General features: G+C 54.4%; 1 protein-coding gene across 1 annotated transcript; it reads right to left on the bottom strand.

The window, feature by feature from the left end:
• Positions 1 to 48,476: 48,476 nt before the first annotated feature.
• LOC105186242 (mucin-19) lies at positions 48,477 to 101,840 on the bottom strand. Its single transcript, XM_025306203.1, has 4 exons — positions 101,083 to 101,840; positions 91,745 to 93,414; positions 52,790 to 52,942; positions 48,477 to 49,836 (listed from the first exon to the last, which is right to left on the bottom strand). The coding sequence occupies exons 2-4, from the start codon at positions 93,044 to 93,046 to the stop codon at positions 48,781 to 48,783; spliced, it is 2,511 nt and encodes an 836-aa protein (XP_025161988.1). The 5' UTR covers positions 93,047 to 93,414; positions 101,083 to 101,840; the 3' UTR covers positions 48,477 to 48,780.
• Positions 101,841 to 144,179: the final 42,339 nt, after the last annotated feature.

Here is a 144,179-nt window from a genome sequence, read left to right as displayed (position 1 = left end):
CACGACAAACCGCATTCACGTACACGTGCGCACCGGTAATGGTGCTCCGTTACAATGGTAAACGGGAGTAGGTGACGTGCGCTCGCGCTCGCGCTCGCGCTCGTGCGCGGGTGCGCGCATCTTCGCGCGGCGTCTTCGTCCGCGCGCGCGCGCGCGCACGCTCCAGCGCTCGCTCGTGTCTTATGTACGGAGGGGCTTGCCTCCTCTCGTCAGCGGCATCCACGTGGATGTAGGTACCAACGCGCGCGCGTGCGAGCGAGCGCGTATGTATGTTCATCATATGCATGTGTGTGTGTGTGTGTGTGCACGCATGCGAGCGCGAGATACACGCGGCTTGCGTATCGTCAGCCTCGGCTGATTGTGGACTTGTGCGGAATTGGGCCTCGGCTACGCGGGAACACGGCTACGCGCCGATAATCACAGGTAGCGATTCATCGCCATGGAATCGGCCCCTGCTCTGTCCGAGACATGGACCGCCCTAAAGGGACTTTGAGATATGGTCACGGCTGGTTGAACAGACGATGCACTGGGGCGCGATACCGCGCGCACCCCTTCGTCCTGCATCGCTCGTCGCGCGCGTTCGCCAGACGCGTTCCTCCGCATGTACGATACTCATTAACGTGGCGTTTCCGTACGTCGCTATGGCTGTATATTTAACGCGGGGCAGTAATTATTTTCGCCCCGTCGCGGATGCACCACGTGCGGTAATTAAAAGAAGGAGAAAAGCAGCGGGGCGTGTGTACGTGCCAGGAGAACCGGATAACTAAGACGACACCAAACCAAATGCTATTGATAAGACTCGGAGATGAGACATTGCGATTACGACTTGATATGGGACTTGATGGTTGGATATAGATACGAGGTGTGTGTGTGTGTGTGTGTGTGTGTTGTACGCGCACGTAACGTTTACGAATATGGGGAATGTTTTCGCGGATACACGTTTGAAATGGTGTCATGAGGGATCGATGTGTACCGGCTATAATTCCGATTTCGATGCGGTGCAGAGAGAAAATAAAAGCGCAATGGAAATACAATAACTTACGGAACACATACATTTTCTCGCGCCCGTCTGGCCGCGGAGTAAAGGAGAGGAATAAAAAAAAAGAGGGAGAAGGGTAGTTGATTTTTCGACATACCTTTCGAGTGAATTATGCGAGAGAATCGTTCGAGATCGTGTCTGAAATAGCTTTTCATCGTCGGACTTACTCCGCAGCTTGTTGAAAAAAAAAAAGAAGAGGAAAAAGAAAAGAGTTAAGCACACGCACACGCGGAGGGGAAAAAACGATCGACACGTTTTCTCGCAGTTATGTTAACTACGAGCGCTCAGATACCTTGTAATTGCAACTTTCCGGATAATCCCCGTCGCTCCCGGCGAATAATTTATTCTGTAATCGCGATCGCCCGCGCGCACGCGTATCGGCTAGGTGTGCGTCTCGAGGCTGCTACGCGCATTTCGATGGCTCGCGAACACCGGCTCGTGTTCGCAACGCGCGTCCGAGACTCTCGAATTTTTGCTGCGCGCAAACATTAAATATTCGCAGTCGCGGCCCGGCCGGGCCACGTCATGCCGTTGTGCGGATTTATTTGGAAATATTCGCGCGGGTCATACCGCGCGTCGCATGGCTTTCTCTCTGTCTCTCTCTCTCTCTCTCTCTCTCTCTCTCTCTCTTCTCTCGTGCCTCTCTCGCTCTCACAGCCTGCGTATGCGTGCGTGATGCGCGCGCGCACGCGGCCGCAGATACTGCACAATGTTATTTAAAATTTCGACCATTCATATTTCACCGGCGCGACCGTCGTCGGTACAGGTCGCGCAAATATTGACGGTCGCCGAGCGGTGTATCGGGCCAAGCCGGCGCTCGGATACTTTCGTAAATATTTAAAGGCCCACCCCGCGCTGGTAATTAATCGGCTCTCAATGGAGCGTTAAAACAATCGCGGGATCGACAACGGCCAGGGCGCGTGTATTGCGCGCGGACGGACACCATCGGACGAACTAGCGAGCGAGCGAGCGAGCGAGCGAGCGGACGAACGAATGAGCGAATGAGCGTGAGCGAACGAGAGCGAGTATAAGCGAGAGAACCCTCTTGTCGTGCTCGCGCTCGCGGACAAAAACGCAACGGAGGACGCGCGGCGGACGCGCGGCAGCGACGCCTCGCCTCGTCGCCGACGCGCGGCCGGGAATGACGAAATTTTCGGAAGAGTCGTTTCAATCAGAAACCTAATATTCTTTTCCAATTTCGAGCCAATCGATCCGGCGGTCTGCTGGAAATTCCCTTTGCTCCCGTGGCCCATCCCGCACACGCATTCCCATACATACGATAAACCGATACAGAGAGCGGCCCCGCTTTCTCTACCCCTCTCCACGTGAGACCGCACACATTCCACGTAAAACGTAACTAATTACCAATGCCGTTATTGTATGAGTAACCACCGCGGACACCGCGTTTGTGTGTGGGTGTGTGCGCACAAATGTCGAGTTTGCGTTTGAGCGAGTAGACGCGGGGGTGAGCGAGTCGAGATAAGATAACCGCTGCTCCTTACGGTTTGACGGTCTAACCTCGCGCGGACAAAGTGATCAAAGTTTAATTTGGATTCAAATATAATATCGATGGACAGAGAGAGAGAGAGAGAGAGAGAGAGAGGAGCAAGAGAGAGAGAGAGAGAGAGAGAGAGAGGAGCGAGGAGCGAGAGAGAGAGAGAGAGAGAGAAAGAGGGAGGGACAGAGAGATGTAATTCCACGTGAATTCAGATACCACGCCGCCGCTGCGACGCGGCATTGTGCGGAATAATCGATTACAGCGGGCCGTATGCAGCCGCGTGTGCGCGTGTATATATACCGGCACACATTCACCGCAAAAACACAGCGCGCGCGCGCGCGCGCGCGAGTCCAATATTTTATTATTCCGTAAATTTAATGATTACATCGCGAATGGATTTTTAACATCGAGGACTCGAATCTAATTAAGTCGGGCATTTAGCACTTCGCTACTTTAATCGCGCGCCGATTAACCAGTTGTGATTGCAGTCACGGCCGGCGTGAGCTCGATTCTACTATCGAGAATAATCGAATTACCCTACTTGGGGATTAGCGGCTTTCCACGATGTCTAATTAAAGATCTCGGAAGAATGCCGACGCGTGCGCGCGCGAAAGGGTTAACGAAAGACCACCGCTGCGTTTGCGGTCCGCGGCCGCGCGCTCTCTTTTCTCGGGGAAGTAACCGGAGACTCGTCCTACTTTTCCAGGACTACGGCGCGCCCTATATCTCACCATCTCGACGACATCTTTGCACTAGGTGAGTCGACCCGGCTTCCTTCTCCCGTCGCGGCAAGGGTTCCGTTAATCTAGGACCCGTGGAGTGGAACGGCGGCGAGGGAACGGACGGTAGGGTTGACGGAGGGGCGGACAGAACGACGAGGGAACTGGAAGGACCCAAAGAGACTACGAGGGAGAACCGAGAAGATGGCCGAGGGAGAGAAAGAGCGGGCAAAGTGGAAAAGGGACGAACGGCGAGAGAGCGGCGGACGGAATGGGATGGGTGGCGCGGGGGCGGGCGAGAAAGGGGTTCTCGCAGCACTGGGGGCTCTTGATAAAGGTGGGGTTGGTAGATCCGTTGATGAAGGTTCAGGCTAGAGGGTTACTCTCCGCTCTTCTATCCTGATGGCTCCGAGGGGGCGGAGGTAGCGGACGAAGCGACGAGGGGGAGGAAGAGGTGAAGAAGGTGGAGGAGGTGAAGAAGGCGTAGGAGGAGGAGAAGGGGAAAAGGGTCGGCTAACGGAGGTAGGAAGAGGGTTGCGAGGGTGTGGGTCCGGTGCGGTCCAAGAAGCACTGATTCATCCTGGAGTTATGCCCCGGACGGTCAAGGAAGATATACAACGCCGATGTATTTTCGCGGCGTCTCGCTCTTAGACTCCTACGGCTCCTTTCTTCGTCCACGGCGGGGAGCACAAAGGGCGGCTCAGGACGAGGATGAGGTTGGTGCGGCGGGATGAGGTAGCGGACGAAAACCGAAGCCCCCGACGGTAACGAGAGGAACGAAACGCCTGGGGAATTGAACACGGATGGACGTAGAGGGTTGGAGTTGCGGAAGGGGATGAGAGAGAAAGAAAGAGAGAGAGGGGAGAGAGAGAGAGAGAGAGAGAGAGAGAGAGAGAGAAAAAGAGGAAGAAACAGAGATCGAAAGTGTCGAAATTAATAAGGGCACCGGTCGCACAGTTAGCGGTAACAATGCGGCGTTTTTCTCGAATTGGCTACTTACCGTTCCGGCGCTACCACCCCTAACGCGGGGAAAGAAGGGGTGTTCGATTGAAAGACAGTGGTGAGCGGAAGCCGCGCGTAGTAAGCCGGAAAAATGCGCGCTCGCCTAAATGGTTTGCTCTCGCTCTCGCTGTTCCTCTCTCTCTCTCTCTCTCTCTCTCTCTCTTTCTTTTTTTTCTTCCGATCCTATCGAAGGGTCTTAATTAGATCGCCGACGTCCGCACGGCGGAAGTTGCGCACCGCGCGAGCAACGCCGCGAGATACCCCCATCAATTTTTTAATCGCCTTACTTTCGCGTCACGTCCCTCTTTTCCTACTTTTGCCCCTCTTCTCGTTTCCCCTTCGTGCCAGATAATTAGCGTCGGAACTAAAAGTTTAAGGAACGATTAGGGCCGACCCAGTCGAACCTGGGACCGCGCGATACGAGCGTGACCGACCGGGAGAACGGAAACCGTGGCGACACATCCAAAATATTTTCATGGCATTTTTAAATAAAAAAAAGGACATTGCTAACGCTGCAAATTTTGTTACGCCGCGAAAGCATAACGCACCCCATTATTCTCCATACATATAAATAGATCCGTGGGGCGACGTCCATATTTCGATAAAATGAAGAAAATTTTGGTTGCACGTTGTTCTTAATATACACAGCTACAAAAACAACGAAACTTTCTATCCTTCTCTCTCGAAATCGCTGCGTCTCACCCAAATCCATCGTGTTTCGAAATTTAACTCGCTCATAACTCCCTGAATGAGTAATACGTAAATACATAAATAGAAATCGATGTTGCGCGTAACAGCACATTCGTCCAACACGGTAGAAAATAAGCATTAAACAATTATTCAACAAGCTGGATTATCGCAAACTTAAATTTACCATCGCGATGCCGGGCTCGAGTTCGAGTTCGAGAACGAAAGAGCGGAAGAAGAGGAAAAGAGAAAGAGAGAAAGAAAGAGAGAACGCAGAGAGAAAAAAGCTTCCGCTTCTTTTCCTTTCACTCTTCTTTTTTTACATTACGATGATCAATACGATCTTGGCGCTGTAGGATGGGTATGCGAGAACGGATAAGGTCATTTCGCGCGAAGACGCGGATACCTCACGGGGAGGAGAGGAAAGAAGGAGCGGGGAGGTCGGGAGGAGAGGCCATGAGATCGTCTCATCTCAAACTAAAACCATAGCGAACCTCGGAGGGAGGCTCGCGGGGGTGTGGGAGCGTAACGACGGGGCGTTTGGATGACAAAGAGCACAGCGGAGTTTCGGAACATCGCGTCGCCCTGGCATGCCCTGGGCGCTGCCGCTCGACGAAAGTGTGTATGTAAGTCGTAATATCAGTAGCGGGCCAATTAGAACGTTATGTAACAACGAGCGCGAGATTCGCGCCATATATAAAGCGGAATGTACGTCGCGAATAAAACGAAAAGAGAAGAGAAAAGGGAAAAAAAACGTGACCGAGACTATTCTCTCTCGTAAATCGGCAGGAACGCGGCGCGAACGGCGCCGCCTTTGTCCGCTATCGAGATGCCGCGCGCATTTTCGCAGGTACGACGCTATCGAATCGAATCGCCCTCTCGAGCGGACACGCTCGTACACGGCGGAGCGACTTGATTTCAGCGACGTAGAGCACGATTCCGATGAATCCCGCTGGAAGGCTTGTTGCCCTCTGACGAGAGACTGCTGATACTTATTACGTAATCCAATTAACTCTGCTCAGCAGACTTTCGCAATTTTCTGTCTTACGCTTCAGGCGCGGGGAAAATGGTTTTCACGGAAATTCATCCTTCACACAGATGATCGTTTGAATAAACTACGATGATTATTCCACTGGTCCAAGGAGGGTAATGTGTCATTCGTGGTACACTCGCGTGCTATAAAGTATCCGCGCATCATGCGTGAAACATAGAAACTAGGAAAGGGTTAGTAAAAAAGTCTCGTTGCAGGCGCGGAACATCCTCGAGGCAATTCGCCTTCGAGCCGAATCTACGAGACGATCCGCAGATATCATCGGCCGCGGATACGATCGGCGTATCGCGCGCGGTTGGCAGCGCGCGCGAAAAGTACATCGCGAAATAACAAACGTCACCGAAACCGACCGATCGCCCCGAGAAACGATACAATACGTGACGACGACGACGACGACGTGTCGCATGTTACAGCTGATAAGTACATACAGATAAGGACTCGCCGGTGCTCACTTCGCCGCCCGTCTATCGGGGCACTTAGAGGACCGAGTAGACGTTCCGCGAGAGCCGTCAATTCGATCTTACACGAATTCTCGGATTACCGTGGTTCGACAATGGGACGGGTGGGCGGTGAAACAGGATGGCTTACCTCATCCGCGTAATGGAAAAGTAAATAACCCCCGACCGTTAAGGGGGAAAGGAGGCGGCAGGCTTCTTGGCGGCGTAGGTGTTAGTTCGGGCGGTGGAGAAAGGCGTGAAAAGGGTAGGGAGGGAGGGAGGGAGGGAGGGAGGGAGGGAAGGAGAGAGGGAGGGAGAGAAGAAGAGAGAGAGAGGGAGAGGAGAGAGAGGGACAAGAAAGGGCACGATCACGAGAACCCGTGGTTCGTCGTGGGCCGCGGTAGTCAAAGAGCGGTGGGAGGTAATAAGGGTAAACTACTCTCGTTCCATTACGCGCGCTATCAAGGTCCGCGCGAAGCGTTTATTAATAACCAAGGAAGCTAATCTCTCCGTCTCGCTCGCGCACCCTTCGCCAGCCCCTTCGGCAGAGGCGCCCTCCGCGAGAGTCCGACCGGCCTGGCTGCTTGCTTGCTTGCTTGCTTGCTTGCTTGCTTGCTTGCTAGCTCGCTTTCTCACCCCCTCCGCTTCCGGCCGTCCTTTCTCTTTCTCTCTATCTCTCTCGCGCTCTCTGTCTTTCTCTCTCTCTCTCTCTCTCTCTCTCTGCTCAACCGGCGGCGTCTCGGCACCGTCGTCTATTCGACTTCCCTCGAAATTCCACTCAGAATTCTGTTCCTTGAACGTGTGTGCGTTACGGTTATATCTGTCGCTACCCTTAGCCGCCTCTCGGGCGCCTTTCCTCCCCCAAATAGTCGCCCCTCGAGATGGTCGCCCGAGGGGGGAACAGGGCTGGGAGCTGTGGGGGAGAGAGGGCTGGATATCTCGGGCGTCCTGTCCGTAATATCCGTAGTCCTCCTGCCTCCACCTAACCAACCCACCCCCGTCCCTCCTGCCCTTCTGTCCGCCTGCCACCCCTCGTAGCCCCATTTACTCGCAGCGAGCCAGCCCACGTTCACCCCCGGAGGCCAGAGAGTTAGGAGGGTTGCCTGGCGCCCTTCTACCGCCCCCGCGTCCGCCTCCGCCCCTTGCCTCTTTCTCACCCCTTGGACGCCACACAAAGTGCGGACGGTTAGGGGCCGATGGTTTGAGGGGGCGGTAGGTTGGTCGGTTGGGTCAGGATGGAAACGGACCACGAGTTTACGGATACCGACGTGTGTACGAGCGTATCTACGCGTATGCGTGTCTACGCGTACGGATGTGAGAGCGTGTGTGCCTGCACGCTTGTGTGCGCGAGCGCAAGTTGGACAATGATCCTGTAGCTACCGTTGGCGTAAATGTAACCAGGAATGCGTAATGAAGGTACCCTTTGTCACTGGGCAAACGACTAAATTGTACGTCCTACTGCCGGCGAGGCTGCTGATGTACAATATTACTAATGTCCGGCGCAGATCGCACGCTACGTGGGAATAATGAGGAGAGGCTCGCGCACAGAGGACTGGTCTCGGTGCTGATGGTGCTGCTGGTAGTGGTGACGGTGACGGCAGCGGCGGCGGCAGCGACGGCGGCGGCGGCGGCGGCGGCGGCGGCAGCGGCGGCGGCGGCGGCGGCGGTGGTGGCGGCGGCGGCGGCGGCGGCGGCGGCGGCGGCGGCGGCGGCGGCGGCGGCGCCGACCGCGGCGGTGGTGGACGTTAGTATGGTGAGGCATTTATTGCAACCGTAAACTGCTTTGATCTCGTGCGTCGCGCACATTTTTACGCTGAGACACAAACGGCATCATCAGCGAGGAATTACGATTTACGCGACGCGTCGCGAATTAATTGATCACGGTTCGGCTGTCGGATCGAGGCAATCAGCTCAGTTTTTTCATATGTGAGAAAAAAGCAGGAGGGAGAGAGAGAGAGAGAGAGAGAAGAGAGAAGCTGCGAGAGGCAGAGCAGAAAATTTTGAAACACCTTGAAACACTGTACGTGTTGTTTTACTTGAGAGAATGAAAGAATCGTCAAGATTCTTTCACGCGTCTGTGCAGACAGAGAGAATTTAACCTTGTAAAAATTGTTATAGAATTTTACAATGTACACAGGAATATACTAAAGAACGCGTATCGGCATTCTGTCTTATATCTGTCCGTTTCATGTTTTGCCGTTTATGTCATAATAACATAAAAATTTCGCATGTCCCTAGACAAGATAAAGTCTATCGACAGTTTATTGCTGCGCAATTAGAAAACACGATGAGATCGAAAAGAATTGACATGAAAAGAGCTGTACAATATTTTCCCCGTGTGTATTCTCAAAGCTTCGCGTACGTAGTCGCATGTTTGAGTGGCGTTATGAACGGTGGCGCTGTGATATCACCGCGTCTCATTAAGTTACGTGCAAGGTATAATTAATTAATTCGCAGCTGAAAAATTATAATAATCCACTTCCGAAAATTACAATAATCGCATCCCGAAAATTGCTTTCGCGGCTGATAAAAAGACACCGAAGCCGGACAGAAGATATATGCACCTCGAATTACATTTATTTGCCGTATCCTTGCTAATTCAATCATCAATTAGCTCCAGCACTATCGACGGTAATCAGCGCGGCAGTCAACGTGTTAATGTCTTCCCCCACTTGTGCGGCGCGAATCTCGAATCGCGAGCAACGGACTGAAGTACCTCGCGCGGCTTTCGTCGTCTCGCGGGGCGCGACGTCGACGACGACCTTGCTCTTCCGCGGGTGTTCGACATCGGCAATCTCGTGGACGCGTCCATCATCGACGGGGAAAGGGGTTTAATCGCGTCGCGTTGCGTCGCATCTCCCCTCTCGGTTTCTGACTCGGATTCTGACGCGCGGTCGTCGCGGGTAAGAGAATCAGGGGTAAGAGTCGCGAGGGTGTTCCCGGGCGACACAACCCCCGCTTTCGAGTCCCCTACCCGCGCGCGCGCGCGCGTCTCGCTCGGGAACACAGCCGAACGAGTGCGTTTCAATCCACGGCACTATTGGATCGTAACTGGATTGGTCCGTCCGAATTCGATGATTAACCGCGTTGTCTAAATATCAATGACTTTACCCGGCCGGCCGGGCGGCGCGCGGGGATGCGGCGCGAGGGGGCTTTGCGGCGGGGGCGCGGGGCCGCGGCCGCGCAAAAACGATGACTGCGGAAAATCATTTACAGCGTTTCCGATGGGCGGCGCACCGCGGGGAATAAATCGCGTGTGCACGGTAAAATTGTAATTTCGCCACAGAGAAAATAAAAACACACACGCCGCGCGCCCGGCCGCGCGAATTACGCGCTTCAATTTTGAACATCATATATTTCATTTCGCCGCGGCAAGTTGCGTTTTTGGCCTCGCCATTGTGCGCGCCCTAAAACGGCCGGCACGAATTTACAAACCGACCGATACATACTGCCGCATATTTTCGCTTCCGAAAAAAATACGAATCCCTGACGCTCGATGCGTTGAACGCAGTTAGCTTTCACAAAAAAAGAGGGAGAGAGAGAGAGAGAGACAAACAGAAAAAAGAGGAAAAATGTAAAACAAAATGGAACGAAATAAAACAAAATAAAGGAAATCGCGAATCATCGCACAACTCTCGGCCTGCGAGCGCGAAAGTGACGTCGACAGTCGGCAGTCGGGCAGTTTACGAGTTCCCCTGAAATCTCTCAGCCGAAGAATTCCGTTACCGATTTGACGGGAGCATCTACGACCTCAACAACACTCGACGGTGTCGCGATTCATCGCGCGTACCTTTGCTTCGGGGGGGAGGGGGGGTGGAGAATGTGTTTTACGTCGTCGTAGATTATTTCTCGCGCGAGGATATCCTCGATCCCGGACGTACGGCGTATACACGCTCGCTCTCGCATATCCGATATCGGTAATTCCTTGGCGGCGACGACGGCGGCGGCGGCGGCGGCGGTGGCGACGGTGCGCAGTTTCTCGGGTCACCCTCGTCCATAAAGCGCGCGTCTCTCATCTCTCCGTAGTCGGAAGGAACGCCGAGGGTGGGCGATGCGAAGGAGGGAGACGCGACAGAGACGGCGAGAGGGAGGAGAGAAAGAGCACGTGGACGATGAAGAGGTTTGAACCGGTGGAACGGGAAAGGCAGAAACAGACTGGATGCGCGCGTACGTACGAACGAACGATAGAACGGTGGATTCGACGAGGAGAAACGGGTAGAGAGAAATGGCAGAGAGAGAGAGAGAGAGAGAGAGAGAGAGAGAGAGAGAGAGAGAATCAACGATAGTGGAACGAAGAGGCAGAGGGTGAGTGCCGCACCCCCTCGTGCCGATCCATACGCACCCCAATATCGCCCCCGGGCCGTGCAATCACAGCGTACAGAGAATGGGATGAGTCCCATCCGAAGGATGGGTTGGGTGGTCGGATAGTGCGGCGTAGCGCGGAGGAGGAGCGGGCAGATAGGGGGCGGTAGGTACAACCGGAGCCGAGCGAGCTACCCCTGGTTCCCGTCGCAGCCACCACCGCCGCCGCCGCCGCTGCCGCCGCTGCCGCCGCCGCCGCCGCCACTGCCACCGCCGCCAATTGTGCGTCGTTGACAGGCCTGCATCGGGGGAAAACTTATTGTTGCGCGCGGAAAACCAAAGAGAACGTTCCCTCAGGGGACGCGAGCGCCAAAGTTACGGATTAAACGCTCCCCGCGATGATGATGGGGATGAGTGAGCGCGTAGGAACTCCATCTCGCCCTTGCCCTCCTCCTCCTCTGTCGGTCTGTCTCTCTCTCGCTGTTCACGACGCGCTAACTCTTCTAGCTCGCTCCTTCCCCGCTTCCTTCTTCTCGTCCTCGTTCCTTCGGGGATCGTGAGAGATGCAGGGAGAACGAGAGAACGAAAGAGAGAGAGAGAGAGAGAGAGAGAGAGAGACTCTTCCTTCGCGGCCGGTACTTGACGCGCGCGAGATTCACCCTTCACGACGGCGTTCAGGTGGATCGTTAAGCGAAACTCCGTCGACGAGCAACAACGGCGGAATGTCAAAGGATGACGAGAACGGCGATGCGGGATCCTCTTTTTAAAAGAAACGTCTCGCCGGGGAAGAAGAGAAGCGAGGGCGAATGAGGACAGAAACGCTGCCCTCCGAAAATACGTCGGCGAGTTTTGTCCCAGGCGGAGATCGATCAATATTTCAGTCGATTGATACCGCGACGTGTCTTGCTCGAGCGCGAACACGAACACGAAGCGCGTCACCCTCCGGCTATTATCGTACGCGAATTTGCAAATTGCAATTACTCCGATTCGCGGCGCGGCCGCGATAACTCTTCCTTGCATTCCCGTTTTGTCCATCTTTTGAAAAATCATCATTCCATTCCCGTCCCTTCGCAGATGAGGAGCTCGCAATAACGCGGGGAGTTCGGCGCATCGCGCACAGCTGGGAAGCGCGTTTTGAAAAAAAAAAAAGAAAAAGAAGAAAAAGAGAGAAATCACTATACCCCGCATGCGATGGAATCCGTCCTCTCCGTGAAGGAATCCCGGAAGAGGAAGAGAACAGAATGAAATTGACTACGTCAACGCGGAGGCGGGCGGTGCTTCCGCCGGATTTATGGCGCGGAATACTTTGCGGTTTTACGAGAGCGCGGAATAAGAACGGCCGTCGCGTCGATGCATTTTTGAATATTCGATCTATCTTTGTTGCCGCGTCGCGCCGCGACTCATGGGCGCTCAACGAGCGCGAGACCGGCTCTCGGTGCGTGTGCGTACGCACCCCCGAATCCGATGTACGGCGTCTGTACTTCGTTGGGCGATCCAAATTTTCCAAACTTGCTGTCCGACAGACGTCGCGTCGCGTCGCGTCGCGTCTTGGACCACCTTTGCAGGTGACAATAATTGTCAACCCTTCGAGACCTCCTACTAAACGCGATACTACAGCTACGATTACGAGCGCTGTTAGCTCGAGGCGCGTGAAAAATAACGCAAGTGCAAGGATCAACGAAGGGAGCGCGGCTGTAATTTCGCAAAAGATCATTTGGCGCAGGACAACGCAAATCTGTAGCGTCGGAAACAACGAGCAATAAAACATTATTTGCAACGAAAACGCCAGCGATGTCATAACTGATTTTCCAAATGTATTCCGCGCCCCGAAATAAGCGCTATTTTGTTGCGGAGAAACGGTATTTCCGACATTGAATTTCGTCGTCGCCGTGTTCGCCACCGCACCTTTGGTATCGCATACTAATTATCGCGAGCGCAGCTTTCTTTGTATGACACGTCTCGCTTTTATTGCGCCAGCACCGCGAACTTTTACGTTCTCTCTCTCTCTCTCTCTCTCTCTCTCTCTCTCTCTCTCTCTCTCTCTCTCTCTCGTGCGCGCGCTATCTCTACCTCTCTCTTTCATACGCATATCGACCTACCGACGACGAAGGGTGCGGGTGCCAGGGAGGGACGTGGGTGCGAACGAGCCCTTCCTCCTCGAGGGGTGGCAATGGCCATCGGCGCTCCTAGGAGCACGTTGCATTCTAGACGGCGTACAACACAACGCTTGCAATCACGTTAGTGATAATGGCCGTTGTGAATGAGGCTTAATGTCGAGAGGCTGCTGCCGGTAGCCCCATTGTGCCGCTAGAAATTTATCTCTCGATTCGAACAATTTCCCGCGAAGTGGGAGTGAAAAAAAAAGAGCGAGAGAGGGAGAGAGAAAAGCAAAAAAAAAACTAGAACGCCGGCCAATTGAAAACGCGGTGCGTGGAAAGTGAAAAAAAGCGGCATCCTGTTCGATTTAGAAATATCGGAGCGCAAACGCGCGCCGCGATAACTCGCTGTATTATTAAACATTCACCCACACTCGCGAATGCGAATACGATCATGCGACACGTACCACTCCCGCGGGAGATCGCCATGTGAAGAGAGAGAGAGAGAGAGAGAGAGAGAGAGAGAGAGAGAGAGAAAGAGACAGAGGGAGAGAGCCCCACCACCGCAACAAACAATGGTATTATGTGTATCCTTCGTGTATTTTTTAACGAATTTTGACGCGATTTTCGCATAGGCGGAACATCACAAGAAAACTGCGCGACTCTTTCGCTCTTTCGCACGAAAGAGCGAAAGAGCTTCCAACTGTAATAATAATGCAATTATATGTAAATTCCGAAAACCGTGTCAATCACATACACACACACGCAACATCGAAATTTTTTCCATCACTTCCTCGGTCATTCTTTAGCGGGATTACTTTCGGTGAGTTATCGCGAGAAATCGCGACGAGAGAGTTATTCTTGAGCGTGCGTTTTCGCGAAAGTGCAAGAGACACGCTGACCATGGAATATTCTGCGTATCGCGTGCTGCAAGCACGACGTAATTTTAATGCCGACCTTCTCGAGCTCGACGTCGAATTTTTCCGTAAATGAAACGCGACGAGCCGCGGCGATTTTTTGATAGCGACAGATCATAAAAGGTACCGAATGAAAAAGAGAGAGAGAGAGAGAGAGAGAGAGAGAGAGAGAGAGAGGAGAGCGAAAAGGGCTGAAGAAAAAGAAAAAAAATTGTAACGCGCGGCCAAGGGAGAGAAACGCGAAAGCTCTCCGGGTGGAGTCACCCCTTTACCTTAATGGCAGGCATCTGTTTTTCCACCGCGAGCCACCATTGGCGAAGCCCTGGCAGGCCCGCGTCCCAACCTTCCTTTAATTAAAATTAAAAGACGGCAAACGCCGGATTCCCGGCGTCATTTTCAATCCCCCCTCCTGTTCCGCCCCCACGCCACCGCCCCGGGAGCACCATCCCGCCGCCACCCCCGCTCCGCCGATGCTCAGCCACCCTCCCTCCCACCCCCCGCGCTCATCGTCGTCGTCGTCGTCGCCCTGTCCTCCACCCGGGCCATTCCTCCCCCCTCCCGCCGTCCCCATCATTCGCCGATTTATATTCATAATTACGGCGCACCCTCACACCCTCTCCCGGTTTCACCTGGCGCCCCGCCGCACAGCGGCTGAACGTGGGAGAGATTATTAGCTGACGATGGAATCAGAATGGCAGGGAAAGTCGCGCGATGTACTGCGCTCACCCCCGCTACAAAGCTCTAATCGTAATTTTCCGACGCTATTGTCGCTGACCCGTCGCGCATTACACCCGCCGGCACTCGCGAATCTCGACGGCGGGATAAATCAGGTAATAAGCAACAGATATCCGCGTGATAGCGGCGACGAGAGTATCCGTTCATCTCGAATATATATTCTTTCGTCCTACTCGCGCATCCTCTTCTTTTGTACGTATCTTATATCTTGGTGAGTTGCATTGGACATTGGATTGTTCCGTACCGTATTGATACAGCGGTTGAAACGAGGAGAAAACAGTTTTCCAAGTGTAGGGTTAAAAATATGTCTTTCGGTCGATCGAAATGATATTTGCTCGCGTATTATACGATTCGACTGAAGAATTCACGTCGATTCGAAACCATTGTAAATTTAGGTCTCACCTCCGGCGAGACAAGTCGCCCTTATCAATACACAAGTTTCGAACCATAACATATTTATCGCCCTATACATATATTTTCTATTTTTCTATTTTTGTAGTTTATTCATAACGCGACGAAAGACGGTCGTGGCTCAAAAGTGAAATTTGACGCTATCGAACGAAGCTGTCATTTAAGAAAATCGCGTTCGTCGTCTTCGCGATCTTTCCTCGCGGTTCACGACGGACAGGGGGGGGGGGGATGCGGGGATTGCGCGCGTGAGGTCATCCTTGCGGTTTAACGTGAGCGGCGGTCTAGACTATCGGACTGGGGCGAATAATAAATCGCGCGTGCCAGGAACGGACGCTGCGGCTCCGACGAAATTCTAGCGCCGTCTTTATGGTAACGGTGCGACGTTATAAAGCGAGGTGATGAAAACGCGACTGTTACGACTGTTAGATTGTCGCGGGGGCGACCTCGTGTTGTGTAGTAGTAAGTGCACACACGCGCGCGCGTGCGTCGCACACGACGATGGCGCGCCGGCCGACCCCTTCTACCACCCTCCGCGATCCTCTAATTATTAATGGACGATAAATTTCCGCTTCAATCGTGGCATCCGCGCGCGCGCGCACGCTGCAACGGTCAGGCGACAGAGGGGTCGATAAAGACCTCAAGGATCTGTGCCAACTGTATCAGCTGGGTCGGGCGAATCTGTAAAATCGGGTCTGTCGCGAGTTCGCTAAATGTCGATCGCGCTGCCGTAAGTAAGTATTCACAGAGCGAACGAGAGAGAGAGAGAGAGAGAGAGAGAGAGAGAGAGAGAGAGAGAGAGAGAGAGAGAGAGAGAGAGAGAGTCAAACGGCACTGATCGGCCGCGCGGAACGACGACGCGCCGGAAAAATCCTACGGGGGCGGACAGAGCATGGATGGGGAGAGGGGGGAGAGGCAGAGGTGCGAGAGACATATCTAAATTAACATAACGGTGTTTTTCAAACACGATTTTCAATAAAACGTCCTATGTGAGAAAAAAAGAACAAAGAGGAGCGGAATATATGCCGTGACGGTCGTGAAAAACAGGCGGGGAAAAATAGAAAGGGAAATAAAGTGAAAATGATAAATGACGAGACGAGGCTTCGCGGGAAATTCGAGAATCCTGCGCGCGTCGCGATTCTCATCGCGGACGCATCTCCTAATTTCCGCGAGGACGCGTCATCGCCGCGGCAAACTCGATCGAACCTCGAGAGAGATACTCGCGTAATGACATTGAAACACCCAGTGAGAAAGTTTCCCTCTTCCGCTTCTCCCCCTCACTCTCCTCCCACTCTCCTCTCTCCCTCTCTCTCTCTCTCTCTCTCTCTCTCTCTCTCTCTCTCTCTCTCTACCCCTCTGTCACGTGCGAACGCGAAAACGCGCGCTACTTTTCTCGCGCTCGCGTCAAGAGTCACTCGGAGCGAACGTCGGGGCGAATCCGACCCTTCGGGGGTTTTGATATTGCCGGCGCACCCCTTGCTCGCGCCATGCACGTGTGCATACGCGAGCGGCGGCCAGCACCAGCAGAACCAGGAGTGGCGAGGCGAGGGCGGATGCCAGTGCGCGTTCGCGGGGACGAGGTCGCACACACTCGCAGGGATGATCTGAATTACACCGACTCGCAAGCGCGCGCGCGCGCGGCGGCGGCCCTGCGAGAATCCATCTATGTTCACGGGCGTACCGGGTGTACGGGACCAACTGGGGCGAACCGCGCTGGTTCGATTTCGCAAAAAGGGCTTCCGACGGTTTCGCGCTGACGTCACGGGTGTCGATGATCCGATAGTTCCATTACGCGCCGAAATTCCTGGAACCGGCTGCGAATCGTTGAAACGCATCGCGTGATGCGATTGGATTGTTCGTACTCGCGACATGCGATCGCGACGGACGCGCTCTTGCGCGCTACGCTATGCTACGCTATGCCGGCAAATATTGTCTTGTTTTTAAATCCGATCATCGATCGGTTCGTCTCTCTTATTAAGGCCGGTGCCATTATTCCCGAAGCGGAAAATACGCGTTATCTTTTTGTTCGCGCGCACGCGTGTAAATATCGCCAAACGCGCGACACTTATACGTCTGTGGATGTGTATGCGTGTGTGTATATTTTTACACACATGTATATATATATATATATATGTATGTATATGTATATATGGGCGATATACTATACAATAAATTCGTGAAATTCACGAGTGCTCAGCGTGGCCGAAATACATGCATTTGCGACGTATTTAATGATCGTTACAGGCCACTTTTATTAATCGTATTTTCTTGTTCCGCGATCGATTTGACAGCAGAAAATTCACTGCGTCGCGATGTCGCCGCTCCATCATTGAAAACCATTAAAGCGGGTCGCCTGCAGTTTTTAAATTACACGTGCATGCGATAACTAGATCGATGGGCGAGCTTCTGGCTGCGAGACACTATTATCGAGCGTCATCAAAATATTTCAGGTCAGCGCGGTGTGCGGTGTTCTCTCGGCAATAACGAGCCGTCGCGCTCTAACAGGGCGTGTCATGAGAAATTTTCACTGTTAACGAGTCATTGTAATATTTTCCTACCTGGCTGATTGATGCGCGTACGCGAATAAAATTTTTTTTCCAAACAGGAATAAAACTTCCCGCGTGTAAACACGAGTCGTGCGCGGGCGCGCGCGAGAGAGAGAGAGTCGTTTACCGCTGATTCTTGTTGGATATCTTTTTTTCTGGTTGCCATCGATTATCGGCTGATGCGTCAAGCCATCACCACATCGACGCGCCCCATAGACGGGGTAATAAAATACAAATGAGGTTCGACATTGCGCAATTTACTCGCGGCAGCTTTTTCCAGGCTGATTCTGTGTCAAGCGCCGGCACGTGATAACGCATTGCGCCGGGCATTACAAACAATGGAGCCGCGGACGAACGTGCGACCGACTAATCTGGATATACGCGAAAATAAATCTAGAACGTGCAACAGTCATATTATCATTCGCCAGCGCGGGATAGCCGGCTGTGCGCATCTTCGTGCGAGAGCAATTCGCGCCTTCGGGTCGACGACGAGGTGGGCTCGATGTTTAAGATTGCGATGAGCTCTGTGTCGATCGGGAAATCGTTGTCGCGCGACTTCCAGCTTTGTGCGTCATGCGTGTCACGCGCGTTTCATATCCCTCTCGCGAAAATCCCGCGCGTATGTGCACGTTCATGTACGTGTACGTAGGTGCGAAAAAATATGAGTTACTGGAACGCGGAAATGTAGAAAAAATAACCGCGAGTTAACCAAACAGAAATAAAGTTTTAATAATACAAAACACACGTACGCGCACGCCTACAGTCGCGTCGAAATTTTGGTTTTTATATCGATACTGCAGATATCGCCGAACTTGAAGAATCAATGGAGATTCTGCGGATAAAACACCATGCAGGTTACTGTCCTACTTCGATGTTTACAAACAGGCACGTAACAGTTGTTTTGTCCGTGTTAAAGCTCGAAGCGGAACCTATTTGAGAATTATTCAATAGTCGCTCGTCTCAATATTCCACCCGCAACTTTTTTTCCCTTCCCGGTTCCGATGAGAAATACATTAATTACGTAATTTGTCTAATTCATCTCTCTGCTCAGGCGGAGTGTGTGCGATAAACAAATATTAAATAATTACCATGAGTAAATAATGGGATCGAAGGGGCGAAAATGCAACGCCCTTTTCGCTCGTAATTATTTAAAATCAGAAACATCGCGTGTAGCAAATAACTCCACATACCTGGAAATGCACGATGCGAAGCTACCCCGCGCGTCCCCCGCCCTGCTCACGCGTGCCGACCCAGAGTCCTGCTTCTGGCTGCTCCGGATACTTCATCGTGGCTCTGACACTGACACTGACACTACCACCAACACTGCCACTGACGCTCGCGAGGATATTCTTCGATCGGAGAAACGTGCGTTAAATAACGCGACGCCGACGGGAGCGTCGATTAAATATAAAGCGTTAAGAGTCCGCGAGAATGTTAATTGTGTCTCAGCGGCACACGCGCTAATCACGTCTCATCGGTATGCGCGTCTCGCTCGTCTTTATCGTCACATCTCCTCCCTTTCTCTCTCTCTCTCTCTCTCTCTCTCTCTCTCTCTCTCTCTCTCTCTCTCTCTCTCTCTCTGAATCTTGAAATTCCGCCGTAATTCCTAACACCGACAGAAAGAGAAGAGGAAAATAATGAATGGACTGCGAAAATGGAAATTTCTTTTACCGGAAAATAACCCGTTTCCCGTATTTACCAGATTGTTTCACGTTTGCTTGCCGTACATATTCAATCAAGTGCGCTATGCAATTAATATATCGCTTATTATGATTAGAAACAAATACCAAGTGCAGGTTACAATAATCGAATATTAAGCGCTATTTCGAGAAACGTTCCGAAATTTTGAAAACGCGATTTCTTAGGAACGCCAGAGTGCATTTTACAAACTCTTTTTCCAGGCCTCGAAGAAAACGGGGATAGCAATTGATTTTGGGCATCGTAGCACAACCTAACCTATACACAACGTTAAACCTCGCGATTCTGTATCGTTCCTTCGAACTCGGCGGAATTTATGCAAAATTAATGCAGAAGCAATTTTCGGCTCGAGATGACACGAGCAAGCGTCAGACTGCGTACAGACGAGTCTACTTATGTGCCAAAATCGCAAAGTCGAAAAATTATTTCGCTCTCACAGTATCGATCCCTCGTGACCCACTTTCCGCGTTTCAGCGTGTTACACCACGTGTTACACGACGTCGCGATAAGAAGGCCGCGCTGAAATATTTAGAAAGCGCGACACGCATCGCAGGTTTTCGTTAATTGGTAAAACTTCGATGAGCACGTCACTTACGGATCCGGATTACGGCGGCTGCGGCGAGAGCGAATCGTTCCGTCGTCGTCCTCACGCGCGTCCAAACGCGTCGGCGGCGGCGGCGGCGGGGAGAGAGGAGGGGCAGTTTGCGTTGCGAGTAACTGGATACTCGGGCGATCACCTGCGACCAAAATACAGTAGAAAGATCAGATGAAATGACAATCTACTTGAGTTCGTGTAATCAAAAACTTTGTTCACGCCCACACGGTACACACACGCCGGCGATATCGTCGTGTTATTTTGCGGATACATCGAGCCGACGCACCGCCGGCGCCGACATTTTATCCGAGCTTTTCGCCATGCAGAGAGCAAAAAGCTATAATACTACCCCCGTCATATAATATAGATGCTAATGTGAATGCTAATTCTTGCAGTAATTTCAAACAGCGCGCTTCCCGCGTAAAGAGTTGATGACGGTATTCGAAAAATGTAAATCCTAATTGGCGACTACGCGATCAAAGTCCCGCGAGCCGTAATTTATATATATATATATAAAAAAGGAAGGGAGGGAAAGGAAAAAGAGAAAGCCAGCCTCGACCGACACCGCAAGAAGAGGAAAGGCATCGCCGCGCGCGAAACAACGAAACGTCCAATCGACGAGGGATACTCATCGGCCGGCGATATACATGTTCCCCTTATCTCTCCACCCCGCACATCTGCCGCGTCCGACCCACGCAATGTCCGTCGATGCGGCGCGGCGCGCATTATTATCGTATCGCCGAGCCGAGCTATCGGCTCTCGAGACTGGCCGGCGCGCTCGAAAGTCACTTTAGATCGAACGAAAGGCGCGAGAGTTCGGACGATCGTTTTCGCGCGCATGAATACGCGGCCGGGGTGCGTCGCGGCGTGGGTGTGTGGGTGTGTGGGTGCCTGCCGGTGCCGGTACGCATGACGATGGCGATGGCGATGGTGGTGGTGGTGGTGGTGGTGGTGGTGATGGTGATGGTGGTGGTCGTGATGGTGGTGGTGGTACGCTTTTCCTCGTATCGCGCCGACCGCAATCAACAGTTCCGGCGGTAAGGTAGGAGGCGGCGGCGGTGTTGCGCGCACGTGCACGCACGCACGCACGCACGCACGCACGCACGCACCACAGAGGAGCATATCTACATCGCGGGGGTTAGGTCCAGGTCGCGCTGTCCAAGTATGACGGCCGGTGCCGTCCACATCCACGGCGCTCGTAACCGCCGCAGCTCACCTACGTCACACGTGCGTGTAGCAGCAGCCCCTTGCGACCGCGTGCGCGCACACAGGCAGACGCGTATACAGGCGCGCGCACGCGCGCGCACACGTGGGCAGCGCGCGCGCGCGTATGTGCGCCGACACGTAGAGAGATAGTGGAGTCGAGCCGGAGTCTCCTCACCCACATCGCGCGACACAGTCGCCGGCACACTATAAACACTTACCGCGCAGGGACTCCCACGCGTCCACGTGCACATGGCCGACACATACTCGGCGGTTTCCCCATTATCCGCTCGCCCACTCGCTCTCTCGTTCAACGTGCGGAATACTCGCGCGATGACTATTCGGGGAAATCGCTCTCTCGCGCGCGCGGCGCGGCGGAGCTGGGGTTACCGCGGGGGTGGATGGAGGGCACACGGTGGCAATGGTGGCGGCGGCGGCGGCGGCGGCGGCGGCGGCGGCGGCGGCGGCGACGACGACGACGACGACGACGACGACGACGACGACGTCGACGGGCACCCCCTCAAGAGCGCGCGAGGGGGCGGCGGAGGAGCGAGAGGGGTGTGTACGCCATGTAGGTGGGCACCCAAAGGGGAACGAGCAGGGGGTGGTATAAATTATACCGTTCAATCGATTTACTGTCAGAGGAGAGAGACCCTCCGCTGCCACTACCGCGAGGAAACTCATGCTGCCGTTGCCGCTCTGTTGCTATTGCTACCCCGTCGTCGCTGGCTAGCCGTTGCTGTTGCTGCTGCTGCTGCTGCTGCTGCTGCGCGGCTCGCTCGCTCGCTCGTTCGCTTGCTAGGGTGCATTTAGTCGAACGAACGGACAGACGAACGGACGGATGGACGGACGGACGGACGGACGGACGGACGGACACTCGAGCACGCATACAGGCGCACAGGTGCGCCTGTGCGCGCCTGCATAGAGTTGACATGCGTCCGCAAGGGAAAGGGGTTTGTCACGGATACGAGGCTGGTTACGAAGGGCGGAGGCACCCTCCAAAGGGTAACTCTGCTTCCCTCTCGTCCTCCCACCCTTGCTCTCGCTCTACTCTATCTGTCTCTAGCTTTCTCCCATGTTCGATCTCGTTCTCGCTCTCTCTCCCTTCCTCTCTCTCTCTCTCTCTCTCTCTCTCTCTCTCTCTCTCTCTCTCTCTCGCTGCCTTGCTGGATCGAAAAGGGGTTACGGTGGACTTGGACTATAGTTTCGCGTGCATCATCGCGCGAACTCGCTACGATGATCGGCCGTGCACGCCATCGAGGCAACCCCTCGCTGGCTTACACGGTATATGCACACCAGCGGGGAACTAGGTGCAGCTACTAGGTGGAATTTTTTTGCAGGTGAATTCTTAAGCGTATATACCAGCGCATTCTCGGAATGCGCGGGATGGATGTGAAGGTGTCACGTACACGTTCGGGGCCCGAAGACTCCCGCCTGTGCGGTTGCATTTCTCATCTCCTCCGGGGATAATCAATACAAGTCAATAAAGGAAATAGATTGGACTTTAATGTCTTGCGAGACTCCGTCTCTTTCTCTCTTACGATCATATCATTTGCGCGGATTTAACCTTTGGACCTTCGCTAAAAATCGGCCGGCTGCAACACCCACACTGTGTCGGAGCGATCATCGACAGTCTCTCCCGTGCGACCTGGAGACTCGAGAGAATTTGACTCGATCGGCCGAGGCGAGGCGATTAATTGATTGCCTTTTCCGGGGAAACGACGCGACGACGGAGCGCAGACTCGGATTCGCGGAAATCTGCACCGGACGTGTTTTCCCTCCCCCACCCCTCCCCCCCCCGTAATGCTGCTCGGTTCGATCGTCACGATTTACCTGAGCGGCCGGTTCGCAAGAAAGAGACCGGGGTTAGTTATCCACGACGCGCTGACGGTGACGTCGATGTGACACGGCCACGGTAAATTACGATATCGCATAATTCGCCGTTCGGCGTTCGGCAGGTCGGAGCGCGCCCGTAAACGACTTGACGTAGGTTGAACGGACGGCGGGCCGTATGAAGCGACTCGGATATCAAGCGACGTAATGCAGTTAGTACAGCGACACATCAGATGTGTAATTTAGATAATACGCGCGAGATATGGCGTACACAGGCCGGATAATTCACTCAGCCACGGTGCGCAATATCTCGGACCCGAAGGATACCTCACGCTGTACCTGACGCGGCGAACGACCGCGATTGGCCGAAATTCTAAAGTCGCGGCGGAACTCGCTCGACGATGGAGAAACCACGTCGACGTGTCGTCGTCTCTCTGCGAACCGAGTCCGCTCCTCTTCGGGACTTTCCTTCTCAACCCCGCGCCCCCGCCGAGTGTATGTAATCGCTTGCGATTAAATCATATCTCTAGTTCATATGGCGGGAACTTTCATAACGAGACATCACGCATGCCTAAGCTCGAGGCACACACACGGGAGAGAACGTGAGCTCGCTCGTGAGAGACGAAAGCGCCGCCGCGCCACTTGCTGCTGCTGCGCGCGTTCGCCGACGTGCCGACGAGTGCACCGCTCGAGTGGAACGAACGGTGCCGCCGAAAGTACGAGGACCACCAGCGGACCGGGCGAAAAACAAGACCGATGAATCGCGTTCGCGCGCTGCGGCCGCGCGCGCCAAGAGAGAAAGAGAGTTAATCGAACCCCGGGCTCCGAGTTGGCCAGCGGAGCGACTGAAAGGGGCGTGCAGTGGTCTCTCTCTCTCTCTCTCTCTCTCTCGTGCGCGCGCGCGCGCGCGCTACGGGGGAGGGAAAAGTTTCGCGGCAACTTTCGTAATGCACGCCGGATAGTTATACAAAATTGAACGTGGGGGGACGAGAGAGCCGGGAGCGGAAAGAGCGGGGGAGTGGCGCAGGCAGGCGGGCGGGGGGAGGGGGGTGGGAACGGGGAGAACGGGGGACGACGCTCAGCGAGAGGCAACAACGCAACACTCCGGGCAATGTGCCGTGTCTGCCGTTGGGGATGGAAGGAGAGTCGGAGTGCCGTAGAAGGCAGGAAAGGCGGCAGTAGGTACGACCGAGGGCGCACGGGGCGCGGAGCCGGCAGGGTGAGTTGCAGGTGGTCGGGGGCGAGCGAAAGATGAGCGAGGGTGTGAGTCCAGAAAAGAGGGTTGGGTCCCCGAGTCCTCGGTAACTCACCCTCCAACGTAGAGAGCATCGCCAGAACTCCGTTCCTCCTTCTCGCTCGCTCCGCTGGGACCGCTCTACCTCTCTCTTCTCCGTCCCTCGCCCTCTCTCTCTCTCTCTCTCTCTCTCTCTCCCTCTCTCTCTCTCCTGTCGCTCTCTTTCTACCTCCCTCTCGCCCTCTCCCTCCTTTCATTCCAGCCTTACGAGCGCAACCCCGTCCTACCGCCCCTCGTCGCCAACATCGTACCTTCCTACACTCTCGCCTGGCTTCAGGGACGCACGACGTCGCTGTAAAATTCCAAAATCCAAGGAAGGTTGTACGCCCCCGGCACTACCACCCTCCTCTCCCGCCGTCCTCAAGTCTCGCCCCCCCCTTCGTTCGCCCCCTCGCTAACCCACATCTCCCTCTACCCCCTTCGCTCACTCCCGCCGCCCATTCGCTCTTTCTGCAGCGCGAGCGGCGATGAGGGGTCGGACCGTGGCGCAACTTTTCCGGCCAAAGTCCCGAAGGTTAAGCGTCCTTTCCTGAAAATTCCAGGAATCTTCGAAAGCCCAGCGAAAGGAGAAAGGAATAACGCGAATGAAAGTACCCAGGCCAATTACTTGGGGATATTAATAATTTCGCGACCGTGGAAACGTAACGCCACCGCTGTCGGCGCTGCCGCTGCCGCTGCCGCTGCCGCTACCGTCGCCGACGCCATCGCCATCGCCGTCGCCGTCGCCGTCGCCGTCGCCGTCGCCGTCGCCGTCGCCGTCGCCGTCGCCGTCGCCGCCGCCGCCGCCGCCGAGGGTGGTCCGCGCGAGACGCCCTCGAGGTGGACCTTTCTTCGGCGTGGCCTCGTTTACGCGCGGTGAAATATCACGTCGGGACTTTTCCTTCCTTCGCTCGCTCGTTCGCTCACTCGCTCGCATTTCCTCCTTCTTTATCTTGCAATTTCCAGATCGCATCGCGTGTCTCTTATCGAGCGTTGTTAAAGCCCGAAAATAAAAATTAGAAATCGATGGGTCGCTTTTTGCCGGCAATTACTACCCTCCCTTGTACTACCCTTCCTCGTGACGCTGCCCTTCTGCAATGCGGGCTATGCGCGATAATAACACAACAGAGTACTTTATTGCGTTTCAAGTAACAGCACGAGAAAGCGTATGGAAGTGAAAAAAGAAAAGGCTTCGAAGGAAATAGTAGTGAGACGCGCGAACTTAATTGTCGCACACGTAATTGCGGCCGTAAATTTCGCAACCGTGTTAAGCGCGACATATTTTCTCCCAATGTCTGTATTACGACTATTATTATTGCGTAGCGCGGTCGATTATAGCGTGCCGCCGTCGAGAATTCGAATTATTTAATTCGACGCTTTACGAGCTTTACGCGGATCTTGACGAAATTCGCGCGCGCAATATTCCACGCGAGACTGATAAAAAAGGTGCTCTCCCCCCCCCCCTCGTTCGATCTCTACCTAACCTATGCGCTTGCGAATGTGACGAGAGCGAGTGAGCCAATGGCCGAAGTGAGATTCCGCGGCATTCTTCGGCAAACTAATTCACCCGGATCTCGTCTTCGTAAATACGGAGGCACGCGCGACAGCGCGCAAAGTTAATTCTATCGTCGCGACGTAACATTATCTCCACAATACGGCCGCGCGGCATTCGCGCCACGGAGTAGTTCGTTCCTATCTGTTTTAGCCAAACTACGACAATAGGCCAGCCGGCGAAGCGCTTCGCTTAAGCGCCCCTCTGCATTAATCTCCATCCCCGTATCCGGCCGCATAATCACCGTTCATTATCGAGACCGGCGCTCGCCGCAAAATCATTCCACGAGCGCGAGAACGGCAACGACGACGACGACGACAACGACGACGACGACCACGACCACGACGTTGTTCGTCGTCGCCGGTCGGCTGCCTCGTGGCGATCGTCTTCTTCTTCGTCGTCGCTGTCGACGACGTCGACGACGACGACGACGAGATCGCTACTCCTTTTTGCGGTAACGAAGCCAACGGGACGTAAGAACGTGAAGCGAGCTCGAAGAAGGAGCCGAGCCGAGCAGGGTTGGACGTAACGGCAAAGTTTTCAGCGAGCTCGGGGATAATTAAGGCGGCCCTGCCGAGCGACCTCGAAAGTCTCCTCGGCCCCTGGCTACTACTACGTGGCGTACCGAGTGGCGAGCGAGTCCGTTACTCTCTTTCTCCCCCTCGTTCTGTTCGTTACCCTTCCGCCACCCTCTCTTCTCGCCGCAGCCCGCCCTTTCCGCCCAACCGCCACCCAACCACCCAACCATCTACCCACCCGCCGCCCATCGTCGTCCTCGTACCATCGTTCCTTCTCGGCCTCGCCACCTCAAACTCCCCCCCCTCGCTCTACCCCGCGACCCTCCCGGCAAGCACACTCACACCGAAGCTCTCTCTATCTCTCTCTCCCCCCCCTCTCCCTCTCTCTCTCTCTGTGCGCCCGACCTAAGGGTTGAAACCACCCTCCATTTCCAGTGGTAGCGAAGGCAGAGGCGAGCAGACTCTCCTCTGCCTGGCAGACTGGCAGCCTGGCAGGGGATGTGCACGTCACCGTCTTACACTATCGTCCCGAACAAACACCCTCACCCGGCTCCGCTACGACGTCGTACCACCGACGTTTCCCTCCTCGTTCCCCCGTTCACCGCCACCCTCTCTCTCTCTCTCACTCTCTCTCTCTCTCTCTCTCTCTCTCTCTCTTTCTCTCTCTCGCCCTTTACCGACGCCCACGCTTTCTACCCTATGAGGTGGGCCAACCTTCGAGCATCCTGCAAGCAGCGACGTTCTACGTGCACGTCACGAGACGTGTAGGTCGTCTCGGAGACGATCTACTCGGTCTTCCTCTGAGCGAGAAACGTAAGAGGAACCTCGATGAAGAAAGGGCTGTAGAGAGAGGATGCGCGCGAGAGAGAGAGAGAGAGAGAGAGAGAGAGAGAGAGAAGAGGAAGGAGATAGAGACAGAGTTAAAGGGGTAGATGGAGGTCGAGGTGCAGTCGAACGGCAGGAAGAATCTCCCGGCACCGTCTCGAGGATAAGGGATGTTTCCGGCGCTCGAGAAGCATCGCCGAGGGAACTCCGGAACGAACGCTAGTACTCCTGATGCACACGCCAGAGTTCTCCCTCTCTTCCTCTCCCTTTCTCTCTCACTCTCTCTCTCTCTCTCTCTCTCTCTCTCTCTCTCTCTCTCTCTCTCTCTCTCTCTCTCTCTCTCCTTCTCTCTCTTTTCCACCCTCGTTTGTCGTACTCCACCGCGGACGTATCGATTCTTACGTAAGGGATGTTTTCCCGAGGTGGAAAGTTACGCCGCGAGAAAAAGCGAGAGAAACCAGCAACGCGGCTGACCTAGGCAGAATGTGATTTGAGGAGAGAACCGAACGAACAAACGAACGACCGACCGACCGACCGACCGACCGACCGACCGACCGACCGACCGACCGACCGACCGACCGACCGGTACCCCTCCAAAGGGGATGATGCTCTTGACGGCCAAGGGGTGTACGAGGTTGTTTTTGACAGTCAGCGGTAGTTCTCTTCACGGAGGGTCGCCTCGCGAGCGGAACTCTTACGCGCGATCCCGCCGTATAATCGCATAAATAAATCTCATCGAACTCCGCGCCGGAATTCGAGTGCACCGCGCTCCGAGGGGAAAATCATAAATAACAACACATTGGTCTCGATATTGCTCGAGCTTACGAGACGCACACTGGCTCTCTCGCACGGATGCGTTGTCGTTTGCCAATGAGGGAGGCGTCAGCTCTCACATCGCTCACATCGGCAATTCATTCACTCGCGCTCGGAGGCGCGGGGAGATCTTCGAAACTGCCTTCTAATTTCAATCATCAGATACTTGAATTACGCGAGGCAAATTCCGCGCAGATTTCCCTTACGCTACTTTCACCTCCCGGCGTACAATTGTAAGCTACATTCACTGTATCATCAACTGCAACTTAAAAACTGACCTAACTGTAACATATACACACACTAGCGCAACATACACACATATCGGACAAACGTAAAAAAAATCAGACTCAACGAAACGTGGCATGCCGGCGCGCATAAAGTCACGTCCCACCCTCATAGGGGCGCGGACCAAATTGGCAGCATTCATTTTTACAGACCACGCGAGGTCGTGCGCCGCGCCACCCTTTCGAAATTACTAGGTACCCGTACGCAACAAACAGGGTAACCCTTTCATACGCGTATATCGCTTGATCTCGCAACAACGGCCGGAAAGCTGCACACCGATAATAAGCGGGGTGATTTTAATTCCCTCGGCCGCAACCCCTCACGTCCCAATTCCGCGAATGCTCTCTTTCTCTTTCTCTCGCCCCCCTCCCCACTCTCTCTCCTAGGCTGTACATACATGTATACGTATGGGCGCTGATATTTAAGGCTGATCGTGGAACACGTTCGAAAGGAAGGAAGGAAGGAAGGAAGGAAGGAAGGAAGGAAGGAAGGAAGGAAGGAAGGAAGGAAGGAAGGAAGGAGCGTTATAGCGTTTGCCACCTCGTTCCGCGTATTTACGTTGGCTGGATGCAACGTGTTCGCGCCAAGCCTCAAATCCACCCGCGGTCTCGCGCGCGCTTCGCCTCACCCCAGCAAAGTATCGTCGTCCGCGAGCAACCCTCGAACCTTACCTTTCCTCTCCTTTCTCGCGCGCGATCCCACGAATGACGCACACGCACACGCGCGTCCATCGGATGGGGATTTAACGTCGAGTCGGCTGCGCTACGCGCCTCCCTCTCCCCCTTCCCCCCTCCCCCCTCTCCCCGCCCAAGTGGGTGCGCGCTCGCGCGCACGGAATTAATTGCACCGGAATAGATTAACGCAATTTGCAAATTTCGCCGGGGTTTTTAGTCGCGGCAATGTGCGATCGGCCCTGCAAAGCCATCCGGGAAAAGTACAAATGTAAATTTTAATTTATTTCACGGTTATCCGAGATCGCATTTTACACTGAGTATATACAATTTGCGAGGGCATTCTTTGATCAATTTGTAGTCGATTTGGTACGGATAAATTCGCGCGCCAAATCTCTCCCAGATACATTTTGTATTTTACAAATACAAATTTAGAGAGTGGATATAGGTAGGGGCGAAGGAGGAGGGGTAGAGAGAGAGAGAGAGAGAGAGAGAGAGAGAGAGAGAGAAAGAGAGAGAGAGAGAGAGGAGGGAGAAGGAAAAGGGAAAAAAGTCCGCTTATATCCAAAAATTAATAATCACCGACTGCGAGGCCGGATTATCGCGAGCGCGTTTTGTCAGCTCGGAAAGCTGCACTATTTAAATCTTGCTCTGATGAGGGTCGGAGGAAAAAAGTCGCACCCCTTCCGACGGGCACAGTCCACATTTACCGCGGCCGCGCGCTTTCCACGCGCGACCTCTTTAATCCTTGCTATAATATCCGTTTCTCGAGGAACGCGAAGAAGTTTTCCCACTCGAGATTCTCGTTAGTCCCGCGACTCGCGACACTGCGGCACTGACTCCGGTTCCAGGCTTTTTGTACGTCCGTTCATTTTCTTTTTCAGCCATCCGCTCTCGCGCATCAATATCTTTCGCGGTATGTTCGGACCGGTGTCGCTAAAAGAGGGTTACCGAAAATACAGAGAAAATGTAATCCGAGAATCAAAAACACCGGCGAGCGGGATCTCGCACCGAAACCATTGAATTAATTCGCGCAGATCGCGAATATAAATTAATATTTCATTGCGAGATAACCAGCGCGGTATACTGTTCGCAGTATACCGTCCGCACTCGAGTATAATACGCGCGAGCGGCGAATTATTCGATATTTTTAATTCTTAATGCCCTATTAGAAATATACGCTCGCCCATGTTTCCCTCTTTTCCGTCTTTTCCTGCCTCATCTCTCTCTCTCTCTCTCTCTCTCTCTCTCTCTCTCTCTCTCTCTCTTTGAACCTCCTATTTTGCGCTTTCGTGGAAGATAAGGCGAATGTCTACGGAAGATTCCGTCCGACGCGCGTCGCAAAAATAGGATCCTAATTAGTCGCGCGCGCAGCGTGTGTAACGCGTCATTATAAAAATGAAACGTCCATTACCAAGAATCAAGGGCAGGGAGAAGTACGAGCGAGAGAAAATATTGGTCTCACACACAACGCTAAGCATGATAAACACGAGCGCCGACAGTCACAAGCGCGAAACACGGATTATGACAACGAGGAAACACGAGGTAACTCCATGCGCGATACCCGCGATGTACATAACGCGACGGTGAAAAAGGAATCGAGGTCCTCGTGGGCGCGCCATCCTTAATAATTTCACACTTGAGAAAGAAATGAACAGCCTATTTATAATCCTTTCCCTCGCCTCGCGACTTCTCTCTTGATCCATCCTCTCTCTCTCTCTCTCTCTCTCTCTCTCTCTCTCTCTCTCTCTCTCTCTCTCTCTCTCTCCCTCCCCTCTCTCTCCTTCTCTCTTCCTCTTCCTCTTCCCCTCGCTCTCTCTGCACACTGTGCACCCTCGTCGCACCACCCGCCTCTCCCCCGTGTGCCACCCTCGCAGCGAAATCCCGCCAGAAGCTATCCGTTCCCCCATCATCCACCGTGCCATCCCCCCGCGTGACGCAGGCGGGGTGCTCATTCATTTAATTTCAGTCATTGCCGGCAGTAGCACCCCCCTGTCGTGCGACCGACAAAAAATAATTAGTGAAGCCTTACACCCCCGTGGCACCTCGTTTTCCTCTCCCCTTCAGGCTTCGCTCGACGACGACCACGACGACGACGACTTCGTCGACGACGACTTCGTCGACGACGACTTCGTCGTCGACGACGACGACGATGGCTCGACGCCCCCTTTCAACCCCACGGGTACGTACCTTGCGCTCGAATTCTCTCTCTCACCCTCCCCTACCCCTTCCCCGCCGCCCCCGTTTCCCTGCCAACCCAACCAGCCAACGAATCACCCTTCTACTCCCCTCGCTAACTCTCCGAACAGCAGCAGCAGCGGCAGCAGCAGCAGTAGCAGCAGCAGCAGCAGCAGCAGCAGCAGCAGCAGCAGCAGTAGCAGCAGCAGCAGCAGTAGCAGCAGTAGCAGCAGCAGCAGCAGCCGCCACCACTACTACCATTCTACCGCCAAAACCCTAGCTCAGTCAGCCACCCGCCCTCCCCTTTGCTCTCCCCGGCCCATCCCCTCGCCCTCCACGCGGCCTCGGGCGGGATGATTCAGGCGCCAGTAGGGCGCACCCACCTTCAGCGGGTGGTTGGTGTTGGGGTGAGTCGGAGCGCCGGATGGAAGCAGCGGCAAGGGGAGTTGGCGGGCGGGAGTGGAGGGCGCGCGGGAACGGTAGAGCACGGGTATAGAGTAGAGAGAAGGGTAGGATGGGTAGGTGGGTGTCAGGGGGGTCTTAGGTGGATGGGATCGGGGGGAGGAGGAGATGGAAGAGGTAGAGGAGGAGGAGGAGGAGGTAGAGGAGGAGGAGGTGGAGGAGAAGGAGGTGGAGGAGGAGGAGGAGGAGGAGGAGGAGGTAGAGAGAACAGAGTATGTCGGGGACTGCGGTGGTACAGCGAAGCGAGGGGAGTGAAGCGCGTGAGAGAGCGAGAGAGATCGAGAGAGAGAGGGAGCGGGAGAACGAGAGAGAACGTGCGCGAGACAGAGTGAGCGCACGAGGGGGTGGTTAGAGGGCGGGGGACGAGAGTGAGCTGCCAGAAGGTGGATTGAGAGTGCGGTGGAACGGGGCAAACGTAGCGCGCGCGCGCGCGCGGGGGGCCGGGAGAGACCGGGGGGAGAGATACGCGCACACGGAGGGTGGTTTTCCTCAGCTGAGATATAGGCACCGCCGACGCCGCGGTGGGTTATACCCTGGGCTAAGTAATACAAGGAAAAGTGCTACGTGAAGCTCTATCTTTCTCCAGGTTTCCTCTCACCCTCTAACATCATCCCCTTGCCACTTCTCTCTTTCTCTCTCCCTTGGCCCATCTCTCTCCGTCTTTCTCTCGCGCTCCGTCTCTCGTACGCCCTGCTTCTCCCTCTTCTCTCTCTCCCTTTCTCCCTCGCTCGCTCGCTCTATTTGTCTATCCCACTGCCTGTCCTTCCTCGCCTTCCTGGTGCGCCTCTCTACCCTTCGCGTTGCGGCTCTCTCTCTCTCTCTCTCTCTCTCTCTCTCTCTCTCTCTCGCTGCGCTTCATCCGCGTCTTGCACTCCCGCTTTATCTTCTCCGCCCTTTCACCCTTCGCCCCAGCGCCCGCGCCCGCGCTGCCACCGGCACCGCAGCTCCAGCGCAGGTGCGCGTCGCGCGAGATGCATCCTCGAGGGGAATAGGGTTGCACGCGGATAGGGTTAGCTTTGTTACGCTCGCGTCTACGCGGGGAGGTTAAGTAAAGGATGAATATCGCAGCTGCTTATTATCGAGTAACTCCGACGGATGATGTTTTAGCGTGAAAGAACACGCAGATACCACCGACATTCGTACGACCTGCCTTTTCGCGCGCTTTCTCTCCCGCCTCCCACCCTCCCCCCTCTCCCTCGCTTTCACCCCGTCTCTTTCTCTCCCTATCTCTGTCTGGTTTCGCGTAATAACCATCCACGCGCCAAACGCGTCATTAGTAGCGTAATATTACCGACTCCAAGCGCCGGTAATACCGTATACCGAAATGCTCGGAATAACTACCGTATTACCGCGTTAAAGGGACGATTCTGGCTCCCTCCTTCTCCTTCTTCCTTATTTATCACGAATGTCGGACAGACTAATTGATCGTTATCTTATTTGTATTCATTTCCAATCAACTGTCCCGGTTCCTATCGCTAAATCATTCACAGGCCGCGCGAACAGCGTCTCGCGAGCCAACGTTATTTTCCGAAAGGGATGGTGGAAAGCCGAAATGATAGGTCGTGCGAATAGCGCATGAGAAATTGGCCCGATTGCGGTGGGATAAATACGAGGGAAGGAAGGAATGTCTCACGCATACCGCCAGACGTTTTAGTGCAGGCGTCCCGTGCGAGAGAGAGGGAGAGAGAGAGAGAGAGAGAGAGAGAGAGAGGGAGAGAGAGAGAGAGAGAGAGAGAGAGAGAGAGAGAGAGAGAGAGAGAGAGAGAGAGAGAGAGAGAGAGAGAAAGAATGAAGAGGAGAGAGTGTCGCGCTGCATTTTCGAGCCCGCGAACGCGTCAATGAAACAATCCTTTCTCAATAGAATCCGAGATCAAGACTCGGTCGGGGTCGTTCGTGAGGAGACGTCGTTGCTCTTAAGCGCGCGCGTCTGCGTAAATGGTCGGACATTCCGCGGAAACGATAGCGAGAGGAGTTTCAGCACTTCAGCGCGGCATATCCACTGGCGAGGAATCAACAATGAAAGTATAGCCGTGAGTGGGCGGACGGGTGGATAGGCGGGTAGGTGGGTGGATGGCTGGCTGAGACCGCGAAGTTCTTAAGCTTCTTAGACTCACGGCCATTCCGCCGTGTTACCCTTCGCGGCTGTGCCGCTGGCTTTCGAAGTTGCTTGGCGAATGCGCACTCGTACGAGAGGGAAACGCGCAGTCACAGCGCGCTACGTGCGCGGGATGCGATAAATTAAGCGACTCCGCGACGATGTCGGTCGATTTCTGACGAGATCTGTCGCGCGAGCCGTGCGATCGTCGCTTCCACGTTCCTTTTCATCGCTCGCGCGATCCTCGGCGGAATGGAGAAAGAAGGGCGAAAGAGAGAGAGAGAGAGAGAGAGAGAGAGAGAGAGAGAGAGAAGGGGTAGATAGAATTCTGGGTTTTAAATCTCTCCCTCTCTCTCTCTCGCTCCCTCTGTCTCCCTGCTGCGAGCGCGTTGGGAGTGTGAGAGAGCGTGGCATAATTCGACGACCTAATTCGGAAAGTCTGTAACTCGCAGCCCTTCGGTTTGTTTTAAATACGTCCAAGTTATCTCGAACAACTTGATCTCTCGCACTCTCTCTCTCTCTCTCTCTCTCTCTCTCTCTCTCAATGCTCCATCTCCCGGGTTAATAAAATATCAAGGGTGTAGCCCCGGCGGTATTCGGATTAACGTAAATTCATCCTAAAATCGTCCACCCATGATCCAAATTATGCTCCCGCGGACTCTCGAGTTACCGCATTTTCTATCATCTCGCAGAATTCCATCTTCAAGATTGCTCGGAGCGGCGGAGATGAATTTTTTACGGGTAAGGGACAGTGGCGAGTTTCTAACGACTGCCATGCGTGATAAGAAGGATTTGCGACTATCAACGCGGTTCGAAGCGAAACGCGCGTCGATGCGTACAAAGAACGTCAAATGACGCGCTCGTTTTTACTCCTAACGGCGGTTTCCACTCTCCAGCAGTTTGGGGAAATCCGCGACCGCGCACGCGAAGTCGACGTGTGCGCGCCGGTGGATAGCAGCATGGCTTCGGTTCTTAATAAATATGGTTTCTTCGTGCTACGGCGGAGACGGCGTATAAGCAACGGCGTGTTTTCAACGGCTATAAGCAATTAAGCGTGTTCTCAACCTTTTTGCGCGTTTGTGAATATGAACGTGCGACTGTTGCGCGACTTCGAAATCCTTTGCCTCACCGCCTCGAGGATGAATCCGCTCGTTTGATATCTTTATTTATCCCGAGACTCACGTCTCGGGATAAATAATAAGAAATAGATAATAAGTTCGGAGCGAAGGAAAATTAACAGACTCCCCCGGCGGATGAAGTAAAATGGACGAATGAAGGGAAATACAATGAATGATTTTTGAAAATAAAATTAAGAGATATGAGATGTCGTCTCGCTCTGAGGGAACCGTGAGGGAAAACGAGCCCCATCAAAGAGAGAAATCCAGACAGAGATTCCTCCCGACGAATTCGCGTGCCGCAAACATTTTCGCATGGGCAACGCGAGCAACAGGGGAAACGCTTAATTCCTAATGGACGTTTCTTCGGCGACGACTCGCGCGCGACTCCCCCGCCGCGATTTCAATTAATCTTTCCCATCGGAGAGTATCGATACCAGTCTCGCCCCGTTCGCTCGTCCCTCCTCCGTCCCACGCGCGCGCTCCGCCCCTCTTTCTCTCTTTCTCTCTACTCTCTCCCCTCTCTCCCTCCTTCGCGACGCAAACTTTCGCGAAGCGACGAAGTTTCGGATAAGCTGGCACGTTTGTCAAACGGGAAAGTGCGAAATTGTGCGTCGCCGGGTCGCCTCTCGCGGCGCGAAATTAGCGAGAGTGAAAAGTAAGGGCACCCCAACTCCCCCCCCCAGCGCCGCTAATGCCCCGACGCCTCGAAGGGCGTGCATTCCTCCTCGCGCGCCGGGGGGAGTGTAGCCAAGATAAATTACATAACAATATAAATGGGCGAGTCGCGGGCGAAAGAGAGCGAGCCCAGAGGGTCGAAAGAAGGCCGAAGCGACTGAAGCGTAAACAGTCTGTCGCGTGGAATTCACTCGTCCCGAGGACAGTTGCTCTCGACAAGGGCTCGTTTGTTCAAACACGCGCTCATCACTCGGTGTGCCTCGGAGGGGGGGGGGGGAGGGAGAGCGCCTAGTCACTTACCGAATCACGTTGTCGGTCGCAACGAAGAGGATTATCGCGGCGATCTCCGTCGTATCGCGGATACTATCGCGCAATCTCCCCGAATCGACTTCTCCGCCAGTCGAGTATCGAGTGCGAGAAATCTGATCCTTCTTCACCTGACGGGTCGGAGCGATTAAGAATGCGTCGAATTCTACCCTCCCTCCCTCATAGCTCCGCGGCACCCGAAAGAATGAAAGCTGAAACTTGGCGTGACCGCGCAATGGCGCATACATCAAGAGAGAGAGAGAGAGAGAGAGAGAGAGAGAGAGAGAGAGAGGGGGAGAGAGCAGCCGCCGCGTCCTATATATGATTCGGGCGAGAAACTTTCCCTCGCTGCTCGGCGCGCGAGAGAAATTTTTCTATTTCCTTACACTGACGTAACGCTTCGGAGAACACTAAACGCTCGGGAAACCGGAGGACTCTCCGCGTACACACACACACGCGTGGTCGCGCGTCATGCGAAACGCGCGATCTCTCTTTCTCCCTTTTTCTCAGAGCCTAACGTGCAAAAAAGTTGGGCGCGACGTCGGGGCGCGCGGGGGTGGAACGTTGTCCGCTCGTTCGTTCCGGTGACGTTGTTTCCGCTAATAACGCGTAACATGCGGTCGAACGAAGAAAATAAAGTGGCGACAATGACTGCGACGCGCGGATGGTCCCTTTTGTGAAGTGCGAGGGGTCGGCGATTCATCCCTTCATTATTCGAGAATTAGTAACCCCGTTTCAATCTCCCCCTCCACCGATCCGGCCCCATCTCCTTCGCCACCTATTCCGCCACCTCTTTCTCCTCCCGCCCGCGCCGCCATCCGCTCCCTTTCTTGCCGCGCTCTGACCCCTTTATCTCGATGTTCGTGACTGCCTTTTCCGTCGTTGCATTGTTCGAAACGACGTTAATGGGGGTAAACGTTAAACCGATTTCAACGCGGCGGCCACGCGCCGTTTATGTATTTTCGAGTGTCTCGTGCGGTATTTTATCGTTATCAAAAGCTCGCGCTCTTGTTCCGCGAAGGCGCCGTGTCTTCTAGTCTCGCGACGCGACGAAAATATAGATATATACCCCCGTTTTTCGGCGGCGACGTGCTTCGCGCTGGCCTTATTTCGCGCAAAATCGCGCGCGCGCGCGCGCGAAGCTAAAGGTAACGCTCTTGTAGCCGCGGGGATTCTATTCCGGCGGGAATTCCGGCGAGGGCTGACTGCTCGCTCGCGCGAAATTTTAACACGAAGCGTGTGACGCGAACATTTATCGCTATCGCGGCTCTTTTGATAGCCGGACGTATTAATAATAATGGATGACGCGCGCGCCCATAATGGTACGGGCTGTGTGAATATGCAGAGCCTGAATACAATCTTTAGTTGACAGATAATCGATACTCTGACGAGTGATCCTCGATGCTGAGAGCAACGCGAAGATCTCGCGTTTTGATTGAAAAGCATCCTGGATCGCTGCTCATTCGCAACGCTGTTCGAGACTCCTGCGAACGACAGAATTACCGAATAACGCAACATCCGCGCGAGAAGAACCTTCGCGTCATCGGTGTGTATCCATTTTTAAGAAACCCTGCCGACGTTCGACTGTACATTTCAGGAAGACGTCGATCACGCTAGCGAGAGAGAAAAAAAAAGGAAGCACGTCCTTTCGGCAGAAAATCAAGCAAATATACGTCACAGACTTTTGCCGGCGATCTCGCAACGCAGGAAATAGCGCAGACGCAACTAACCAAACGAGAGAAAGACAGGCGGTTGCGCGAAGAGCGTCGCGACGAAGTCGCGAATGTAGGCAGATGTGACGAGCAGAAAATTCGTATTAACCCAATTTATGCCCGATATTTTTCCCGATACTTTTTAATCAGGCCCCGCGCTGGACGTGACATTTACAAGATGCAATTCCGAGTCTATCTATAAATCGCGCGTCTAATTATCCGCCCTATAATGTATTCATGACTTCCTCGCGCTTCCGCCGGCCGCGGAAGTTCGCAATTTGCAAGGTAGCAGCGTTACCTCGGACGAAAAACGTCGCTGTTTGTTAACAACTTTCCGCGGTGTCGCGCGCCGCTGCCGACTGCTGCGAGTCGTCGGCGTTCCGGATAAATCGCCGGTGAATTTTCGCGCGACGTGACAGAGCAAGACAGTTCACGAACGCGAATCAATTCGTGTGTGTCGGAGATTAAATAAATACGAGTTGCATTTTTGTGCTTTACCGGTCCTCCAGATATAGAATTATATGTAGGAGAATCATCCCCCGGTGAATACGCGACCGCTCTCATAAATACGTGAAGATTTCAGTCACGTTGGACTGAAAGTCGCGCGCGCGAAAGCGAGAGAGAGAGAGAGAGGGAGAGAGAGAGAGAGAGAGAGAGAGAGAGAGATCGCCCAGTCGCGTTCCTTTAAATCGGACTTGCCGTCAAAGAGTAAAACAAGATCGCAAATAAGAGGGTCGAACGGCGCGAAGCGGGTTTCCCGGCTTGATCTCCTTAAGTCCCAATAAACTTCCTCGCGCCAACTGTATTTACCCGCGACGCGCGCGCGCGCGCGCGCTCGACATCTGCACGTCTATATCCGCTATATCCCATAACCTACATCGCGCTCATTGGTCGCCGGTCGATATCTCGCCCCTATCGGCCCGCTCATTGTCGCGAGCGTCAATTACCCGAACCGCGGACGATCGCCGTGATCAATGTCGTTGCGTAACGCGGACACACGCGGACGTTCAGTCTCTCCCTCCCTCCCCCCGCTCCTTCTTCTCTTTCTCTCTTTCTCGCTCGTTCGTTCTCACGTTGCATCTGCGGATCGTTTATTTAAATTTAAGCAAGCCAGCGCGGAACTATGAGCGTCTACGAGCGCGCGCGCGCGCGTAGAAACTCGCACACACACACGCACGCACACACACACACACACACACACACACACACTCACCCACACCCACACATCCACATGCAGCACCGGAGAGAAAGGCCGACACCTCGGCGCCAAACTCACCCTCCTGAGACTCCGCAGACTCACCTCCATCCCCCGCCGTCTCCCGCGCTCTCCCCCAACTTCAAGCACCCCCTGCTCCGCGCGCGCGAGGCATCCCAATCGCAGCCCCCGTTTCGCAAACCCGCACCCTCCATACTCCCCGGTATCCTCCGACTCTCTCTCTCTCTCTCTCTCTCTCTCTCTCTCTCCCCCCTCTCCCCCTCCCTCCCCCTCCCTCTCTCGCTCTCCCGCTCTCTCCTCTCTCACCCTCACCCTCTACCTTCTCCCCGTCCTCTCTAACCGTGGCAGCTCTCTCCTACACCACTCGTCTCGACCCGACCGCCCGTCCCCGCGCGCCACCCCCTGTCCGCCAACCTACAACTCCTACGTACCGAGCGACCCTCGAGCTATCTCCAAAATCATCCCTTACATTCTAGAGCTCGGCGTGCTATCCTCCTCCGTGGAGGATAGAGCCGCCGGAGTCGGACGTTGGGAGAACACGAAAAGGACTGGCTGCTGCTGCTGCTGCTGTTGCTGCTGCTGCTGCTGCTGCTGCTGCCGCCACTATCACCGCTCCTGCGGAGGCGGCGGTGACGTGCGGGGGTGGCAGCCTCGGAACGAGGGTAGGCGCTCGGGGATATAGGTAGGTTTCGTTGGATACAACGAGAAAATAAGAGATCTTGCCGCACGACTCGCGATACGAATTGCAATAGCCGACGGCGCGGCGACGCTGACGAGCCCCTCTCCCGGTTTCTCTCCCCCCCCCCTTCCCCCATTTTCGCCCTTCGCTCGTCGATCGCGCACGGCATAGCGATTGTCGCTTGCGCGGGAGATCGAACGGGGATCGGACGGGATCGCGCGATAAGTAACTACTCATAGTGCGCGCTGTAATTATTGTAATTGACTTGACCCGAAAGGGTTTCGACTGCTCGTTTGAAATACTCGCAACTTTGTTCGCAGGTTTGTAAAATGATAATACATGTCAACGTCTGTTTTTACTTTTTGCAGACGTCTCGTCTGTTTCAGATACTTGCGGTATCGGCATGAGCAGTTGCTCTTTATATACCATTGTCGTAAAATATTCCCTCAGCTGCGAAATTAAAGCACGACACATTGTCTTGCTGATGTCATCGTCATAATGCACCACGAAGAGCTTCGTTATCGTGAAGGGTCGCAGCAGGTGAACTCGAATTTCGACCGGCGTTCGTTAAGTTATCAGGTACTAGAGCGGAGCGATGGAAATGCATCGCGCGGAAACTCGTGTCAAAGCTCGCAAACAGTCGTAAGATAGAACTCTGTTTGCTCGGTGCGGTCGCGCGCGATCGATATCGACGATCCACGAGGTGATCTTCGCGAGTTCTCGAAAACATCGTCGCGATATTCCGGCGGAATAAGAGGATCGCCAAATGCTACGTGTTCGTGTCTGCCGAAATGGACGCGAAATGTCCTCGAAGTTCCCTGTAGGTCCAATCTCATACGTAGCGGCAGTTTTAACTGAAAAACATCTCCCGTCGTTACACAAAAAAGGAACCGCAAACTCCTTCACCCTCCAGAAATGGAAAGAGGAATTATTTGGAATGTATCACGATCGCCAAGACGCCGCCATCGCTCAGCACGTCGTTCCGATCGAATTAAAGGCCGCGGAATTCTTTCGGCCCCGAGTCGCTCGTGGGAACTTTTTATTCTCCTCTCCTTCACCGGGTAGGACCGACCGCGAAATCCCCAAAGGACAATGGACGTCACATACGTCGCTCGCAAGGCAGCGAGGGTGAAACGTTAAATCGCCGTTCGATCGAGTCAAAGCACGCTAATATCGCCATTGCCGGTCGTAGAGGCGGCCAACCGCGAGGGGGACGTCGTGATCAGCCGACCCCGATTCGTCGGAAACGGGAGTTACGGGAGCGGAGTGAATGGCAAATAAATCGGGAGACAATAACGGCGCGATCTGTTCGCGCGGGGCCAGACGACGCATCGGCGGATTGCACGTACGTGCGCACCGGCGAAAGTATGGCCGATCGTTGAAGTCTCCGACGCGCTTCGACGTCGCTCGATCTCAATCCGAAGCGGCGCCAGGCGCGCTCCGAGCCCGAGCGAATTCGCGGCCGAAATAGCGGCTTAATCTCGCATAAACGGCGGCGCGCAAACGCGCCCGCGAAAACTTGCGACGAGGTCTCTCTCTCTCTCTCTCTCTCTCTCTCTCTCTCTCTCTCTCTCTCTCTCTCTCTCTCTCTCTCTCTCTCTCTCTCTCTCTCTCTCTCTCTCTTTCCTTCGGCCGAGCACAAAGCCGAGGTATCAATATCGCCGGCGCGTAAAGCGTGTGTACCTGTGTCTTTTTCATGAAATTACGGAATTTTACGGAATCGTTCGGAATTTAGAACGCGAGGTAACGCGTGCGAGTAAACACGATAAACGGTAGCTTGAAAACTTGCAAAATCACGAGTACAGACCCATTCGACATTTTGCTTCTGCATTAGTCCTGTGAATGTCGTTCAACTCGAGTAACCCCGAGGGATAACAACACACAGGTTTTTTTCTCCTACTTTGATGTTTTTTTTTATGTTTACAAACAGGAGCTTACTGTCGTACATTTTACGTCTCACGTCGTGTAGAGAGAGAGAGAGAGAGAGAGAGAGAGTGAGAGAGAGAGAGAGATCTATTCCGGAATGGCATACTACTTCGATTATTGAAAGTATAATTATTTGTCAAACGATGACAGACCTCGAAAACCGGTCTAAATTCCGAATTCTCGGAATCGAAAAGGTTTCCTTATAAACAGCGAGATTTCGTTAAATCACTAAATCAGAAAAATTCCGCGTGATAAATAATTTCACGTACCTGGAAACATATCGCTGACCACGTCTCGACGTTCTGCGTCCTGGGGTCCACATTCGGCATCCTGGTCCTGGCTATTCCGTCGTACACAGGACACTCACTGGCACTGACACTCGCGTGGATACGATTCAATCGGAAGAGCTCGTGTTAATTAGCGCGATGCCGACGAGAGACCGATTCGCTAACCGACGAAATGTTAGGTTGGTGCAAAAAGAATGGTGGCTTTTACATATCGAGTATAAAGATGCGTGTATCAGTTAAAAATTATATTTATTAATCAAAATAAAGTCCACACACGGCCTGCACACGTTTCTCCCAACGGGAAACAAGTTTGTTTATTCCCGCAGGATAAAATTCTGGAAAAGGTAAGGGTAACTAGAAAGATCGGCGCCAAACTTAAAATGATAAAAATCACAATTATCTCTGCACCAACCTGCAATATTGCAACCACGGATATCGTCTCAACAATCCGCCGTGCCACGTGCTTCCCTCGTCGGCTTGAGACGTAATGACTCAGAAACGGGCGACGCGCGAGAGTATCAAAACAATATCGGCGGTCACCTCCAGCCAATCGCCGTCGCCGATGTACGAGGTGGTCCGATTATCAATCGATATTGTTATATGCATTCAGTTTACGGAAATAGAATCCTTTGGTGTACACAAATGGCAGGACGGTGAAAATTGATAAAAAATGAAACCAAAAAAAAAAAGCAATTCATCAAATTATGAAATCATCGAGACGGCTACACGCGCGCTGTGCGATCGAAAGTGTCGCACGTAGCGTTCAATGACCAACGATCATTAATTAACGACGCGCTCCCGACCGAATCGTATATTTTCATGCTGCGCCATTGAGAGCCTGGCCGCGATAGCAACCAGGAGGAGGCACAGGACGCAGAATGCGGGAGCATCCAGCGAAGAGACTTACAATTCTCTCTTTTTTATCTGTTTCTGTCCGAAATCTTCTGTCGAAATTTCTAACGTCGATAAAAGATAATAATGAGGGGAGATTTATCATTTTATCTACTCACTTACCTATTGATTTTCATTAGACTGTTTAATATTTGCCTGCCGCACCATGCTGTATCTGCAGTCTCTCTTGAGCAAGTCGCGTAATCAATATATTGCTCATTGAAGAATTGGAGAAAATTATAGCAGGTGGAAAGAGAGACTAGAGTGCGGTGAGTAAATGTCAAATAATTTTTAATCAGGTCCCTCTCTTTAAGCCTCTGCGCGAAACGGGGTTGAGCGAACGTTTATATTGCAGGCCAATATAATGTTATACCCCGAAACTCTCCGTTGATCCTTCAAGTTCGACGGAGTTTGCAGGGTCAACATAAGAGCGAAAATCACGACGCGTTTTCTCGTCGCCGTTTCGCCGTGAACGCTGTTCGGATTCTCGTACGACGGATAGACGTACGCGCGCGGAGGGGCGAAAATTTCGCCCATATTCGGGAATACCATCCGAACCTGCATGCTGGGAGCGAGTTCGAACGTCACGCGGACGCGGTTAGCATCGGCTTGGAACGCGCGCGCGGCTTGATATCGCGCAACGTTCGTTGAAATCTCTCGCGCGATTTCCTTACTTACTTGCTCGCGCGCTCACCTCGCCGTCGACTTCGCGTCCTGCTTGTCTATTTGCAGCGACGTGTCAGCTTCGTAAAGTGGCACGGGCTGTTCAATGGCCTTTTGCAGAACAATCGAAGCCAAGTCGGCGAACGTCTCGGCGTAACAAAGAGGACGAAAGTGGTTCGAGTCTATCTCTGACGAAACGCAGCTTACGGCCATCGAGTCTAATGGGAGTTTCTCATCGCGTCAAACTCCGCCGGCGACTTATCCGTACCGAGTTGTCAGAGTGCGACTGGTGGGTGGTGGTGCGCCGTTGGAGGAGCGGGCACACCGGAGGCGAAGTAACCGAAAACCGATAAGGCGAGATACGTAATTTGCGGCGCGACGAAAAGAGATTTCGCTGCAGATTTCGCCCGTTCGCAAGCCCCACCGCCGCGCCGCGAACGTTTCTCTGCCTCTGTCTCTTCCACGCGCATCGTGCTGATTTCGTGACGTATACTTAATTCGAAACGCCAAAAAGCTGGTAAATCTGAGACGCGCGCGCTTCGCAGCGAGTTCCGGAAGGGCGAAGCGTGAAAATCGGAAAAATTCTTCAACCCGGCGAATGAGCGGCGCGCGATTCGCCGGTTGCACAGCCCGTCGTGCCCGCGACGATCGATATTTGCCGCTTGCAACGCGGTGTGTGCAGCCGGGAAATACAGCCCGGTTCAAACTATTCGTAACAATGTAACCTGCCGATTTTACTGCACGCGCGCCGCTTCTCGATCGACACCGGTTTTTCGGCGCGTCCATTTATTGCGAGGTTATTTCCCCAGCCGGGTGTCGCGGGACGCGCAAAAATGCGAGAAAGGTGGGACCCGGAGGGGGGGGGGGGATTTTAGAAGTGAAAAAAGCGCAGATGGGAAGGCAAGGGTGGGCGAGCGTGCGAGATTCGCGCATAAAACCAAATATTTATCGCGGGCGAGGGGCGCATTTAAGCGCGGCGAATATAATGGGTCGGAGGTGGTAACGCGGAAACGTAGAAAGAGCTAACGAAAGAGACGGGAAAAGGGGGACGGGCACACACCGCCTTCCTAGAATCCTCGTTATCCGGTCGAACGGCGGTGGCCGCGACGGCGGCGGTGGTCGTAACCGGCGGTAGCCACGAAATATCCGAAGAAAAACACGTTTCCAAGTCCGAATCGATAGCAACAATGCCGTGGCGAGAGAGCGCGCGAGAGGCTTGGCTCTCCGATGGAAGTGAGGCTTTAGGGTACGCCGGAAGGTTGCTTGAGGGAGCGAAAGGGGGAGAGAAAGAGTCGGGGCGGGCATGTGAGGGAAGAGGGCTGGGGGCGCGAAGGGGTGAAGAGCAGAGAGGGAGAGCACCAGCTAGACCAGGAGGTGGAAACGAGGAGGAGGCGGCAGCCTTATTGGTACCGGGGGTAGGGGGTTGAGTTTTCCTGAGGGCTGAGGGCGAGAGGAAGAGAGAGAGAGAGAGGGGGGGAGAGGAAGGGAGAGGGAAAGAGAGAGAGGGATAGCAAGAGAAGGAGCAAGAGAAAGAGACAGAGGGGTGAGAGAGAGAGAGAGAGAGAGAGAGAGAGAGAGAGAGAGAGGGGGGGGGGCGGTCAGAGTGGAGGGAAAGAGGAAACGAAGGAGATAGCTAGCTAGGGGGAACGTAGAAGTTGATGGAACGAGGTCGCTACAACGCTGGCAACAGCCGGATGAGTAAAGACTGCATTACCTATGGTACCTGCTCTCCGAGAAACGATCCTTGCTCGGCGAGAGTGCAGGTGAGTCGGCGGCGCTGCCTCCTCTCTCTCTCCTTTGTTAAAGGCAACACGATCATTTCATCCTCTTTGTTCGCGATATTAAAGTACGTCAGACGTCGAAGCGACTGCTTCTATCTACGTGGGGGCGACGGCGGCGAGGGGGGCGGAGGGGAGGGGGGTGCGAGGAGTGAAACCGAGGTGTCAATTGCGTTCGTTGTTCGTGTATGGAGCGGAGGATCGACCGTTTCATCTCGATGTCACCCTTTCGCCTTGCGATCGATCGATTCGATCGGAGTCTCTCTTTCTCTCTCTCTCTCTCTCTCTCTCTCTCTCTCTCTCTCTCTTTCTTTTTCCCTCTCCCGCGTGAGAAAGTGGAAGAGAGAGGAGGGAACACTTTGAGCGCCGTTCGTGCGAATTTAACGCGTACATTAAACGTTAATAATAATCGGATAGATGGGACAAAAGGAAGTGGATTTGGATACCTGCCAATTTCTTTCCTGTGTTAGGTAGGTAGACTCGGTGCAGGACTCGGTGCAGGACGACGGATTGGGTTTACAGGCTGAACCGTTAGCGGCAAGTAATCGCCGGGCATTCTTGCAGTCTCGTCTCTCGCCAAAGCGCCGCACTCGATCTGCACTTGAATGACACATGATTGTAATTAGGAGAGAGCGCATATACAGCGGCAGGTAAGAAAAGATGGGGATCAAAAATTGAAATACCTCAGAAAGGGGGAGCAGGAAGAGAGCAAACAATTTTTCGGGACGTGTGTGGATTGTACATACACATACACGGGGTTCTCGAGTATTTCAATTTTATATTTGTCCCACATTTGACTCGTGCGTGATTTTTAAATACAATATTAATACAATAATAATAATTAATAATAATAGTAATAGTAATAATAATATCAATAAGGCGATGAGATAAAAATAATCGCCTACTTAATAATAATAATAATAATAATAATAATAATAATAATAACGTAAACGCAATGATAATAATACGCAATGATGATAAAATAACGGTCACCGTCGATGATAATGTTAATCATGCGTTCTATCCGGTATAGCTCGTACGTACGCACTATGATACAACGATTATGTACAAAATAATATCGAGACGCGCTCTCGAGGGTTTCTCAACTTTCGTCTCTACTTTCACGACGATTATCGAACTTCTAGTAAAAACATTTTCTTTTTGTGCAAGCACACCTTAAGGCCTATCGCGCGTCATCGGCGGGTTCCTCCCTTCGATTCTCGCCTTTACCATCTCTCTCTCTCTCTCTCTCTCTCTCTCTCTCTCTTTCTCTCTCTCTCTCTCTCTCTCTCTCTCTCTGTCCCTCTCTCTCTCTCTCTCTCTCTCTCTCTCCGTCGTGTCTAGAAGACGCTATATCGTACACGAAGAACGAGCTACTTTGAGTAATATCGTACACGAGGCTAGGCTACGTACACAATCAGATACGAAATGGATTTCGCAGCGCGAGGACCGTTGTCGCGGACCCCGACGAGTGCCGAAACGATCGACTCGAGATCACGGTCGATTCGCGTTACAACGATCACTCCGTAGCTCTGCGAATACGCAGTCTGCTCTCCTGCGGCTCAAGAGCTCGAGAAGTGACACTGCCTTTGGTATACAGCCGGTATCGAGTCCGACGAACGCTCAACTGAACAAGTTATTTCGCGAACCCATCGGAGAATCGCCAGCGCGATTAATATTTGCAAGTAATCGGACAGGCACGTCAACATGTTGTGACTTTCGTCGGATCACCGCGTTCCACCAATTGGATCTTGTTCGTCCCGTTTCCGACAAAAGCCCGCACGAGCCACCTAACTTTAGAAGAACTTAATCACGCATCACGCATGTTTGGGAAAACATAAAATTTCGAGTCCGAAAGGAAATGGCTCGATTTCGACTCGTACCGAGAAAAGAAGAGTCGCGAAGAATTTATCCCCTTACACGGAGTAAATAAGAATAGAATTATAAACTACGTATAATGAGGAGAATAATTTTGTCTAATGTAGCCTAAATTAACAGTACGCGATAGTCGTTACTCCAGAGTTCACCCATCGGAAATAACGTGCTCAATTACGCGGCCGCGCCGCGATATCGCCAAAAAGTCGCGGCATCGATCGCGCCAATAATACGATAGTTAATACAATGTAACGAGGGAAGCTGGGCGCGCGAATGTAGCGGCGGATCGACCAGTTTCGCGATACGCAACGAGACGAGACGAGACGCGAGGGCGCGCGTGCGCGTCCTCGCTCGACTCCGATATCCCCCGTTGCGTGCAATTACACGCAATAACATTGTTACCATTGCAAGGTAGGTCGAGACGCCGGCTGAATTCACCGTCCCTTTTCCCGTCGATGAGACGTTAGCCAATAATCTCGCGCGTTGATCCGAGATTGCGCGCCAACGAAAAACACGAAAGAACGCGCGCTTACCCGCGTAGAATTTTCATTTTCCATTCGCATCCACACGATGCATCCCGAATGCCCGCAAACGCGGTCATCCTCCTCCCCCTTCCTTCCGCCCGAAACCGTATCTGTTCGAACTCGAACGAGCGATCGAATGTACGCATTCGCTGATCCGCGCCTGCGGAATTTCCTCCTCGCCGCCCAAAGCCGATCAGCGGCTGGACGCTTCCGCCGAGAACGAAAGCGCTCGACTTGAGACCCACCTGTGCGAGCAAGCCCCCCCCTTCCCCCATCCTACCGCGGGACGCATAATTAACGGAACGAATCACCGCGCGTCTCTGAATACACCTCAAAGCACGAAAGACAACTCCCGTCGCGACGGACGTCGTCGCCGGATCCGTCCTCGAGTCTGCCGGACGACACTCGGAAACGAGAGAACGCCTCTCGCGGTCCTCTCTTTCTCTCGTCCACTTTGTCCCTCCCTTCCCCATCCATCCATTCTCTTCCTCTACCATCTCATTCTATCTCGTTCATGGCGTCCCTTTCTAACCGGCTCATTGAATATTCAAGACCTTCGCGGTGTCGCCGCGCGGGCTGTCGCTTTGGCCCTCCCTCCCTCCCTCCCCTTCACCCTCCCCCCGGTGCGCACACACTGCACACGCACACATACATGCTCGCTTTCTCTCTCACACATACACACACACACACACACACATACAGACAGAGAAGTGAATCGATCGACCGAGTTCGCCGGTCGGATCGCGCGTGATCCGCTCGCAACGGATCCCTAAATATCGGACACAGGAAGCGCCGCGCGAATCCCTGACACATCGACCCGTATTTCGACAGACTCGGGAATTATTCCGCCCGCTTGGCCCGTCTATATCGGGCGCCGGCGGCCGACGTCGGACGCAAGCAAGCGGCAAGCGAGCCGCTCGAATGAAATGTGTGACACGAGCACGACGACAATAATCGATCCCGTCCGGTTCGATATGTAATTGCGTCTCTCTGTCCGTCTCTCTCGCCTCGGCAAGATGAGCCCGCGGGCCGTGAGCCGCGTGCCCGCCGTCAGTCGGGCAGATATTTAAGAGCGAATTAACCGTGGAACTCTAACAAGCGCGCGCCGCGATCAGCCCCGACTCGCGCGCCCGCGGCGGCGACCGCACGTCGAATCGCAAGCGAACGAGGGGATGGGCGAAGGGAGACCTCTCTACCTCTTCCGTCTTTTCATTTTCGCGCTCCTTAGCCCGGCGAGAGCGCCGGACTTTCGATCTACTCGCGCAGCGCATGCGTGATCTTTCCGCCGCGCGCTTTGCCGATCTCCGCGTCGCGTCGGTCAGACCCGTCAGGAATGAGTTTCGATCGGGTGGGCCATGCGCTACTCAGACAGCCCTGTATTATTATTACTTTATTATTATTATTATAGCATTGTTATTATCGTTACTATCGACGGTACTATCGACGCGAAGTGGTTGACCGGTCGCGATGTGAAATGCGATTCATCACCTTGATCACAATCGTAGTCTCGGCGATTGCCGCCGTATATCTCGCAGATCTCTCCTTCTCTTTCTCTCCTTCCTTGCCTCTCTAATCCCCTCTCTCTCTCTCTCTCTCTCTCTCTCTCTCTCTCTCTCTCTCTCTCTCTCTCTCGACAGAGAGTCACTGAAGCACACCGAGTCACGACTCGCTGTCTTGCTCGCGCCAATCGCCTCACGAGTGGTTCTCGCCCGTCTGCACCGACACTTCCGTGCCGATCATCATCGCAGCGCCCGTGAGGACGCTCGCCGGCGTCGGCGGCAGCACCAGCGGGCTCGGCACCGCGATCGACGGTCGCAGGCGCTCGGTGAGCGCGAGCATCACTTGGCAGTGCAGGTGTTGGATGGTCGCGAGTAGATTGAGGTTGGTGTCGATGAGGCCGGTGGCCGGCGAGAACCTCTCCTGCTCGACGTTCTCCATCTCGTCGACGAGCGGCGTCGCGATGGCGGCGAACCTTGGGTCGTTCTCGACGGGGTTCAGCAGCGCGTTCGTCATCGCCGCCGCCGCCGCCGCCGCCGCCGTCGCCGTCGCTGCGGCCTTGTTCTTCTCCGCCTGGAGCAACCTCTGCTGGTGCTTCAGGTATGAAGTGGTGATGGGCCGGCTGTAATCAATGGGTGTATTCTTGGTGTCCAGGCCGGGACTCCAGGGCCTCGGCAACGGCTGGCTCGGCTGCGGCGAGGGCGTGCGTCCCTCCGGCAACATTCGCTTCCTCTTGGACGAAGCCGAGCTCTTCGAGCTCGCCCGGTCCGACTCGGGCGTTCTCCTCGAGTCCGGTAGGGCGTCCGCTGTCGGCAGAAAGCCACCGTTCACCGGCTCTTTCTTCAGCAAGTTGCTAATGCTCAGCGGGTTGTACTTCTCTTCCTTGTCCTTGTCGAGCTTCTCTATCGCGATGCTGTTCTTGTGTTGTTTCTGATGCCTGTAGCTGTGCAGGTTCTTGCCGTCCGACGACGACGCGGCGTGGTGGCTATTGTCGCGCAATTTTGAACTGCTCTGCACCGACGTGGCCGACGACGCCGGCAGGACAGTCGTGTTGCCACCAGCCGTCGGGTTGGGACTCAACGAAGTCACCGTCGACGACGTCAACGTTGTCGTCGTCGTCGACGCCGTGGACTGCGGCTGGCTGGAGAGATTCGTCGGACTCGGCGTCCGCGGGCGTCGCTGGCACTCCGTGCAACCCAGCAGAAACCGCGTCACTGCTTCTCGCGGTAGGAATGCGTACGTCTCTGTGATCTGAAACAGAGAAGCGGAAAAACGCATTGCTCGTGACATTCCTCGAATCTTGCTCCTCGAGTCAAAGCGTCGAGAGATCGCTGAAGAACGACCCGGGCTCTCTGCAGTTTGACGCGAGTTTCAAGCGTTCGTCTGATCGTTAACCCAAAGAAAGACCTTTGGTCTATTAAATATTTTTTTTCTTACAGACTTTTAACAGACAAAAACCAAGAAAACATCTCCCGCTAAATCTCTCGCGAAGATGAATGACCGATTCCCGCCTGACCCGATTTTCTACGATATTCAACGCAATATTCACGGGGTTCACTTTCCAATTTAGAATCGCTAGTCGAAGGGAAATATAGATTTACGATCCATCAAGAGAATTTATTCTCATAGATAAATATGTCGAATGAACGAGCGAGAGACGCGTCGACTCCCGCGGTATTTCGGCGGTAGTCCTCCCTCACGTCGCAAACGAGCTACCCTTCGCACCGGGCGCAAAACTTCGGGACGCGCGGGGGGGGGGGGGGGCGCGCATCGCGCGTTAATCTCGCGGCCCTGATAAGCCGTTAATCAGCAGCGGGGGCTCGCGACGGAAACGTCGGTGGCGGCCGCGCTGCCGCGCGCATTGATCCGACGCGCGCGTTTCGCCGTGTCTCACTTCGCGAGCCGGTCGCGTCGCGTCGCGCCATCGCCGCGACATCGTTACGTTCAAGCACCGACCCGGTCAGCGGGCAATTAACTAATTCCATCTGGCGGAGGCGCCGCACCCAGGCGGGCGCACGTTCGCGCGCTGTGTATATATATATATATATATACATACACACACGTATACACGTTATATACTACATGTGTATACTATATATGTATACGCGCGCGCATGTGTGTATATATATATATATATGTGTGTGTGTGTGTGTGTGTGTGTAACGCGACCGCGCTATTGTCGATCGACGCGCATTAATGCGCGCAAACGACCGTTGTTCCCGTTGCTCGCTCGTCGTCGGCGAACGTATCGCTCGTCACGTGGCGCCGTTTTACGCGCGCGCGACGCCCACTGGGGAAAATTCATGAGCGGTATAACGGAACTTTGATGTCTTCTGCGAGGAGGTGTTCAGCCGGAGGGATGTTCCCCGCCTCTTAATAGGAAACGTTTCTCTCCGGGAAGGTGGAGGGGCGGCATAACTTAATCAAGGATGGCAGGCTCGTTCCGCGGGAGAGCGGGCGCGCGGCTCGTACGTGTACGTGGCGCGCGCGCGCGCGCGCGTATGACTGCACGGCACGCGCTCTCACGTGGGGGTAGTAATTCGATAAGATTTCGCCGAGACCTCGTGGCGAGCTCGTGGGACGAACGGAACGAAACGGAAAAGAACGGCGCGCGACAGGTAGGCGAGCGAGATAATGTACTTTGGATCGACACGCCACGCGCCGCGCGGACGTTTCCGCTCGGAATTCCGAGAGGTAGATTGCGTCCCGAGGGGCGACGGCGACGGTGAAAATGTTTTTTTCCCACCGCCGATGGACGCCGTGATAGAATCGTCCGCACAGCGCGCGCGCGCTGACTGCTCGTTGGATGAACGTCAAAATCGCGATAAACGATGAAGGACCTTCTCTCCGCGAGAGAAGATTCTTCAACGTCTCCTCTCTCGCCTCTTGCCCGTCGTTCTTCCTTATTAAAAATGCAATTCCGCGAATTCGACGAATTTATGAGTGCGCAGTGAGATCGTGAATGATCATCGCGAGAAGAATCGCGGCCGCACGCGAGTCTCGACGAAATTACGCGCCTTAAGCGTGTTATCCCCGCACGGTAGAGACGGCGATTTTCAACACACGCGCCGTCGTGCAGCGCGCGCGCGCGCGCGCGCGTCGTCATACGTGCGAAAAAACCCGAATTGTCAAAGGTGACGGTCGGTTGGCCGCGCACGCGCTTCGGCCGACTCGTATAAACCCTTACGGTGTAACAGCGGCAATCCGAAATCCACCGTTCTCCGCGACTGGATGCGGCGGCAGAAGCGGATCGAATTGCGCAACGCGCGCGCCGGTGACATAACACGGGCTCTTCTGGAGCCGATGAATCCCGCCGCCTAACGCCGACTTGAACGTAAAACAGTTCCACCGTCGCGCCAACGCTCGAGTGTGTGAGTAAGCAGGCAATGCAACAAGTGTCCTGAGGTTTTGAATCACAAGCAGATCGCGGCGTGCGAGAAAGAGGGAGAGAGAGAGAGAGAGAGAGAGAGAGAGAGAGAAAGCGACAGCGAGAACGAGCGAGAGAGACGCACGAGAGAGACGGAGAGAAAGAGAGAGAGAGAGAGAGAGAGAGAGAGAGAGAGAGAGAGAGAGAGAGAGAGAGAGAGAGAGGAGAATGAGCGGCCGAAGCGTGGGAGGGTGGTCGCAAGGGCCGAGGATAGAAGATAGAAAGAGAACACGTACTGAGAGCGCGAGATAGAGAAAGGAAGGGGGGGGGGAGAGAGAGAGAGAGAGAGAGAGCAAGAGAACAGATATGATACCCCGGAGAGAGGTTTACGCGAATGCACGCCGGAACATGTGAGATGACGTGTGGTATCGAGTGTTCGACGCTTGAACGCCTCGATGCCTTCCCTCGGGAACGGTAAATATCGCGTGTCGCGAGCAACCATGCAAGAATTCACCGCGCTCCGCCGATAGCGGCCGAATTCGAAATTCGATCGTTCGCGGATCGACGGTTACTTCGCGGTGAAGCTCTGCCGGCGTGACTTACACACGTTGAAGCCAACCGGATGCTGGGTGCATCGTCTGCGCGCCGAGCACAAGCGAGATCGACACGTCGCGCGCGACGTCGTACGCTCGCGTCTTAAGCTTCGCTCGATGAGGTCGCGGACTTCCACTTCCAAACCTACTGACGTAGGCGCGAGCGTCGTTGTTTGCTTTCCTCGCGGGATCCGGCGAGGTCGCGAGCTAAACATGAATCCGCCGAAATCAATGGCTATTTTACCGTTCTGTAGGTGCGCTTCTGACCGGCGTGCTTCCCAGGACGACCCTCGAGATCGACGTGAACGGCATGGATGATGTCGAAGAAGTTCTCCACGATCGCGACTTTTTTGTAGACTCTTCCTGGCGGCACCGTACCCTCGGCACCGTTCAACGCCTGTGGACAGAACGAAACGGGGGAAATGATTAGAAGCGTGTTTGTCGCAATATCCTTATGAACAATACCTATACTCGCGTATGTTACAAGAATTATCCTAATCATTGTCCTAATAACAAACGGGACGCATGAAAGAACGATGCAAGTCTTCAGACCGGGGGATTCCAAATTTGTAATTCAATATCGATTTTCGCGGATGTTTGTTTCGTTTCCCCGACAGAAGCTCTTTGACGAATTGATGAGCTCTTACTATGTTCAAACGCCACCTACTGCCCGAGGAAGCGGCTTCTAGTCCTCCAGTTCGGTTCTTGCAGTCGGGAAAGGTATGCAGTTTCCTACTATACCTTACCGACCAAATCCAAATCGGACAGGCTGCTTTATCGATTACTGGCACGCTGGATACCCGCAAAAAAAAAACAGCGGTACCTATTATCGGTAAGGTAGGTATCGTAATTTTGTTAAAGCCTAATTATATTACTTGGCGCAGCTTCAGCCGCGATATCATATTTAACGCGTAATCAACTGCAAGAAACAAGATTATACATATTAAACGCCAATGTGATCTGCTCCACTTAATCCCACCGTCCGCCAATCAATATTTCGCGAAAATACATTTCGATACTTTACAATTATTTAACCAATCGATTTATAAAAATAACACTTTCTTGTAAGGTTTTTGTCTCCTCACCTGTGATAATTGCAACATCGGCAAGAATATATTGCAGACTCGAATATTTTATCGATTTATTAGATACGTACTACGTATAAATATCTGCCTGTGTGATAAATAAAACATACTGGAAATGCGCTTGTTTCGCCGGAACAATACCGAAGGGACCGGGAAATTTCTCACTACGGTGTCCGGCGCCCGAGCGGGAGTAAACGCGGACCCGCCGTTTTCCGTCCGCATTAACGAAGCTCCTCATCAACCGCGCGCGCAAGATTTACTCGCCCTCGTCAAGGACGTGCCCCGTACGGTTGAGAACCGCGGCGTCCCGCGTAATCTTAATTAATCTCGTCCTAAGTACCGGCATCGCCCGCGGGCATGGTCGCGGTCAGATTGTTCCGGCGAACTTTGCGACCTCAAGAAGTTCGGCGCGCATGCGCGACGTTATTGTATTTCCCTAAACACCTGTTGAAGGGTAAAGTTGAGCTCGTGGAGTTTAGTGCTCGGGCTAAGTGGCTGTGGTCAAACGGGATAACAATAGCGACACCAAACTGACCATATATGGTAGTACGCGCGGCAGTCCTTCCGGCGGCCCTTCCGAGGAAAAATCCCGCTACGGCGCGTTCGCACCTGAACGCGAAGACGTGCCTTGCCGGACTGGCCTTGCCGGCCGACTTTGAGCTACCGTCGGCCGCGCTAAATTACGAGTGATGGTCGAGGAAAGGAAAATTCATTAATCACCCTCTGAGTCCCGGTGAGCCCCGACCGAGGATCGGGCCAGGGCGACGCGCGGAATGAGAATAGATCGATCGGACAGGCCGGCCGGGGCTTGATTACACGTTACGCACGCACGTGTGCGTGTTTACTCGAAAATTCGCAGTTAGGGGTGGATAGAGCCGGGAAGCCGTTTCATCGGCGAACATGCCTAAACGCGCGGCATACCTTCTGCCGGTCGTCGTCGTCGTCGTCGTCGTCGTCGTCGTCGTCGTCGTCGTCACGCGATGGCGTCACGGCGGATCGGATAGACGCACAAAGTGCCGCAAATGCGCGAGCTCGCCGTCTGTCTAACTCGAGCGACTCTTTTGTGCGAGAAACGACCCGACACCCCCCTCTTGTTCGCCCGCCCGCCGTTATTGAGGATACGTCTGTAACTGCCGTCGTCGCGGATCGCCGGCCCGGGGATTATCGGCTTTGTCGCGCCGAAAGGACTTCGCGAACGCGACAGCAGCCCCACCGACTCGCCCGCTCTCTCTCTCTCTCTCTCTCTCTCTCTCTCTCTCTCTCGCTCGCTCTCTCGCTCTCGCTCTTCCTCCCTTCGTCGCGGTTTCCGAAATATCCGCTTTAAAACGAAAAGAGCGATACCGGAGAGTTAATTTCGGAAGCGTAATTTACCGACAGGCGTAATTCGGCGAAAAAGCAGCGCGCGTGAGAGAAAGAGAGAGAGAGACAGAGTTCTAAACTAAATTCAATTCGGCGCCACGTCGGGAGCTCGGAGATATACACACACCGCCTTTTTATTGGATCGCGTTAGCGCGTTGCGCGGCCTCGAGCGCGCATACGTACAAATTCGATGATAATTTCTTCCCTTTTTTCGCAATTACGCGCGACTATATACACACACACACACACACATATATATATGTATATATGTATTTGCACATTTATTCGCGCGAGTTAATAATCCGTTCCGCGGCAAGAGCGGAACTTCCAGACACGAGCGAGCGGCGCGTCGAGCGCGATGCATCAGCGGGCTGAAACGCGGAAGTGCGTGGCGTGCGCGCACATAAGCGCAATAGGCGCCTAACCAGAGGGGCTCAAAGGACCATCGGGGATAAATTTAGCCCTTTAACCGAGCCGCCCTCGGTGGCGCGTTATACGGACAAGCTAATTAAGCATCGAGCGCGCCCTACCTTTACTCACGGCATATCTGCGTCAATGATTAGACGACGATCATCCGATGCATCAGTGCCCACTGAATCAACATCCTCTCGATCAAAGGGGAGTGCGCGACCGGATTCATCGGTCCCGTCGAATGGAACGGGAGAGCTAAGAGAGCTCCTCCCCCCCCCTGCCGCCACGCTCTCTCCTCTCTCGCTTCCGCGAGCGACCCTTTCGAGACGAAAGCGAGAAGAAGGCCGAGGAGAGGCCGCCCCGCGGCGTTCGCGAGCCTCTCGAGAGCGCTCGATCATCGTCAGACACGCGCGAGTCTCTCTCGTTCGATCTCGAATCTTTTTTTCTCCCGATACGATACGATAGGACGGCCAGATGCGGGATAGTGCGAGGCGATAATCGGCCGGCTGCGATAAAGCGCTCGCGAGGAAAAGCGCAATTACCCAGAGGCGGTGCGGATAACGGTTGAGTGGGAAAAGGACGTTCTCGGCGCGCGCGCACGCGCTGATCCGCCGTCTGGAATTGTTCGAGACCGCGCCTCGGCAAGAGAGAGAGAGAGAGAGAGAGAGAGAGAGAGCGGAACAGAGAGAGAGAGAGAGGGAGAGGAGAAGAGAACGGAACGAGAGGAAACAGTACAATCTCCTTGATCTGACGAGAGAGAATTTCCAAAGGAAAACCAGATACCTTCTGATTTATTCCACATTCGCGCACAGAGACGAGGCGACCGGAACGGCGGCGAGTTTCCGCGGCGAATTCGCGAAATCGGCGGCAAATATCGAACATCAGTCGCAAAACATTTCCAGAAAGAGTATTCCCGCCGGTCGGCTCTGCGCTAAACCGCCCGTCGGACGCCGAGACGAGAATTACGTGCGTGCACATCCGCACGCACGCTCTCTCCCTTCCCCCCCTCCCCCGCCAGCGAACCAATAGATCGTATGAAAAAGCGAGCAAAAGAACCGAGCAAAATGAGAAATTCGAATCGGAACACGGGTTATTGCACGGGACGGCGGAGTAAATGCTCCCGCGGTAACGTGAGCCCACGGGAGACGCTCGCGATTAAGAAACCGACGAACCGTGGCGACGTTATCGCGGGACGATTTCTTCGATCAGCCCCGTCGTCCCAACGGCGCGTGCGATCGAGGGTAAAGAGGGATCCCGGAGAAGAGGAGGTGCGAAGAACGGATGCGCACGGGAGGGCGGCGGGAGGAGGCGAGGAACGAGACGACGGGACGCGCTCTCGCCGTCCGCGAGAGCGGACGGTCCAGAATAGAAACGCGTCAGCGTCGCCATAAATCCGTGCGAGGCGCGCGCGAGGAGACTTGGCGGGGCCAAGTTTGTGGCGTGGCGCGGCGTGGCGGCGCGACGCAACGAAATCCGGACGCAGCGGCTGTTTTAAAGCCCCCGCGGACCGCGGGCGAGTTTGCATTTTAAACGAACGCCGCCGTTGCCGCCGCCGCCGCCGCCGCAGCAACGCGATGCCGAGGGGAGAAAACAGCGCGACACGGCGCGACCGGCGAAGCGGATTAAAAAAATTCACGAGGGAGCCGCGCCGCGCCATTCGGCGTCGGGACGCGGGGGTGGACGGCGCGCGCGAATCGAAAGGGAAAGAGGGAGAAAGAGAGAGCGGTCATGTACCGGGTGGTCCGCGCGGAACGGAGTTCCCCCGCGCGATGTGGATCCGAGTCGAGGAAGAGCGCTCGGAAAACGGTATCCCACGTTGGCGACGAGGAACTTTCGAATGTTTCCGCTCTCGCGAGATATCGGCGAGCTATCTGAAAGTCTCGCGATTAGCGTGCGCGCTCGCTCGGTTTTCACCATCGACGCGTTGGCACGCGTGAGAGAGAGAGAGAGAGAGAGAGAGAGAGAGAGAGAGAGAGAGAGAAAGAAAGGGAGAGAGGTGGGAAAGGTTGAGGCGCGCGAGGCCGACGCATTCCTCGCGCAAGCCACGCGCGCCACACTTCGACGAACTGTAACTCGTCCTCGAGCGGCGCGAGACGACGAGCCATCGATCTCTCGCGCGTAACCCCGAAATTATTTTCCGCAGCGACCTGTGATTATCGTCGTGCGATCGCGCGGCGACGATAAAGCGATCGGCAGACGTCGTTTCGCGAGCGACGATCTCTCTCTCTCTCTCTCTCTCTCTCTCTCTCTCTCTCTCTCACCGCGGCGACTACCATCATCGACGGCAACTCGTGAGCGGTTGCTCCTCAACGAGGCAACTCCTAGCAGGCGTAACTACTGCGCACGACTACTTAAACGATGGTATCAGGGCGGTATCGCGATGCGATCGCGGGAGTCGGCGCGCAGCGCCGTCGTCGTTCGCCGGCGGCAGTAAAACACGACCCGAGAGTTCGGTCTCGCTCGCGAAGTGCGTATCAATGAGCCGAGGACGACCACTGGAGTCCGACTATTGAAACAGTACCGAAGTGGCGTCGTAACGTTGCATAACACAACGATACTAGGAAGCAGCGGGAAAGTAGCACGGCATCGTGAACGGCCGTGGCCGCAGCGAGAGCATGAGCGCGGGGGTGGACGGCGGGAAGGAAGGGAGGGCGCGGGGGAGCAAGGGAGTAGAAGAGAGGCGAGCGTTAAATATTCTCTCAACGAGGTCGGATTACCTCCATTACACGCGGTAACGACGATGATAACGAGAATGGCGATACGACGACCCGAGCGAGCGAGCAGGCCTAACGGAGTACTGAGAAGTCCTGATGCAGCTCGCCGACACGGCAATCGTCTCCGCGAGCTTAGGATATCAGCCCGCTCGCCTTCGCTCTTCTTCTCCCGGGATCCTTTCTTCGGACGCGCCGAGGAGCCCGGGAGGCGTGTGATTGGGTTAGTTTTGGTTTGTTGGGACGGGACACGGCCAGCCGGGCCACCCAGTAGCCATTTAGATAAACGACCGGCCCCTGTTGAGTGCCGCGGGATGCCAGCGCCGGAGATGGGAACCCGAAGAGATATAGAGATATGAGACGAGAGAGAGAGAAGGGAGGAGAGAGAGAGAGAGAGAGAGAGAGAGAAAGAGGAGAAACGGCAGGACGAGAGGCGGCGTGCGAGGGAGAAGATGAGAGAGAGAGAGAGAGAGAGAGAGAGAGAGAGAGAGACGGAGAGCGAGCGAGCGAACGAACGAGGGACGATCCCGTGCGGCGCGAGGGATGGAGGCCCGCGAGGGAAAAGCGTTGGCCCGAACTCCGAGGTCATACCCCGGTATCCAGGGAGAAAAAGTATTCGGGATCGGGTGACGGGACAAAGAGACGTGTCGGGATGGCTCAGCCGAGTCGCCTCCTCGCTCGGAAAGGCAGGATAAAAAGAGAGACCCCGTCGGATTTCCTGCAGCGTTCCACCGGCGACGACTCACGGAATTATCGAGAGGCGCAGAGAGCAGGAGAAACGAGAAATTGCGGCTGAATCGCGCGAAATTATGTCGCTTTATGAGCGCAACGGAAAATCCGCCCGATGACAGACGCGCGGCGGCGAGTTAACGAGCGCGGAATCATCGCGCGTCAGCCGCCGGAGTGGCAGAGAGAGAGAGAGAGAGAGAGAGAGAGAGAGAGAGAGAGAGAGAGGGAGGGAGAGAGAGAGAGGAGAGAGAGAGAGGGAGGAGAGAGAGAGAGAGAGAGAGAGAGAGAGAGATCCGTTCCTCGAACTCGAGAGCATGCAAATTTTTCGCCGGCGACGAAATTGAGTTCGTCCTTCGCGGCAGCAACGCCGCAACGAATCGCCGAGGATACCTCGAACGGGAGGTCTCACCGCACGTTATGCCTTATCAGGATGTTTCATCGGAGCGGCACCCTTATAATCGAAAGAGAAATAGATTGAGAGAGAGAAAGAGAGAGACGGAGAGAGAGAGAGAGAGAGAGAGAGAGAGAGAGGGAAGAGAGGAGAGGGAGAGAGAGAGAGAGAGAGAGAGAGAGGGAGAGAGAGAGAGAGAGAGAGAGAGAGAGAGAGAGAGGCCTGGATTTCGATATCGGAGCGCGAAGAGAGATATCGGTTTGAACCGATGCAGACGCAATATCGAATCCATCCTCGAAATCGGTCCGAAGCAATTTCGAACTTTTCCAGCGAGCATGCTTCTTTGGTAACCCGAGCCACCGCGCGCCGCACGCCCACGGAGAATTTACAACAAGGGTATCGCTCGAGCTCGTGCTCGGCGGCGCTCGCGCTCCCGCTTCCGGAGCAAAGCGGCGCGCGATTGATGCTGTTACATACATACGTTGACGATGCAATTCCCCGCTTCCTCCCCCTCCTCCTCGTTGTCCTCGTCCACGCGCCGTCAACCCGCCCGTCGTTCGGGGCTTCCCCCCGCGCGCGAAACCGCACTACGCTAATCGTGGTTTTTTTGTTTACCGACGGCGATTTTTCCCGCGGCCGTTTTATTCGCGCGCTTTTAATCCAAAACCGCCGCCGCTGCCGCCGCGGCTGACTGGTGGATTTTTTCCGTTGTCGTCCGCTCTCTTCTCTTCTCTTCTCTTCTCTTCTCTCTCTCTCTCTCTCTCTCTCTTTCTCTCACCCGCTCTCTCCCTCTCGTTGCGAATCGCGCGCGCGTTATCGAGGTCAGACCCACCATAAAGCGTCCCATTAGCTCGGTCGGCTTGCTCGCGTTACACCCACAAAACGCGGATCGATACGGAAAAATGCGAGCGGAACTTTCTTTCGCGCGTCATCTACTCTAACTGTATCGCTTTAGTGCACGCCACTTATCTTCCGCGTATCGGGTTGCCAAACTTCGGCTGTCGATTACCCGGCATCTCTAAACGCGCGGATAAACATCTCGATCTCAGGGAGAAATTTCGAAATTCCCGTCACATTCGTTAGCTCAAACGTAGCGTATAACGGAAACCCACACGTCGTCACACCGTCCGGAGAATCTCACGACGAGATGAGCTGTCGGGAATTCCCGCGATCTTTAGACGAGACGCGCGACCATTCTCTCGAAAATTCTCTCGAGAAAAGAGAGCCCGCTCCTTTCAACACGTACGAATCGCTAATAACCGCAATGCGATATCTCGGAAAATGCGCGTACGACTCGACGACGATAGCGGCGGATTGTCTTTCTCCTTCTCTCTCTTTCCCAATCTCCTAGGCCGACGATACAGACGTAATCGAAGATAAAAGGGATAATATCGAGCACGGCTCTCGAAAAGCCCATTTCCTGCGTCTTTGGATAACGGGGACCGTTTTATCGCGATCGTAGCTGTCATAAAGCGTCCCGACACCTTCTCAGAATACCCTGCGGGTCCGAAAGCCCCGCACCTCCCCGCCTTGACCTCTCCTCTCCTCTCTCTCTCTCTCTCTCTTTCTCTCTCTCTCTCTCACACACACACACACACACACACAGTCTCTTCCTCTCTACGGAAACGCAAGGGAAACTTTCGTCGCTCTCTCAGTCGACCCTAACTGTCCACTCGTAAAGCCACTCGTCGCCGCGCCAGCCGTCCGTCCGTCCGTCCGTTCAGCCGTCTATCCGTCCTTTCGTTCGTACGAGTGGCTTCTCGTCGCATCGCTAACGACGACGAAGCGCGAATCGATAAGAGAGGCAGGCGGTAACGGACTCACACCAGCGCACCGACCTGGAATCCGGGACGGCCCGTGACCGGAAACCGATCGCGCCGGTCGCGCAGCCAATCATCCGAAAAGCCGCGTCCGGCACGCTCGCGAACGGACGATCCTGGATAACCGGAACGTCCGACCGCTACCCTCCACCCCCGCTCCTTCGGAACCACTCTCACGCGCTCTCTCTCTCTCTCTCTCTCTCTCTGTCTCTCTCCTTCTCATCCAGCAGCACTCGCTCCCCCCCCCCCTCCCACCGGCTGTTCCCGCCGCGCACGGGCGCCGAAGACGGACGCTTTTCGATGAGATCGCGCGCGAGCCGCGATACCTACTCGCCGCCGATAATCATCGCCTTCGTAATTCTACGCTCGGACGGCTCCCTATCCTCATCAATATTCATTTTCGGGATCCCGCGAATCCAGGTATCGATCCACCGAGAGGACGATCTACGGCGCGGATCGCCGCCCTATCGGTGTGCGATCTTCCGCCGACGTGTTGAGAAACGACTTTGGAATCGTTTAGCGCGCAGGAGGATTCGTAATTAATCGACGGAAGGTGCAGGGACGCTTACGTAAGAGGATCGCCGGCTTGTTTCCCTCTTCTTCTTTTCTGACAGGGCAACTTTCCGCTAACCGTCGCCGTTTGTCCGTCTCGAAATGGAGATAAGTCTCCTCTGCGGGGAAAGGGCCAGTTATTTCGATCGAAACGTTCTTTTGCGGGCGAGAAACTGAGAAACTCCGCGCCGATGCGCTAACTGACGCGTCGATTAAACGTCAATCGTCTCGTGTTTCTGCGTATCGCTGCAAGATTCCGCAATTTCCCTAGTACCGTGTATAAATACCGTGCAAGTGCACGTTACGTGGAAATCTCGGCGACGCGGGGAAGGAGGGACCTTAACCCTTTAACGCCCGATTTTTTTATAAGTGTTTTAAGAATAAAATTTGTGTATTTTTGAACTGAGACTATAAGTAGTGACAACCAAAAAAGATATCAGAATTTTATATCTATGAAAAACTATCTTTCCAAGCAGAAACTACTCCCAGAAGCGAAAAATACACCCTGCTCGGTTAAATTTTTTTTATTAGTTTTAATAATATCTTATAGATCATCATTCAGATGGTCAATCGTCCCTTCGTTTTTCGCCGTATAAAAAACTGTAGGTCACGAAAAAAAGATTGGTTTCTTGATTCTCGTGTCCGCCATATTGGATTCGCCATTCTGAATTTCTGTATTTTTTTAATTTTACATCTTGCATCTGAGAAAGCTTCCAAATGTATAAAATTATAACAAATACCAATCTATTCATTTATAGCTGCACCTGTAGAACAACAGTCTGTCAGTAACAATGCTAACTATGCCTACTTGGAATTTGACAAAACATGTTATCATTCAAAGTGAGCTAAAAACAGGCCAAACCGAATCTACATACAATCTATATGGCATTGTTTAGAAGAAGAATTCACCTTTACAGTGGTGCCAGGAAAACGAAAATATCTCCTTTTTTGACTTTTAAGTTATGGATTCTTAAATGCGTGTCTTAAATGCGTGTCTGGTAACTACAGTTAGTGTACAGTAGGCGTTAAAAGGTTAAAAGGCATCGGCGATGCTGCGATATTTTGATGAACGGCGCGCGCGCCTCAGTCGCCAAGTCGCGCGGCGCGGCGCGGCTGAAATGAACGAGCCAGAGCAGCAGGACGCTCTCCAACGCGTTTAATTGGCGGTCGAATAATTATAACCGATGGGGCAGTATCACGCTCGCGTAACGCGGTGTCACAGAATGTCAGACGACCGCGCGACGTTAAAGTCCGCCCTGTGCGTACGTGGCGTCGGCCGTGAGCGAGCGGCCGTATTTTATTATAACGTTATTATGTTTCATCGTGACGTTTCGTGCCGTCACAATGACGATGCCAAATATCAGCGTTTAACCCATCGCTCTCGTCGTCGTGTCGCGCTCGCTCGCTCGCACCCTCGCGTCCCTCGCAACGCTCGCGAGGAAGAAAGAGAAGAGAAGAGAAAAAAGGGGGAAGGAAGAAATATAAAACCGCGCGCGGTCTTAATTTCCCGCGCGACTAATAAGCGTAGCGACCGCGCGTCCAATACCGTATGCTCACTGGGCGAGTGCCCGCTCGACGCGAACGCGATAATAACGGGCGTTCGGGCGATATAACAATTACAATATCGTGCGATAAATACGCGCGCGCTGACGATTAACGATTAAAATAATAAATAAGATTAGAGCGCGATCGCGGGTTAATTCTCTATTTACGATGCAATCTTCCCTAATAAATTGCCGCTAAATCGTCGAGCGGGGTCACGCTAAACCGTCATGCGATTGCGATGACGCGGAGGAGACGCGCGTTATCGGTCGCTCGTGCACACACCCATACACACACACACACACACACACACACACTCTCTCTCTCTCCTCTCCCGACGTACCGTCATGCTGACGCAAAGTGAAATGAAGCGCGCTCCCTTCGTATCTCCTTTCTCCCTCGCTTCAACACGTGGAGAGATCACGATCCTCCATCTATCTCCTCGCGGCTTCCAGTCTGTCACGGATCCCCGGTTCTCGTCGCGCATCGACCGACGCCGCGGGATACAAGCGCGGGGAGGGAGGGAGGGGAGGGGGGAGAGAGAGAGAGAGAGAGAGAGAGAGAGAGAGACACTCAAACTCAATGCAGCGAGTACGAGAGACTTTTAGTCGATTGTCGACTCTGCGTATGCTCTCGGTACCGGACGCGGTAAAGAACACACGGGCGACTTATCCGGCCTTGAGAAACCGCGACGATAATACACGCACGAAGCGCGCGTGCAGATCCCTAGAAGCCGAGAAGAAGGAGGAGACGCATCGCATGGACGAGAGAGAAAGAGACGTTGAAGCGGAGGAGGAGGAGGAGGAGGAGGAGGAGGAGGAGGAGGAGGAGAAGGAGGAGGAGGAGGAGGAGGAGGAGGTGGAGGAGGAGGAGGAGGAGGAGGAGGCAGAGATGGAGGAGAAGGGCCCGGATTCAGCGTCGAAGAGACCTGACAGCGAGCCTAAACGGAATAAATTATTACACGAGCTCGTCGCCGTAGTCCTTCTCTCTCTGCTCCTCTCCGCCCTCGCTTTCTCTCTCTCTCTCTCTCTCTCTCTTCCCCTCCGTCTTCATTCTTTCTTCTGAGGACGGATGCCACCCCGCCGTTAGCCGTCGAGTGTGCGGGCCGCCCTGCCGGCACAAAGATTCATATCTGACTCGGTGCCTCCCGTGCCTCTCCACCGGTGCGCCTTCGAACGGGACCCCTAAGCCCGGAGCGAGACGGGATCCGGACAATACTTGTCCGCCCGGTCGGCGACGGGCGGCGACGGCGGCGACGGTGGCGGCGGCGGCGGCGGCGGCGGCACGGACCAAACTTCGGCATTCTCTGACTCGCTGCCTCCTCGTCGACCTCTCTCTCCTTTTTCTCTCTTTCTCTCTTTCTCCCTTCGCCGCGCATTCCATCCCGCTTACACCCGTGCTCGCCAAGCGTGCTCCACCTCGTTCTCGCGCAGGCGTCGCTCGAAGCCGCCTGCGGTGTCGGAACGGAGCAAGCGGGACAGCCGGAGCGTAGAGATGGGGAACGTGAGTCGGGGGACACGAGTGGGAAGCTCTCGGCGCGAGGGAGCGAGGAACAAGGACGGAGTCCGCGACAGACTGGAAGCCACGAGGAGAGATACTACACACGCGCGCACCTACACACCCACGGAGGCTCTCCGTGTCCGTGTGCCGAGGGAGAGGAGAGTGCGCGAGCGAGCGAGCGAGCGAAAGATAGATAGAGAGAGAGAGAGAGAGAGAGGATGCGCAGAGAGGGACCCACGGTAAGAGAGAGACGCACAACTCTGAGCAGAAGTAGCGACGACGAAGTAGTGATGGTGCGGTAGAGGAGGAAGAGGAGAACGAAAAGGAGAAGAAGGAGAAAGAGGACGACGACGACGACGACGACGACGACGACGAGGTGGAACAGGGGGATGGAGGGAGAGAATCTCTGGAGATTCCACGCATGGAGAGCCGTGGAGGAACGGGCCAGACCGGGCTGCCGCCAGCCTTGTTGGTTGCACGGAAGGCAGGCAGCTGCCAGCCGGCTTACCGCCGCCGCGCATTATACGGGACGAGGGAGAGAAAGAGAAGGAGAGATCGAGCAAGAGACATTTAGAGAAGCGGGGCAAAGAGAGAGAGAGAGAGAGAGAGGGGGGAGCGCAGCGAGAGCGCGTGAAAAGAGTCGTGGCGAGTCTGTGGAGAGGGCCCCGACCGGCCCGTAAGGCTCGCCGTAAAAAGCGCGCGCTTAAAGAGAGGCCCGCTGCGTGAAACCTAAATCATGCGAGAGAGAGAGAGAGAGAGAGGGGGGGAGGGAGAGAGGGGAAGGGGAGAGAGAGCGCGCGCGTTATACCCCTCCCGCGTCTCCCGCCGCCCCGAGGCGGTTCTCCGCGGACCGGCTAATATAATATCGGCGACGCCTGGAATTGCGATAAACCCCGCGTGCGCGCGCTCACTCCGTCCCGGCCGTCGCGGCCCGCCGGCTCTAATTAGCGGCTCCATATCGGAAATCGATGCCGGTGTGGCCGGCGATATAGTATTCGCGGTCGATTAAGAGCGTGTCTCGGTAAAAGGTGGAAGCGCGGCTCGCTCGCCCCGCCGATGTGTACTCTACGTGTATTTCTACTTCTTGGACATATATCTCGCCGCGAGAAACGCCGCTAATCCCGCCGCGACGCGACGCGACGCGACGCGGCCCGTCCGCCGCGCCGGCCTAATTAGCCATTCGATATCGGGAATCGATGCGCGCCGGGCGCGACGATACAGCGCGCGATGCGCGCTCGCGCTCGTCTGGAGAGAGATTCGCGCATGTGTTTGTAAGAGATAAGGAGACAAAAATGGGGCACAACACGCGCGCGCTAATGTCCGCGTAATTTACGCTCGGCGTTTGACGGGACACTCCCCGAAGTCCCCGAGACGCGACGCGACGCGACGCTCCGCTCTCCGCTCGGGCGATTCCCATTATCGGCGCGATATTCGAGCGTCCCGCCCCGCGGCCGGCGCGGCGGGGGATGATGCGTCTTGATAAAATCGCGCGTCATCGGCGACTGCTATTTATATTTCTATTTTCCCGACATATTTCATCGAAATATGTCACCGGCCTGACACGACCTGCCGACTCTAATTAGCGGCTAAATATCGGAAATCGATGCGCCGGGCTGACGGTATAATATTCGCGGTCGATTGATAACGCGCTTTAATATAATCCGTAAGCGCGGACTCGCTTCGCGCGCCTCTCTTTTTTGCCCAATTTCTTCGGCTCCTGCTCATTTTTAAACGCGCCTGTCGGCGGCTCGCGCCTTCTCGAAAGCGCTGACGATCGAAATGTGCGATCGTGTGCGAGAGCGAGTCATCAATTGCATTACGTCACCGGTGCACGCGCGCGCGCGCGCGCGTGTGTTATGTTACATTTGATAAATTATAATTTCCCGTGCTTTGTGGCGGAACATCACAATTGACGGAAACCGATGATTACGTTACGTAAGACCGCCGCCAAGCGGTCGAAATTATCAACGGAGACGAAAGCGCTCGGCGCCAGGAGAGCGGTCGCTCGCTGCAGGACCAAGTTCCGGATTCGGAAACGCTAATTGAATCGGACGAAGGAACCGCGCGCGCGCAGCGTCGCCGGATGATTTGCGGGAGTCAACGGGGTCATCTGCCGGCGGAAGGAAGGGTCGCGAACTCTTAGACCGCCTTAGTCTGGCACGGAGCAGTTCGCAATCTTGGAACGGTACCAGGAACTTTTCGAATACGGAATCCGCGATTTCTTTCGGGCCGAAGCATTTAGGATCGCGAGTTTATGGTAAACGCGGCGGTAGACTCTCGCGATGCGCCACAAAGAGCGACGGGGGAGGGGGAGAGAAGAGGAGAGAGAGAGAGAGAGAGAGAGAGAGGAAAGCAGAGAGAGTCACCGTCTACAGAAATATCCCAAGCGATATTCCGGGATACCTCGAATCCCATATGATTAGCCATATCGAAAGCCGTAAGCGTTGCATGCGATTCGTTCGCGAGACATTATCGGCGAAGGAAGAGACGGCTGTTGCCGTCTCTTCCTTGCGTGCAATCTTCGAGTGGAGCACGCAAGATCCCGCCCGGAATGTCGCGAGATCGGAAGCGAAGCTTCCCCAGTAGGTAATCCGCGTTGATAGATGATAAAATTTCCATTGCCTGCGCTCATTATTTTTAGAGACATTTAAAGTCGATCGCGCGCGACTGCGCGGAGTATCCGTCCGTCAAAATATGCTCGGCGTTTATGAGAGCTCTACATATACTTTTTCTCGTCGATTGAAAACAAAAAATCGACGATCGCGACACGCGAACTCGAATCATCGATATTTTCCGATTGTTCGAAAAAAACACCGTGGCGTACACGAGAGAAGCCGTCGGCAAGATAAAACGAGAGATATTCGAGATTCGCATCGCGCTCTTGGAAACTATCTCGCGCACCAAGGGTTAATCTCGGAACCGCCCTACTTCCACCGTGACAGTCAAGTCGTACGACGGTCCCGCCGGTGCGATCTTACCCCTTCTTACGGCACTTAAAAGCGAAGTCAGTCCGGCAGCTGCAGCTTTCCCAGCGAGCTCCGTCGATTGCGAGCTACGGGCGTACGGTTTCCGTTGTTCAAGCCCGATTTACGCGAAAACGCCCCGCCGGGGCGACGAACATATTACGGAAGTGACCGCGCTTCTGTCCTTCGCTCGTTCTTCCCACTCTCCCCCTCCCTCTCTCTCTCCTCTCTCTCTCTCTCCCTCTCTCTCTCTCTCTCTCTCCCTCTCTCTCTCTCTCTCTCTCTCTCTCACTCAGTCACTCAGTCACTCACTCACTCACTCACATTCGCTCTCACGCGTCAAACGTGCGTGCGCGTGTTTGCGTGTCCTCCTATGGTCAGCGACGAAAAAAAGAGCTAAAAAGAGGAGAGGACCTCCACTGTGGAACACGAGCTCGCGTTTCCACCCTCGTCGACATTGGAAGCCGGAGACCACGGGGGTAGAGAGCACGATCCGCAGTCAACGCGAACGATATAAGCCCCCTCTCGCCCAACCCCGTCACCCCGTCGCCGCCCCGGTCCTCTCTGTCGCCGTCTGTCTACCCGATTCACCTCCCTGCCCCGTGACACCCTCCCAACCCCCAACAGCGTCGTCCGTCCTCTCTGTCCGCCTGGCGTGTCGGATTTCTGTTTGCGTTACCGTGTCACGCATCGAGCCTCGTCGCTTCGAATTCGATGGTGTTCCCACCCCTGCCGCCTGTCTCTCTCTCTCTCTCTCTCTCTCTGTCTCTCCTTCTCCCCTCCCTCGTTCTTCCGTCTGTCTCTCCCGTTCTATCCAGTTCTCGTCCTCTCCCGACACCGCTGCCGCCGTCACCGCTGCACACCGCTTTCCGATCCGACGTGCGTGTGTAATCCGGAGTCTCTCGAGCGAGACATTCGGGCTAATAATTCCTTATTGCCGTAAATCGCGAGAATGCCCGTCCGCCGGATCGTTCGTTCGCCCTCCCGCTCGCACGCTCTGAGCGTGCGCCCCAAGTAGATTCTCGATAAATCGCGCGCCGCGAGTTCGATTATCTGTCGCGATATTGTACGCGTTAACGGTAACACTCGACGGTATTTTCGACCAGCGAGAAATATATCGCCCGCGACGAGCGCGGCGGAAAAATGACGAGGCTCTTCGGGATGATTCTGTACTTCCTCGGCTGGTCGGACGGAATACATCGTATTGTAAAAAAAATAAATATATATATATATATGCGTGTAAATTCGCGTGGGAGTAAGAAGCAGCATCACGACTGCCAATTCCGTCGTTTCCCTCATTCATTAATTTCGATGAAACAGCTGGTAAAAATCCCGCGGTACCTCCAGTGCGTCCTCCAGTGCCGTCGCACTTGAAATATTTCGTCGTTGGTCCCGCGGTGTTCGGGATAAAACAAAAGAACGTCGTCTCCTCGAACGTCGCGGATCGATCGCTCCTTTTAATCGCTGGCTCGCAGACATGATTGAAGTGCCTATCGCGGCGGTTAAAGAGCGCGATCCCATGCGGCGCGCGCGTGCGCGTACGCGCGTATAAACCCGTCGTCTGTGCGATACCGCGGCCGACGGGCCGGCACGCACGTGTAATACTCGTACGTGGAACGATGAAACCCCGCTGGAAGTTGCTCTCATTTATGTCATTTTATTATAACGTCGCCAATCAATTACAGCATTAATATCATTTCGCGCCGGGTTTGATCAGACATAAAATCCGCAACCGCCGCGATAGGAAATCGCGTGCGCGCGCGCGCGCGCGTCAACAACGATCGGCGGAGCGTAATTGTTATTTTATATATGTACGCCGCACGCGCGCGTCGCGTCAACTAGAAAATCTAGAGCCGCGCGAAAGGAGACGACGATCCCCCACGACGATCATCACCCTCCAAGAGCGCTCTTGGTTCCAGACACGAGATCGAGAGACGATACGGCAGGGGAGGGGGCAGGCAAAGAGAAGAGAGAAAAAAATGTATACATATCGAAGAATCGCGTAACGCACGCGATGCGAGCGCCCGATACGCAAATGAGACGTTGCCCCCCCTCCCTTCCCTCTCGTCGGCGAGCACGCGACCATAATTGAGGCAGACGCGAGAGCATTTTCCGCGCGCGCTCCGGAAATATCCGCGGAAGTCTCGACGGAGGAGCGGGCGTGTTCACGAGAGCGAAAGAGCGAGAGGGGATCATCGGGCGTGTTCAACGCACCCATGTTGCGCGGCTTCGGAAGTGGCTTCTCGCCTATCTCGTTATCCGGTCTCGGATCTCCTCTCCCGCAAAACAGTAGCCACTCGCGGCTCGCGCGCGCGCGCTCTGCCAGAGGAAGAGACCCCGGGAGAGGGGGAGGAGAGAGGAGGAGAGGAGACAGAGACACAGAGAGAGGATCCTCGCGTGCGGCGAGTCGCATGATGCGTACCGACGGCTTCTCGGGCACACGGGAGGCTCGGATCGCGGGGAGTTTCGCTCACGCATCATTCGGAAAGTTGATGGAAACGGCTCGGAAGATGTAAAAGCCGCGTCGCACCGCGGCGCGTCTCCTCACCACACACATACACACACACACACACACACACACACACAACCCACAAGGACTCTCGCCGCTATCCATCCACTCGCACGCGCTCGCGCACTCACGCACTCCGCTCTCTCTCTCTCTCTCTCTCTTCTCCTCTCTTGTTTCCTCCTTCTTCCTTCCCTACCTTCCCCCCTCTCTCTCTCTCTCTCTCTCTCTCTCACTCTTTCTTTCTCTCTATCATGCGTGCCTCGTCGTGGCGCCGCCAGCCTCCACTTACTCTCCACGCCGCATACGCTTTGTTTTCCCGCTTTCCAACGTTATCGCGCCCTTTATGTTCCCGCGGCACTCCGATACGACGCAGCCGCCGCGAGAAAAAAAATAGCGTGACTGAAAATAGAAATCGCGGTCGGATCGCGAGCGCGAAGATCCCGCGATATCGTCTCCCGCACCAACTCTCGTTACTGTCGCGCGTGTCGTTTCTCGATCTCCGTTCGATTTCGATCCTCCTCTGATGAGAATCGAAACGCTCGTTTGCTTTCTCGGGCCGAGACAGAGCGAAGCTACCGCCGCGCGTTTGCCTTTGTCTTTTGTCTCCTCGGATTCGACTTCGTCCGGAATAATCCTGCATTTTCGCACACAATAAAAAGTTAATATCGATATCGGGGGCAGACTTGCAGGGCGGGGCAGGAGAGGACGACGCGACGGTTTGGAAAGAATCGCATAAATGGAGCGATCGATGTGCACACGCGGCGAGTGTTTATTTCGAGATCATCCGGTGAGATAAAGATGCGGTCTCTCGAACTATTTGCATGCCGTTAGGTCAATCGATCTCGACTGATTCGATCGTCGCTCAGCCGGTTAAAGAGCCAGCGTATTAGATGGTCCGTGTGGAATAGCTTCCTATATCCCAGGACGGCCAGCTGCATCGACACGATGGCTGCTGTTGGCTGTTGCCGTCGTCGTCGGCTGTTGCTGTTGCTAGGTAGCGCGATATCTTATTGCGTGCGGGAATATATCGGTCCCTGTGGGCTACGGCCCCGATCCAGAGCGGGCCCGTTTCGATTAGCGCGAGCGTATCGCCGCGGCGGATCGGCGCCGCGCCTTGCCGCCGCGAATCTCTCAAGCGTCGCGCTCGACCGAGCCAGTTGGACGCGACGCGACTGGAACGGCGATTCCTCGACATCTAAACACCTCTCGACGCCGCGGTCGCCACGCTTATCTCTCTCTCTCTCTCTCTCTCTCTCTCTCCCTCCCTCTCACGCGCGCGCGCGTGAGCGGAGTGCTCGAGAAAAATATCTCGTGTCGCGCGTGCAACTTCGTGGCGCAAAAAGTGACGTGAGAACGCACGCTCCGCTCGTCGACGCTTTTTATCCCGAGTGCGTCCCCGGCATGGCAGCGCGCGCGGCTCTCGAGCGTGTCGGATCGTCGCCCGTCGCGAAATCGGAGAGACTTGCTTTTCGCTAAACGCTTAAGAGTTCCAATTTCCCCGTATAAATGATTCTCTCGCGCGTCGCTATTCAGAGCGTGACATTTAACGGAGTTCATCAACGACGCGCGATAGACCGAGTGAGCGTCGCGACTCGCGGGGAGGGGGGCAGCCAGCTGAGTAATTACGTACGTATGTATTGGGTGAATGCAAAAGTTTTGCTGGATTTCGATGGAACGGCAAAATAGATAAGATAATTTTATGAATAAACGATTTATTCGCTCTGCCGCTGGTAATCGCTATTGTTCTTCACAATTAGCCGACGGGATGTTATATACATCCACGTACTCGTAGGCGCCGCCATAACACCGAATCAGTCGGGACATTTTTGGAAAATCCATCAAAAGTTTTGCACTCGACCAATACATTCTGCGTGTGAAATACATCCCGCTCTCCTTCTCTCCCTCTCCCTCTCTCTCTCTTTTTCTCTCTCTCTGAAAAATCTCGGAAAAATTGTCTCGCTACCGACGTGTGTTGGTTTCATCGAGCTATACGGGCCGCGTGATGCCGCGCGATTTCGCGGCGCGATCAATCACCGGTTCTCGCTCGCGTCGCTTGCTCGCGCGCGCGGTAGCTTCCTGGCCGGCAACAGCAGCCGGCTGCAGCTGCTACCGCGGATGCTGTCGCCGCTGCCGCCGCCGCCGCCGCCGCCGCCACCGCCGCCGCTGGTAGATGGTGCGATATCGGACGGCGCGCATGCATGTGGGAGTATGTCATTACCGTGACGCCTAGGCAGCGCGACGTGGCGCATTGTGTTCGAGGCCGCACGGCGGCGGCGGCGGCGGCGGCGGAGAAAGAAGCGGGTGCGGCAGTGGGGGTGGTGGCGGCGGCGGAGGGAAATGTCGAAGGAGGGAGGCGGGAGGGCGACGTAGGGGGGCTGAAAGGGGGGCACGATGGGGCGCTGCGCGTGCGCTCGGGCGTGTGTGCGTGCGCCTCATTAACCAGACGCTCGCGCTCGGCGTTCTGCCGAGGGGGAGGGAGAAAGAGAGGGAGAAGGGCGAGCGAGCGAGCGAGAGAGAGCGAGAGAGAGCGAGAGCGAGAGAGAGCGAGAGCGAGAGAGAGCGAGAGAGAGAGAGAGAGAGAGAGAAGGAAGAGGAGTTGGGAATTGCAGGCAGAGAAGGAGGTGGAGGCCGGGGAGGATGGGGACGACGAAGAGGGAGAGCAAGGGGACGAAGTGGAGGAGGAAAAGGAGGCGCTGTAGGCCAGGCAGGGTCGAGCACGAGGCCGAGCCGGGCCAAGCCAAGCCGAGCAAAACCGCGCTGTGCTGCTTCGGGCCGCAGGCTCCGATCTTCGCGTTTCTCTCATCTCTCCCCCCCTCTCTTTCTCTCTCTCTCTCTCTCTGTCTCGCCCTCTCATCCTCCGTCTGTCCATCTATGTGTTCACGATGCTCTGTCTTTCTCTTGCATTCTCGTTTTCGCTCTCGCAATCCCTTTACCGAAACCTCTTTATATCCACCGACTCTCTCTCTCTCTCTCTCTCTCTCTCTCTCTCTCTCTCTCTCTCTCTCTCTCTCTCTCTCTCTATCTCTCTCTCTCCATACACTCGTCTGTCTATCTCGATTTGACTTCCCTATATCGTCGAAACGACGACACACCAGCTGGCCGATCGCCGGCCGCAAAAAGCCCAGAGCCACCGAATGGTCCCGCGAACAGCGGCGCGATGGCTTATACCGATGGGCGCATACCCGAGGATCACGTACGCTCGTTCGGCCGAATCGATCGTTCGAAAAGCGTTCCGGCCGATCGGCCTCACAGCGCCGGTTCGGATTTCAAAAGGGGACACACCGTCAACCGCAGATCCGGCGGCAGCGTTCACTATAGTGAGAAACTTCGATTCGATGATTATCGCCGACTTGGCCGATCGAATATATATATATATATATATATATATATAGAGAGAAGAGAAGAGAGAGAGAGAGAGAGAGAATAGTATATATACACCAGAGAGTCATATTTATCCGCGACGGGAGCGTCGTGCGCGATCGACTCTGTGACACCGATTCCCGCAAAATAAAAACCGCGTTTTTCGATAAAACGCGTCGCTGCTCGCGCGTAAGGAGCGACATCCCCGAGCCGCGCCGAGCCGATCCCCACCCTTTTGACGCTTAAATGAGGCGGCAAGAATCGCCGGCGCTGTACGAGCGAACGACACGGAAACGTGCTCGTCCCCGACGTAACACCGCGCGCGCGTCCGTGGATCGGCGTGAACGTTACGCGCCCACGTTGAAGAGCGGTTCCAAGGCGGGTCACGCGCTATAACCTTTTACATCCGCCCCGGTTCGGCGCCGGTGTACACACTCTAAAACTCACACGACACACGCGCGCACACACACCCGCCCCCTCCCTCCTTTTACTTCTCTCTCGCCCCCCCCTCTCTCTCTCTCTCTCTCTCTCTCATGTTTCTCTCTTTCTCCTTTTCACTACGCACGAAACCCTATTCTCGTCGAGCCCGTTCGCTCGCACACGATGTGTCTTTCTCTCTCTTTCGCGCTTTTCCCTCTCTCTCTCTCTCTCTCTCTCTCTCTCTCTCTCCTCTCTCTCTCTCTCTCTCTCTCTCTCTCTCTCTCTCTCTCTCTCTCTCTCTCTCTCTCTCTCTCTCTCTCTCTCTCGTTCTACGGCTCTTTGCTTAGAGCCGGGCTCTCGCGGCTACCGGCTGAGTTTTACGACCCGCCGCGGCGGCGGAAGTTGGAAATTTCGCACGTTAAGGTAGACACGGCGGGGCGGAGGGGTGAAGAGGACAGGGAGCGCTGAGGGACGTCGGCGGGGCAACCGCGGAAAAGTTACGAAGATAAGAGCGAAGGCGGCGAGGAGGAGAACCACCACCATCACTACCACTACTACCACCATCCCTACCACCGCCACCCCACTACCACCACGCCAGCGCCAGCTACCCCTCGTGTCGCCTGTCTCGCGATAGCGCGGGGTTAATTCGGTCGAGAGAGGCGACGGGGATGGGGACGCTGTCGGGGGACGCCGGCGAGGCGGAGGACGACAGCGGCGGTTCGCACCTAGGGCTTTAGTAGCGGCGGAGCGGCAAAGGACGAGGAAGACGAGGGCGGAAGGACGTGGGACGCGTTTTAGCGCCAGCAGGGGAATGAATCCAATTACACGCAAACCTCGCGCCTACGGCCCATTACATCTCGCCGTCTCTATCTTCCCGAACAGCGATGCGGAACCTCCTCTCTCTCTCTCTCTCTCTCTCTCTCTCTCTCGTCTCATCTCTCTTTTTTTTCTTCCTCACCCCCCCCTCTCTCTCTCTTTCTCTCTCTCCCTCTTCGCCGCGTGCTATGTCCGCGCTATGCTGCGCGCTCCGGACCGTGGATAGCACAGAACGCACAGCGGTACTACCGCTCTTCCCGGACACAGCCGGTCGCGGACGCTTCGTACGGTGCATACGTTTCCCGTCCCTTCGTCTCTCGGCGTTTCTCGGTCCCTCCTTCCATTCCGCTTCCGCTGCTCTTTATCCCGACCGCCGCTGCCGACGCCGTCGCCGCCACCGCTACCGCCGCCGCCGCCGCCGCCGCCGCCGCCACCACCACTGCCGCCACCACCGACGACTCTGCTTTATAACTCGCTTATACGCGGGCGGATTTGCGGCGCGCCCATTTTACTCGAGCCCGCTCGCTCCGCAGCCGCTCTGCGATTTCTCATCGCGTCGGCCACTTGTCTCTCCCCACCCCCCCGCCTCTCTCTCTCTCTCTCTCTCTCTCTCTCTGTCGCTCTTTTTTTCGCCGTTTTCCACCTCCGGTCTGCCTCTCTGCGCTTCACTCTCTTTCCCTCCGTCTATTTCTTTCTCGCCTGCGCACACGGATATATATATATATATATATAGACGCACACACAACACGCACGCGCTCTTTCCCTCGCTCTCTCGGCTTTTCTACCTGCCTGCCTGCCTGCCTGCCTGCCTGCCTGCCCGCCTGCCTGCCTGCCTGCCTCTGCCTGCCTCTGCCTGCCTGCCCGCCCGCTCGCGTTTAACCAGCGCTCGTATTTTAGCGTCCCTCGCCTCTCCCCCTCCTCACCTTCTCTCGCTCTTTCTCTCTCTTTCGCGCCGTCCGCCGCCGCCGCCGCCGCCGCCTCCTCCTCCTCCTCCTCCTCCTCCTCCTCTCACACCACGTCGGCAAAGCAACAAATTCCGCGACCCTCCAATTACCCCGAGGCCGGGAGTTTCGCCCGGCCGTTTTTAGATTTAAATGTCCGTGCCTCGACTTCTTTCACGGCGCCACGAACCGCCGCCGCCGCCGCCGCCGCCGCTGCCGCCGCGGTGGGACGACGCCTGGAAATCGATGGTCCCGTCGCCCTACGTGGAACTCGTTCGCGCGAACTCGACCTGCTCGTGAATCGAATGAAACGGAAGGACCGCCGTTGAATGACGACGAGAGAGAGAGAGAGAGAGAGAGAGAGAGAGAGAGAGAGAGAGAGAGGGAACGAAACGTAGCGGTCCGTATTTCACGGACGCCGTTGAGTGATAATTTTCGCTCGTTAATCCGCGAGCGGTGAGACAGAGTCTCGCGCTCTCGCCGACGGAAATACGAGGTTTCAAAATAACACGCGGGGTATTTAATTATAATCAGCGACGCACCGAGTGTGAACTATGCCGTGGGTGTTATTGATTTGAGCGGAATGAGCAAGCAATGGCGTTAATATCTTAACACGCTTCGCCGATACGTGTGTACGTGACAGCAGAACGGCGAACGCCGTTCAGCGCCGTATCAGCCGCTCTTATCAACTTGGCTGCGTGAAAAAAGCTAGTGCCGCGCGTCGACGGCTTTCAACTTTAAAAACAGGATCTAGCGCTACGTCATCGGGGGGAGCGCAGATGAATACATATGTGCGCGCGCGCGCGCGTGTGTGTGTATGTATGTATGTGTGTGTGTGTGTGTGTGTGTGTGTGTGTGTGTGTATGTGTCGGTATTACTAATGACTCGGTCGCTACCGAAGTACGCTGAGAATGATCAATCAGCGTCGCGTGCTACGCCGAGCGCGCGCGCGCGAGCGTTCATCGCGCTGGATTAAAATCAAAGAGTCGGAAAATCGGAATTCGCTTGGCCGCTGCGCGTTCGCAGCGGCCGCCACTTGCCGATCGCGACCAGCCCCCGAGCGGCGACCGAAAACGGTGCGTCACGACGCGCTACCGTTCCTTTCTTTCCTCTTCGCAGCGACCGACATTAGGATCCCGCTGAAAATCGCCGTGACTGCGTGACTCCGGTGACGGCGACGGCGACGGCGACCGGAGCGAGTTTTCGCTCGTTTCACGCTGGCTGGAAAAGAAAACGAGCGAAACGGGGCGGGCCAAGTACCAGCCGGCGGCCGTGCGCGCGGTGTCCCGAGAATTCGAAGAAAGTTCGTCGCGGTCGGTTAAATAGTCGAAGAAAATTGCGGCGCGCCTCGTCGGTGCGGTGCGCGCGCGCGCGCGCCACGCTACGCCAAGCCAAGCTAAGCCGCGCGCCATGCCACGCTATGCCGCGCCGCGCCGTGCCACGCCACGCCACGCCACGCCACGCCACGCCACGCCACGCTCCGCGGACAGATCGGCGAGCGTATCGATCGCGCTCGTCGCCGCAACACGCCGAGCGAGGAATAATATCTCGCCGGGAGCGGTCGCGGTGCGAAAATCGATCACGTCGCGATGGAGAGTCCGTCCGGAACGGAACGGAACGGGCGGCCCGGCCCCGGCATGGCCCGCTTATCCCGCCGGCGGATCAAAAAGGAAAGAAGCGGAACGACGAAGTGCCGACTCACGCGGCCGCGCTATCTGACGGGACAATCGATATCGTTGTCGAGGGAGATAATTCCGGCGGCGGCGGCGGCGGTGATGACGACGCCGAGAGAGAACCGCGTCCGATAACTACCCGTGTGCTATCATTTATACATTTTACAGGTCGTCGTGGTGAGATAACGCGGCCGCTACATCCAAACGAGGCTCGTCGAGCGAAAGCATCGAATAAAAGCGTGCGTATCGATTCCGTCGTCGGGAGAAAGAGTCTCGTAGCGGCGGCGATCGCGCCGTGAAACGAGACGACCTCCGTGTCCCTCTCCCTATCTCTTTTTCTCGTGTCCCTACCTGCCCTACCTAGTATCAACGTGAAGGAATAATCGCGAGAATAATTATCGAGCGCGACGCGTTTCACCGCGGTGCCCCGCCGCTGTAAGCGCGCGGTTAATTGCGCCGCTGAAGCGATTAACGTTCGACGGACAGCTCGGGCTGCCTCCTCCGACTACCTCGCGCCGGCCGATCGCCGGAACGAAACGCGGATTTGCGGAAACGGCCGAGAGGGACTGACATTTCGCGGCCTTCAATTTATTCCGGACGCGACGCCGACGGTGAAGCCGACCGCGACTGCGGAGAGAGAGGAAGCTCGAAAAACACGTCTGGGATTTATACGCCTTAATGAAGAGAGCAGTGCTGTGAGCGCCAGCATGAGAAAAAGAGACAGAGAGAGAGAGAGAGAGAGAGGGAGAGAGAGAGAGAGAGAGAGAGAGAGAGAGAGAAAGGAATGGAAGAAGAGAGAGAAAGGGGACTCCGACGGTCGATTCGGGCCCGTCTGAATCCTAATACCGGCCGGTCACGTGCAGGCCGACAAACAAACTATACGAAACTCCGGTAGCGCGGCGTCTATATAAGAACGGGCCAGGCGCATTGCCGAAAATCCTCGTAGAACGTAACACAATGAACTCGAGCCTCACTGACTGACCGCAATCAATGAGAGTCCCGAAAACGTCGGGGCCCCTCTGGTCGTCGTGGCCTGACGGCCTGTGACCGGTCGTTACCTCTTCTCCAAGGTCGATAATAGATCTTTCTGCGTGTGACGGTGAATTATGGGCTCCCGCCAGGTACGCGTCGCCGACTTTGAGAGCCCGGCGGCTGGAAATAGGCGAGCGGGCCTCTCCTCTGCTCCGGCTTACAGCTTACGCGCGCGCGTCTTGAACTCCTATTATGTCGGATCGCGCGTCGGACCGCGTCTCGTCCATATGTAGCCAACGGACGGGATACCCCATAAATAGCGATTTCGGGTTACGTGCCGGGGAACGGCATCCGAGGCGCACGAGCAATAAAATATTTACAGTTGCGCAGCTGGAAAACATGAAATTATCTCGACGCCTGACGTAACGGTCCCGTAGTTTCCGAGCCTTGTGTCATTACGAGAGAGAGAGAGAGAGAACGAGACGGACAAAAATCGCAAATCTCCCAATTTTTTAAAATTAGAAAGACATTCGACCTCGGGCGTCTCTCTCGCGACACGTGTCACGCTGTCGAATGCGAAATGCACGCGGACAGGTCTCGTCTTGTCCAGCGTGTCTTGCATTGTATTGAACCCGTAGCGTAGCGAGTTCTCGCCGGGAACAAAGTACATTCGATGAACCTCCAATCAAGTGCCGACGAAGAGAGATGACAATATCGCTTTGGAGTGCGGCGATCGAACGCTTCCGGTAGCCGCGCGGTCCATAAATTGGTACAACGTGCGCACCGTGGGGCATCCCCGGTGGCGTTTATAGCGCGGCGGATAACAAAGAAAGTAACAGAAACGCCGAAGGGCGGTAAGAGAGGCGCGGCTAATTGGCCGTGGATACCGGATACCGGGTGCGAGGAGTTTCACTCGAGCTCGCTTCTATCTTTCTCTCTCTCTCTCTCTCTCTCTCTCTCTCTCTCTCTCTCTCGCCGTCCTCGTCTTACCCCGCCATTCACTTCTCGGCCCCGGCGATCGCCGTCCCCGGGGAGCCAGGAAAACGTGTGCCGGATGCTCTAGCGAGCCTTCGCGCCGCGGACGCGCCGACGAGAGGACCCGGCCATAAGGGAATCGCGCAAGCGCAAACGCACGCACGCACGCACGCACGCACGCACGCACGCACGCGCGCGCGCGCGTCCGCGAATAGTCCAAGAAAGGGACTCGCGATCGTCGCGCAAATATTATCCGCGATTTTCTCGCGCGCGAGACGACGCGTCGTTGTTTTCGCGATATCTAAAAATAAGACAGAGGCGGTGGGGGAGGAGTCGCGTATACATATATATCCCGCGAAAATAATCTCCGGGCGATGGAGCGAACGCAGCGCGCGCGGTGTGCAGGCTCGATCTCGCGGCGGGAATAATCGCGCGGTCCGATGTGTACGATTAATATATATATATATATATATATTTATTTATGATTGATAAATGACGCGCGCGCGGTGTGTTATCGCTAACGCGTGTAACCGCAATAGGCCACGCGGCGCTTTAATGATAATTTCGAGTTAATTCTGCGCTGACCGTTCGCAATTTCGAAAGCGCGCCGCGTGTTGTAGTCAAGTTTAATCTCAAGATCAGATTACCGCGCCGCGCCGCGCCGAGCCACTCGTCGGACAATGCAATCTCGTAACGTTTCGCCGTTACGAAATGAGTAAGCGTTAAGGTGTTCCGAAACGTCTCGAGGAAACCAAGTCCCGTCGTAACGAGCGAGCGCGTGAAAAAGGAATGCGCGGCGCGATCGATGTATCCCCGCGAGAAGGGACAGCGATAAACTCTCGCCGGCCGAGCTCAACTTCAATTTTACATTTGTCGTCCTTCCCCGACAACACGTCGAGGGAATTATGCATGCGAAAATGTAAAGCGTAGTGACGGTTCGTACTCCTCACGGACAACACGCACGGTCGACGGTGAGAGTCGGGTATCCTAAAGATGGAACATCTCTAGCCGGACCGCCAGTGGGTTAATTCCCGCTGACGTAACCGCGCCTAATTAACCCAGCTTCCTCGGGGCCGCTATAATTCGCGCGATGGCCTCTCGAAATCACGTCGTTCCCAGAAATCCTAAAGACCGCCCGACGCCCGGTGCCACGGAGGGAGAGAGAGAGAGAGAGAGGTAATCGGCGCTACCTATCGCGGCCGATACGGCGAATCCTAAATACCCACAGGGAGAGAGCGGGAGCAGCGCTCTTTCTCTCTCTCTCTCTCTCTGGCCCACCTCATCCCTCTCCATCCCGTTGGCGTTGGCGCGCAGCTTCCCGGATGGGACCGCGAGCGAGTAAGTAGTTCGGGAGCTTATTTGTAGAGAAGGGGGTCGGCGCGCGCGGTTGTTGGAAAGGGGTCGATACGTATCGCGATTTGCCGCGCTGCCGGGTTATCGGATGGGTATATCGGTCGGCCGCGAGGGTAGAAGGGAGGTCGTCTCTCTGTCTACCCCTCTGGGCTCGACCCCCAGTCTACGTCGCGTAAGCACCTAAGCGCCCACGCCCGCGTCATCGGCTGCCACAGGCCGCCTACGGGTAGATAAGGATCATCAAGGCGTGCTCTATCGGTCTCATCTCCGGCCACCCTCTAACAACCTCTCACGCGCTTTCGGCCTCGGCCTCGGCCTCTTCCTCTCGGAACATTGGCGACGGAGAAGGTGCAGAATATGGCTCCTCGAGGAAAAGGACAGATAGCGAGAGAGAAAGGGGGAAGGGAGGGAGAGAAGAGCGAAGGGAAAGAAAGAGGAAGAGAACGACGAGAACGGAAGAGACCCGTTGGCGCCGTTCGCGCGTTCGGGACAAGGAACCCGAGGAGAAAAGGACGGAATGTTCTCCACGTTGCACGTCGGTGCACAGACGAACCGAGGGACACGGAGTCTATTTTTGTCGGGTGGCTGCGGCGGTGGCGGGACAAAAAGCCTGCGGCTTCCACCCCGACCCTCCCTCACGTCTCTATCTGTCTCTGTCTACCTTTCTTTCTCTCCAACCGCTTTTTTCCCGCATTTCCCTCTCCGTTTCTCTCGCACGCCGGCGACCTCCCGCCGTTCTCTCGTCCGCCACCACCGCCACCACCGCCGCCGCCGCTGCCGCCGCCGCCGCCGCCGCCGCCTTCCTCTCTACCCTTTCGTCACGGCGGTCCTACTCGCTCTTTTTTCTCTTCTCGCTACGCCTCTTTTTATGCCACCGCACAGCCCCGGCTCGTCCTTGTCTCGCGTCCGCATCTCGCCGTCTCTTTTTCTCCCTTCCTCCAGTGTTCTTCCTCCTGTTTGCTCCCGAACTCAACCACCTCCGTCGCTTTTTCGCCGATACTGCCTGCCGCCCCTCTTTCCTCTTCGATGTGCAAACCGATCGCGCACGCGAGCGAGTGAGCGGGAAGATCAGAAACGTGAGGAGAACGAGGGAATGAGAGAGAGAGAGAGAGAGAGAGAGAGAGAGAGAGAGAGAGAGAAAGAGAGAGGGAAAGAGAGAGAGAGAGAGAGGGAGAGAAAAGGAGATGGAATCCGAGTACCGTATATACGCGAGCGAGCGAAAACGCGCCGCGGGAGAGCCGGCGCGAGAGAAAGAGCGGCGGGCGGCGCAGGAGAGGGAGAGGGATCAGGGGAGATGTACCGGCGAAGAGCGATGGGATACGCCGCGGGCGGAAAGAGGAAGAGGAAGGAGAGAAGCGGCGGATGGTAAAGCGCGGACGTGCGAGCGGGATGCCGCGAGAACAGGGGGGAACGAGAGAGAGAGAGAGAGAGAGAGAGGAGAGAGAGAGAGGAGAGAGAGAGAGAGAGAGAGAGAGAGAGAGAGAGAGAGAGAGGGAACGATAGCGAGCGAGCGGTCGAGCGGGATAGGCGCCAGAAAGAGCCGGATAGATGTAGAGCGGGTGAGAGAGCGAGCAAGAGAGCGATAGAAAGACAGGGAATGGAACGGGCGGCGGCGGCGGCGGCGGCGAACAGGCAGGTTGGGGAAAAAGGCCGAGGCTCCCTTGGCGGCCCGCTACTAATTGCCGCCGGCCGCGGTTACGTGCCGCGCGTTATAGCCGCCGAGTGTGCGAGGGGGCCGAGACTCTGGGGCCGGGGTCTCTGAGGCCGCGGTTGGGGCCCGGGGAACTCGCCGGCCGGCCGGCCGGCCGGCCGCGAGTTCTCGGCGCGGTGCGCTCTCGCATACGCGCTCTCGATCTCGCGCGCGCTTTCGTTCCGCGTAGCCGGCGCATGAACAGCGAGCCGGTATGTTGACCGGTATGCGAGACATCGGCAGAATCTCCTCTCGCTGCTCGCAGCGACGAAATTCGCCCTCCCCCTGCCCCGCCGCCGGAGAGATATTCGCCGCCGCACGGCACGGCACGGCACGGCACGGCACAGCACGGCCCCGTGGCGTGGTTATAACGGGTACGCGCGCCGCGCTGGGAACTCGTCGGCCGAGTTCGACAAAACGCAGGAGAGAAAATTCAGGGGATAGGTGAGCGCGCGCAGTGTAAAACGCGCAGATTGACGCGCGGCGGCGTTTTATCGGCGCAAAGGAATCTTTCGGGCTCGTCACGCGTCGCTCGCTGCATTCGTCGCGTTTCCCTTGTTTCTTTCTGTTTCTGTATACTTCTGTATGTTTTTTTCCTTTTCTTTTGCTTTCCTCTCGCTCGCACCGAGATGCGCCGCGTGTGCGCAAATACACGCGCGCACCTTGCGCTTTGGATATTTTCGCGACGGGAGAGGATCGACTCGCAGGGAATTCACCGCCGGCGCGCGAGATTCTGTTTCGCGAGTTTCTGTTTCAATTAAACGTTTCGCTCTGCGCTCTGTATAAATTGCGATCGCGCGTGGGATCGGACGGACCCGCCGCCGCGGAGAGACGCGACAATTTCGTCAACGCGAGGCGAATTTCGCCTCGTCTTGCGGGGCGCCTGTTAATTTTTCAAGCGGCGGGTATACATTCCTGGCGGTATTCCGGGGGTGAACCAGAAAGCCCGCTCCTGTTAGTTCATTTACACCGTAAGCGTACTGAGTTAAGGTCCGGAAATCCAGGTTGCAGCGTCGTATTTCACGCTACCGTGGCCGCTGCCGCATCTACACCTTCCCGCCTATCCGTGTGTCCCGCGCTGCAGCGAGTTTCGTTTAATGCCCGGCGAATTTCGCGCGTTCGTCGCTCCGCTTTCTTCGCGGATTATTTCGCGACGAATGCATCCCCCCCGCAGCGCTCGCCCGAGAGCGCGGCGCAGCGTCGTCAACCCTTTCGTCACCGCCTTTTAATTTCGCCGTTAACAACGGGACCCGGACGCGCATTCTCGCCGAGTGCCTCGCCGAGAGACTAAATCTCCGGCTTGTTACGAATTTTAACAAACGAACGAAAATTTATGTCTCCGCTCGCCGGTCGATAGGAGTCGTCGCCGAAGATATCAGAGGTTTACGCTTACGGAACTTCGCTTACCATCTAAAATTCCTCGAGCACATAAGACCGCCGACGGTCTTTGTACATTTATTCCGGGCTTGTCTACTTTGCGAAATCTATGCCGCGCGGAATGCCCGTCCGCCTGACAGCAGGATGCTCCGCATAAATCGGGAAACGAGTGTACACGGAATAACGTAATAACACCGCGAATTGGCCCGGCGAGAAGCTCCCGCTTCTAGTCGAGCAAACAGCGCGCGCGTTCGAAGTAACGAAGACGCTGCTGAGTCGAAATTTCGGTTCCGTATTAACGCTGCAACTTCCGTCGGGCTCGGAGGATCGGAAAATCTCGAATTATGCCGCGCGCGCCGTTGCCGCTTTGATCAAGAATATAATCGGCCTCCTTATTCATTAATTGCGCAAGATTTGCTCGTCCACTTGCCACCGTTCATTCATCCGCGTTATTGGTCATTGCTCATGGAAAATAAGGACAAAGGTGGAAGAGCAAGCAGGTAGAATATATAGACATGAGACAAGCGAAAATACACTAAGTAATCCCCCGAAGCCCTTTTTAAGGGTGACGCAACGCAGAAAAAAACGGCATTAAATAACCACTTGTAGCATCACGGTAAGACAATATAACCTACATAGCGCCCTCCGAGCTCGAAGGAATTTGTAGGGCTACGGTGCAGCTGAAATTTCGACTCGGCTAATCTCAGGGTATTAGCGAGTGCGCGGCAACGAGAAGAGAGCGCGCGTGCACGCCGGTGCTTTGGTTATCGATACCGAGATAGCGGCGATAACAGTCTTTACGCAACATTATCGTCGAGATAAAGCCGTAGACGCGTCCCTCGTGGATTGCCTCTGCTGGATTGCGTGGATCGCGCGCGTACTTGCGGATTTTATAAATAAAATTCCGCTTGCGCAACGGAGTGAATTTCGTCGCGCCGCGCCGCGCCGCGCCGCGCCGAGCGGCGAGGAAAAATATCACGTGAGAGTTTTACGGCGTAACGCTAATCTAATTTCATTAGACCGCTCCGCTTCGCGCGCAGCCGGCGCTACGACGGGGAAGGGAGAGGGTCGGGCATGCTTGAGAGCAGGAATTTAGGATATTATTTTCGTATAAAACGTGCGCGCGCGCGTCGAAGGGAGCACAGCCGTCCGCTATTCTGATCGCCGAGACTAACGCGATAAATATTTCGCGATAAAGATGAGCGAACACGGTTTTCCCGACGATCCTCTGTTATCGCTCCCAAGTAGACGCACACGTTACTCAAAAGTCATCGCTGTACTCGCGATACTGTGTACTATCGAGATTACTCGGAAAATTCCTTCTCAGTCGCACGCTCACGCGTACGGAAACCGCCGCGTCGCGTCGCCGTGCCGCACGCGGCGAGAGAGCCGCCGCGTGCGATCTTAAAAAGTACCGTCTTTCGGAAATCGAGCGCGGGTTCTGGCCGGGTTCTCGACGCGGCACGCTAAAAATAAAGATTCCCGCACGAAGCTCCCGCCGCCGCCGCCGCCGTCGTCGTCGTCGTCGTCGTCGTCGTCGTCGTCGTCGTCGTCGTCGTCGTCATCGTCGTTCGGAACCCTCCGTTGTGCCTCACGGAGACCTCACGCGTTTCTCTTTAGTGCGTGACTCAGCGGGGCCGAGACGCAGCGTACGCCTCGAAGCCACCCTCGTTGTATAGCTCCCTTCCCGCCCCTTCTCCCCATCCCCCTCTTCCTCCCTCTAGCCATCGGGTCCCGTCCGCCGGTGCCCGAATGCAAGCAGGCGGCGAACCCTGGCGCTCTCGACACTAACACGAACACGTGCGGGGAGCGCGCGCACGTACTTTCATTATCGAGGCAGGGGCGGTGATAATAATCGAGCGCTGCTGGGCCGTGCTAAGGGCTGCCGAAGGGCGCGCGCGCACGGCTCTAGATCCCATGCACGGAATACATCAGGGTCGAATGCCATTACGAAGAGAAGCGCGACTAGCCGCGATGCTCCCTTTCCTCCTTCTTTTTTTGCACTCCTCGCTTCCGTTCCGGCATCCGGCTACGTTCATGGAATCGAACAATATACGCGGCGGCCGGCGCGTAACGTCGGCGCGGTTGTCCGTTATCAAAGTCGGGATTTAGCAATTATGATTTTAATAATACTTCCGATGATCACATCCGCACGCTCGCGGCTGCTGATTATATCCCGTTGTCCGGTTGCGCGATTGTTTCGTTAGATAAATAACGTTTCAACTTTACATTTTCTTTCTTTCTTTCTTTCTCTTACTCAGGGACGGGCATATTCCCCTCCCTCCCCCTTGCCCCGCTGGTGACGGCAGAGGAGTGTCTGTATACGCGCCGACCCGCATCGACGAAAAATGAAGGAAGTTGCACGCGATAAACGGGCAAAATAAATTCCGCGACGGTGGGATTAAGTTAACTTCCTCCCCCACGCGAGTTTCCCCGATAATGATCTTTCTTTTGTGAAACAGCAGCGGCCCGGCTGAACAATCGATCGCGATTTATTCACGCGTTCTCATCAGTGCGACGCGTTCGCAGACGCGGCCGAGACGGCAAACGCGGGTGGGAAGAGACCGAGACGGCGCGGCGCGGCGGGGCGGGGCGGGGAGGAGACGGACAAAGACGAGGGTAAGAGGGACCATTAGCGAGGAATTCGTAGCGTTCGCCAAAAATGCAGAGGACCTCGGGATCGCGTCGTTCTGCCCGTTCCGCCTCGCTACTCTCTCCGGCGCGGAGGAGGTCAACTGTTTTATTGGCTAAGGGTCGCGGCGCACGCCCTCGGAACCACGGTTTCGGTTAACCGAGCCCTCCCCGTCCAACCTAACCTACCCCATCCCGTCTCATCTCCTCCCCCCGGCCCTCCGTCGACGTCCCGCTGCCGAAATCGGAGCGACGAATTATCGCCTTGGTTAACCTCCGCGCGCGCGCGGCTCATCTTTTTCCCTGTCCGCCGTTCCGCGTCGCCACCTAGATCGTTCCAGCCACGGACGTTCCAGTCCCTGAAAAGTTTTAATCAATGATCCCTTGGTCCATTGATTGAAAATTTTCAGCCGCTGTTCCGCGGGCTCGCAATTTTCCCGCGGGATCGCGGCGGGTGCGCTGTCGACGCGTGTTCGCCGCCGAACGTACACGTCCGACGTGTGAAACATTTATCTCTGCATCGCGGAAGTCGGCTTTCGATACGAGACCTATCGCGGCATGCGAGCGATATGCGAGCGCGAGCGCACATTTTTCCAACGCGCGGAGAGCGCGACGAGACGGCGAGATGCAGAGAGCGTAACGCCGGATTTTCAGCTCGCGCGGATCCAAGGCACCGGGCTCTTTCGAAACGACCCTCGAGTGAAATTATCCCCGCGCCTCGGACGGCCGCGATGCTGTTCATTTCTTTTTTTTTTTTTTCACTTAAGCCGCGCCGCAGGACTCGCGCCGGATGATTATCATGTTTCTCGCGCTCTTATCAAACATCGCGGCCACGCCGTGCCGCGCCGCGCCGCGTCGCGTTGCATTACATATCTGATCGGCGCGACCAACCTAATAACACTGCAATTCGAGCGGCGCGGGGAGAAAAAGCTTTTCGTCGTCGCACGCACGCAGGCACGAAACGGACGGAGCGCGCTTACGCACGTGTGCTCGCTTGCGCTCGCGCGCGCGCATACACACACACACGCGCGCGCGCGCGCACACACGACGCACGCAACATCGCCGCGTCTACATGCCGGCGGGCCCTTGCTTGTACGGGACCTTTAGCGGCTCGTGAGCCGCAGTCGGGACGATCAATGACAACCTCTCTCTCGCTACGTCCTCGTCGGGCTCACCATAGGCACGGTAAGGCCGCTTTCTCTCTCGCTCTCCCTCTCTCTCTCTCTCTCTCTCTCTCTCTCTCTCTCTCTCTTACTCCGCAGCGCGGCTGCGAGAGACGAGGACGGAGAGAGACAGAGAAACGCGAGAAAGAGAGAGAGAGAGAGAGAGAGAGAGAGAGAGAGAGAGAGAGAGAGAGAGACGCCAGCGCTCCCTCTCAATCAAGATAGACGCGCGAGAGGCTTAGCACCGGGAGAGGAAGCGAACACGAGCGCGGCGGCAGCAGCGACGGCGGCGTTTCTCTTCTGCGAGGGGAGCAAGCGAGAACGTCTCGAAGCCACAGCCGACGGAACCCGAGAGGGGAGACTTACCGCTCTGGGTCTCGGAGTCGGAGTCTCGTAGTCGAAGCGAGGGCGGGATGCATGGGGGGAGAAGGAAGGGTGGCCGGTGTGGAGAGACCGTGCGCGCGCGAGAGGCACGAGGAAGGCACGGAACCCCGCGGCGAGAGACGAAGCGGCAGAGCGAGAGAGCGAGTGAGCGAAAGACCGAGAGAGAGAGAGAGAGAGAGAGAGAAAGAGAGAGAGAGAGAGAGACGGAGGGAAAGAGCGAGAGAAGAGTAGTGCGAGCGACCGACCGGTAGACGGGTACACAGAGCGGGACGAGCAGCGAGAGAAGGAGCGAGAAGGCGCGCGAGGATGTGGAGGGAGAAAGAAAGAGAGAGAGAGAGAGAGAGAGCGGGCGAGCGGCGCGAGGAGAAAGAGAAAGAGAGAGGCACCGACGCGGAACAGGAGGAAGCGAGGCGCGCGGGAGGAAGAGAGCCGCGGCCTGTCTGTGCCTCTGCTTCGGAAAGTGACTAATGACTAGCCGGCCAGACCTACTCTTCTGCCACCCTCGGCGAGTGAAGAAGGGCGGACGGACGAGCGAGCGAGCGAGCGAGCGAGTGAACGAGCGGAGCAGAAGAGAAGGGTTCCTCCCGTGAGAGATATTGCGGTGGCGGACCTTTCCTCCACGCCGTTGTTATCTCACGGCCCTCGACGACGGTCAACCGTGAAAAATGAGTGTCGCAAGCGGGCGATATTTTGCGAACTGGTGGACGGACGAACGAGCGAGCGAGCGAGCGAGCGAGCGAGCGAGCGAGCGAACGCACGCTGAAGGACGGAAATCGGACGGGACGGCGAGGAGACTAGGAGGGGAGAAGGAACTGGAAGGCACGCAAAATACCGTGAATGCCGATGCTGGGCGCAACGGACGGAGGAGAGAGGATGGATCCTCTTTCTGTTCTGACCACCCGGAACTGAATCCCGATCGATGGATGGTCGGCGAGCGGAGCCGGCGGAATTCTAAGCGCTCCCCGTCGCGCTCTTTCTTCCTTCCGTGAGAAAAAGAGCGCCGCGCGCGGCGCCGCTTCCCGCCGGCGCCCGGACTCCCACGGCACCGCGACGGCGGCGATCGCACGTCGGCTACCGCCGCCTCGCCACGCCGCGCCGCGCTGATAGAGCCAGCCGCGCGCGTTTCTAGAAAGGCTCGGGAGAAAGATGTCACGAGAGCTGTCGTTTCTCCTCTCTTTCTCCTTTTTTTCCTCGCGTGCGACGTCCTCGTGTCGGGTTACCCACGTCCGTGTGAATTACATCCCTCAGCGAGGAGGAGGAGGAGGAGGAGAAGGAGAACTTGATTTTCTTGCGGGGAGATTGAAATACACGCGAAACGAAAATACAAATTACCCCCGAATTACCCCGTAATTCCCGTGGCGTAACGAGCGAGATCGATCGCGGAAAACGCGACGCGAGTAGCGACGAATCGCCGATACGAGACGAACTTGGACGCGGCGCGCCGCACGAACCCAGACGTGATTTTGCAGCGGCGCAAAATCCGCTGGTGGCGATTTGTCGACGTGGAAATACGCCGGGCGGATACAAGGCTGTAATCTCGACGGTGATTCGGACGAAGTCGCAGTGTCTGTCTTGCTTTTTTTCCCTTCCCTTTTTCCTCCTCCGACGCGAGATCGGTAGCAGTATGCTACGTTAAGCAGGGAGAACTGTGAAAGCGTCCGCTTCTCGCGATCGAGTGAAAAGTAATGGAGCGACGCGGAAAAAGTGCACGGCGCGAGAGAGCGTCGTCTCGCTCACCACGTTCCGACGCCTCTCACAGATACGCGTAGATGATAACGCGGCCCCGTCCGTCGTATCCGTACGGCACGGCGCGGCGCAGCTCACGGGAACAATCGCCGATGGCGGGACGATGCGTACGTCGCGCGGCGATTTTCGATGACTCACTCGCGGCGCGGCGCGCCGGCGATCTCCCCGCGCGTCGAATTAGCGAAAGAAACTCGCCACGGGCTGAGAGAAAAGTTTCACGATCGCGCGACTCGGTGATTCCGATCCGCGTCCAAGGGGCGATGCACCGTGAGTCGGTCGCGCCTAACCGGTACTTACCCAGCCGAGGGACTTGCCCTCGGATCGTCGAGATATAAACCGATTTTACAGATTAGGCTGCCGCTTCGTTATCCGCGAACGCGACGACTTAATCAAGACATTCCGGAGCGAGTAAATCGTGAGATATTCCCGGAATATCCGGAGCTGCAGAGTACTTCGATACGGCATCGCGATGACGCGGCGCGCTGCCGTAAGTAATTTAACGCGTTATCGGGTAGCCCTAAAGTGGCGTATCACACGAGAAAGGTGACAGACGGATAGATAAAATAGAGGGGAGGAAGGGGGGCGACAGAGAGAGAAAGAGAGAGAGAAGCAGGAGGGGAAAGGAGCGGTTCTCGCGGCTTTCCTTTTGCCGAATTCCCGTGGAGGCGCCGCGGATAGAAAATTGCGGAAGCCAAAGAGACCGACCGACCGACCGACCTGGCGAACGGCGTGGTGAACGGACCCTCTCTCGCTCCTTCTTCCTCCCTTTCTCCCTGTCCCTCCCTCCCTCCCTCCCTCTCTCTCTCTCTCTCTCTCTCTCTCTCTCTCTTTCTTTCTCTCCGTACTTGGCAAAGCTCCGACAACTGGATCGAAGCGCCGTTGCACCGACGGTTTTCCCCTCTCCGACAGAGCATCGGACGAGGCGGCGGCGGTAGCGGTGGCGGCGGCAGCAGCAGCAGCAGCAGCGGCGGCGGCGGCGGCGGCGGCGGCGGCGGACGACGACGACGGCGGCGGCGTCGGCCACCGGCCGCGCCGTTGCACGCGCGTATATACATAATTAGACGCAATTAAGCGGCCGCCTTATCTGCGCGCGGCAAACTCTCTGTCTCCCTCCTTTTGTCTCTTTTTCCTTCTCTCTTTCTTTCTCTCTCCCCCCTCTCTCTCTCTCTCTCTCTCTCTCTCTCGCTTTTCTCTCGCACTCTGTCGAGCGTGCCGCACCCGAGATTTCTCGCGGTTTTTCTACTCGCCATGGAGATAAATCCACCGACCCGTAAAGCCCGCATTTCAGTGGGCCGCACGCTGGTGCGCTCTCCGAGCGCGCGCGAAACGGCCAATCTGCGCGAATAAAAGGCCGAAAGTCAATTTTCGCGGAATAAGGAACTGAAGGCGGAATCTACGGAACGGCTGAATATAGGACAGTTACCCGCGACGTTATTACCGTTCCACGTACGGTCGGCGCATAACGAAATTACTATAACCTCTCTGTGTCTCTCTCTCTCTCTCTCTCTCTCTCTCTCTCTCTCTCTCTCTCTCTCTCTGTCTCCATTTTCCGCAATCACCTCTCGCTCTTCAAGTACACGCCGCGCAAAAAATACGATGAGAAATGCGAGCGTTAAACTGTTAATGCGTTAATATGCAAATTTCGACCTCCTCTAACGACGGCGGCGGCGCGATCAGAAATGGAATCGTCGGTCGCGCAAAAATACGAGCGGTGTTTCACTCGAGATTCCCCCCCCCCCTCCCACTTGGCACGACGCGAATACTCGACATATCTGAGACTTCGTAAGTAGGAGACGTCGTCGTCGTCCACGAACAAGTCGGCCGTGTAATCTCCGCCGCATTTCCGCGCGCGCGCGCGCGCGCGCGGCCGAAGCGCCCAATTTATCTGTCGCGTCTCGTTTGCCGATCGCAGGGGTCTCTCTCCGCCGCGCTATCGACGCGCTTTATCACGGAGAGACGACGACTTTCGCAAACGCTCGCGAAATTCATCGCGCTCCCTCCTGGCTGCGAGCGATTACGGCGGCATCCGAGGGAAAGACAGAGACGCGCCGCGTCGGTTCTCGCGTGCGCGCGCGCGCGCGAGCGATTACAGGGAAGGATAATCCGCTTTGGACGTACTCTCTTACCTTGTTGTGCGGCAGCTGCGTGGGCACGTAGAGCGGCGGATCCAATCCCGGGTTCGTGACGGCGTGACGTCCGATAATCCTGTCGGCCGGTTTCGCGTCGTAGCCTTCCGGCTGGCCGATGTGGAAACCCTTGCTCTTGACCCAGAAGCGAAACTTGCTGTTCTCCGCGCTGTTCGCCTCTTCGCCCCGCAATGTCCTGAGGATGCGCGCGTACTTCTTGATCGTGATGGTCTTCGTCTTGGCCAGGTCGCCGTACGTCTTGATGACCCACGGCTGATACGTGTTGAACATAGTGTCGTTTTGGAACTTCCGCGACGAGGGCTTCCCGTCGGCGCCGTTCGCCGCTTGTCCTTTCTGTATGCCTCCGTAGGGAGCAGCACCGCTGGCGTTGTTGCTCACACCCGAGGCCGGCATCCCCGCGTAAGGAGGCATCGCCATGCCGTTCTTCGCGTCCACCGCGGCGCCGTTGGCGGGGTAACCGCCGTTGAGAGAGTTGGCGGTGCCGGACGCCAAGGAGCCACCGGTCATGTTGGAGATGTCGAGGTACGAGACGGACGAGCTCTTGCCGAGATTCGTGGCGTTGCCGACAAAGGTCGCCATAGAGGTCGACATGTAGGATATCGGTGTAGGAGGTATACCGAGGCTTCCGGCGCAGAGACCAGCTGTCTGTCCGCCCGTCAAGCCCAACCCGGTCACAGAAGCGTAGGACGCCACGTCTGACGTGGTCGGCCAGCTGTTGGTGGAGAGCACCGAGCCGTTCGATATATCGGCCGCCGCCGCCGCCGCCGCCGCCGCCGAGGCGGCCGTGGCGGCGGTCGACGTAGACGACGACTTCGTCTGAGTGGCCGATCTCGAGACGGAAGTTCCGCGACTCCTCGAGTTCTGGCTGTCGGCCGAGGTACTCGTGACCGAGGACGAGGATGCGGCAGCGACGGTGGAGGAGGAGGAGGAGGAGGTGGAAGAGGAGGATGTCGAGCAAGTAGCGGTGGCGGACGACGACGTGAGGGACGCGGAGGAGGAGGAGGGACAAGACGACGACGACGACGACGACGAGCCACTACTACCCTTCGCTCCGCTCGTCGAAGTCCCGCGGGACTTCTTCGTCGGCGGCTCGTCTCGCGAGCCGCCGTTGCCGCTCATCGAGTTCAGATTACCATGGGACGGGCTGTTGTTGTTCTCGCTTCTCGAGCGCTTGCTGGACGACGTGCCGCTCGTCGCCGTGGCCGGCGACTGGCCGGAAGGAGTTGGCGAGTTGTTCACCGGCGCTCTGCGACGCAGACCCATCACCGTCGCACTGGCCATTGTAGCACGCGTATATCGTCTAACTACCACGGTCGGTGTTGCCTTGAAGACTGTGCCGTGAGCACAACCGACTCGAACACATGGACACTGACTGAGCCACTGATGGCGAGGAGAGATACACACAGTCACACCACTGAGACCATTCACGATCACTCACGAAAAACAGCGTGACGACGTCCGTCGTCACGTCGACTACCTGATGCTCAGGTAGCGAGTCGTTGGCGATGCTGTTAATGATACCAAATTGTTGCCGAAACCCCCCGTTGTTTTCCTTTGGGGGGGCGACAGTAGTGCTGGTGGCAGTGGTAGTGATGACGACGACGGCGACGACGACGGTGGCGGCAGTGGCGGCGGCGGCGATGCTGCGCCTGGAAACAAAAGAGGGACGAAATGTGACGAGGAAAATTAGCTATGCGCAATTAAGCGGCGGAAACGTTTAAGCGAGGGCGCCGCTAATGGACTACTAGCCGAGTGGGTGGAGACTATCGCCAGTAGGAGAAGTAGATTATAGCTGCTCGGATATAATACACGGCAGAAATTCACTCGGGAAATTGACTCCCGTCGCCTTCCACTTTCTGTCCGATAATAGACACGGCGGGGTGGGGCGGGGCGGGGCGGGGCGGAACGGAACGGACGGCACGGGGCACCCACCTCGCGAAAACTCCCGCCGTGAAATCTCCGCTTTGCGCCCGATCCGATCGAGACTTCTCTATTGAATTTACTCGACGGGAGGATCGTAGACCTGTTAGCAGCCAAAGAAAGAGAGAGGGAGAGGGAGAGAGAGAGAGAGAGAGTGTCGGGCGCAGGAGCTATTTATTTCGAGACTGAGACAAAATGGTAAAATCGTCGCTAAAGCGGAGATGCGCTATCGGTTTCTGTTTCCCGACCTACTTAGACTCTCAACGTCTCGAAACTCGCCACTGCGGGGGCACTGACAAAGTCGCTGACACATCTCTATCTCGTACACTTTTGCGGGGAGCGATTTGCATTGTTCAATCCGCGCTGATGCACGACGAATGAAAAGCGACTGACCAACTTTCATTTCGGCAATATCGCTCGTTCGTGTCTGAGACAGAGGAAGCTTCGCGCCTCTTCGTCGGCGTCGCCGACGTCAATTATAAACAACGTGTTATTATACATGCGTTTATGGCATATACGAGGACACAAGAACTTTTCGCAAGAACGGCACTAGGATAGCCGACGAGGCTGACATAATTAAGCTCGGAGGACGCGCTATAAGTGGAGGAACCGGTTAGCCGTCCGCCACGGCCTTCCTTTCGCGCGTGGGCCATTTTTCCGCCTCGCGCGGACGCATCCGGACGCTCGGCACCACACCGAAAAATGCAGCGCGCGTTCGTGTATATGCGCATGTGTGTGTGTGTGTGTCATCGGCGACAAAAAAGAAAGGACGAAAAAAACAACGCCCCGATCGAACGATCTGGGCCCCGTGCGGTGAAGCGGCTGGCCGTCGGTGGGACAGGAAAATAATGAGTATAACGACCTAAAAATGAAGCCACCCCCTTTCGCACGCTTCTCTCATCCCTAGGCTGCACGTCGACACCCTCGACGTCACGCCCTCCGACGAGCGCGTTCCACCTAGCATCGTGGTCCCGCGAGGATCGCGCACGACCGTCCCGTCCCGTCGCGTCCTTCGTGTCGCCGCGGACACCCCCCCAGCTACGTTTCGAGAATTTTTCGAGACGTGGACAGCCGCCGAAAGAGAAAGATGCGCGTTGTGTCTGCGGAGTCATTAAACGCGATAAGCCGAAGCGTCGGTCGCGCCGTCGCTCCATACAGCGGCCGAGTTGAGAGCTGAATTATGTATGAAACTTCTCTTCCACCGTCAAACGATTTTTCTGCGCTCGCAATAAAAAGCCGGCGCTCGCTCGCTCGCTCGCTCGCTCGCTCTTTCCGCGAGTCTCTACCCACCCACCTTTCTTTCTCCCTCTCTCCCTCTCTCTCTCTCTCTCTCTCCCTCGTGCTCTTTCTCCCGGCCGCGTTAAACGCTCGCTACGCTGAATATAAATTTACGCGGCGGAGCGGACGGATTCGTGCGCAAAGTGCGGCGGAGCGCTTTCGCGGATCACGTATCGCGCGGAGCGCGAGCGCGGCCGAATAATAGCTACGTACATTCCGCAATCGCGGCGCCAGCGCGAAGCCAGCAGCCGGAAACTAATTCAATAAGGTCGATCGGCGCGTCCGGATCGACAGCTACGCTACACAGAGCGGCCCGAGCCGACGATACTTGGGGCGCCCTTAGGTCGTACACGCTGAAACTGGATAATCCTCGGAATACCGGCGGGCTGTTTGCGGCAAAGGGATATCACTTGAAAGTGAACACTCGCGCGAAGCCGCGGAAACGGCCAATTCCATCGTCGGCCTTGGGCCTTGCGCTAATGCGTAAATCGTTGATGGTGGCAGGACACGTTCAACGAGCACGACGATCGGCGGCATAGTCTCGCGAGCGCAGCCGCAGGTTTCTCCTGGCTGACGGGCGAAAAAAGAAACGGTAAAGAAGAAGAAGAGACGCGAAATACCAGTCGCGAATGGCACGGGACTGGGACGCGTCTGGCCTGCATCGACATTAAGAATCGACGCTGACTTGATCGAGGAATCTGCACGGAAGACGGAGCGCGCGCGAGAAGCTAGTTCCCTATCGCGTTCTGTAGCGACTAATTAATTTATAAACGCGAGTTTATGCATTCGTCGGACACGTCGTCGCGGCTCAGTGACTGATTTAAGGTCGCCGGGTACGCCGGCGAGACGACGGAATCACAGTCGAGATTCCTGAATTCAGGATAAAGATGGGTTATACTTAGAGATGTTACATTTATAACAGACCACGGATATATCCTTAAATATTTCAGCTTTAGATCGCTCCGATAGTCAGTCACGCGAGGGTCTCTGGCATTGGGACGGAGTTCTTATTTTCGCGATTACCGCCCTCGGGAATGTCAATCAGCGAGCCGACCGGCCGCGGCCGGCCGGCCGGTCCGTCGGGTTCCCCGAGTAAAATGGCAGGCCTCTGCGGTTTACGCCGGACAATCGAGAAACGAGCCCACAGGCGGGAACTAATTCAATGAGGCCGATCGAAGCGTCTAGCACGGTGGCTGGCATAATGGCCGGGTCGCGGTATACGTGGACTCCTTCAAATGACGGAGTGCCGGGAAGAGAAGGAGAATGGGGGGGAGGGAGAGAGAGAGAGAGAGAAAGAGGGGGGAGAGGGGGGAGGAGAGAGATAGGGGGCGAGGGTAAACACGAAATACGATAAAAAAGAGTCGCGGGAATATCACCGCCAGATAACCAGCGCGATTGTCCCGCGCGGAGATACGATCACGCGTGCGCGTGCACGTGCGCGCGAAAAGGCTTATTTCGAGAGCCTTAATTAATGGTTCGATTAAGTACCTATTAACTACCGCAGCCGCATTTAGCCCGTGCCAGCGGACCAAACTCGCAGACGTAATCAATGGGGAGACTAAAGCGGATAAAGTCGACCTGCGGCGGTCGACGAAAAGGGACGTCCCTGGTCCTGGATTGCGAGAAAGTGTCCTCCTCGGCTGGACATCGCTCGGGGAACGTCGACATGATATATCCTCGGCTTGCGTCGCAACGTCGGGATACGTCGAAAAAGTAAGGATCAAACGTGATCGATAAATCTCATCGGGTTCAAAGCGAGAGACGAGTGTCTCGTTATCACGCCGCCGACTCCGAGCTGCTAAAGTCGATGATTTAAAGCGGGGGAAATATTCTCCGGTAAATCGCATCGAAATCCCGTCCGGGATGTATCAACAGCTCGTCTAGGTCGAGGTGGAAACATCAGGCCGCTGCGAGCGACGCTGCGCGCGCGACTCTCGCGCGAGCTTCTTTTTCTCCAGAAATCGCGCCGTTCGGAGCGTGTTACAGCTGGATAAATGTCCCCGGGAAAAAAAGCTTGACGAGTGTCCAGAGCGGCTGAGGCTCTAAATCGAGTTATCGCGGCGTGTTCCGAGCTCGCCGAGCGCGACCCTACCCGTTCGCAAACGTTCGCGGCTCTTCCGGGCGGAGAGAGCCCGCGACGAGAGAAAAAGGAACAAGCGGGGCCCCGGAAAAAAGGAGATAACTCTCGCGCGCGCGCGCGCGCGGCCAAGAGAACCACGCTCACGCGAATAGTTGACCCGATTAGGTTAGCCACCGTAGCCGATGTGTGTGGTGTACACCGCTGGCCGCGGTGACTGCGCTTAGATAACTCGCGCGACGAACAATCGGGAGACAAACCCAAGCGGCGCGGCGGAACGTGCGAGGGCAGAGCTAATTCAATAAGGCCGATCGAACCGTCCGGCACGGTAGCCGGTATAATGGCCTCGGCGCGATATATCCGCGCTCCTTTAGGTGGCAGAAACGGGGCCCCGGGACGGCGATATGTCTCGGCTTAGAGCCGCACACAAGTCACGTAGTGGCATGGGACCACCACCGAGTATTATAGCGCGTCCCCTACCGTCCGTTGTCCCCCTCCTGCACCTCGATTCAACCTCCTGCCCCCTTTACCGCGGCGGCCTGTCGCTCTCTCTCTCTCTCTCTCTCTCTCTCTCTCTCTCTCTTTCTTCTCTCTTTCTCTCTCTCTCTCTCTGTATATCGCTCTTCCTCCCTACCTCCCCCCTCTCTCTCTCTCTCTCTCTCTCCCTCTCGCTCTATCTCCCTTCATGTACGTATTACTCGGCGTATAATGTGGGTGCCGCTCGCACACCGAGCGGCCGGGTGTCACGCTACGTGCTTCCTGCCCGCAGGCCATAGTGCGACAAAAGGCCTTATGTCCGCCCGCTCGTGGGACACTCGTGATCGCAATGTGTAATCAAGCTCGCAGCATGGCCACTGTATTACCACGTACGCCCACCCGTTGTACGCGTGCATACGCGGCAGTTTCGGTTATCCGTTTCCCGCGCAGGACACCACCATCCTCCTGCTGCTGTTGCTGCTGCTGCTGCTGCTCCTCCTCCTCCTCCTCCTCCTCCACCTCCCCGTCCCGCCGACCCGTCGATCGCTTTCGTAACGGCGTCTCGTGGCCAATCGGCAAATTCGCGACCGCTATTTTAACCGTCCGCACGAGCGGGACGCGCTTTTTTTTTTTTATTTGTTATCGCAAACGAGAGCGAAATTTATTGCGTGCGCGTTGGAAACTCGCGCTTTGTCTCTTAACGCGAAACGCCAGATACCCATGCGTGTGTGTGTGTGCGTGTGTGGGATGTATCGGTGCTTGCTTTGCGAGGAGTATCATCGGCGATATCGATGATAATTGCCGCGGAATTAAATTAATCGCGAGCGGGAGCGATTTCGCCGGGGAAAAAATTTCTACGCGCCAACCGGACTCGGAGGAGAGCAAGGATCTCGGTCGCGTAAAAAGCCGCTCTCCGTCGCAGTGTCCGTTATTCCGCTGAGTTCTCGACCGCGATGGTGACCAGGGGGACTTTCCATTAATTATGGCGCTCGCGAGTCACGGTAAAATCGCCGGACGAGAACGCTGGTCGGTGCGCGACTACGGAAATCGCGAGGCGCCGTCGATTTCGGCGCGAGAGCAGCCCGAGCGCACTGTCGTTGCGGCTGAAAGATCGCGCCGACGGGCAATTGCTCCGACGACCTCGCGGGTCGCGAGGCGACGGACTCGAGCTGACAAGCGCGGCCTCCGCGAGGACTCCGTAAAGCGACGATAGTCGGGACAATTTACGATCGATATAGACACGTTTTGTCTCTGACATGCGGCAAGCAGTCAGCCGCGCAGAATTTCAGGTGGGTCTCGCTCGGCGCACGACGGGGATTATAACGGACCGGGTAATTAGCGCGATGTATTCGAGTTGCCGCAAAGTGACACCACCCGGAGCAAGCGTCGTGTCGTGTCGCGACGAGCATCTATAGCCGCGAGACCCACGAAAATCCCTTCATCCGAGCGACGTGTTTTATTTCCCCGGCGCCGGAGGATCGAGGGAAACCGGATCGCGCGCGCGCGCGCGAGATGCAAGCAAATTTGCACAATGGTATTCCGGTCTCGTTGTAACTTTGTTTAGCCGAGAGGAGTTATGCGACCAGCTATATCCATCCTTAACTACTTTTATCGATCACCCATCAAACCAGCGAAGACTGAGGATAGTTTGATTAGTCGCTTTACGCTTTCAGATCGGATCGCTACCTAAGGAGAATCGTCAATCAGGGCCGACGCGTCCTGCACGACGGTGAATATCCTAGCTGCGACACGCACTGCGTCTCGCTCTTTTCCGCGCTGCAATTTCACGCCTGATCCGTCGCCTACAAAGGCGTCTAATCCGAGGAGCGAGAGGAGCACGAGAAAGAAAACGAGAATGAAAAGCGAATTTCGCAATCTTCGCCACTTACTGTCCCGTAGATATGTTATATAAGATTAATCGCGTTAATGAGAGCCATTAATGAGAGCCGGCTGCCGAAGCATCCTCACCGACACAAAGAAACTCAAAGCACGAATAGCCGCGGCGATCCGACGGGGACGAAGTCTCCGCTAAACATTCTCGCGCGAAATCGGAAGTAACTAATCGCCCATAATGACGCGTTGCAAAAACGCCGCGCAAACGACTACTTCGGACCTCCGATCCAACCTACACACGTTGCCGTTTCTCAACGTTCGTTCACGGTCAAGACGAAACACCGCCGTCGAGGAGGAACCTGCAAGGCGCGCGTGCGGTCGGAAAATCTCGTCTCATGAAACATTACGCAAAATCGACAACGACGAGATCTCCGTCGCGGGCGCGCGCGCGCGCGCCAAGCCGGATTGCGCACGAAAGTCAAGCGGGACGGCGCCTCGACGGCGACGCGTCCGGCGCGATTTCCCGCGACCGGTTGCGCCCGACGCCGATGGGAAAAGCCGGCGGCCGCGGGAAAAAGTTCACAAAAGGTTCGACTAATTAAATCCAATGCGAAGCGGCGCCTTTCGCGCGCGAGCGAGACGGCCCGTTAGATCCCGGAGAAACCGTCCGGCGCTCCACTCCGCGCGAGTCCCGAGTGGCAGTAAGTTGAATTCCCAAACGGGCGGGTGTGGCGACCGGCCCGCAACGGGCACCGCCGGAACGGACGTCGCTATCTCTCCTCCGTCGTTCCCACCCCTGGCGACGAGGGTTGCCTACTTCTCGTCCCGCGATAGACAGGAAGAGAGAGAGAGAGAGAGAGAGAGCGAGAGAGAGAGAGAGAGAGCGAGAGAGCGAGAGAGAGAGAGAGAGCGAGAGAGAGAGCGAGAGAGAGAGAGAGAGAGCGAGAGAGAGAGAGAGCGAGCGAGCGAGCGAAAGAGAGAACAAACGACAGCTCCGACTCCACTCCAGAGCGACGTTCGGGAAATAACTCGGATTTCGCGTCGATCCGCGCCCGCCGTCGGCGCGCATCGATCGATCGTCACCGAGAAGCGTCGCCCTTTTCGCGCCACAGGAGAGCCGCGATCCTTGGCGATGTAGACGCCGGTGCCGCGATATAAACGAGCCGGAAAAGACAGCGCGAAAGCTGCTGAGAAGAAACGCACGGTCAATTTGCCCGATTCTACGTGGGCGTCGCGTTCACGTGATCATTCGGTCCGTCGGTTTCCGAGCGGAAGGAGAACGGCGACGCGGGGGATACGCGCGAGGAATTTAATAAATTACAGTCGCGCCGTAATCGATCGGTCACTCGATTCCAGAAGATGAAAGATTCGGCGAGTCGGGGAAACATGCGGCTGTCGAACACACATCGGCCGACGTATTAAATTAAAAATCGCACTCGACACTACCCTCCGCAGGAAGAGAAATCTCTTAGGCGAGCCGAGACCGCGAATGTTCGATGGGCGAACAATCGACCAGCAACTTGCTGAAACAGCCGATTTTTCCGAGACGCGCCTCTCACGCGCGCGCGATCACGATCGAACTTGACGTGAACTTCACGACGAGGGATTCTCCCTCGACTCGCGCTATCTACGTCGAGGAGAGTAACGAGGGGTGTGCTTGAGTATTTGAGACGCGTGCAGCGAGGAAAAGCCATAGATAACCAAGAAACTATAAGTAACGATTGGAACTCACTTTTGCGTATATAGTTGTCCACGATACTGTCAAACCAAGATCACACGCACTGTCGTCGCTTTTATCCACTGGCCAAACACCGGCGAATCCACTGCACACTCACACGCTTTCGGGACAAAGGGCTCCGCGGGTGGAGATCGCAAGGCGCGCGCGCGCGCGCGCGAGAGAGAAAGAGAGAGAAAGAGAGAGAAAAAACCAAAGAGATCTCTCGCCACCGTCACTGATCCGAGGAGAGCGCGGTTCTTCCGTGTCTCTTCGCGCGCGTCCGCCGATTCGTGCCGCGTGTCTGTCCGAAAGTGTCACCTCCCTCTCCCTCTCTCTTTCTCCCACCCTCTCTCTCCCTCTCTCTCTCTCTCTCTCTCTCTCGCTCTCGCTCTCTCTCTGAGCTACTCCAACGTGCCGGCGAAGATCCGTGAAAGGAGGAAGAGGCGAGAGATCGTCCGCAACCCGGTCGCGGACGAGCGCCGTCGGTGGCGGCCGCTTCTGTGCTCGCTTTCCTTTTTTCTCGCCTCTCTTCCTCCGGGTAACCACCAGCCGACGATGTTGACGTCGCGCGGCAACGAGGCGAGTATAGGAAGACCACGACGACGGCGACGACGACGACGAGCAGAAGGAAGAGTGGCGGTGGAAGAGTAAAGAGAGGAAGGCGGCGGGGGAGGGGAGAGCAGTGGAGAAGGGGGTTTAGGGAATAGAAGGCAGAGCGAGCGAGAAAGAGAGAACGAGAGCGCGAGAAAGAAAGAAAGAGAGAGAGAGAGAGAGAGAGAGAGAGAGAGAGAGATAAAGAGAGAACGAAGGAGAGAGATAGAGGACGAGGACAGACGGATAGAGCGAGAGAAAGAGCAAGAGAGAGAGAGAGAGAGAGAGAGAGAGAAAGAAAGCGAAAAGGAAGAACCGGAGCAAGAGCGAGCGCCGACAGACTGGGTTGACTCGGTGGCCGAGCGGTATCTCACCCGCGAAAAGCGTCCCGCGATCAGGTGACAGCGGGAGTACACACCGGCGTTACTCTGGAGCGAGAGGGAGAAGAGCGGGACGGTCGGACGAGAGAGGAGTTGTGGAACGAGAGGGAGGACGGCTGGCTGCCGCGGCGCGACGGAGACAGCCGAGTCGCGAGCGGAACGTGGAGGGAGCGTGGAGTGGCGCGGCGGAGGGCTAAGCGGGGGAGGAGGGGGCTAAACACGTGGGAGGAAGAGAGACGGGGGAAAGGAGACGGAGCGAGAGAGGAGGGAGGGGCTTGGGACACGAGAGAGGACGAGCGAGATGGAGAATGAGCCGACGAAGATCGGAGAGGGAGAGAACGATAGCCGGTGCTCGTGCGTTCGCCGACTGCCGGAGTAACTCGACTGCCGGAGAAGGACGAGAAGAGAGACCTCGATGGGACAGAGCGAGATGCGGGAGAAACGCCGCCGTGTTACAGACGGAGAGAGAGCAAGCTCGACAGAGGGAGAGAGAGAGAGAGAGGAGAAGAGACGACGACGGAGGTGCGAGAGAGGAAAAGAGAGAAAATCGGAGCGGAGCGGAGGCGAGGGAGATGAGAGAGAGAGAGAGAGAGAGATCGACTATGGGTGACGCGAAGTGGGGTGGCGTCGGAAAGCCGAGAGAGCGCGTACGAGAGAGAGAGAGAGAGAGAGAGAGAGAGAGAGAGAGAGAGAGAGAGAGAGAGAGCGAGTGAAGAGCGGAGTAGTCGGAGGGAGGCAGAGAAGGGCTCCCTGATCGCTTCTGAGTGCAAACGGTTCGGCGTGCGGTGGGACACTGGCAGGCAGTCGGGCGGGCGGGCTGGCTGAAACTGCTGTGGATAGCGGGTGGCGAACGGTGCGATACTCCGCGCGCGGAACGGGACGGGACGGGACGGGCCGAGAGAGCCGAGCCGAGCCGGGCCGGGACCCCCATCCCCATCCACACGCGGCCACATGGACACGCGCACACACGCTGAAGATCAGGGCGCTCGCGTGTATTCGCCACCGACAGAGGCACCACGCAAAGAGACGCGGCAATACAGACGCGCGCTCACACGGATAGAGTCGCACAGTCGGCGACGAACGGTTGGCTGCGGGATGTTGGGGGAGGAAGGGGGCAAGGCAGGCAAGCAGGCACAGGCAGGCAGGCTCGGTATACGAGCTTCAACGCGTTACTACGCCAACGGCACTGTCTGCCCTCGGCTCGGCTCGGCTCGGTCTCGCTCGGGCGCCCGCGCGCTAGCCCGACTCTGCCCCGCCGTCTCTCCGTCGGTCGCTCGGGTGTTCTCTATGCCTCTTCGTCGTCCTCGTCGCTCTAGCGTGACTCGTCTCTCTCTCTCTCTCTCTCTCTCTCTCTCTCTCTCCTCTCTCTCTCTCTCTCGTTCTGCTTCTATCTCACTCGAACGCCACATCGCGCCGTGCCGCGCCGCGTTGCGTCGCGCCGCGTCGGGCCGCGCCACGCCACGCCACGCCACGCCACGCCACACCACGCCACACCACACCACACCACATCATACCGCACCGTACCGCGCCACGCCGCGCCGATCGAGCCGATGCTCTCTTCCGCAAGCGCGCGCGGTCGTCTCTCTTTTTCCGCGCTCTACTCGCCTCACTCTTCCATCCGAGCCCCGTCGGTGTTATATTTCTCTCCCTTTTTCTCCCCCGTTACTTTTTCTCGCTCCCGCAAGCTCGCTACCGCCCTTTCGGTCCTCTTCACGGGACGTCTGCTTTACTCCGTCGAGATCCTCTCATTTCTCGCAGTCTCCGTAGCGCGATCGTCATCGGGTCTTTCCCGTTTTGAGTTGCGCACGTCTCCGTGCGATCAACGGAGAATCTCTCTCTCTCTCTCTCTCTCTCTCTCTCTCTCTCTCTCTCTCTCTCTCTCTCTCTCTCTCTCTCTCTCTCTCTCCCCTCTCTGTCTCTTCAGGACATGTCCGCACTGCTACGGTAACGTACCGTAAAGTTGCGTTACCTGCCGCAAGAATCTCAGAGCGATGAATGTTGCCGCGAAATCGAAAGAAATACTTGTGGAATTGAAGAACGAAGCAGGGTGGATGCTGAAAAAAAGGATCGGACCGTGAGAGGAGTCCTTTCGACGTCGGATCGTTCGATTTCAAAAATGTTCCGAAAACGCGTCAGTTTTCTCGATACATTTTCGAAGTCTTCTCGTCCCGCCGACAAGTTTACACGAGAAGGTGTTCCAACCTGACGCATCCGCTCGCTTGCGTTTTCTTAAGTTTCACCGGTATTAACGCTGAATTATTCAACGCGCATCGTGTAAGTCTGCACGGTAACCTCGGTCCTTGGGAGAATCTGGAGAAACGGGCCGTCGCGCGATTGCGCTCGAGCTTTGGCGAGAAAAGAGACTCCTTTTGTCTCTGGGACACATCGAGATTCTTCCCGGAAATTCTGCAATTCGTCAAATCCAACGAGCGCATCCGCCCGCCCGATTTCGTTGCCTTGTCACCCCCCCTCCCCCCCATTCGCGATATATCGTTCGGATCCCTCATTTGCGGTAAATCGTAATGAGATACCTCGGCGCGCGGAGAAGAGGGACTTTTTTGCACGGGTCGTCGTTGTCATCCCGCAGTGTGCCGGCCGCATCTGTAACTAAATTTATAGTTATCAAACGACCATCGTCGACTGGAGAGTCAACGGCGGCGCGTCGCAATCGCGAGAGAAGTGCGAGAGATTTGTGGTGAGCGCGTGTAACTCGGTGTCGCGCACGGTTGAACGCCTCAAATGATGATATCAAATGATAGAGGGGTAAAAGCGGGCATCGAGTTTAATAATGGAATTTTCGCAATTTTGTGCACGACATCGCACACTTCTAATTATAGGCAATTCGATGCTTTATTATGCTTTTTCGGCAGGAGCAATCCCAGAGGCTCGATACACGCGCCGGCCGATACGTAGCGAGTAAAGCTCCCAAGCATTCGAGTATCGACTATCCGGACTATCCGAGATCGGTTTCGATCCGAAAACTCAAAACCGCACTCCGTTCGGATAATCCGGATGATCCGAATTATTCAAGTTCGGGCTATAATAAGGGATTCGGATGCAGAACTAAATTCGAAACCCAAATTTGGATTCGAATTATATAAGAATGACAGATAAGTGCAAAAATGAATCGATTTAACGATCAAATTATTCGAAACGATTCGCGATAAATGCGATCACACATCTCAGGTTAAACCAGGTGAAATTCCGCGAAAGCGCCGAAAGTCGGAAAAAGTCCGGCATTTTTTGGAAAAATACATCACGGCATGTTTTGCTTGAAGAATGTTTGTCCATTCCCGGCAAAGTATAAGACAGAGATATTCAAGTTTACCTTGATATTCATCCTGTCTTCCACATTCATTGGCAATGACAGATCTGAAAGTATACGCTGTGGGACGATGACAGTCCCACGGAGAAAGTCACAAGTTAGAAAAGGGACAGAATGGGACGAGCGAAAAGCTGAGATATAACTACCGAAGGCCTGCAAGGCTAAGGAATCATCGAAATCGGACAATAGAGAGGTGTCCCAAGGAGCGAAACGTGAAGACTGCGTTGTCGAGTTACGACAAAATTCGCCAAAAAGAAGCCTTTGAAAGAGGAGAGTACAAAGAAGAGAACTCGCAGATCGGATCGTTTAATTTCATGTAACATCAGGAACGAACTATCCCGTGCCGAAAGGCATCACGATCGTCCTTCCCGAATTTCGAGTCTTCCGAGAAAGCAGAAGTTGACGCGGAAGAGCGAGAGATCGCCACGATAGGTAGAAGCAAGCGAGACTAATGTACACAGTAGGGGGCGGTACCCCTTAACACCGGGCACGAGGCAAAAAGGGGGGACCAGCTGTGTTCTATCCTTGTTCGGATCGCTCTAAAGGGGGTCGAGGATTATTAAAACGGGCGAGAGGGACGGCAATGGCAGGAGGGGGGACAGGCAGCCTTCTACTGTTACGGTGCACAGCCTCTGGAACCCCCACTTCCCCGCGTCTCACGCTCTCTCGTCCTGTTCGTCTCTCTTTCTCTCTCTCTCTCTCTCTCTCTCTCTCTCTCTCTCTCTCTCTCTCTCTCTCTCTGTCTCTCCTTCATTCTCCCTGATTCGGTATTCAAGTTGGAGCCGCGGTGCATGCTCGGTGCATAAAATGCCCCCTACAATGATCCCAATCAACTGTGGCACCCATGCGCGCGCGCGCGCGCGCGCGTCCGCGCGGAGCTCAGCAATCAGGGTCGCTTTGATGACGGCGGCCAAAAATTCGGTATTAATTCAATGAGAGACGCCGCGGCGAGTCGATACGATCGATCGATCGAACGAACGAACGAAGGAACGAACGAGGACGGACGACTCTGCTGCGGACTCTCGCCGGCTCTCTGTCGTGGATCCCGCGCTCGCGAAAGTGGATCATTTATCTTGATCAGCGTGCTTGAGAGCCGAAACATTTTCAAATGAGTGTTGAAGCACGCGGCTCAAGCGGAAACGTCCCGCGAGGAATATCAGCGCGGGAAGAGCGCGGACCGCGCGCGCGGTGAAACATGATCGATGAACGTCGCGGCTCGAGTCGCTCGGAAACAACGCGCAAACGTGGCCAATTCACGAGAGACAATGGTAGCGCGTCGAGATTTGTCTACACCTTGCTGGCTGCCAGTTCGCACCTCGGCACCTTGCGTCTTACCTGGCACAATGAAGCACCGAGCACGTGGCGGTTGTCCCTTGGACCGAGCGCTGGATCCCATAGGACAGACGCTCTCCTGGGGGAGAGAACCTTACCTGCAACGTTTAAGAGATCCTAATACCTTGCTTAGGACTGTACCGTCCTGACACGAATAAGCATAAATGGCAGTCGTCCCGAAAGACGACTAATGCTAATGTTATGACATTAATGGGAGTCGTGAATAATGGCAGGTGCGTGAAAACGACATCAGTTTCCTTATTCCAAGAGACACGCATCTCGTCTAATGACGTTCATTCATCTGAAATCGAACTCGTCGACTGTAGAAACCCCCCCCATAGAATAACCTGTAGAATCTCTGTGCAGCGGACTATAGCATCGGGGGGAGAGGCGGGGAGGTCTCTAGTGTCTGTATATGTGTGTTTCAGCATAAGAGTAACGAGAAAAATAATGCGGAGAGACAATACTCGCGCGTAATAGATATCGCGTTAGACATCGCAAGCGATTTGGATCGCTCCTAGGCTTTCTTTCCGCTATATATGGCTGTACCTTCCTTATTTCTACATTTCTACGCTCACCGACTTACTTTCTATTATATGAACTGTTTTTCCTCGCGGTTCACTCGACACTCCCACTCTACGCGTAACAAAGTCGTAAGTGCGCGCGGCAGGTGCTTTCGCACGACTCTTCGTTCTTTTTTTTCAACGTAACACGCCCGATCCGAATGGATATTCCTACCTTCGCTCAAGCGTCGCTGCTTAATCACGCGTAAAATGCGTTCCAGAGACAAGGATGGCGGCGACGGCGACGACGAGTCCCTTTCCTTAAGCGGGACGGCCAGCACGGCCACGGTTCGTGGACGACGTTTGGAAGCGGCCGGGAATACCGTTGCGGCCGACGGGCCGGCAGTACCGACGACCACTACGAAGGATCAACAGCAACGTCCCGTCACTAATTACATTCTCCTCGCGCAATCACGGCCGCGCGTATGTATGTACGTGCGCGCGTTACCGCACGAGCGTCACCACCACTACACGTTACGAGCCGCGCGTCCGCTGGCCGAAGTCCAAATCTCTCGGCAGATTAAAAGCTTCTCGACGATCTTTTGGCTGGAGTTCCTCCCACGCTCCCCTGGGAAGCCTCTCTCTCCGCCGGGCTATCGGCGGCGGCCTCGGTCGATCCTCTTCTCTCCTTCCCCGCTCCACCTCCTCGCTTCTCTTCCACCCTCGTTCCGGCGACGAGACGTTCCGCAAAATGCGAGCGCACACGTGAGGGACCCCACGCACTCGGGGGTCCTCCACGTGTGTTGCTGCCAGCCTAAACCTGAAAATACTCGGAAACGCCTCACGACCCGGGAATCACGCGCGCGCGCGCGAGAGCACACACACACACACACACGCACTGAGCGCAAGCATGTCGGAAAATATCAGCGGCGGACGCGCCTATATACGGGAGCTAACGAAGCTCGGCCTTATTTCAAAACCGTAACCGGCGAGGACGAGGAGGAAAGGATTTTTTTCCCGAAATATCCGTAGGTTTCGCGACAAACAAAGTGGTCGTTTCAATATCCCGTCGTTTGATTATCCGAGACACAAGGACGAGGATGGGGAAAGGTGCTTCAAAGTATAAGATTCTAAGAGTCGGTAGGATCGTCAGACCCCGGGAAGTCGGAATACGTGTCCCTGCGAAAAGTAAGGAAAAGAGAATACGAATATTTCTACCGCGAGAAGAGTTTGCACAGGATGGCAAAATCTTCGTTTTGTCAGGATACCGTGACTAAACGCGTCGGCTACGATCCCTTATGAGCACTTTGCCGGTAAGGTAAATTCTGCCGGCGGTGGATTCCGATTGTGAGAAGAGCGAGCGTATGCGGAAAGCTCTGAATTTCGATCTTCGCGTTCTGGGAACCGCAATGATTTGAATACTATCGGACGTCGTTTCTACGTTGGCGCGAACACGCGAATGAACACGTCTGGTTCTCGGCAAGGATTTTTTCAAAAAGAGGACCGTAAGATATTATCCCGTCAAAGGGATCCGTTATCGGGCCATCGAGGATGATTAAGAATCGCAATCGGCCATTCTGTTAATTCGCGGCGTTGTTGGAGGAGAAGGGATAAATCTGAAAACCTCGTCTATTTTCAGAAAACTAGAAGTGTTACGGATCTTTCAAATAGCGGGAGTAGCTTTATTTCGAGAAAAGAGACTGGGAAGTGCAGGAATGATTAAGAGCGGAAAGAAAATGGAAAATCGCGAATGGCAGTGATGTCGACTTATTCTCGACTTGACGCGAATGTCAAATAATTGTGTTAAAAACAGTATTCTCTCTCTCTCTCTCTCTCTCTCTCTCTCTCTCTCTCTCTCTCTCCGTATCTTATTTTAACGACTTATAGAAGATTTCCAAGAAATATATATTATTATTATTTAAAAGAAGAAGGAACTGATCAAGAACGACTGAGGAATTAATATGAAGGAAAATACGCACGACTAGACAAAAATTTCGTTCATGATATAATTCGAATCAAACTTTTGGAGCAAACGAGTGACAAAATGGAGAACATTTAACGACGGATGATGGGGATATCAATGACATCGACGAGCGACGAGAGGGAAAGTACGATCGCAAAACATTTATAGCAAAACGCAGATATGCCAAGAGAACTTGATGAAATGATTCCTCTCAATAATTTCTTAAAATATATAGAAATATACATCAAAGAGAGATAGAGAAGGGAGCATCACACGATTATCAGGATTCCACTCAATACTACTGCCACAATTTCCCGACACTCGCACTCATATAAATTATTACGCCACAGATCGAGATGATATCAACGACATCGATGTATCAATGAGTTCGGATCACCGATTGGCAAGTCCAACACAATATTAATAGTTAGCAGATAGAAATATCTGCTCAGAACCGGGCCGGCGTCGCTTTTAGGTGCGTATTTTCAGATGTGACCTGGCGGTATAGAGGCACACCGCAAAAACGCGCGCGCGCGCACAAGATAACACTGAATAGTCCTTGCGATTATCGATATGCGACTCGTATCTTAACGATCATCTCCATAACGTAAACGGAATTCGCTTCGTCGAGTGTGCCTGTCAATACACTGGTGGAGATAATTGTGACACAACGCACTGAACACGTGTACATTGCCGGCGCGATTTCCATCGCGCCACGATCTCGAGTATCGCGGAAACGTCGCAGGACCGTTCCGAGGATCCGACTGCGAAGATGTACGATTTAACGCGCAACTTGTCTCCTGCGATCAAGATGTTTAGACCGCGACGTTCAAACTGAATCAGAAGCGAAAATTTCCGCGCTCGTACCGGTACGACACTCTAATACATTCTTCTATTCTCTCTCTCTCTCTCTCTCTCTCTCTCTCTCTCTCTCTCTCTCTCTCTCTCTCTCTCTCTCTGTTCCCCCATCGCCTCGTGAATCTGATTCGCGTCTTCTGGACCAGTTCTCGATCTCGACGCATTCTCACGGGACTGAGAGAGGGATGCTGATGCTGAGAACTGGACAACGGTCAAGCCTCGGCCCGTTCCTCGCGACCTACCAGGACGGGCAGAGGGAGGTCGAGGGGATAGGGGCGGTTTGGCCGATACTGGACGAGCGATGCTGGGTACGAGATGTGTAGGGGTTGAATCTTCCGAGATCGGAAGGGTGCGCGCGCGCGCGGCGTGATTCTGGTTTGATTTTATTCCGCTGAGGGATGATCGTTCTCGCCGCGTGAGAAAGGGCTCACGAATTCGACCTCTTTCCTCGTTCTCTCCTAGCAACGCCGCTTCTGTACGTGGTGCTTACACGTTACAGGTCGGTCGTCATCGTCGCCGAGCGTTCGAAACGGACGCTCGAGCCGCGTGTGACGCTCAGACGCGAGAAACTTTACCTCGGGACTCCGATCCGGCTTAATCTGTCGCGACGAGACGAGACACGAGATGCTCGAAATGTATCACAAACGAGATCGATTATTTAACGGAGACTGGAGTGCTCTGGTTATTCGCAAATATAAAAAACTTGCTCCATTTTCCCCCTGTAAAAAAATGAGTACAAAATTAGTACAAATTTGTCGGAAATGATATGTGCATTGTTACACGAATTCTTCGAGCTTCAGATGATTTTTTAACAATAACAACGATTCTCGTCTCTAATTCCTTAAATTAATACGTTAATGTAAGTCAACTCGTATGAGCACCAATTTTGCTTATTTATTCGTACAAAAAATAAGAAAGAGAGAGAGAGAGAGAGAGAGAGAGAGATTCCTTCCGGTGAAATATGCATCTACCAATGCCGTCGCGTGAGAATAGAATAGTTTTCCTAGAGAGGACGATAAAAGAGCATGCTTGTCTCTGAGATCGATCTTACGGAGCGAGGGTTAATGCGAGACGCTCAGACAATTCCGCAAGCAGCCGCAGTTTCGAGGAGGCGACGCTCGATCTCTCGCGGGAGAGAGAGACGCCCGGGGTTCAGGACGCAATTAGCCCCGCGAATTAAGCGGCGCTTAAGCGCGAGCGAGACCTCGGCCGAATATATCGGCTGCGCGATATCCCCGGGATGACGTCGAGTAAGTTTCGGAACATTCGGGATTATCCACGAGATCTGCCGAATATTTCGGCGATCCGACCGATCCCCCCGGAGAGACGCCTCGATCTTCAGCAGCGGCAGCAGCGACTCCGGGACTCCCGAAATGTCGTACGCGCAGTTACCGTAATTTCCACGGGAGAACACATCCCGGTGCGATCAATCGCCGAATCGACAAGCAGAAGCGTCAATCTTTAATACAGTTTCCGCCAGGACCGCCACGATGCGTCTCTGTGATAATTTCGTAGTTGATGACTAGCATCGAGAGCGAACAACACGTCGAGACACGCGTTTGTATTCTCAACTGATTCGTCGGAGGACCGAAATCCCCAATACCGAGGACAACCGCCGCGGCCCCGATGTGGCGTCGTCGGCCCGTCCTGCAATATTTAATATCGAACGGAAATCCGACACCTACGTCGCGAGGAATCGGGGCCACCGCAGCGGCGTCACCGTTCGAATTATTGTACAAAATGACGGTTGTCGGGCTGAGGCACGATGAAAAGTGGGATCGGGACGGAGGGTTGCGCGCGCGGCCGCTAAGTCGACGGCAGAGCGGAGAAAGAATTACCGGCATTGTTCCAGTCCCCGGTCCGCCCCTTTCGCGAAAACAAAGGGACGAACGCACCGGAGAGGGAACGGTGCGGCGCGACGCGGCGCGACGCGGCGCGACGCGGCGCGACGCGACGCGACGCGGACCGGCCCGGCGCGACGTGGCCACGCTTAATTCTAAATTCGGCACTAATAACGCCCGGCCCGTGTTTCGTTAGCCCCTGGGAGATTAACGCGTCGGCGAGCGGCGGGCTAATAGCGCCGTGCACACCGAATTCGAATAATATTTACCTTCGGCGTGGCGCGCGCGCGCGCACGCGGCACAGCGCAGCGCAACACGGCGCGGTGCGGCGTGGCGCGCAGCGCGCAGCGTGACCACCCAGAGTCTCCTGGGAGCGGCAAATGCGATTGGTTTCGACGTATGTATATGTGCGCGGACAACGTGGTCGGATCGTTCCGCGACACACAAAAAGCCGCCACTTTTCGCCGGTCAATCGGATCGCCCCTGCGTCGCGCCATCGGGTCCTTTATTTTTATTTATTGCCCCCTGAAACGCGCTTACGCGCGTTCTACGGAACGATCGGTAAATTATGGATAACGTACTAACGAAACGCGTGCGATACGTGCCGTTATTCGTGTGCTGTACGATGCTGTCGCGTTATTGACGGCGACAGAGCGAATTACACGCCGGTTTGGAGCGGTGCGGACGAAAATTGACAAGCGTAAATCGAGAAAATAAATTCCAAGTTGGAGGGTATCTTCATCTCCCCTCCTCTCCGCCTTGCCTCGTTAACAATCGCGATCCTCGCCTCCGGTGAACGGTGTCGGGGGGACGAGGAACTGCGAGAGAGAAGAAGAAACGGTGCGCTCGCAAGTCGCCGCGGATGGGCCAACTTGGCGCTGCAGTCGTCGTCGCGGAGTATAATAAATCCAATATCCCGCAATATCTCGCGGGCCGCGCGGGTAATTAATATCGCTAAATTCAACACTAAACACCGAAAGTTCGTCGCGCGTTCGGGCGTTCTTCCTCCCTCCCTCCCTCCCTCCCTCCCTCCCTCTCATCCCGCTCTCGTCCCAGAGAAATCTCAAACAGCCAGCCGGCAGCCGACAATCTGATTAATATCGCGCATTATCTCGGTTTTGCGCACGTAATCAAGTACGTATTAAGGTGCACGGGCGGAATCTCTTGAATCAACGACTGCCATTCAGCCGGTTAGAGCATCGCATTGCGACGGTGCGGTTCCACCGGTCTTCCCCGGTCGCTGAAGGAGGAGACGGGAGGAGTGGGGAGGAAGAGCGGACGACGACGTTGGTCCGTGGAATCTCTCTCTCTCTCTCTCTCTCTCTCTCTCTCTCTCTCTCTCTCTCTCTCTCTCTCTCTCTCTCTCTCTCTCTCTCTCTCTCTCCTCGGGCGAGACGCCGCTCTCGGACGATCAATCACTGTCTCCGGTGACACCACGAAGAGATCTCGCGCGTGGGATCTCTCACGGGCTTTGATTCCACAACCTCGGAATATGTTCGGGACCGAGTCGGTCACGAGGATTAACCGGCGATCCGATGAATGACTTATTGAAATGTCACGACGCCACGATTGCGCGGACGTCGGCTCGTTATGATTTACGACACCGTGACCGGCGGATGATTAATTTCCATTAAGACGCGTAGCCGCGTGTTAGAGGATGTGTGCACTCGTTATCAAGCCCATTGTATTTGAGAGCGGTCGATTTAAGGCCGTGTAATCGACCCCGACGGAATAATCCCTCGCGCGCCCTCCTCCCCTCCCCGCACGCCGCGATGCATTTATTCCCGACACGTGAGCGCGACTTTTTCTTCTTCTCCGATTAAGTAATTATTGCATTACCGTGTATGTGAATCTTCCTAATGACCCGCGGAGCGCGCCTGCGATGCGTTGGATCAGAGACTGAATGCGATAAAAACCCACTGAGAATTATGATACTCGTTAATTCATCAAACTTCCGACGCGTTTCTCGCTTACGCTTTATGGGCCGTTCCACTTTCACATTTTTCAGCCGAAAATTGTGCTGCAGGATCAGGCGCTCTAGTGATCAATCCTCATCGACAGATGCGACTTTCACAAATACCCCGAGCTTTTGTCCGGTACGGTGTCGAAGATTTCACGGTACACACTCCCCCCCCCCTCCCTCCCTTCACGTTTTAGTTTCACCGCGATATTTTCAGAATCTACGCGCCCTTCGAGAACGTGCTTACGCAGACAATACGGAAGAATTACGGGAGATAAAAAAGTCGAGAACGCGCTCTAGATGCTTCACCAAGTATCGGGGGAATTTCCCCTTGACACAGATGTCAGATAAAGGATTCTGAAAGTTACATCGAAGGTGGGATCAGAGTTTCGATCGCCGCGCGGCGGAATACCGAAGAAGACGCTGGTCAGCAAAAATTATTCTGTCTCGTCGAATATAAGCCGTATATCATATCCTATAATACCACCTTATACCACGTCCTCGACAAAAGCTTCTCAATAATGCCTGTACATCAAACTACGTTTCGGTAAAAAGAAAATCGACTTAAAAAAGCCGTCATTCTTGCGTCAGCATTAGGATTGACTTAATTACGAGGCGGATATTTTCTTAAACGTTTGACGTTCAACAAAAGAGACAGGGATGTTTAAACGATATCACGAAGAAACAGGCGATCGAGTCATAGAAAGGTAATCGCGACGCGAGAAGCGCATTTTCAGGAGTGTCCTCGCAAAAAAAAAAAAGGGAAACTTAGCGAAACAGCCCTGAGCGAGATACGTGAAATCGCGTATGTGAAAATTCGCTAACCTTCGGCGGTAAATGCAATCTCGCATCCCGGCTCGACGTTCCCCTCTCCCGAAACCCCGAACGAGGTTTCGCGAATACCAATTTCGCGAGAACCGGCCCCGAGGTCGCGCGGAACGATTAACGTTTTAATGACATCACTTACTCGGCGGATAAGCCGATCGAAAAATCGGCGGAGCATTTTCCCGCTTGTCGTAATCGGGGGATACGGGAATCCCGACCACGAACGGGACGAAACCTGGGCGCGGTAAAACCGGCAAGTTCGCCGGAAGGATACGGTCTCGTCGCGAAAGCCTCGGGTAATCGCTGCAGAGAGAGAGAGAGAGAGAGAGAGAGAGAAGGGGGTGAGGGGAAAGAGAAAAAGAGAGATTCGACCGCGGGCGGGTCGCTTTTATCGGACGCATATTTGCCGGGTCCTGCAAATCCCACTCCGGGATTCCGCGCTGTAGCGAGAGGTAAAAAAAAAGAGAGAGACAGCTGAGAGAGGAAGAGGAGGAGGAGGAGGAGGAGGAGGAGGAGGAGGAGGAGAGCGGGAACGAGAAGAGATCCAGGGTGGCCGAGGAGACGGGGGCGCCGTATACTAGCACACGCCACTACTCGCTCGCCTCGCGCGCACTACTACCATCCACTACCATCGCTACGACCGTACCACCACACTGACATCATCAGTGCCGCCATCAGCACCGCCGACCCTCTGTGTGTGTCACCGGTTAGACTCCACGGCTTTGAGGGATGATGGAACGACGGGGGGTGGCAAATAGAGTGGGACAGCGAGAACAAGGGCGCCGTGACAAAAGAGCGAGCAGGTCAGGCAGGAAGGGGGGAGGGAGTGAGCGAGGGGGTGAAGGATAGGAGGGTGTGGACGGGGGTGGCGGCGGAGGATGAAAGAGATAGAGCGGGCCCCGAGCGAGGGCGAAAGGCGAGACAGAAAAACGTACGCGGCGACGGGAAAAAAGAGGGATCGAAGAGGGGGCGAGGGACAGAGGCAACAAGCCGGACGGAGAATTCGAGGGCGACGGAGTAAATGGGAGCCGTAGGAAGGACAGGCGCGAGAGGCAAGGGAACGCGCGTGGTTCACAAAGCGAACGGTGGGGGAGGGGCGGGGGCGAGGCGAGAGGGTGACGAAGGCCATCGGGGTTGAAAAGTTCAATTGCGCGTATTTTCGCAGTGACGTCTCGCAAATCCTGCGACCGTTCCCCCCCCCCTCCCCTGTGCACGTCCCGTCCCCAACGGCATATCGCGTCTACGTCTCCCGTTCACTTTTCCTTCGCACTGCCGGCCGCGTTCATCTCGGTCTTTATTCTTTATGCTTCAGTCTTCATCTTTCGTTCCTCGTCCTTGGTCCTTTTGTTCACGCGGCGCCGACGAAAAGCTGACCATATGCACCCTGACCCTTTCCTTCCTTTCTTTCGCCTTTCTCATCTTTTTCTTTCGCCCACTCGTCCTTCTACGGATTCATCTGTATAGAGAGAATCTTTATCCAAAGATCTTCTATCGCATGATTTATGTGAGAATTAGTCGACGGGATCGTCAGTTCTATTATAGCTTGCCGATTTTTTAATATTTCATGTCGGATTACGTTATCGTTCTGACCGCTCGCCCAGGAGACCCGTAGGTAAGCGAAACTTTGCGTCCTTGTCGTGTTGCGCCTTGTCGAGTTCTATTATTTTCTACGTGAGGTAACTCAGTTTCTTCAACATTCTCACTCTCACGCCCTTCGGTACACGCGACCAAAGACCTTAGGATCCGGGACACCCCGTATGCGAACGTATACGACGCGCGAAACCCGGCACGGCGCCGTTCGAGATTCCGTCCCTCGTCTCCTTTATTGCGCCGTTTCTTTCTCTCTCGCTCGCACCCTCGCATCCTTCATTCCCTTTCTCTTTCAAAGGGAGAAACGAACGTTGCCCCCTTTTACCGCCCTCCCTCCCCGCCTTCCCGCCCCATTCCGCCCGTCGCCCCTGCCTGCGCGCCCCGCCTTTATTTTTATTGTCATAACCAATTTAATTAAGTTTCGCGCTTCGACGTCGTACTCTGGCTGTGTTAAACATTTTAATTAAGCGCCTCGCACATTTGCGTCGCCACCGTCACCCTCTCCCGCTTCGTCCCCGCTCGACCCCGCCGCCGCCGTTTCGTCCTGCCCGTGCACTCTCCCACCCATTACCAACCCCCGCCGCCGCCGACTCGCACCACCAGTCGATGCATCGGCATGGAAGAGAAGCGTTCGACGATTTTACGAATTAACGAGAACGCGGGAAACGGCAGCGCGCGCGCGCTAGTGAGTCGACGCGCTTGCCGCCACCGACGCTAATTCGAGAGCGGTGGATGGAGCGAGGTGGAGAGAGGGAGTGCGAGAGGGTTGGAGGAGAGAAGAGGGATGTTTACGCTGGGATCTGCGAAACTTCCGAGGGCGCCGGTGGTTTCGGGGGTGCGCGCCGTCGACTCGTGGTTTCGCGGTTAAGGCGACGTCACCGAGCCAACGTTGCGGAAATCAAATCGTTAACCCTTTCGACAGATGCTATACTACGGTGACGCCGCCCGCTCCTGAGTGTCCCGACGCTGTCCATCCCACAACCGAGAGTCAGTAAATATACATTATCAAGGATCCAAGCTATCGCACACGCGACAGGGAGGAGATTTCTAAAAAAATGTGACAGCAAAATTCTCCGTGCGATGATGTTTACTTACTCGCACTACCCACCTTCGCATTTCTTCCGTCGCGTTTAAATATTCATTGTTTCCTGTTGTGTATGTTACACGTGTAGTTTTCGCGATACAACGATCTGGAGTCTCTTTGTCTTTCTCTCTCTCTCTCTCTCTCTCTCTCTCTCTCTCTCTCTCTCTCTCTCTGTTATTTGATGCGTTCATTTTTAGACCAACGCATTATAAATATTTGCTCGATAAATCCGCAGTTTTGCGTCCATATTCATTACGCGCGAGTGCACGCGACGCTCAGAATTACCCGTTAATTATTTCACCTGTTATTCATTAATTACCACGGTCTGAGTAGTATTATTACATTAACGATCTGTGATAATTGATCTCGTATGTTGAGGGACTCGTTGAAAAATCCATAACGAAAAGGGGAAACATAAGAAATTTGATCGTTCGCCTGAAGCAAGATAAAATCGCGATATCTCGTTTGAGAAAAATATGCAATGCGTACGCATTGCGAACGTGCGACAGCGACGCATTACGATTGACCTCGATGCATTGAAAGCTCTACACTTCCCTCGACTTCGGTGGCATCGAGTCCAAAAAGGGTTCGCAAGAAGACAGTTGAGAAATGGCGATAGTAATTTTTATGTTTTATCATCGCCAAGGCGGGTGACTAATTGCCTTGCTTAGACCCGAGAGGAGCCAGCCGAGGTGTCTGCGAGTATAAGTCGGCCGAGGAGAATTTACGATAAAGCGACTTTAATTTTGATTCATGGCAAACTTTCTCTCTCTCTCTCTCTCTCTCTCTCTCTCTCTCTCTTTCCTCCCCTCTCCACCTCCCCGCGAGAAAGGGACTGGAATATTCGGAGGAAAAGAAAAACCACTCTGGTATCTGTCGCCACTCGCGAATTTCCCGAAATATAAAGTTTCACATAAACGAGACTCTCGTCGGACTAAAAATCGTAGAATTAAATTTTTACGCGGCGGAACCAAAGTCACGGGGAGAATCCTTGCGGAGAGTCGCGCGTCGAAACTCGGGCGCAATTTAAACGGGGGAAGTCGGGGATAAAAACGACGAAATTCGCGACGGATTCCACAGCATCGCGGGCGTCTCCGCGGCGTTTTCGCCAAATAAATTCTCCGTCGGGCGAATTTTTATACCAATAACTTGGAGCGCGCGCGCGCGCGCGCGCCGAGCCGCCGTCGTTATTCCTATCTCTTTCCGCAGCATCATAAACCTGCGGTGGCAAACGGGCGCCCGGGTCCCGGGACTTTTCAGCCTGCGGGAGCCGCCCTCCCGCACTCAATAATCCCATAGCGCTATAGCAAGCCTCTATTACGAACCCTCGACTCCCCCTGCCCCGGTCGCCCGCTCCAAACCCCCAGCCACCCCTCGCCGACCGTCGCCGGGGCCGAACTCGGATAGAACTCGCCCTGATTCCTGCCACGGAACACTACATACCGTGAAACCACCCTTCGCCCCCTGCGCGCTGAATTGATGGGGAGGCCTGACCATGTTCGAGCTGCAGACAGATATCTGACCTTCCCCCGGCGCCGGGAACCTTCCCGTCCTGGAAAGGAATTGCGCGCGAGAGAGCGAGTCCGTGTTCCACGTGATACGATACTTTTTTTTTGACGAAACAACCGTTAATGTAATAGGGATGAAAAATTAAGGAATTGTTCGAATTTAAAATGATCTCTTCACAAACGCCAGGTATGATGAAACCATAACCGAGGGAGAAAATATTTAAACTACATGTTTTTCGGTTGGCCAAAAGCTAAAAGAAAATACGATCTTTTATGGAAACAAGACTGCAAATTCTCAAGACTACAAAGCCCGCCTTCGATCGTTAAATCGAACAGAACATTGCTGAGAACAATCCGATGGCGTGTTATCCCATGTTATCAGCCTTCTAAAATTTTTCACGGAAGCATTAGCACGGCGCTCGTGATTATGGATCCCCAGACGGAACTCCTGCTCTCCGAGAGCGATACCACCCGCGCAGTCCACGACACGCCGGAGAAACGTTGACCGGACATGCAGCATCGCCTTGTTTCGCGCGTTGCGCAAGCAATACGCGGTCCTACATACACGCCGGCAATTTCAGCGTGTCGGTCTCTCCTCGTGTCGAGAGGAGGTTGAGGGAGACAGCGTGGAAGAGAGGAAAGAGGAAAAAAGAGGTGTTGGATACGCGACAGCTGTAAGCCCCCGGGGGCATACAGTCCTCGACTCGCACCCCCGCTCGCGACCCTTGACGTCCCTTTGCTCCCCCTTTGTTCTATCTTGCCATCCCCCCCTGTCCATCCGTCCGTCCGTCCGTCGGTCTCTTTCCTCCGCTACGATCAGCCGCACCTCTCTTCGTCTCAACTTCGTCCTCCATCGAGAGAGTCCCGATAACGTTGTATCCTGGCTTTCCGCGAGGTGAGGCGGGATAGGTGGCAGGGGGAAAACCCGATGGCTTCGCCATAAGCCAGCGATACCAGACCGGATGACTGGCGATTACGTTATTCAGAGGGACGTTGTACGTGTTCCCGTCCTCGCCGGCTCGCGTGCCCGTTCGTTTATTCGTTCATCCCGCGTGTGTTCCACGTGATGCCCGATTCACGAACGAGCCGCGGCCGGCTGGCCGACCGGCTCTAATTCACCCCATTAAATTTAATTTCGAGCGGCCCGCCTGCCCGTCCGCTCGCTCGCCCGCTCGCCCGTCCGCCCGCCCGCCCGCCCGCCTGCCTGACGACCCCCCGCGCTCTCGCTCCCTCGCAGGGAGATCGATCCGTTAAATGGGACCGACTAATGCCGAGGCCGACGGAATTACGGCACCGAAGACGCCGATGAGAGGTGTTGGGCTGGACCGCGGTTAAATTCGATGATGGACCCCCGCCTGTCGATCGATGTCTCGATTAGATTGATCGTAAATAATATGAATTAATGGAGCGCCGGTGCAGATAGTAATTCTCCCGTAGAGGATATATATATATATGTATATAATTCTTTTACAGCGAGATAAAAGACTCTCGCGTTTGCGCGCACACTACGTAATAAAGTCAGATTTATCGGTGTTAAATTTTCTATTGTCTAATGACAGCTTGCGCGAGGAAAAAAGTCCCGTCGCGTTGCATAACAGATTACCGAATAATTCTTTCCGCGCTTTTATTTCCACAATGCGCGGGCTAATGAGATTTTTTTTTTTTTATATTAATAGGTAAGCGCGCACAAAGAGCGCGCGCCTCCCTTTCTCCGCGGCGCCGAGATCAATGTTCCACGTGAGAACGGATCGTTAATTATAATTCGCCGGCGGCGAAATGTCCGTTAATAAAAAAGAGGAAAAGGAAAAAGGAGAAATCGATAGTGGATTATACGGCGCGCAAGATACTGCTACTCGCGCGCGCACATTTCTCTTTTTCGGCGGATTATTCGTCATCGGGGTAGCGCACGCACACGCACACGCACACACGGGAGAAGCTTGCACGGAGACGATAAACGTTAGCGGTGCTCGCTCTCGTCGCTTTTAACGAGCTCGCGGGGGCGGAAGGCCGCGTCCGTGGCATAAACGAGTGCCATTCTCGGTGGAGATATGGTTATTCTTTGAAAGCGTTTCTGGCCGGCTGGCCGTAAATGCGTGCACTTGTTTTGCCGAAAGAAACTACGCCGGATCTTAGCGCCGGTAACCGAAGCTGCACCACACACGGTACACGCGGCATTAAGTGCGCGCTGAGATAAGGCCATCACACACAAATGGACGTGAAACTGACCGATCACAATCAATTATTCTCGTAAGTTTTAAAATGGCGTCCTTAAATTTCGATTGTGATTGATCGATTTGCTTACTGCTTACGTCTTTTACTGCTTAAGTTCGTTTGTGTGTGATGGCCTTTACGCTCGCGCGGCACCGGTCGGCTCACTTGTTTTTTTTTTCTCATTCTCTTTCCACTTCTCTCTTACGGGGAGCTGTCAAAGACAGGGAGAGAGAGAGAGAGAGAGAGAGAGAGAGAGAGAGAGATTTCAGGGGAGACGTTCCGTTAAAATTGAATAATTCGACGGCTTCACGCACAGGCGACTCGCGCGGTCTCCTCTGTCTCGGATTAACGGCTTACAACGCGACGAAATGGCGCGTGGTCGTCGATCAGCGGGGAACGTCGTCAATCGCGAGCGCGAAGGCGACGCAAAATCGCGAACACGTGCACACGTTATTAAGCACATGCCGGTGGGCAAAGACAAAAGGGAGTGAGACTGCCGTTTAGCAGAGCGAGCTAAGCGCGCGATAAACATGAGCAATCCTCATCTACTACGTCGTCTTCAGCCAACGGCAAACGAGGAGGAAGTCGCCAGCTAGGAGAGGGTCTCGGGTGCGCAGCTCGCCGGGATCAACGGCGTTGTACCGAGTAGCTTTCGACAAAGAGATAAAGCGCCGCCCGATTAAAACACACTTCGCTAACGCGCGTCACGCTTTGTTGCACGAGATTCCGGCGTGTGCGTGTGCGTGTGCGTGCGCGTATGTCTCTATGTGTGTGTGTGTGTGTGTGTACGCGTCGATTATTCGCGGGAGTCTGGCCCGCCGCGGGGTGCCTAATAAGTTTCAATAAAGCGCCCTGACGTTCCCCAATTTGTAAACTGATTGCCACCTGAAATGGCGCCGCCGACTCGAGAATCAATTTTTCTTTCTCCGCCGTGAGGTCGCGAAACGGTATTAAGTTCAATCAGCGACGAATCTATCGCGATAATTATTAAAATGGAATTATCACGCTCGGAAGGGATCGTGCAGCCGGAATTCACTCGCAAATACGATTTCGCGTGTTTTATCCGTTCGAATCTCTCAAGCTTCTCTCACTGCGACCTCACTGCGACGGGACCTCTTATCCTCAAGCGTCCGACTCAAGAATCTCGTCGTGTTCGTCAAATGCGCGAATCTTCGCACAGTACGGAGTACTCGCGCACACAAATATCGCGTAAAGTCAGCTAAGCAAGGTGCGAGAGAGCAGTCCTTGGGAGCGTTGGGAGAAAAAACGAAAGGACGAGAAACATGCGGAAAATCGCGCGCGTACAGCCGTGCGTGTGTCACATGCAACACACACACATACACACACACGCACATGGCCACCGCAAAAGCAACAACAGCAGCAGCGTCGCGGGCTGCCTACGAGCTTGTAAAGAAGCGATAAACATAACCCGGCGGCTCTATATCGCCCGCTACGAGTAGCAGTCGACCGTCGGAGGAAGAGGTCGGTATTGGTGATGCAGGGAGGAGGGTCGCCTCATCGTCGTCGTCGTCGTCGTCGTCGTCGTCGTCGTCGTCGTCGTCGTTGTAGTGATGGTCGTCAGTGGGAAGAAGCATACGTGTGTGTTGGTTTCTCTCTGTCGCGGGGTGCGCCCGCTGTGGAAAGGGCGGCACTGTGTGTGCATGTGTAATGCGAACGAACGCAAGCACACGAGTGAGCGGGTGTGTGTGCGTGCGTATGTATGAAGGTGCGCTGGTGCGAGGCCGCCTGGGTTATCGATTATAATCATCGGCGTACAGACGCCGCGACGGATCCGCAGTCATTAGGGACGCCTGGGCGTCGTTCCACCTTATTCCGACTGCCGGAAGCGAGCGGAGCGGCCGCTCGAATGTCTACGCAGTCGGAGCTTTCGCGCGAAAACCAGTCCGGCTGAAGGGGGTTGCTAACCTCCACCGCTCTCTTTCCCACCCTTTCCGCCTGCTCCCTCGCGCTTTCTCTTTCTCGCTCACTCGTTCGCTCCCTCTTCCTCTTTCCCCCTCTCCTCTCTCCTTCCCTCCCCCCCCTCTCTCTCTCTCTCTCTATCTCCGCTTAAAGCGAGGTCACGTAGCTCTCCCCTTCGTCGCGTCGCCGCGACCAAAGTTCGTTAACGTAATTTTTCGCGCCTTAACTCCCGCGGATGGATCTTTGCGTTTTATCTACCCGCCCACGCTTCGACGGACTTTGCCATTTAATCCTCGCGTCTGCGACGTAATACGTCAGCGCAAAGATCGGAAGGAAGGTACGCGAAAAGCGTGCTCTGGGTGCTCAGGCAGGAAATATCGAATCAAAGGGGGAACGCACGCGCGGGCTACGTGCTAAGATATTTATTTCTTTCGAATCTCGCCGGAGAATAATCGTCGTACGATTGCAACGCGATATAGCAATAAGGGGGCAGCATTCCGTCGACGGAAAGCATGACTTCGTTTCGAGTGCCACTCGTTACTCCATCGGCGTCTCTCGCGACATCGATGGGAGGAAAAAGAGGAAAAAGGAAACAGGAAGGGCAAAGAGAAACCAGACGTTTGCTTTATACTTTATAATTATAACTCGCGCGATATAATCCCGAGATATTTTCTCTCGTTACGCAGTTACGGATGGGTGCAACTTGTTACGGCCGATATCTCGAGATATTCAGCCGTTGCCATGAAATATCTCCCCGCGCGGAACGCGCGCAGCCTCCCTCTCTCTCTCTCTCTCTCTCTCTCTCTCTCTCTCTCGCATTTACACCACCAAGAATTAATAACACATTAATGACGTCCGAGCGATTTCCCAGGGCACGATATTTCCATGATTCTCCGGGCGCGCGGAAAAACCACCCGCGACCATACCCCTCATTAATTTAAATGGCCGATTGATTCAAATGTAGCAGCTTCGTCGAAATTCACTCTTTAAACGTCCGGACAGGGATGCCGGTAAAAACGCTAATAATGCCGGAATATGATCGAAAATGAGCCGATTAAAATAGCATAATTGAAATTATCGTCAAATTGGTGATGAAAATTCGCGTATTTTATGCAGCTGCCTTACCTAGCCGCGTTACAATTCGGACACCGACAGACACGTCGCGGTGTTTCTCACTCGTAAATATTTTTTCTTCCCTTTTTTTCATCGCTTGCCGATTAAAACGTCGAAAATATTTTCCAACCTACATTTTGAACGAAAATATATTAACATATATGCGAGGCACATTAACTAGACTTTAATTAGAACCGCACTCATCAAAGTTGCTTGCACTTTGGAGTTGTTTTTTTTTTTATTTTTAATCCTATAACGAGTATCAAATTCCGGGACGTTGCGGGATCGACTCGCACGAAACTCGGGAACGATATTCAGCGCGGGATATTAATTCAACGTTTATCGGCGCAGAGAAGAAGACTCTTCGAAACGAAATAGATAATGCCGCGCGGCGATATTCCGCGTTCGTGCAGTAAAGAGCGCGATATCGGAGTGTCCACGCAATAAACCCTCCTCCGACCATACTGAGCATCCTATGCGCCCAATATCATATAATAAAGTCCGTACTACGTCTTGGGGAACAATGGTAGAGATTCTGGAAACGTTGCACGCGGCGCTTGGCATTGCCGCGACGCGGACGGAGCGTTTGGCAGGAAAGCCGCGCGGCACGAACGTTCAAGGAGCGCGATCAATCTCCCCTTTTATTATCTATGGCCGGCAAATGGCGTATGCGGCAAGACAATATTCGCGAAGGGATGGCGTCTACGCGACGTACCGTCCGGACATTTGGCAGCGGATATTTAGAACGCCCGGCGTACAAACGCTCGCTGCTGCCCGCACCATGACAAAGCGCGAATGCGAGAGTTCCATCAAGCCCCCTTGTCTGGCCGAAAAGGATTTTACGGATGAAACCATTTCTCCGGTTACGTTACCCGATGCGCGTTATAAACGCGCCTTGGTTCTCCAAAAAGGGATAAAGACTATCGTTAATTATTTTTCAATCCTGTCGGGTCCAGTAGGAGAACCTCGTTTCACCACGTAAATCCCTATCTTAAAATGGCGCATCATCTGATCGCTCGGTCCGCGATTTTTTACACACAATTCACGGATATATCGATGAAGCGTAGTCATTTATCGAGCATTTTTCGCTCCATTGTTAAGCGATCGCCAAGTGTTATTGCGATCGCTAAAACAGTACACTGAAGTATAGAGTGTGAATTGCGATCTACGCGACGATTGGAAAAGAGCGATATTCGCCCGTTCGCGAGGTAACAACTAAAGTAATGCTAAATAAGACAACAGTCGGTGGCAGGACGTGGTTAACGTGATTAAACGTTAGAGCGAGGTGTCATCGAAGATATATAATTGGTAATTTTTGACCAACCATGTTATTTCCACTCGACCCGCCGCGAATTTTCCGCGAGTTCGATCGTTTTAATTGCAAAATCCGCCACCTCCGTCCACGCGCCTTTGCACGGTGAAAATTGTTAATGCGGCCACCAGCCTCACGTGCCGCTTTTTAGCAGCGTCTGCAATCTACGCTGTATCTCCTGTTTCCGTTTCTCTGATGGCGTGGTGAACACGCGTAGATGGGCGGTGCCACGGTCGGAACGGGCCACGAAAACAAACGAATTTTTAATTAATTACCTGCTAATGCGGCGGCAGCCACCGCACTGCGAGGGAGACAGAGGAGAAGGAAAGGGGGAGAAAGAGAAAGAGAGAAAGACGGGTCGGGCCAGGTGCCTTCGTGTGTTCCTCATCCGGCCGCTCTTCGCCAGAGAGTACCATAAAGAGAACGAAGAAAGGAAGACGGACGGAAGGAAAGAGAACGAGATAGCCAACCAAGATACGGAGGAGGGGAAAGAGGCAACCGGTAAATGTTTTAAACTTCATCGTCGACCGAGACTCGGTCGAGGCAGCGAAGGGAAAAAGGAAGGGCATGCCTCTGCCGGCGATCTCTCTTTGTGCCTTTTCTCTCTCTCTCTCTCTCTCTCTCTCTCTCTCTCTCTCTCTCTCTGTCTCTCCCTCTCTCTTCCCTACCTTTCTCTCTTTCTTTCTCTCTCTCTCTCTGCCCTCTTGTTTCTCGTTTGTTCTCGGATTGCCGACGGAATAATCGACGCGGCGTCACGCCTCGCTTCGCGTCGCATCGAGAACTTCGGCTTTCGTTATCAACGGCCTGACACGAGAATGACCCGCGGCGTGGCCGCTTCGAATATCGATTCTCGGGCTTATCGGTCCCCGCGTACCTTTTTCCTCCCTCTGTCTCGCTCCCTCTCTCCCTCCCTCCCTCTCTCTCTCTCTCTCTCTCTCGCTCTCTCTCTCTCGCTCTCTCTCTCTCTCGCTCTCTCTCTCTCTCTCTCTCTCTCTCTCTCTCTCTCTCTCTCTCTCTCTCTCTCTCTCTCTCTCTCTCTCTCTCTTTACCACCCTGTTCGTCCTGCTCTGCCTTTCCCGGCCGTTTTCCAGCGACATCGCACCAACTTTCGTCCGTGGCTCTCCGGCTTCGAAGGCGTTTTCGTGAGGTTTTCCCTCGCGCGCCATCCCCGGGGAGAACTAAAACAACGCGGCTTCATTCCCAGAGCCTTCGGTTTTGGTTGGCCCTGCCCATTCGAGTCGTTCGCTTTTACCTCGCGCGGGCTCGTCTTTTGGCAATTTTTTTCCAAAGGAAAAAGACGTTTCGAGAGAATGTTGGAGCACGGAATCTTTTGGTCTCAATTTTTTCTCTCGAAATGAAACGGTTGGTTACGTCGTAAAATATCGTTAGTAGTTAATTTAAGAATTCTTTCACAGCTCACGAATTATAGAAAAATAATATCTTATTTTCCGATATTTAATCTGAATTAAATACAGAACGAAATGTCGCTGTGCCCTTTTTTCCTCTACATCTCCAAAGTCTACCAAGTCTGCAGCATGAGTCGTTGATTTCGAGACACCCTTTATATGCGTTGTCGCTATAATTTTATACTAACTTCGCGGTATGAGAGAAACGAGGGAAACGCTCCTGCCTCGATAAAACGACGTACCGCAAAATGCCAGGGTGCTATTATTTACAGTAGTGGAGTCCCCCTAGAGTGTCGTAGGATATTCTAGGAGTAAACTGCAATTTGCGAAATGATAATGCAGCCACGTTGTCGCCCAGTAACGCGATTATACCTTCGACATCTGGGAAAGTCTCCCTCTTTCCGCCGTGATATTACGTACATGATGATTCAATGATAGTATAAAGATGAAAACCGTCTTGCTTTCGTCGACGTGGCAATTGTTTAACTGTGACTACTGGAAAAGCCGTTAAAAAAAGAAAGCTACAATCGATCCAGAGGACTTGTATATTTGATTTTTAATACAAGGTTTTTATTAAGGGTAACCCGTAAGTGCTTATCTGATAATTACCATTTTACGCAATCATGAATGCAAATATTAAAATCTATTCTTAACACTCTAATTTTTTATGTGGAAGAAGCGCAGTGTTACACGCGCACACGTAGTTATTATTCCAACTTTTGAAAACAAACTATTCTAATTTAAACGTAAGATCGTGTACGGGATATTCCGATTTTTCAAATGAGATTATTCGACTGTACTGTACTGTATATTAAACGCGAATTACGCCAACAAATAGAGCAAGATGCGCTAATAATACAAGTAAAGCATGTAACACGCAAAATTAACAAACTAACAAACTAAACGATTAGCCACGTAAATTAATTCAAATAAGAGTGGGGGAGAGAGAGAGAGAGAGAGAGAGAGAGAGAGAGAGAGAGAGAGAGAGAGAGAGAGAGAGAGAGAGAGAGAGAGAGAGAGAGAGAGAGAGAGAGAGAGAGAGAGGAGAGAGGAGAGAGAGGAGAGAGAGAGAGAAGAGGAGAGAGGAGAGAGAGGAGGAGAGAGAGAGAGAGAGAGAAGGAGAGAGAGCGACAGCGAAAGCGAGAAAGGTGAAAGGCAGGGCACGATTACGGAGGCGTTATTTCGTTTGCGAGAGGGGTCGTCGCATCGGGTTTCACTTTAATTAAGCGAAATAATTAGCCGCCGAAGGCTAAAGCGGCAACGTCGCGGCAAGCGTCGCTAATATTTTTCGCGTCGGCTTCCGTTCGTTAAAGGTTCGACGTCGGGGAAGTACGTAAGCACGCCCCGAATCAAAGTTTATGGAAACCGGATCGCAGAAGCTCCCGCGCATATACGCAAACGCGGCAGGCAGGAGAATCTTGATTTTCACGCGGGCGCGATCTCGAACGAATTAAACGGATCCTTCGATTCGAATAAAGAAAGAAAAAAAGTGTGGCGAATTTACTCCCTCCCCCTCCCCCCTCCCCGTAATTTCGTCGTCCGTTAATGACGCCGACGTTCGTAGATAAACGCGGATTTAATTCGTCGACGACGATGACACTTTGAAATCACCCACCACCTCTTCCCTCCCTCCCAAAAATAGTTCTCGTGTGGAAGCGTGAAATTCAAATGGCGCCGGGATTCACTATGTGCACCTGTTTCTGAAGGGAGAGGCGATTAACGCAGGACGCTTGTCATCCGCAGCAAATGTGTTAATTATAACTTCTAGATAGAAGCGCCAACCGTCATTCCGCGTTTCGTTCAACTCTCCGCGACGTGGAAAAGGCTGTACGAAGCGTGTCCGTGCGACTAGCATCCGCGAATTCACCCTATGATTTTTTGGCTAACCAGTTTTAATATCCATTTTTTAATCATTTTAAATAACGCGGCGATAGAGTAACTAACGCGCCTTTCCGAGTCGAAATTTTTATCGTGCAGTAATCCCGCAAATTGCGTCAAATTTGAACATGATATTCATAATATTCATAATCGTAAATTATTTATAATCTTCTGTTGGATGAAGGGATGAAGGATGCTTCAACCAAGTCAAATTTGATCCATCCTTCGTGAAGAAATTGTTGAGACTGCGATTTTTAAATTAGTCGTTCACCCACACGCAGAAAATTTCGAACCGTAAGAATCACAAAATCTAAACTTTCTCACGTCGATCGGTATTTACCTGGAAGTTTTAAACCTGATCCCCGCATTATTCGGCGATAAAAATGAAAACGATTAGTCCGGTTCGAGACGAAACGAACGCGAACGCCTCGAACGAATCCTAGCTAATTGCGAGAGTAATTCAGCCGGAAACAGCTTTGTAATTAAAATCCTACCGACGCGTACTCTCTTTTTTCCAACGCTTTGTGAGCGGGAATAGGGGTAAATTTACGGATACGGCGGAAAAAGGGGGACCAGGGTGTATCGGCGTTCTTGTACACTTCCTAAACACTCCCCAAACGTTTCCTCATTAATCCTCCGATACCGTCCATCGTTCCTCCGTCACTCCCCGAGTCGACGGAAGCCGAGAGACGGCTTTATCAGCACCCCTTCTTCCTCTCTCTCTCTCTCTCTCTCTCGCGCCGTTACCTCGCGAGCCGAGATATTAACGGCGCCGTGTTAACGGGATTTCCTCGCAGTCGGGAAATACGACGGGCTGAAACCCCCCGGAGGATTTGGATCTCGGCGAGCTCCGCGGCTTGTTTCCCGGTCATCCAATAAAGCGCTCCTTTACCAGCTCGCGTGTTCCTGCGCGCGGATACATGTGCGCCGCGCGCACGTTCGATCGTGCATGTGAAAATGCAGACAAATACGCGGCCGCGTTCTTACGTATGAAGCCGTCCGCACGTATGCTCACAGTTAGAAACTAGTGCCATTGTGGAAGCCCAGCAGACATGGGCGCATATGTATGGGCGTGTATTCTGTCTATCCGTATACGATAAGCCGAATTTCCACTCTCACGGATCGACAAAGCCGGGTGACAGCGTTGCGTACGCCAAGATCTATCAGACAGTCTCTACCGATTGGTAAACAAGCTGCTGATCGGCAGACCAGCCAGTCAAGTCCGTGTAAACAGCGAATTTATATCCCAGATTTACAACACATATTGCAAGATACTTGTCAAGAGAAGGGCTTTCGTATTACATTACCTCTTTGCAGCTAAGTCTCGATCGTGAAGCCTGAAGTCTTGGCGATTACGACGTCGATTACACGCAGACAATTGCACCGCGGAGGCTACGGGTACGGGTTTCGCTCGCTGTCGATCGCGCTGTCAAGAGTCTGTCAACCCGGTGATTTCGGCTCCGACCGACGGCAAGGTCGATTACGTAGCAGTGGCGAGCCGGCTTTACGTATGCGCGAATCATGCACGTGTTACATCACTCGGGTCTACGGTGGGATGCACGCGCGAAGGTGTGAGTTAGAAACGTAATTACGATTCCGCTGACTCGAGACTATCATCAGACACCGTCGATGCTTTTCGAGTGTCTATATGCTGTTCCCGTCATTAGTTAGACTCATATTTAATCCCTCCCCCCTCCCCCGTAATCTTTCAAATTACGCCGACTTTTCCGACGTTCTCTACTGGAATCTCTGACGCTCATTTGTTATCAAACGCCGCGCGATTGAAGATCCGATACGTCTTTCATCCTACGATTTAAAATTTCTTTTCAGAAGGTAGCCTTTTAAGGGAGAGAGTATTATCTACGCTCGTACATGCTGAGCATGTGTGCTTTACTACCGCGCGCTTCGAGCTGCGCTCGCAGGCATCTTTCCGCGCCACACCCACTGGTTGGAACAACCCAATGTCGAATATAAAAAAGTCGACCGAAATTATCAGAATGGCCAAGCGGTTGGGTAAAAACGAAGCGAGGATTGCGAGGTTTACTGGAGGGATTCAGTCAATAGTTCCTGTATTGATTTGCAGCTTCGACGAGATCGGAGGACACACAGGAGGAAAAAATGGACGTTTCTACCGACGACGTGGCTTTTCAAGGAGAGAGAGAGAGAGCTCCGCCAGCATATTTCTACCCCGGATAGCTCACACGAAGAAAAAAGAAATCATCTATAAATTTGCAGTCTCGGCTGCTTCAAGTTTGCTGCTTCAACAAGACTTCAAGCGTCGAAAACCCGTTCGCGTAATTCGAATTCCACGTGTTCGACTAGATGACGTCGGAAAATGTCAGTTTGCGACTCGCGTACATAAACAACGCTAGAACACATCGAACATCCAGCTCGACATCAGCCCCGTGAATCCTCTTATCGTTGCAATCTCAGATCGCACCGGCGCTTAAATGCAAAACCAAGCGCGACATCCCCCGACGATCCTGCGGGCGTCCGAAGTCACGACAGGAGGACTCCGAGCAATTCGTTCAACCTGTTGCAAAGCCGTCGACATCGATCCTGTTCTCCATCGATTTCCCTCTTGAGTGACATACCTATCGCGAGGGTGTGGCAAAGTGACCTCGTCACGGAAACTCGAGAGGAAGACAAAACGAAGAACGCTCAATTAACGAGCCGCTCGATGTTTCACGACGACACTTCCGTATCACTGCGCGATAACGTACCGTCGGCGAGTGGATAGCGATGGTAATAAAAAGTCCGCGGTGTCGAACGCGTAATTCTCTCCGCGGGGCGCGCGGACGGGTGAAAAGCGAGCGTTTCCGCAAGAATTTACCTCCGTCGAAGCGCCGATTGCACAACGCCTTTCTTCCGCGCTATATAGACGAGATGAGATTTAATTAGACGCAATTGTGATACCGAACGGAGCAAAGAGACGAAGACAAAGCGAGAGAGATGCCGCGATGATAATGATATGCTCCGATAAAGGTAGAGTGGTAGAGTAGAGCAGCGATACAATAACGATAGAGAAATCCTTGATTGCGATATAAAGATAGCTTCATTCCCCGTTCGCGTCTCCGCCGACGACATCTCCAGCCGTCACGCGTTTCAAAGCGTTCGAGAGCCATGCGGAAAAAAAAAAAAGAAACAAGAGAAAAGGAACAAAAGATATCGATCGCCTCGAAAATCATAATCATAATCATAATCGTAATAACGATAATAAACGACAGTCACCGCGCTACCGTTCCACCGGCCACCGCGTGGCATAGGCGGCGACCTATTACGCGAAACACGACACCGGCGCCGGTCCGAGGCTGGAACCACTTGTAAAAGCGAACTCCCTGTCCCCTCCGTCCTCCCCCCTGCCCCTCGTCGCCTCGCCCCCGCGAGCGAGATCGAGAGGGACGTGCATCGGACAGAGCTAGAAACTACGGGCGAGAGAGCGGCGAAGGGTTAGGAAGGGAACGGACAAAGTCGGAGCGAGAGAACCGGGGAGGTAGGCGGCGGAGGGGCCGCGCGATACAGAAGGGAGAGCGAGCAATGGTGGGCGCGGGGACGGGGAGAAGGTGGAGGAGGGTGAGGAAGGGCAGAGCCGCCCGGCACCGGTGGTGAAACGGAACGGGGCAAAAAGAACGAGAAGAACGAGTGCCGGCTGCCTGGGAGGAAGAGATAGGGAGGCAAGAGGGAAACGGACCTCTCGAACGTGCTCTCGCGGAACGAGAGAGGAGAGGAGGGAGCGAGCGGGAGGAGAGTAGAAGGAGGAGGAGGAGGAAGAGGAGGAGGGGGAGGAGGAAGAGGATGGGAGATGCGTGTGCAGCGACGGAACGAGTGGAAACGAAATGCACAGGAATACACGTATATATCGGGGGTACGAAGGAGGCTAGAGAGGGAGGCGGAGGGATGCAACGAAGGGGAGAGGGAGGAAATTCTGACTCTCGAGATGCGAGAACTGCTGCGAGTCTGTGGTGTGCGAAACTTCCTCGCGATATATAGGCGACGGTTGGGCGGGAGGGTGCGCGGGGGAGTGAGTCGAAGGGGATGCGGAGGCACCAACGAAGAGAACGGTCGAACGAAAGAGCGAACGAGAGAGGGAGAGGGAGAGTGAGAGGGAGGGAGAGAGAGAGAGAGAAGGAGGAAGGGAGAGAGAGAGAGAGAGAGAGAGAGAGAGAGAGAGAGAGGGGGGGAAAAAGAGAAAGAGAAAGAGGAGAACGGTCCAAAGGGAGAGCAGGACGAACGACGGAATCGTAACCCGACTCTGGATGGGAGCCAGCATGAAACCCATGGTATGTAAAACTCCCGGTGAGAGCGCAAGAGGGAGACGGAAAGGGGAACAGGGGGAACGCGCTCGAGGTAGCCCGTGCGAGTATCGCGTTGGAGGGAAAGAGAGGGGGAGAGGGAAGGGGGGGGGGATCGACGAAGGGAGAGAATAGGGAAGCCGCGAATGTTGTAATCAATGAGTTTAGGGCGGGCGAGAATGCCACGTGATTTGGGTATCTTGGAGAACACATGGTTGCTTTCGTATCCCGCAAGTATCGCGATTAGCGACGTTCGCTTAATTATAGGTATGTCATAACACTCGCGAGAGATATTGCTTTGTGCGCGGAACGAAGATTGTTACCGTATCCCGTTTTACATGTCCATATGTAATACGGAATATTCTGCAATTCCACGTGATCTAATCCGAAGTGAGATTACAACATGTAATTATTTCCGCCTCTTGTTATCTCTAGCCGACGTAGAAATAACAAGAGATAAATGAAACCAGATCCTCTCGTTAATATAATTTTGACCAACGTTTTTTCTTTTTCACGTTCGACGAAATTTGAATTACGTGTCATCGATCGACCTGCAGAGACCGAAAGCGTCTTTACACACGATGACATGTGATTGCTACTCTCGATATGTTCCGAAGGATTTTTTATTTATTCAATCGTAACGTCTCATTAATAATCCAGCTTACATCTCGCCGTCATCGTTATCACGATAAACCTAAGCGTTCCTGCCTCTCCCTTCCTCCCTGCCCCGACAAAAGGCGTGGGGACGCGTTTCTAACGCGACAACAAAAAGCTAAGCAAGCGGAAAGCGATACGCGCGAGAGCGCGAGCAAGCGGTCGATGTTCCGTTGACTTTAAAGCGTAATGGTTTTACGGTACGTCAAAGCTAGCACGGGGGTCGTGCGCGACGGGGGTCGAAACGGGGGTGAGTCGCACGGCGAGAGTGAGAGAGATCCGAGGCCGCTCGTGGCGGGAATTCGCGTTCTGACGGGGCCATTACACCCTTGATTTCATTACGGCAGCCTTGCTAGTCGACTGCAATCTCTCCCGTCCTCGTCTCCCCTCTTCTCTTTTCCTTCCGCCGACTCTCGTTCGCGCTCTGTAATTCTATCATATCGCCATCCTTCACTCTCGCCATTTCTCTCCTCATTCCCGATCCACCCTCTCTCGCCCCCCCCCCTCTCCTCCTAACCCTACCCTGCGAGACCTTAACGACTCTCTCCGCAACCGTTTGGTGTTACCGTCTGAAATCAGTGATCTTCAGTGTCACTCGTAAGCTGTCTCGAACGTCGACGGCACCTCGACTGAGAGGTGCAAATTGAACGATGAACCTTTTACGACAATCTCGCCTGGAAAACCAGAAGTTTCTGCGAGGGCGAGACGGCTTAATTGTGAAGCTCCGGTCGAACGGACAACGCCGGTGTTATCGAGGGATTCATCGGAAATTGGACGCGGTTCCCGCGGAGGGTGGTAAAAACTCGCTCTATCCGCCAGATTGAAATCGTAGGCGGCGTGCTGGGTGCCGCGACAGGACAATCCGTCAGATTTCGTGATGTTTATCTTTCCCAAGTTTACCGCGAAGTCGAAGCGACGCGTTCCGGATACGATCCGTTTCAGCCTGGATTCTCGCGGAAGCACGGAATAAAGGAGAGGGAGACAGGCAGCGAGAGAAAATATGAGACGCTGCGCTGTGATTTTGACTCTCACGAGTAAGGATAAAAATATCGCAAGCGCGATATGTGTCTGCGTGTGTATGTAATTATGTGTGCTTATACGCGCCGAAAATGTAAATCAAACTCGAGAGATGTACAACGTAAAATGTAAGACACAAAATATGCAATAGATGGAGAATATGAAACAAACTTGCGAGATATTAAAAATGTTTCATTTTCATCGCTGCTTTCTCTTTGTACACACACACACACACACACACACACACACACACACACACACACACACACACACACACACACACAAACACACACACAAACATATACATACATATATATATATATATATCCAACTTCATTTAGTGATGCGAAAGAAACGGGAATCGAAATACTCGTACCGAACGTGATTCTGACCGCGACTGGAAACAATCAGTCGAGATTTCGACCAGGAGCTAGATTGGGGTGCGCATCGAGACGACCCCCTTATCTATCACCCACCCGGCTCTCCGGTTCAACGTTCTCTATCTTCGACCCTTCGGTGGGAGCCCTTGCCCTTCGGTTCCTAAAGTGCCGACAGTTTGCGGTCGACCGCAAGTGACTGAAAACAATTACCGCCAAGATGATAATGTCGCCGATTGTCCGAGAATCATTCCCGTGCGAAAAGCGATTAGGACAATACTCGAAATAAAATATGAGAGAGTTGAGTAACGAAGTAACGAAGAAATAAAAAAACTGGAAGATCTTGAAGCTGCATACGATAAAATCGATTTGATTCCTTGGTATCGAATATTAGAACCAAGTTGGAAATTTTCAAATCACGCTATCAAGTTTAAAGGCCAAGACATGTAAAATTAGGTGCCATTAAGAATATATAATATACGAAGAATAAAAATTAAATTCACGAATCTAGAAAAATCAGCTTTCGGATCTTAACGCTTAACAGTTCGAAGTCGTTTGGAAACAATAGCGAACAATACATACGTCTCGGTTAGAACGCGGCAAATTCGCGGGGTCGTCGCGAACGTCGAGGAACCGACGAAGGTATCGTCGATTGGCCGAAAATGGCACTCGATTGATAATCCGCCGGACCCATGCTCCGCTAGCCCGGCTCGATTCGGCCGCGGATCTTGCCGGAAGAAGCGAGGCGGGACGGGATGAGCGGTGGAAGAGGAGACGGAGGAGGCAGGAGGGAGGGTGGGAGATCGAACGGGACGAGAAGTGGGTGCTCCGGTTGTAGTCGGGCGAGGGTTGGATAGCGGTTCGTTCGGGATAGATCGAAACGGGTGGGTCGGGAAGGCTCGGTGCAGACGAGCGAGAACAGGGCGACAGGGGACATCGAAATAGGGTTAGGCAGGGTTCCCCCTGGTAATGTGATTGCTCGCCCGTTTCACCTCGTCTCGGCCCGAGACTACTACTTGCCGCTGACTCGTCGTCGTCGTTCTCTGCCATTCCATTCTTCGCCGCTTTCCTCTTGTCTCCTCTGTACCTCTTCGCGTTCTCTCACCCTCTCTCTCTCTCTCACCTTCTCTCTCTCTCTCTCTCTCTCTCTCTCTCTCTCTCTCTCTCTCTCTCTCTCTCTCTCTCTCTCTCTCTCTCTCTTTCTATGTGTGTCTCCCTGTCTCGCTCTTTCCTTCATCCTTCCTACCTCTCTTTCGTTCTCTTTCTTCCCCCCATCCGGTAGGATTTCCCGCGGTCTCCGAAAACGACGACAGTTTTTCTGCCCCGTCCGCCCGGAATATAATTCCCGGCCGCGGAGACGGATGTGGCCGACATGCGGTCGCATTCCGTTATTCTTCGTGGCCGGTAGCAGAAAGCGAGAGAGATCACCGCGGAGGAGAGATGGCTGACCAGACGGGAACAACAAGTGGTCACCGCGATTACGAGGTCGTGCGTCCCGCCTTCCGCGAGACGGGTGCAGCCGGACGTCGGATTTCGGAGCCGCGGAAGCGAAGAGCCGGATAGAACTAATCCGTAATCGCGGCTTTATGTCAAACGTTCCGGCCCGGTTAATCGATCTATTAAGTGATTAATTAGCCCGACCGGTGCCGCAGCGTGAATCTCTGAATTGAATTCGCAGCCCTCCCTCGTGTCGCGTTCTTCTGTCATGTTCGTAATTGCGTGATATTTAATATGCGGCGAAAATTAAAGGTGTATATATACGCGCGAAGCGTCATATAATTATAAGACTTTGTATCCGATTCATTTAATTGTTTTAACTAATTGCGTATTAGTTTATTGTGTATTAGTTTAATTATGTATTGTTTTTGTTATTATTTGAGTTGAGGAAGAACAATGGGCGTTGACAAATCAATGGTCTTTCGTCTAAATCGTTGATCCCTCGATCCCACTTTATTTTTTGCCTATTAACGACACGCGAACCATATTTTACGCAAGGATTAGAACGGCTCGCGAAATCCATACGCGATAGCCAGCTTTGCCCGTTTTCCTCGTTAAAGAGAATTCCAGCTCCCGAGGAAAACATTTTCTATAAATTTTAACGCAACGCGCGCTGAATCACTCGGTACAACCGATATCCGGACGAAACAACAAGTGCCTCGCGGAATATCGATGTTACGGCAGATGTTTCGACAGATACTGACACCGATTATCTGACATCGAACACGCTCCAAGTTCCGAGAGTTAACCAGTCTGCGGAAGCTTTCGACGCTCTCGTCGTCGCGCCCGTCTCTATTCTTACCGGACACTTTAATCGCTTCCGGACTAAAAGCGCTCGGAAAGGGAAAGAGATTCGACGAGCGTTGACTGCAGAATAGGACGCGCGCGCAGGCACGCGGGCGCGCGTTCCTCGAACTTCGCTTTTCGAAAATCCAGACTGCCTTGCGCAGAAAACTCGCCGACAAAGAACAATCGATTTCCCCTCGCGATGCCATGGGCGCCGGTGGGAACGCTTCGCTCCTGTAGGGGGAATTTCGTACCGCAATAAAAAAGTTTCCAGGATTAATCGACGCCCGTGGAAATATTCATAAACTCTAATTCGGACGCGCGTGAGAAAGTAGTCGTGTGTCGATTATCATCTTAGGCATCAGGCGCTCAAAATCGTCCATTCCCCAAAAAATTACAAAAGTCCCAAAAATCGCCATTTCAACAGGGCGCAAAATTAGATCGTCCCTACGGTTGTGTAAAGATGTAAATAACGGTTAAAAATCTCTATCAATCCCTATCGTAACGTCGTCACGTCCGCCTCTGACATGCACCCTCGTCTACGTTATACATTTATGTATTTATGTATATATGTATGTGTATATATATTTTTATGTATGTATGTATTTATATACGTATGTATACATGTATATTTATTATGTATGTATGTATGTATGTATGTATGTATGTATGTGTATCGATCAAAAATTCCGATGGCGGCGACGAAGGCAGGCCACAATTTCCGATTACTCGGAAGCCATAGCGCGCGTAATATAAATCCACGGCGGGGACACATTAGCGCGTGCCCCGGGGGGTAGTCGCGCAGTCAGCCCGACGCTAATTTTAACACAACATTTCCATCCTTGTCGGACGGCGCTAACGACGTCAGCGAAGACAAATCATCGGCGTTGCACCCGGCGCTTTCGGAAGGTCAGCGCGCTCGGCGTTATAAAGCGGGGGCGAGAGGCGTTGTAACATCCCTCCACCCTTGCCACCCTCTTCCGCCGCGCCGCCGCCAGCCCCGCAACCGCCCCTTCTCTTAGGGACGGAAGGGCTATATACCGCGGCGGTGTCAGTTCGAAAGTGCGAGCAGGCATCGGCCCGCGGCGCGACGCATCGATCCCGCTTTTCCATCTCTCACCCTCTTCAGCGTCATACCCTCTCTCGGCTTCACCCTCTCCGCACACTCCTCGCTGCCGTCGCTACCGCCGCTGCCACCGCCACTGCCGCCGCCGCCGCTGCCGCCGCCACCGCCGCCGCCGCCGCCGCCGCCGCCGCCGCCGCCGCCACCACCGCCGCCACTACTACCATCGCCGCCACTACTACCATCGCCGCCAGCACCTCCCCTTACCCTCCCGGCCCTTCCAGGCCTGTCCCTGCGGCGCGCTCACACCGACCATTTATACCGGCCTCATCCCTCCGACGTAACGTACGACGGCTAACCATGATACAGATACCAGAAATCCACCCACATCGTTGCGCGTTATGTGGGTAGACGAGCGAATGTGCGCGCGTGAACGCGTGTGTGTTTGTTGCGTACGTGCGCGTACGTACGCCGCGAGAAGCGCGTATGCCCGGCCCGGCTGCAACACGGCCCGCCATCATTTTAATGAAGATGTAATTACGGACGTTTCGGCGCTGGAATCAGCAATACGCCCGTGGCGCGACACGCCGAGTCACATTATTGGCTGCCTTATTAACCACCGCGATGCACACGCACGCTCTCTCTCTCTCTCTCTCTCTCTCTCTCTCTCTCTCTCTCTCTCTCTCTCCCCCTCCCTCCCTCCCTCATTGTATTTCGGCCACATATAACGCGTTCCACGATTCTATTCGAGCGGCTAAGTACCGGCGAGCAAAATTGCACGCGCAGCAAGCGAGTGAATCTCGCGAGTGCAAAGTGACGAGAATAATCTGGCGACAGAACCGTGTACGCGCGACGCGGATTCAGTCGTATGGTTTTGCGCGTTTCACTACAAGTCGCGGAGAACCGTACTCGGGGAATTGGCCACTGATCAACGATTGGTATCCCCGTGAAGGAGTAGTTGTACACCGAGTCGTATAATTAACTACGTCGACGTCGTCCCGCGCGCGCATTGCAAATATTTCATGCTGCAGATTAACTACCGTTTGACGATCCCTCCCCCCCCCCGCCCCTCAGCAATGGGCGAGAGAACGTGCGCTCCCGGCCGTCGCCGGGAAGAAGCCATCCCCGACGGATTTTTCATTCTTATGAAGAACCAAAGATTTATCACGATCTCGTCCGACGAATCCTAAAAGGCTAACGAGTGCGGCTAAACCCCGTCACTCCGGGGAACCACACCGGTCTTGCCGCGGCTGGAGAACCCACCAGCGGCGGCGCGCGCGGTATTCTTCATCGGAAATTTGCATCTCGCCTAAGCCGGGTGGCGAGCTCGCGCGCGCGTTAGCTGTCGAAGTGGCGCTCGCGAAAGTTCATTAAACCCTGGAGCGTCGGACCGCTGCCAATTAGTATAATGACGAACTACGCGGTCGCAAAAAGTTCCGTTCCGCGCGCGCGACACGTTGTTAATTTTAACGACGCGCGCGTTGTTCCCGAAACGCGCCAAACACGCGCCACCGAATGTGCTACTCGCCGTCGTTCTCCTAGCAAGACAGCAACCAGGCTTCAAGGTAAGTTAAGCCAAGCTGGGCCGAGCCGGGCCAGGCCAGGCCAAGCCAAGCCAGGCCAAGCCAAGCCAAGCCAAGCCAAGCCAAGCCAAGTTAACCCTGGTTTCACGTTATTTCGCGCGGGTGAGCGGAGAAGCCGGGCGAATGTTAACGACCTTCGCGCAATATCGTGCTCATCTTCATCGCGCGCGCAAAGAACACAGGTTGACTTCCACGTGATGCCCGGCTGGTGCTGGTGACGATGGTAGTGGTGGCGGTGGCGGTGGCGGTGGCGGCGACGGCGGCGATGGTGGTGGTGGTGGTGGTGGTGGCAGCAGCGGCGGTGTTTCGCTCTCGACACCGGCCGATGTGACCAGAAGGAAACCCTTATATTAATTAGAGTAGTTAAGGGCAACTATCCCCTCACGGTATGTAATGTGCTTTGGCTGATTTGATCCCCTAACGGGATTACGCGCGCCCGGGTTTTGGCGTTCTCTCGCTGCGCCATGCAATCCCGTTCGTCTCGTGTGTTTTGCGTGAATACGTATGTGTGTGTGTGTGTGTATATGTGTACGTGTGTACGTGTACGTGTGTTTGCGCATCGGTCGTACGTGCAGCGTGCACACCACTCGATTGGCTTTCGGTTCCTACTGTTTGGTATGGGATCAGCGACGCACATTGCTTCGAGAATTCGAAATTATTCCTCTAAACTAGAACTAATGGCTCTCGATTTGCACGTTCGTGCTGCTCTCGAAAAGCACCGTGTAGATTGTGCCTGGGAAATTTTTGTCTTGTACTAATTGCGGTCGGTTCTAGAAGAAAACTCAAAGTGTGCGCATCGACCTGCGGAGTAATAACGAGAATAAACGTTGTCAGCTTAATGAGAACGTCTAGATTCGCGTGTGTACGACTTTGCGCTTCGCTCTCGTCAACCTTATCGCAGAAACGAATCCGTTTGATGGAAAAGCCGTTCGCTGATAAGTACATATGTAATTATATGAAATCGTGCGTGGTTTTTCAGTATGTAAATTTCGTCCGAAGTAATCCCACTTGTCTCCCGACAATAACATTTCGTCCCTAAGAAATTACGTCGGCTGTACCGTGTTAATAATTATGCGAAGTTATTCCGACTGTTGTATTACTTTGCTCATATAATTATAATATGCATAACACAATTCTCAAGGAGGAACCAACACTGTTAGTCGAAGTTTAATAGCAATCGAAATAAAACAGATTCGCCCGTGTAACGGAAGGAGCGCGATTCGTCAGCTTCTCGTTCGGATTTGTTGCCGCGCCTCGATGGAACTTTTAATAGAAAACAACCCCCCATCAGTTTTCCTCTCACCCTCCCCCCCTTCCCCCTCTCTCCCTTTCTCCGGAGAATTTCATTCCTCATATCCCAATCCAAGGGGTGTGGTGCGCCGTACCGAAGAGAGTGACCCCCGTGACGGAAACTACCCCATCCAGTTCAGAGATGCTGTATGGACCAGCATAAGTTCTGCAACTGAATCTTGATCTCTAAGCGAAGGTCAGGAGGTCGTCAACGGTCTCGGACCAACGGCTCGGCGTTTTTTATCATGTACGTACGCAGGACTAGATGCGACAGCGCTTAACGCGAGAAGCGTCGACGAGAAGGTAACGTTCGCAAAACGGATACAACATCAAAACGACCAATTTCTCGCTAAAGATTTACCGCTTACCTAGATATTTTTAACTTAACTTCTTGTCGACGTCGGGTCGATGTCGCGTTCTTGTACGCCGAAAATGCACCTTGTTCATCATAACGCTAATTTAATCTTATTATTTCGTAATACACTCTTAAAAAATATCCTAAAAAGAAGATCCTCAAAAAATATCCTTAAAAAGTATTCTGCAAAATTGTATAAAACATGTGTAAATCGGGTTACAATGTATTCCCCCTGGTGTGAATTAAATATATTCATACGGTCCCACGGTTAATTCACCAGATTTAATAGCTATCGCATTATTACCGTGCTAAATTTTTAAGGCAACAAAATATTTCGCATCATTTGTGCGTCGTCGTTCCAACGAACCACGTGAAAATACATTCGACCACGCTCGTGAGAGACACAAACGCACGCTCTACGACAAATCCAACGGTATAAGGGTCGTCATTTAAGATTACACGCGAATGTTGATTATCGAATCCCTCCGAACTTAGAGCCCTAACTTACGAGCAGCACCTTTAGAAAAGATACGAGCGCTGTCTTAGCCCCACTGCGAGATGGATCCTCGTCGTGGAGGAAACCTTTTGAATTTTGAACGCTTCTCCGAGCCCCAGAGGCGGCGGCAGTCACGATTGGTATCGACACTCGCTGCTTTCTCCTTTTTCCCCGCTTGGTCTTCGCTCCCGTACAATACGCTCGTCTCATCGACTATCTGCTCCATATCGCCCCGTCCTCCCGACTCGCCCTCCGCCCTCCTCGCTACCCAGTCGCGGTAATGCAGAAATTCCCGGGAGTCTTGCGTCTACCCAGTGAGGTAAGTACCCGTTTATTCTGCTAATTAAGTCGATATATCGGCGAGAACGTGACTGTATTTTCGACAGCTTGTCGTTTATTTCTGCCAGGCGCTCTCCCTCCCTTCTCTCTCTCTCTCTCTCTCTCTCTCTCTCTCTCTCTCTCTCTCTCTCTCACTCACTCACTCACTCACTCACTCACTCACTCACTCACTCACTCACTTACTCACTCACTCACTCACTCACTATCAAGAGAAATAGAGAGAAATGTATCTCGATATGCGCGGAATAGAGAACGTGTGACTTTTATCCTGCACGAGGATCTACGAGGTAATGAAATCTCGCGACAGTTTTACGCATAGCCTTCGAAGTCAGCAAAGATCACAGAATACGAACGATAATCGTCGCCTGTCGCATCCAGGACTCCCGAAATCGCCCGACAATTTCAATCGCGCGACGCTATTAGAAATTTCACGCGAGAAATTAAAAAGGCGGGCAAATCAGCGGGAAATATCGCGATCGATAGCGCGCCGAACGCGAAAATTCCGAACTACGACGACGCGGAATAATCTACCGGCGTAATAAGAAAGTACGGAATTACGATACTCCCGCTCGGCCGAGCTCATGATTAGCGAGCTAGAAATTAATTAACACCGCGGGCCGCCCTGCGTCATCGCGTAATTGCCAGCGCCACGACGTATTTGTTAAAGCATAAAGTACGGAAGGGCTGCCCCAGGGGGTGGCGGCCAAGGGTAAACGCGAGGGAGACGGGAAGGAAGAAGTGGGGCCGGGGCGATACGGAAAAATCGATATAATCTTCCATCTGCTAATAATAGAGGCTTAGCGCGCGCGATCCATTCATCTGCGGCGGGACTCGCGCGAATCGCTCGGTGTGTTTGCGCTTTCGCGTTACACGCCGCGATTGAAAATTCGCGGTGGTGATACGGATGGAACGTGATACCTCTCCGCGCACATCAAGTAACATTGTTGACATTTATTTCGATTGTTACGATCGTGCGTACGATAGTCATAATAAGCTAATAATAATCATGATAATAATATGCGAGATAGAATAATATAGCGATGGAGAGATCGAATACACGATAATGCACACAGCGTGTTAACGTTTAAATATATCCGGGAATTACATCTACGTCGAGAGAGGGAGAGAGAGAGAGAGAGAGAGACACCACGGGGACGCCGAGGCGGGGACGTGTCAATTCCGACGAGAGGGAAGAAGTATACCTTCGCGGAATAACGTACAAGCGAAACGACGTAATTGAACGAGAAAAACACGCCGTTGACGAATAATGCCCACTTCGTTGGCGCGGTCGTGAAAAATTCCCGAACGGCAGCGGATACCTCGCGCAACGGGAGGTAAAACCCTATCATCCGGAGGTATGTTAAACCAAGTATCGGTATTCGGAAGTGGCCACGGCTACGATGTCGTATCAGCTTTCGGACGTGGTTGATAAGCGTTAATGGAATCTTTGTCAGACGCGTCGTGTCGAGAACATTAACGCACCGTTTCCATCCGTGTGGGTGGTCGAGCACCCTACACATTCGTATCGAGGATCCTTAACGGCTGAAGCCTGACAACCGTAAAATGCTCGCATTTTTAAGGAGGGACGATATATGTTTCATGATATGTTGAAATGCGCACGAAGAAGGAACGCGTCGTCCGGTTGTCCTGCGTCGGGACTCGGGAATTCTTTTGTGCGATGCAACCGCGCTGACACACGGCTTAATATATAAATCCTCAACGTATCGCGCGTTCGCGCCTGAAACGGTCGAATATGTAAACGC

The sequence above is a fragment of the Harpegnathos saltator genome, unplaced genomic scaffold, assembly GCF_003227715.2.
Source record: "Harpegnathos saltator strain DR-91 unplaced genomic scaffold, Hsal_v8.6 scaffold77, whole genome shotgun sequence".
NCBI lineage: Eukaryota > Metazoa > Arthropoda > Insecta > Hymenoptera > Formicidae > Harpegnathos > Harpegnathos saltator.
The sequence above is the reverse complement of the archived record's forward strand: the minus strand, read 5'-3'. Positions and strand labels throughout refer to the sequence as shown.

Excerpts from the sequence above, each read along its gene's own strand:
- LOC105186242 (XM_025306203.1), bottom strand. The coding sequence starts at position 93,046 with ATGGCCAGTGCGACGGTGATGGGTCTGCGTCGCAGAGCGCCGGTGAAC. Across the intron at positions 52,943-91,744 it reads CGCAGCTGCCGCACAACAAG|GCGTTGAACGGTGCCGAGGG; the intron begins GTAAGAGAGTAC and ends TTCTGTCCACAG. Across the intron at positions 49,837-52,789 it reads AGAAGCGCACCTACAGAACG|ATCACAGAGACGTACGCATT; the intron begins GTAAAATAGCCA and ends TCTCTGTTTCAG.